The following is a 144179-nucleotide window of genomic DNA, read 5'->3' on the forward strand; positions in this document are numbered from 1 at the left end:
CCAGGATCCGCCAGTCAGCCAGGATCTGCCAGAGCCGCCAGTCAGCCAGGACCTGCCAGAGCCATCAACCTGCCTGAGCGATGGAGGAGTGGTGGAGAAGGAGACGGTGGAAGAGCAAGTGGACTGGGGGGAATGTGCCCTGGTGGAAGAGATGAGGGGTATGGTGGAGGAGCTGGCGGGGGGGGGTGGTATCTCTCCACTGCCGTCATCACCAAAGAAGAGAATGAAGAGGAGGGAGCGATTGGCCGACAGTGAGAGGGAGGGGATGGCCAAGAGAGTGATGGGCGTGGGAGAAACCTCTGGGTTGCTGCTGGTTTCCACAGGCTCTCAATATCTGTTGGGTGGGGACACACCTAACAAGACTCAGGACTGGGTACAGGAGGAGGTGGGGAGTTTTTTGTTTGGGGACTCAGCCTCCCCGAATTAGCTCCGGGGTGCAGGGCACCCCGGAGCCAAACACTATTCCTGCATCCTGGGTTGGTGAGATGGAGGAAGAGGGGGGGATGTTGGGAGTACAGATGGTGTTATCACCGGTAGATATGGAGCAGGGGAGCATCGGGTGAGTCTCCTGTTTTTGTTTTTTTCTGTCTGGGTTTAGAATTTGAGTGTATTACATGTTTTTATTTTATTCTTTCATGGGGTCTGATTTTACTTTTGTTAGTTTAAATGTAAGGGGTTTAAGGGATTGTGTTAAGAGGAGGGCGGTTTTTAGTTATTTGGAGGGTGTGGGGTTTGATTTTTGTTTTTTACAGGAGGTTCACCTGAGGGATGGAGGGGATGTTAATAGGTTTAAGAGGGAGTGGGACAAGGGGGAGTCGGTTTGGGGTGTTGGGGGGGTGCACTCATCGGGGGTAGGGATTTTGTGTGGGCACAGGGAGGTTAAAGTGGAGGATTATTTTGTGGTAATGCAGGGACGGTTATAGGGGTGGATGTCACGATAAGGGATTGTAATTTTAGATTAGTGGTGGTGTATGGACCACAGGTGGTGGCAGACAGGAGGGAGATGGTGGACTGTCTGACGCCCCTGTGTGTCACAAATAGGAAATTAGTGATAGGGGGGGATTTTAATACAGATTTAGGAAGAGGGGGGATAGCAGTGCGGGCGCCATTGCCAGGCTAATGGCTTGCCATGGTCTGGTAGATGGTGGTCTGCACACTACTCCGAAAATGGACGGTCCTACATGGCGCAACTCCAGGGGGGTTGAGCGGAGGCTCGACTATATTTTTGTACCCAGGTCTTTGGGTAAGTTGTCTGGGCGGCTGTTGCCTGTTTTCGTTTTGGATCATGACGGGGTGCTCCTGCAGGTGGGGTCGCCAGTCTGCCTCTTTGGTAGGGGGTACTGGAAGCTAGATCGGGATGTGCTGGAGGAGCAGGCTTTTGTTGACGGGTTTTATGGTTTCTTTTGGAGGCTTGAGGGTCTCCGGTCCATGTGCGAGGGGGTGTTAGAGTGGTGGGAATTAGTTAAGGTGAGGATTAGGGCTTTTATAATAGGGTATTGCAAGAGGAAAAAAAGGGAGGAGAGGAGGGAGGTGGATCGTATCCAAAGGTTAATTGAACTCGAGTACGAGGCAGGCAACCTCGGCGGGTCGTTTGACTGGGAGAGATCCGCAACCCTAAAGGCGCAGCTCAGGGAGTTGCAGGAGCGGAAGGCTCGAGCTTTCCTGGAGCGTGCGCATAGTGGCTTTCTAGAACACAATGAGACTTGTTCTGCTATGTTCTTTAAGTCGGTTAGGGCCAGACAGAGTAGGAAGGTAATGCATGGCGTTAGGGAAGAAAATGGTAGTATAGTTAGAGAACCAGAGGATATGGTCAGGGTGACAACTGATCATTTCCAAGGTTTATTTAAGGAAAGGGAAATGTAGATGTAGATGTAGATGTAGAGCAGGGAAATGTGTTTTTAGAACACTTGTCCAGGCGGTTGCCGGAGGACATTAGAGAAGTGATGGAGGCCCAGATCTCACTAGAAGAGGTTGAGAGCGCTCTTAGGAGGATGGGAAAAGGGAAGGTGCCTGGGATAGATGGGCTGCCGGCTGAGTTTTATCTCAAGTTTTGGGGTATACTTGGACCAGTGGTCCTCGAAGTCTTGAAGGCCATCCTTGAGACGGGGGTCCCGGGGGGATCAATGGCTGTTGGTGTGCTGTCACTTTTATATAAGAAGGGGGAAGTAACAGACCTTGGCAACTGGCGGCCGTTGACCATGCTGTGTGTAGATTACAAGCTACTTGCAAAGGTTTTAGCAGACCGGTTGCGCACAGCCCTTCCCTACGTCGTCCATGAGGATCAGACGTGCGGGGTAGAGGGCCGCTCTATTAGATGGAACCTACAGTTAATCAGGGACTCCATCGCTTGGGTTGAAGATAGAGGACTGCCTTTAATGGTAGCAGCGCTAGATCAGGCGAAAGCCTTTGATCGCGTGAATAGATCATTTTTATTCAGAGTGTTAGGTCGATTAGGATTTGGGGAGAAGTTCATAGGATGGATTCGTACATTATATGTCGGAGCGGGGTGCCGAGTTAGTGTAAATAGTCACTTGGGTGACGTTTTTGACCTCTCGTCTGGGGTCAGGCAGGGGTGCCCACTCTCGGCTCTCCTCTTCGTTCTGTACATGGAGCCTCTGGGGGCTGCCATTAGGGCAGACACAGGGGTGGAAGGCTTGTTGATCCCTGGAAGTGGTGGGCTGCGTGTTAAGATGACGCAGTACGCCGACGACACTTCCTTGCTGCTGTGCAAGGACTCGTGCCTGACAAGGTCCCTTGCCATCTTTGGGGATTTCACCCGAGCGTCGGGAGCAGTTCTGAACCATGCAAAGTCTTCCGTCAAGTTTTTCGGAAGATGGCGCGGTAGAACGGATGTGCCCGGGGGGTTATCTCTCTGTGAGGGGGCCCTGAGGATTCTCGGGGTCCATTTTGAGACCTCCGGCTCAGCGACGCTAAACTGGAACATGCGTATCGCAGTGGTACAGAGGAAGCTAGCAATGTGGAAGGCTAGGTATGTCTTTTATGGGCAAAGTCCTGGTTCTAAAGGTGGATGTGTTGCCGTCTCTTTTGTATTTGGCGTACATCTACCCATTGCCGGCTAGTCTGAGGAGGCCTCTAGTGAGGCTTGTGTTTCAGTTCATGTGGAGTGGCAGGTGCGAGTGGGTCGCCAGGGCACGCATGCTTTGTCCCATCGGGGAGGGAGGTAGGGGGGTACCACATTTCCCCCTCAAGCTGGACGCAATTTTTGTTTCTTTCTTGTTAACGAAGCTTGCTCATCCAGTGATACACCCGTCCGGTTACCTCCTGCGGGTGTTCTTCTCGTATCAGGCGAGAAGCGTAATGGTGTGGTCTAACACGAGTCCTCGGGCGGAACAGCTGCCGTGGCACTTTGGTCATGCGGCCAAGTGGCTGCGTGCGCACCCTGAGGTTGAAGTTGCCTGAGTAGGTTTAGATCACAGGCACCTGTACTAGGAGGTCAGAAAGGCAGGGAGTCCGGCGCCTGTAGTGGGCATCTCGGAAGTGGTCTGGGAGGGAGTGCAGGCGCGGACAACAGGCTCAAGGACCTGAATTGGTTGAGCCTCCATAAGTGCTTGCCGGTACGTTCCATCATGTACCGGTATAGTTTGGTGCAATCCCCCACCTGTCCAAGATCTTCTTGTGGCAGGGAGGAGACTGTGCGCCATGTCTTTTGGGACTGTGCCTTTGCCGGAGTAGTATGGGCTAGGGCACGGGTGTTAGGTTTGGTAAGGGGGGATTTTGTATTGACGTGGGCCAGGTTAGAGAGAGGTGTAGGGAGAGCGAGAGGGACGGATAGGGACAGGTTTCTGCTCTGGCTTCTCATGAGTCTCTTTAAACGGGGGCTGTGGGAAGCCAGGCAGAACATGGTGAAGACAGGGAGAGATTGGGGGGTGGAAGGGATAGTGAGGAGGGTGGAAGGAGATTTGAGGGGGAGGAGGAAGTGGGGGCAGCATGCTGCCCGGGAGAGGTGGAAGGGGGGTTTAGGGCTGGGTGTCATTTAGATTTGTAAGGGGATAGATTAGGGACGGGGAGATAGGGAAAGGTAGTTTGTAGGATGACGGGGAGGGAAGATGGTCCCCTGAGGTTTTGTTTGAGGTTTTTGTTTTATTTAAATTAAAATACCACTATTTGAGTTGTAAAGAATGAATGGTATTGATGATAATAAATTATTTTTTATTAAAAAAAAAAATAGGGCTGTTTCGGTTTTTCACGTTTCTAGTCTTGTATATTGTTCATTTTTCATCTTTCATTAAAGATGTATAAAGATAACCACGCTGCATTTTGGTCCTCCTCGCTTTCACCAGAAAACCGTAACAGGCACACTCCACTTACCAAGATCATTGCCAAGTAAGGCGCGCAATTAAGACCTGCTTTTAAAGTAAGCATTGAGGTGGTACCACCCAGCGCATCTAGAAGGGAGTGTATTTCATACGGAAACCCTCCCTTGAGATGACGTAGAGACATCTTCTAAAGGTGACTCTACATCACGATTTCAATGGTAGAGTTGAAAGACTAGGGGCAAAAAGAGCTAGATTTGCTACTAAAAGACCCAAATATCACTTTTGCGACAAACTGTCAAAATGAAGACCAGAATTGATGTGCTTCACTATAACTAAGCATAAAACATTGTTTTCATGACATTTTTAAATTTATTGTTCACATTTTTGGGGAAGCGTCAGTGTTTTGTTCGAGACCGAGCCAAGACCGGCGCAAATCGAGTCCGAGTCAAGACCAAGACCAGGGGGGGACGGGGACAAGGGTTCCGAGACCGCGTCAAGACTGAGACCATAGTCTAACTTTTTTATGGCGGTTTTGGAACAGTGGCTTCTTCCTTGCTGAGTGTCCTTTCAGGTTATGTCGATATAGGACTCGTTTTACTGTGGATATAGATACGTTTGTACCTGTTTACCTCCAGCATCTTCAAATCAAATTTTATTTGTCACATACACATGGTTAGCAGATGTTAATGCGAGTGTAGTGAAATGCTTGTGCTTCTAGTTCCGACAATGCAGTAATAACCAACAAGTAATCTAACAATTCCAAAACTACTGTCTTATACACAGTGTAAGGGGATAAAGAATATGTACATAAAGATATATGGATGAGTGATATATGGATGAGTGATGGTACAGAGCAGCATAGGCAAAATACAGTAGATGGTATCGAGTACAGTAGCTACATATGAGTATGTAAACAAAGTGGCATAGTTAAAGTGGCTAGTGATACATGTATTACATAAGGATGCAGTAGATGATATAGAGTACAGTATATACGTATACATATGAGATGAATAATGTAGGGTATGTAAACATTATATTAGGTAGCATTGTTTAAAGTGGCTAGTGATATATTTAACATCATTTCCCATCAATTCCCATTATTAAAGTGGCTGGAGTTGAGTCAGTGAGTTGGCAGCAGCCACTCAATGTTAGTGGTGGCTGTTTAACAGTCTGATGGCCTTGAGATAGAAGCTGTTTTTCAGTCTCTCGGTCCCAGCTTTGATGCACCTGTACTGACCTCGCCTTCTGGATGATAGCGGGGTGAACAGGCAGTGGCTCGGGTGGTTGTTGTCCTTGATGATCTTTATGGCCTTCCTGTAACATCGGGTGGTGTAGGTGTCCTGGAGGGCAGGTAGTTTGCCCCCGGTGATGCGTTGTGCAGACCTCACTACCCTCTGGAGAGCCTTACGGTTGTGGGCGGAGCAGTTGCCGTACCAGGCGGTGATACAGCCCGACAGGATGCTCTCGATTGTGCATCTGTAGAAGTTTGTGTGCTTTTGGTGACAAGCCAAATTTCTTCAGCCTCCTGAGGTTGAAGAGGCGCTGCTGCGCCTTCTTCACAATGCTGTCTGTGTGAGTGGACCAATACAGTTTGTCTGTGATGTGTATGCCGAGGAACTTACTACCCTCTCCACTACTGTTCCATCGATGTGGATAGGGGGGTGTTCCCTCTGCTGTTTCCTGAAGTCCACAATCATCTCCTTAGTTTTGTTGACGTTGAGTGTGAGGTTATTTTCCTGACACCACACTCCGAGGGCCCTCACCTCCTCCCTGTAGGCCGTCTCGTCGTTGTTGGTAATCAAGCCTACCACTGTTGTGTCGTCTGCAAACTTGATGATTGAGTTGGAGGCGTGCGTGGCCACGCAGTCGTGGGTGAACAGGGAGTACAGGAGAGGGCTCAGAACGCACCCTTGTGGGGCCCCAGTGTTGAGGATCAGCGGGGTGGAGATGTTGTTGCCTACCCTCACCACCTGGGGGCGGCCTGTCAGGAAGTCCAGTACCCAGTTGCACAGGGCAGGGTCGAGACCCAGGGTCTCGAGCTTGGAGGGTACTATGGTGTTGAATGCCGAGCTTTAGTCGATGAACAGCATTCTCACATAGGTATTCCTCTTGTCCAGATGGGTTAGGGCAGTGTGGTTGAGATTGCATCGTCTGTGGACCTATTTGGGCGGTAAGCAAATTGGAGTGGGTCTAGGGTGTCAGGTAGGGTGGAGGTGATATGGTCCTTGACTAGTCTCTCAAAGCACTTCATGATGACAGAAGTGAGTGCTACGGGGCGGTAGTCGTTTAGCTCAGTTACCTTAGCTTTCTTGGGAACAGGAACAACGGTGGCCCTCTTGAAGCATGTGGGAACAGCAGACTGGTATAGGGATTGATTGAATATGTCCGTAAACACACCGGCCAGCTGGTCTGCGCATGCTCTGAGGGAGCGGCTGGGGATGCCGTCTGGGCCTGCAGCCTTGCGAGGGTTAACACATTTAAATGTTTTACTCACCTCGGCTGCAGTGAAGGAGAGTCCGCATGCTTTCGTTGCAGGCCATGTCAGTGGCACTGTATTGTCCTCAAAGCGGGCAAAAAAGTTATTTAGTCTGCCTGGGAGCAAGACATCCTGGTCCGTGACTGGGCTGGCTTTCTTCTTGTAGTCCGTGATTGACTGTAGACCCTGCCACATACCTCTTGTGTCTGAGCCGTTGAATTGAGATTCTACTTTGTCTCTATACTGACGCTTAGCTTGTTTGATAGCCTTGCGGAGGGAATAGCTGCACTGTTTGTATTCGGTCATGTTACCAGTCACTTTGCCCTGATTAAAAGCAGTGGTTTGCGCTTTCAGTTTCACGCGAATGCTGCCATCAATCCACGGTTTCTGGTTAGGGAATGTTTTAATCATTGCTATGGGAACGACATCTTCAACGCACGTTCTAATGAACTCGCACACCGAATCAGCGTATTCGTCAATGTTGTTATCTGACGCAATACGAAACATATCCCAGTCCACGTGATGGAAGCAGTCTTGGAGTGTGGAATAAGCTTGGTCGGACCAGCGTTGGACAGACCTCAGCGTGGGAGCTTCTTGTTTTAGTTTCTGTCTGTAGGCAGGGATCAGCAAAATGGAGTTGCGGTCAGCTTTTCCGAAAGGAGGGCGGGGCAGGGCCTTATATGCGTCGCGGAAGTTAGAATAACAATGATCCAAGGTTTTTCCAGCCCTGGTTGCGCAATCGATATGTTGATACAATTTAGGGAGTCTTGTTTTCAGATTAGCCTTGTTAAAATCCCCAGCTAGAGTCAAATAAAGTTCGTTCAGAGCCATCGATGTGTCTGCTTGGGGGGGAATATATTCACAAGGTCCTTTGCTGTTCTTCTGGGATTGATTTGCACTTTTCGCACCAAAGTACGTTAATCTCTAGGAGACAGAATGCGTCTCCTTCCTGAGAGGTATGAAGGCTGCGTGGTCCCATGGTGTTTATACTTGCGTACTATTATTTGTACAGATGAACATTCAAGGATGAACCAGACTTGTGGAGGTCTACAATTTTTTTTTCTGAGGTCTTGGCTGATTTCTTTTGATTTTTCCCATGATGTCAAGCAAAGAGGCACTGAGGTTGAAGGTAGGCCTTGAAATACATCCACAGGTACACCTCCAATTGCCTCAAATGATGTCAATTAGCCCATCAGAAGTTTCTACAGCCATGCCATCATTTTCTGGAATTTTCCAAGCTGTTTAAAGGCACAGTCAGCTTCATGTATGTACATTTCTGACCCACTGGAATTGTGATGCAGTGAAATAATCTGTCTGTAAACAATTGTTGGAAGAATTACTTGTCATTTTTCACCAGAAGTGTAATTCACACTGCCCGAAACCCTTTCTGCCAGGCGTGCTAGCATACAATGTTACATTCTGGTTGACTCTTAACACTCAACCTGTGACCTCTGACCTTTCCCCTGTAGTTGTACCAAGGAAGAGTCCTCCCACCCAGGCCAAGAAGCCTAACGGTTCTCCTGAGCCCACCATAGAGCTGGAGATCCAGTCAGAGTGTAACTGGGAACAGCATCGGAAACTGGTCGTTCTGTGTTGGCGCATGACCCAGAACCGTCTGTCCGAACCCTTCAACATCGGCTGCTACCACGTCCACATCCTCTCCAACACACACACATGCAAAGCCGAGGGCTACATCATCATATTGAAGGTAGGTGGATAATATCCATTCGAATAAAGTGTTTTAGAAACATTACGTTTCTGTTTCTGTCTTAAAGAAGCAGTTACTTGGACCAACTCATGCTGCCATACAGATAATGTTTAGATTTACTCCATGTTTCAGTTTTAAAAAAATGCATAGCTCCATCACTGCATAGAATCTCAATCGGTGACGATTCAATGCTCAAGAGTGTTTGATTTACCATCATCCTCTTCCTTACTTCAAGGTGCACATCCAGTAAGGCCAAAGACGACAATACCAAGGATATTGACGTATCCGATAGTGAAGTCACAGATGACCGTGATGAAGAGGGCATCCCTAAGCCAGATCCTGAGATGCCGGAGATGCAAGTCGGCGTGACTCATTTTCTGACTGGAGTGGTGCCAGCAGGCAGCCTGAGAGCCAGGAAGAAACGACCAGCCAGGTGGGCTTATTACGTTCACTTTACATTGATTTTAGTCTTGTAGCTAGACATAAAAAAACAATAATAATAATGACCTAGCATAAAGAGTAGTTTGTAGGGTTTTTATTGTCATTGAGGACCTCCAAATTGTAATTTAAACATTTTGGCTATGTTTTGTGAAAAGCTCAATCCTCCACATTAGTTTATGTTTATCTTTCTTTCCTCCTCCTCCAGGTGAACGGTAAATCATACTCCCAGGCCCGGCTGCAGCTGGGGCAGATGGGAGCTCTGCACCCGACCAATTGACTGGCCGCGTTCGTCACTGGAAGGTTGCGCTCTGTAGCGAAGGCCCCTCAAAAGCCTCTCTCCTGCTCACCCAGGTTGAAGAAAACACCTGTGGGTGCTGGGCGCTTAAAGACAGCAGGCACTGCTGTTACTCCTTTAGGCAGTAGTAGTGTTACATCTATGTGTATGGCCCAGAAAGTATTCCAGACACCAGCAGGTAAGAGGGAATAGAGGCTTGAGGTAGAAGTTTTAACCTTTAACCTTACTTCAACACTTGTAAATGTTTTATTGTGTTAAATATGATGTAATTAGACAGTTGAGTAACCAAAGCCTGATTGTTCAAAGTTCTGTTTGTATTCTCTCATAAAAGTTATCTTTCTCACACTGTCATTGTTGTTCTTCTCTAGGGAAGAACAAGCTTCCTCGCTACAAACCACCATGGTACCTAGGTGTCACCAAATCTAAAGGAAAACCCTCCAATAGTCAATCCACCACAGACCCTAAAGACCCAGCCGGCTCTCACCTGCTGCTGACCCCATGGCCTCTCCTGCCCCAGGCACCTCCCCAGGCTCTCATCCTGGTGTGGTGCCCCCTGCAGGGAAGAAGATGCTACTACAGACAGTCGCTTCCTCCCAGGGCTGTAAAACGTATCATCAGACCAACGGACAGATGATGAAACCGGTACCTCTGAATCAGATATGTCACATAAAGGCCAAGAATCAAAAAAAGACCCCTGGTAAGTTCATGTACTCATGCATGTGTATACATACACACACACACAGCCTCAACGCCCTCTGATATTTTGTTGTCCCCACAGGTTCTGCTATCAAGCAGTCTACCCCCAAAACACTCCCCCCTCCCCCCCATCTCACCTCCATCCACCCCCCTCGCAGCCCCCCTCCCCACTCCCCCCTCATCAAATTCATCACAGGCCAGTCGGGTGCCTTCACCCCATCCCAGACCTCATCTTCCCCCATCTCTCTGACCAGCTCCTCCTCCCTGAAAACCCCCAGCTTCAGATGTGCTCTCTACCTCTATCCATATCTCCTCCACCTGCCAGCTCTCATCCACCGCCTTCACCCCTAGTCCCAACACCCTGACAGGGAATAACAACCCGTTACCTATATGTCTGACAACAGCAGGAAGGGCACTAAGATGGATCAATGAATTAGCCAACATTCAGATAAAGCTACATTACTGGTCAAAAGTTTGGACACACCTACTCATTACAGGGTTTTTCTTTTTTCTTTTTTTTACTATTTTCTACATTGTAGAATAATAGTGAAGACATCAAAACTATGACATAACACATATGGAATCATGTATTAAATTTTTAAAAAGTGTTAAACAAATCCAAATATATTTTATATTTGAGATTCTTCAAAGAAGCCACCCTTTGCCTTGATGACAGCTTTGCAAGCAATAGAGAAAAAAAAGTAATCTTAGTCATTCAGTGCTTTATGAAAAAGTGTAATGGACTACTGAGATGCTATTGAAGAAATACTTTGTTTCATCTTTTCCATGTTGTGATTCAATTTTTTTTAATGTCCTTTCAACTATCTCAGAGCGTAGTAGCTTGATGGCCTCGAGAATGTTCATTTCAGCGCCGCCAGGCCAAGCCGTGCCCCCGGGTAAAGTGTGCGTCCCCGGGCCCTCAGACTCAGGAGAGGGCGGTGATGAGAGCGGGTCTTGTAGGCCGGGTTTTCTCAAAGTCATGCTTTTGGCCTTATGTTTGGTCGACATGCTGACATTCGGAAGCAAAGTAGTCTTGGTTTTTACGGAAAGGGATCACCAAATTAATATTTGAAAATAAATACGGTTCTGCTGCAGAATTCACATAAACTTTAAGAATACCACGGGAGCAAACGGAAAACACATCAGTCGCACATGGCGTCCCCTACCATCCCATATTTTAATGTCCAACCTAATCCAGTGATTGTCATGCGTTTTGGGTTGACAATTAGGCTGTTATATTTTTACTGTAAAAATATGTATGTATGTATGTTTGTTTGTTTAATAGAGATGCATCTTAATGTGCACTAATGCCATAGGCTAATTTATTTGAGTGGAATAGTCAATGCACATTCAACATGCTCCGTATTGCAAAGCCATATCCAATATCTCGGTTACAAAGATAATTGCTGTTGAGCTCAAAATAATTGAGAGCTGAGAAATACAAATCATACCTACAGAAAGCTGATCACCTCTTGTCTTCGACTGTGATAACAGGAAAGCTGATCACCTCCTGTCTTCGACTGTGATAACAGGAAAGCTGATCACCTCCTGTCTTTGACTGTGATAACAGGAAAGCTGATAACCTCCTGTCTTCGTCTGTGATAACAGGAAAGCTGATCACCTCCTGTCTTCGACTGTGATAACAGGAAAGCTGATCACCTCCTGTCTTCGACTGTGATAACAGGAAAGCTGATCACCTCCTGTCTTCGACTGTGATAACAGGAAAGCTGATAACCTCCTGTCTTCGACTGTGATAACAGGAAAGCTGTGTTTTACCCGCAATATGATTTTAAAATGTTATACCATCAGAACACTTTCTCCTGGAGCATTATTTTTCCTGTGAAAGGAGAGAGTGGCTCACTCGACACCACAGAAGGCACTCAGTGAAACAGGTACAGGGGTGGGCAGACAGGAATCATGAGGTTGTAATGTACTTTACTGTTTGACTAAATCATGGTTTTAGCCTCCTAAAAAAATAGGATGTATTGAGTTAGGTAACCATGTAGAATGTGCTGCTTGCACTGATGCGACCAATGAAACATGTAACTTGTGCAGCCAAGTCAAAGGGTCGCTAAACACCTGTTTCTCACTCCCTCTCCCAATGTCCGAAGAGAGTATGGGCACTAAGCAGGATCATAGAGTTAGCCAGATAACTTTGATGAACCATTTTAAATATAGCTCTTATTTATTCATGTGTTTCTCTGTGTGTGTGTGTCCCAGTTGTCTCGGGCTAGCTCTCTGGGTCAGGCAGGGGCAGCTAGGGGCTCTGTGAAACCAGTGGCTGCTGTTCTACGCCCCGAAAGCGGCAAGATCATACTTCCTGCTTCCACACCAGGTGAGCGCATACAGGAACAGGATTCTCACTCTTGTCTAGAAGGTTATGTAAGTTCTATATCTAAAAAATGAAGTACAAACCATGCTGAATTGGAAGAGCGTGATAACTGTGTTTTTAAAGTCCATTGGCAGACTATATGGGTAAAATGTGGCAAGAGTTATGATCGTTAGACTGCCACTGACTAGAATAGGTTGTTGTAAGTCTGTCATTCTAACTGTGGTGTATTTCCTTTATCCACAGCAGGCGGAGCGGTCTGCACAGTGACGGTTATGAAGAGACCATCAACAGCCACCTCCCTCAGCAGCCAAGGAGGCTGTGGAGAAGGAGAGCGCTGAGGAAAAGGAGTGTACACACTGGATTATCCACCCCTCTCGCAGACCCCTAGCCCACAGTGCTCTGCGTCTGCCACTGACCCTGAGAAGAAGGACCAGGGTAGAGTGTCTGGGGAGGCTGAGCAGTCCTCAGACAGCCCAGCAGAGGAGAGGCCAGAGATAGGTAAGGAGGAACCACAGGCCCCTGTCTGTAATGGATCCATGGAAGAAGAGACTTCCACATCAACTCCTACAGAGAAGTCCCTTATCAATAAAAACTTGATCAATAGGATTTCTGCTATGAAGTAGCCCCTCATGGACAGCGCCTCCCTAAACAGTACCATCTGTAGGCCATTGGAGAAACCGCAGGCGGTGGGTGAGCGTGATCCAGGAGGCTGGGGCCTGTCTCTGACCAAGGGAGAGGAAGCCGTACTGGTGAAGGCTCTCTCTGAACACGAGGGCATAGTAGTGGGGCGGAAGGGAAAGGATGGTATGGTCACACCGAAGCGCAAGGATAACCTGGTCCAACACAATGGAAAGAAGAGCTCTGTGACACTGAAGGACAAGGGTAGCTCAGTCACACAGAAAAGAAAGGGTAGCGCAACATCTCAGAAAGAAACGAACAACTTGGTCCCACAAAAAGAGGATAGCTCGGGCCCACCAAAGGAAAATTATAGCTTAATCACTCAGAAAGCAAAAGACGGCTTGGTGACATCAAAGGAAAATGATTGCTTGCTGACACAGAAGGGAGGGGGAGGCTTGGCAGATGGCTTGGAGGCTCCAACTGTGAAGAGAACACGACGACAGCCACGCTTGGACATTTAATCCCCACCAACTGAACATATCACTACTACCCCTGTGGCAACGACTGGGGGTAGCAGGCCAACGTTACACAAGCCACGGGTAGTACCCGTACCCCAGTGTCTCGACCTGGGGGTATTCTTGTGACTAACACTGGGGATGGTGGCCCTGCCACTCGGGGTAGTCCTGCCTCTCGGGGTAGTCCTCCTAAAGTACGGAAAGCTGGAGATAGCCCTATCCTGGCCCCTGGAACTTAAGCCCTGCGGTGAAGACTGATGGCAGCGCAGCCTAAACACCATGAGTAGATAGCCCGGCCAGGACAACCCAAGCTGGGGTTAATAGCTCTGCAGCAATGACTAAAGGAAGCCCGGGTAAAACACCACAGGCTATGGGTCGGCCTGGAACACAGCCTGTGACCCGCTCTGTCGGTGGGAAGAGGACAATGAGGTCTGACAAGACCTAGTGGAGCTGAGACTAAGGCTGCATTTCCACACATTGTGGCTCAGTTGGTAGAGCATGGCGCTTGCAACGCCAGGGTTGTGGGTTAGATTCCCGCGGGGGACCAGTATGAAAATGTATGCACTCACTACTGTAACTCGCTCTGGATAAAAGTGTCTGCTAAATGACTAAAATGTACAGTAGTTGTCTACCTCGTTTCCTCTCCCTTCACTCCAATGATGATGCATTTCAGCCTAGTTCCAACCAGAGGAACAAGGGAATCATACTCAACACGTCACGTCAACAGATGTCATTAACTAACTGTCATTAAAGGCTGCACTCCGGTCCAGAAATCCCATTGAGACCGCCACATGTGCCTGTTCACAAATCCAAAGGAACCTGGACAGTTGTTTGTGTGAGTTAACCCTGTCTCAGCTTTAGTACTCATTTGCCTGCCTGCCTACTCGTGAATAGACAACAAAGCAGACAATAATTTACACCTACAGGACAGTCAGTTTTCAGAACATCTCTAGACATTGAGCGAAACGTTAAATGAATTAACTGCATGCATGTATTGAAGGTTTGGCTGCTGTTTGAGTAGTTGTACATGGGACATTAGCCCCATGTTGGGGTGAATGTGGGATGTCCTACTTTTTTGGTGAAGTCAATATTGTTATTAGTGTTGTAGAAAGTTGATTACTTGTGTTATTTAATAATAAAACCCCTGTAATTTTTGAAGATAAGTTCTAGGGAAGGTCTGTACAAAAATAATGGACATGCATGACCACAAAACAGGTCAATTACTTTCTGGTCCATTTTAAAGTTACCAATAGGCCCTAATCTTTGCAGCTGAAAATCATTGATTTGAGATACAACATTCATGTGTTTGTTCATGTCAAAAACACTGTAAATGTTATTTCTATGCCACTGTAAAGACTATGCATTATAGCTGCGATTGTTGTGTTCATTCCTTTTTAAATACACTTAATTTCATTACCAGGCTTTTTAGTTCTCATAAAAGTACTAATTAAGTCTTTAGCAAATCGAATTTCTACTGTGCTTTGGCAAAGTGGGTGGGGTTATATCCTTCCTGTTTGGCCCTGTCCGGGGGTATCATCGGATGGGGCCACAGTGTCTCCTGACCCGTCTTGTCTCAGCCTCCAGTATTTATGCTGCAGTTTGTTATATCTGGAATACTTCTCCTGTCCTATCCGGTGTCCTGTGTGAATTTAAGTATGCTCTCTCTAATTATATTTCTCTCTCTCGGAGGACCTGAGCCCTAAGACCATGCCTCAGGACTACCTGGCATGAGGACTCCTTGCTGTCCCCAGTCCACCTGGCCATGCAGCTGCTCCAGTTTCAACTGTTCTGCCTGCGGCTATGGAATCCTGACCTGTTCATCGGACGTGCTACCGGTCCCAGACATGCTGTTTTCAACTCTCTAGAGACAGCATGATTGGCTATGACAACTTCAGGTACCTTTTCTGACAGTTGATGCTGCTGCTGAGAACGCAATCCTGTACGCATTCCTTTACCTCTCGTTGGAATTCAGATTTGCGGTGCACCATCCCACCACATGTCACGTAGTAGGCTATACTGGAAAACCTAAACGCTATCAAAATAAAAAGATGGCGGAGTCGCAAATGTTCTTCTGTACAGGGGTGTTTATTTACAAAGTGATTCCAGAACAAAAACCAACAGTACTGCCATCAAACATATACCTTATGGGACAGCTAAAAACAATGCTGCCCTATTCACAGCTCAATCCCAAATGGCCTCTCCATGAACTGAAAGATAGGCTCCTTTTGTAGGGCTAGCCCCTCCCCTCAGAACAATTAACACTAATTAATTAAGCAATTACCTATACAAACCTACATTTTCCATTAACTAAACATACTAAAGGATATACATTTCAACATGTTTATGAAACAATATCATAACATTTACCAAACGACATCACTACTGACAGTGTCTTTCAATATGCACACTTACATTAATGAGCCATTTGGGACAGGCACTACAAAGTCAGCCCATTCCCTTAGCTCTGGTCCTTATCCAGCATACCCGGAAGTTACAGAGATAGAGGAACATAACTAACAAACAAATAAACAAACAAAGCGCTCATCCACAACATAGATAAGTATAATACATATTGCTTATATTAACTATGAACATTGACATAAGTGTGAAATGTATGTACTAAGACAGAGAAGTTAACTTGTGTGCCGACCCACATTGTTACCTTATCTGATAATGGAGCAGGGAGGAGTGATGAATGTGTGCGTGCGTTAAAGAACCAAATCGGACTTCTACTTCACAAAAGCCAACTGACATTTACTCCTGAGGTGCTGACTTGCTGCACCCTCGACAACTACTGTGATTATTATTTGACCATGCTGGTCATTTATGAACATTTGAACATCTTGGCCATGTTCTGTTATAATCTCCACCCGGCACAGCCAGAAGAGGACTGGCCACCCCTCATAGCCTGGTTCCTCTCTAGGTTTCTTCCTAGGTTTTGGCCTTTCTAGGGAGTTTTTCCTAGCCACCGTTCTTCTACACCTGCATTGCTTGCTGTTTGGGGTTTTAGGCTAGGTTTCTGTACAGCACTTTGAGATATCAGCTGATGTACGAAGGACTATATAAATACATTTGATTTGATACTATTTATTTTATTATTTCTACAGTCACAACCATGTTAAATATTTTAATTTGCTTTATGAATTGCTTCCCTGTCTGTTTTTACAATGATAGTCCTCGTTCAATGATTCTCATGTCTGATTTGAGGAATTTATGCGTCACGTCAACATTTTTGTTATCTTACTTGTAGTCAAAAGACATTTGTTTCAATCTTGTGTGTCAAACAATCACGATTAAATTCTAGTGTGTGTGTATATATACAAATACTCTTTGTAAATGTTTGTCTGACTTGAGGGTTGAATAATGCTTCTCAATGCATTTCTTTTTTGTAAAGAAAAGACTGCTACGCCGGTCACTGGAATGTGCTGGCAAGATACTGTGGCCTTAAATGAATTAAACCGTATACATTTGTTGTATACGTTGCAGTTGTTGTAACCTGCACGAAACGCGACGAGGTGGTGGAATAATATCGAATGTGGAATAATAAAATGGAACACACTAAATAAACCATTTCTAAATATCATTTGACCAGTGATCATAGACATTGATTATTACAGCGTTCTAATGGTCTACTTATGATACAGCTTAAATGTATGTTTTATCTGGGTTTTAAACACGTCTCTATTACACTGGCGGATACGGGGTAATGATTGCATTTATAGGGCTAGTAGAGCGCAGATGTAGGCTAACTATCTGAGCTACTAATACCAATATCATGTATTAGATAAACATGAAAAAAAACATTGTCTCTGTGCTAATTTAATGAAGGAACATGCCACGAGAAGTAGGGATGAATGACTGACACACAGAGACTGGTCTAGGATCTGCATATTCGGCTGCCATCCCCACAGCCCATCGGTAGGCGGGGGAACAAAACTGACCTTAGATCTATGTCTACATGGATCTCCTACTGCACTAGAGCGGGGGTTTGCAAACGTTTTTCACTCTGGGGCCCCCAGGGTGAATGCTTTGGGCACAAGCACTGTTGCTTTTTTTTTGCAGTTTTAAAGCAAAATTTTCTAATGTGTATTCATGTGATATGTGAGTGACCATAAAATGACTATGGGCTAAAAAAAAAACGAAATAAAGAAACTAGCTGTTATGGGCTAGTTGATCTGGACATTTCTGACAAGTTATAAATAGCTCTATGCAATTAATACCAGGACAAGAGGAACTGATGTTATACTAACCAATTTCGAAATTGAACCTTGTGCATTCTACTATTACAACTTTCAAGAGTAAGATTAAAGCCAGACTGAGTTCCTTAAAAAAATGTCAATCAAAACGTTTTTTCGCTGACCCCTTGCGCCCTAGGGTTCGCGCCCCACAGTTTGTGAACCACTGCACTAGAGAAGATAACTAGTTTAGTCGCTAAACATGAGCTAAGCTGACTACAGTACACCCGTCACCGGAGTTTAACGCTACTCTAACCTACTCAAGAGATTAAAGTTGTACACAAGCCTGTGCCCCTAAAGTTTACTCGGCTGCAAAAAAAATATTAGTTGGGGATGCAAGCGCGTTTGTATCCTAAAGAAGGATTTCACGGTTCGAACATCGCATAACTTTTAACATAATACATTTATCGGGATATTTTAGCATCAAGATGGCAGTAGACGGGCACGGGTCAACAATAAAAAGTCGGATAAAGAACATGCTGCGGAAGAATCGGAAGGAAAACCTTGCTGACAAGGTGAGTGACTGCCGTTTTGCTTTTCATAGATTTATGCCCGACTGATAGGTTAACTAGAGCAATTTATAGTGTTATTGCATGCAAATTATATTTCTATTTGTGTCGTTTAGGGAAAATAATGAAACATTTTGCTTTATTGTGGGTATATCACTCAAGAAATGCCTTAGATTAAAATGTTAAAATGTAAAACTTCATATTCCCAATAAAATAGTCATAGGTCTGTAAACACCTGAGAACCTGGTGAAAATAAAAGTCTGTTTTGACACTTTTCAAATGCATGAGGTTAAGTCAGTGGATCCATCTAATCGGGTTATTGTTGAGAAAATCAACGACAGAACAGCGTGCAAACGAATCAATCAGCCTCCTCTCACGTTGTATTGATGATAGACACAATTCAGTGTCAGAAAATGCCAGGGAGGTATTGAAGTGTTTGTTTAGCCCTCTGTCCAGACCAACAGTTCAGCTTCTTTCAGTTTGAGGTCGATATTACCCAACTAGCACATTTGGTTCCTTGGAAGTTGTGGGAACTTTGACATTGCTTGTGGAAACGAAGCCACACAGTTCCAAACACTTCAACACCTCCCTGGCATTTTCTGACACGGAAGTGAAAATTTCGCCTGTTCTGAGAACATTTTATTTTTAGTTTGCAGGGAGGTTCTGAACGTTTTACTCTGGTTCCTTGATGGTTTACCTGGAAGGTTGTATTACTGATTGTTTCAAATAAGACTTCAATAACACTGCTAGCTTATTTTTTAAAAATACTCCAAGCACAGATATACATTTATTTCCTTAGGCATCTATCATGCAAGCATTTATTTTTTATTGTGACCCAGCATCAATGAGATTTGAAGCTATAATTTAATGTTCTCTGTCCATGGAATTAGTCCACAACGCCACCAAGATTGAGCTAACATGCCATGTGTTTTTTAACTCATACAAAGCTGTTTATTTATTAAAACAGACCACAGCGCTCATTAAGATCAGGTCTGGTCAATTAGTGGGTGTGACCAACACTGGAACACACTTAACAAGCTACAGGATGTACATAGTAATGGAACACTGGTCACTTTAAATAATGTTTACATACTGTTTTACTCATTTCATACATTATGTATATACTGTATTATAGGCAAGGCCAAACCTATTTAACTACATATACTATTATTCAGATATACTACACTGAAAAAAAATATAAACGCAACATGTAAAGTGAAGAAACTGATTAAACAGGAGGATCATTACACAGGTGCACCTTGTGCTGGGGACAATAAAAGTGTGCAGTTTTGTCAACCAATGCAATGCCACAGATGTCTCATATTTTGAGGGGCGTGTAATTGGCAGGCTGACTGCTGGAATGTCCACCAGAGCTGTTGCCAGAGAATTTAATGTTTATTTCTCTACCAATGTTGTTTTAAAATAATTTTTCAGTATGGCCAATAGGCCTCACAACCGCAGACCACGTGTATGGTGTCGTGTGGACGAGCGGTTTGCTGATGGCAACATTGTGAACAGAGTGCCCCATGGTGGGGTTATGGTATGGGCAGACATAAGCTACGGAAAAGGAACACAATTGTGTTTTATCAATGGCAATTTGAATGCAAAGATGCTGTGATGAGATCCTGTACACAATTCCTGGAAGTTGAAAATGTCCCAGTTCTTCCATGGCCTGCATACTCACTAGACATGTCACCCATTGAGCATGTTTGTGATGCTCTGGATCAACGTGCACGACAGCGTGTTCCAGTTCTCTACAATATCCAGCAATTTCGCACAGCCATTGAAGAGGAGTGGGACAACATTGCACAGGGCACAATCAACAGCCTGATCAACTCTATGCGAAGCAGATGTGTCGCGCTGCATGAGGCAAGTGGTGGTCACACCAGATACGGACTGGTTTTCTGATCCACGCCCCTACCAACAATGTGTATCTGTGAAATCCATAGATTAGGGCCTAATTAATTTATTTCAATTGACTGATTTCCTTTTATGAACTTTAATTCAGTAAAATCTTTAAAATTGTCATGTTGCGTTTTATATTTTTGTTCAGTATATCCATATTCCATATTCTATCCATATACTGCCCATTTTGCCTGTACATCCAATCACATTAACCCTATATATACAAAAGTATGTGGACATACCTTGAAAATAGTGGATTCAGCTATTTCAGCCACTCCCCTTGCTGACAGGTGTATAAAATCGAGCACACAGCCAGCCATGCTAACTCCGTAGATGAACATTGGCAGTAGAATGGCCTTACTGAAGAGCTCAGTGACTTTCAACAGGGCACCGTCATAGAATGCCACCTTTGCAACAAGTCAGTTTGTCAAATTTCTGCTGTGCTAGAGCTGACCTGGGCAACTGTAAGTGCTGTTATTGTGAAGTGGAAATGTCTAGGAACAACAATGGCTCAGCTGCAAAGTGGTAGGCCACACAAGCTCACAGAACGGGACCACTGAGTGCTGAATTTTTTTTTTTTATCCTCGGTTGCAAAACTCACTACCGAGTTCCAAACTGCCTCTGGAAGCAACGTCGGCACCAGAACTGTTCGGTGGGAGATTCATGAAATGGGTTTCCATAGTAGAGCAGCCGCACACAGGTCTAAGATCACCTTGCGCAATCCCGACTGTCAGCTGGAGCGGTGTAAAGCTCGCCGATATTGAACTCTGGAGCAGTGAATACGCGTTCTCTGGAGTGACGAATCACACTTCTGGGTTCGGTGAATGCCAGGAGAACGCTACCTGCCCCAATGCATAGTGCCAACTGTAAAGTTTGGTGGGTGAGGAATAATGGTCTGGTACTGTTTTTCATGGTTCGGGCTAGGCCCCTTTGTTCCATTGAAGGGAAATCTTAACGCTACAGCATACAATGACATTCTGAATGATTCTGTGCTTCCAACTTTGTGGCAACAGTTTGGGAACGACCCTTTCCTGTTTCGGCGTGACAATGCCCCCAAGCGCAAAGCGAGGTCCATACAGAAATGGTTTGTCGATATCGGTGTGAAAGAACGTGACTGGCCTGCAGAAAGCCCGGACCTCAACCCCATCGAAAACCATTGGGATGAATTGGAACACCAACTGCAAGCCAGGCCTAATCACCTAACATCAGTGCCCAACCTCACTAATGCTCTTGTAGCTGAATGGAAGCAAGTCCCCGCAATAATGTTCCAACATTTTTTGTTAAAGCCTTCCCAGAACAGTGTAGGCTGTTATAGGAGGAAAGGGTGGACCAACTCCATATTACTGCCCATGTTTTTGTACTGAGATGTTTGACGAGAAGGTGTCCACATACTCTTGGTCATGTAGTGTGTGTGTGTATATCAGTACCAGTCAAAAGTTTGGACACCTACTCATTCAAGTTTTTAAAATTTATTTTTTACCATTTTCTACATTGTAGAATAATAGTGAACACATCAACACTATGAAATAACGCATGGAATCTTGTAGTAACCAAAAAAGTGTTAAACAAATCAAAATATATTTTAGATTTTAGATTCTTCAAAGTAGCCACCCTTTGACTTGATTACAGCTTTGCACACTCTTGGCATTCTCTCAACCAGCTCCATGAGGTAGTCACCTGGAATACATTTAAATTAACAGGTGTGCCTTGTGATAAGTTAATTTGTGGAATTTCTTTCCTTAACGTTTGAGCCAATCATTTGTGTTGTGACAAGGTAAGGGCGGTCGGTATACAGAAGATAGTCCATATTATGGCAAGAACAGCTCAAATAAGCAAAGAGAAACGACAGTCCATCATTACTTTAAGACATGACGGTCAGTCAATCCCGACAATTTCATGAACTTTGAAAGTTTCAAGTGCATTCGCAATAACCATCAAGGGCTATGATGAAACTCGTTCTCATGAGGACCGCCACAGGAAAGGAAGACCCAGAGTTACCTCTGCTGCAAAGGATACGTTTATTAGTTACCAGCCTCAGAAATTGCAGCCCAAATAAATGCTTCACAGAGTTCAAGTAACAGACACATCTCAACATCAACTGTTCAGAGGAGACTGTGTGAATCAGGCGTTCATGGTCGAATTGCTGCAAAGAAACCACTACTAAAGGGACACCAATAAGAAGATAATTCCTTGAGACCAAGAACCATGAGTAATGGACATTAGACCGGTGGAAATCTGTGCTTTGGTCTGATGAATCCAAATTTGAGATTTTTGGTTTCAACCACCTTGTCTTTTAGAGATGCAGAGGTGGTGAACGGATGATCTCCGCATGTGTGGTTCCCACCGTGAAGCATGGAGGAGGATGTGTGATGGTGTGGTGGTGCTTTTCTGGTGACACTGTCAGTGTTTTATTTAGAATTCAAGGCACAGTTAACCAGCATGGCTACCACAGCATTATGCAGCGATACGCCATCCAACTTGGTTTGTGCTTAGTTGGACTATCATTGTTTATTCAACGGGTCAATGACCCAACACCTCCAGGCTGTGTAAGGGCTATTTGACCAATAAGGAGAGTGATGGAGTGCTGCATCATATGACCTGGCCTCCACAATCACCCATCCTCAACCCAATTGAGATGGTTTGGGATGAGTTGGACTGCAGAGTGAAGGAAAAGTAGCCAACTTGCTCAGCATATATGGGAACTCCTTCAAGACTGTTGGAAAAGCATTCCAGGTGAAGCTGGTTGAGAGAATGCCAAGAGTGTACAAAGCTGTCATCATGGCAAAGGGTGGCTACTTTGAAGAATCTAAAATATATTTTGATTTTGTTTAACACTTTTTTGGTAACTTCATGATTCCATATGTGTTATTTCATAGTTTTGTTGTCTTCACTATTTTTCTGCAATGCAGAAAATAGTAAAAATCAAGAAAAAACCCTTGCATGAGTACATGTGTCCAAACTGTTGACTATATATACAGTCTGCGTTCGGAAAGTTTTCAGAAGCCTTCACTTTTCCACATTTTGTTATATTACGCCTTATTCCAAAATTGCCCAAAACATTTTCCCCTCATCAATCTACACACAATACCCCATAATGACAAAGCAAAAGCAGGTTTTTAGACATTTTTGAAAATGTATTTTTTTATAACAAAAGAGATATATAATTTACATAATCACAGCCTTGTGTCTTGGGTATGACGCTACAAGCTTGGCACACCTGTATTTGGGGGATTTTTTCCCCCCATTCTTCTCTGCAGATCCTCTCAAGCTCTGTCAGGTTGGATGTACAGCTATTTTCAGGTCTCTCCAGAGATGTTCGAACGGATTCAAGTCCGGGCTCTGGCTGGGCCACTCAAGGACATTCAGAGACTTAACAGTCTTCATATGAATGAATAGTCAACGTTACGACATTAGATCACCCCTGCGTTGTCTTGGCTGTGTGCTTAGGGTCATTGTCTTGTTGGAAGGTGAAACTTTGCCCCAGTCGGAGCGTTCTGGAGAGGGTTTTCATCAGGTATCTCTCTCTGTACTTTACTCTGTTCAACTTTCCCTCGATCCTGACTAGTCTCCCAGTCCCTGCCACTGACAAACATCCCCACAGCATGATGCTGCCACCACTATACCGATTGCGCAGTTTGGCCTGGCGGCCAGCTCTAGGAAGAGTTTTGGTGGTTCTAAACTTCTTCCATTAAGGAATGAGGGAGGCCACTGTGTTCTTGGGGACTTTCAATGCTGCATGTTTTGGTACCCTTCCCCAGATCTTTGCCTCGACACAATCCTGTCTCGGAGGTCTACGAACAATTCCTTCGACCTCATGGCTTGGTTTTTGCTCTGACATCCACTGTCAACTGCGGGACCTTAAATCGACAGGTGTGCCTTTCCAAATAATTTCCAATCAATTGAATTAACCACAGGTGGACTCCAGTCAAGTTGTAGAAACATCCCAAGGATGGTCAATGGAAGCAGGATTCACCTGAGCTCAATTTTGAGTTTATAGCAAAGGGTCTGACTACTTACATAAATAAGGTATTTCTGTTTTTTACTTTTAATAAATTAGCAAATAAATCTAGAACCTGTTTTCGCTTTGTCATTATGGGGTCTTGTGTGTAGATTGAGGAAACGAATGTAATGTAGAAGAGAACCAGGGGGAGACTCGTTGTGTTCTGGTGACAGACGCAGCCAAATCAAATGTTGTTGGTCACATACACATGGTTAGCAGATGTTATTGCAAGTGTAGCGAAATGCTTGTGCTTCTATTGCCGACAGTGCATCAATATCAACAAGTAATCTAATGTCGTAACGTTGACTATTCATTAATGTGAAGACTGTTATATTATCAAATCAATTCTCTTTGTAATTATTCCATGATTTAAACTAATCACGGAATAGTAATTAACTTGGAAGTCGGGAAACACAGGAACATTTTTAAAGAGTTACAATTTCCCTTCACATATTTTCATATCTTATCAATTAGTCACTTATTATTACCTCACCAGTCATATTCTGGATGTCGCAAACCCTTGGATATCTGCACGAACCCTAGCATAAAGGATGAATCAGTGATATACAAATTGGCTTAATTATTTATTTACTAACTCACTAAATAATCACACAGAATTACATAAACACACACAGGATAGGTAACACATTGGTTACTCACATGATACATTTCCCCTAGTGGAGGAAACCGATATGACTGCTTGGTAGACAAAGGAAAGGGGTGGGGACAGATAAGAAAGAGCGGAAGAACAGAATGGACCCTCTACACTACATACATACAGTTGTATACGTTCATCGTAAATATGGATATTTAGCACCCTAACAACCGCTCATTTGGATTTTAGAAATGCAATGTGCATATTTAAGCTTGTATGTCATTGCTGTCTCTCCATTGAAAACCCTTGATCAGTCAGAGTCTCTGGTTGTTTAAGTCTGGTCGCCATGTCCTTTGTAACTCTGTTGTAATGGATACGTCAGGCGTACTAATGGTCGTTGCATAGGGAAGTGTTATTTTTTCAATCAGGAAAATCACATTGTAGGATGTGTGAATTAATGAATTTATTTGCAAATTATGGTGGAAAATAAGTATTTGGTCACCTACAAACAAGCAAGATTTCTGGCTCTCACAGACCTTGGTTTGAAGAAATTAACTGTGGGAGCAATTATTAGGAAATGGAAGACATACAAGACCACTGATAATCTCCGTCGATCTGGGGCTCCACGCAAGATCTCACCCCGTGGGGTCAAAATGATCACAAGAACGGTGAGCAAAAATCCCAGAACCACACGGGGGGACCTAGTGAATGACCTGCAGAGAGCTGGGACCAAAGTAACAAAGCCTACCATCAGTAACACACTACGCCGCCAGGGACTCAAATCCTGCAGTGCCAGACGTGTCCCCTTGCTTAAGCCAGTACATGTCCAGGCCCGTCTGTAGTTTGCTAGAGAGCATTTGGATGATCCAGAAGAAGATTGGGAGAATGTCATATGGTCAGATGAAACCAAAATATAACTTTTTTTATTTTTTTTATTTTTTATTTTTTAAAATTTTACCCCTTTTTCTCCCCAATTTTCGTAGTATCCAATTGTTGTAGTAGCTACTATCTTGTCTCATCGCTACAACTCCCGTACGGGCTCGGGAGAGACGAAGGTTGAAAGTCATGCGTCCTCCGATACACAACCAACCAAGCCGCTGCTTCTTTAACACAGCGCACATCCAACCCGGAAGCCAGCCGCACCAATGCGCCGGAGGAAACACCGTGCACCTGGCCACCTTGGCTAGCGTACACTGCGCCCAGCCCGCCACAGGAGTCGCTGGTGCGCGATGAGACAAGGACACCCCTACCGACCAAGCCCTCCCTAACCCGGGCGACGCTAGGCCAATTGTGCGTCGCCCCACGGACCTCCCGGTCGCGGCCGGTTACGACAGAGCCTGGGCGCGAACCCAGGACTCTGATGGCACAGAAAATATAACTTTTTTTGGTAAAAACTCAACTCGTCGTGTTTGGAGGACAAAGAATGCTGAGTTGCATCCAAAGAACACCATACCTACTGTGAAGCATGGGGGTGGAAACATCATGCTTTGGGGCTGTTTTTCTGCAAAGGGACCAGGACGACTGATCCGTGTAAAGGAAAAATGAATGGGGCCATGTATCGTGAGATTTTGAGTGGGCATTGAAGCAAGGGCATTGAAGATGAAACGTGGCTGGGTCTTTCAGCATGACAATGATCCAAAACACACCGCCTGGGCAACGAAGGAGTGGCTTCGTAAGAAGCATTTCAAGGTCCTGGAGTGGCCTAGCCAGTCTCCAGATCGCAACCCCATAGAAAATCTTTGAAGGGAGTTGAAAGTCCGTGTTGCCCAGCAACAGCCCCAAAACATCACTGCTCTAGAGGAGATCTGCATGGAGGAATGGGCCAAAATACCAGCAACAGTGTGTGAAAACCTTGTGAAGACTTACAGAAAACGTTTGACCTCTGTCATTGCCAACAAAGGGTATATAACAAAGTATTGAGATAAACTTTTGTTATTGACCAAATACTTATTTTCCCCCATAATTTGCAAATAAATTCATTAAAAATCCTACAATGTGATTTTCTGGATTTTTTTTTTTCTCATTTTGTCTGTCATAGTTGAAGTGTACCTACGATGAAAATTACAGGCCTCTCTCATCTTTTTAAGTGGGAGAACTTGCACAATTAGTGGCTGACTAAATACTTTTTTGCCCCACTGTAAATTTCATCAGAAGTTGGCTTTATACTGGAGTAGAGAAGGGGCGTTCCACTGACTGATCAGAAGTTACTATGAAAAGCTATTCTCATTTACATCGACTAAAATCACATTGTTGTCTTTCCAAAAGTATTCTTATACTTAACCATTTATTTTATACAACAGTCGGATGCAAACCCCATAATTGAGAAGTGTTTACAAACAAATATACAATAATGTGGATCTCCTGTCTCTCATGAGGTCACCAAATGAAACAAATTCGACATGGTCATTCCTTGATTTCCCACCGACCATTCGAACTGTCCGGATTTACAGAGATACTGTTTCATTATTCAACCTTTTGATGTTACATTTTGGCCAAGTCTCTCTCTGTGTCCCAAAGGCACAAATTCCTATCCCAATACTACAGACCCAGAAGCAGAGTATTTATGACCGTCATAAAACTGTGGAGAGAGATAGGGGCACGTCATGACATTAACAATTCCACAACTACCTAATACACACAAATCTAAGTAAAGGGATGGAATAAGAATATGTACATATAAATATATGGATGAGGAATGACCGAGTGGCATAGGCAAGATACAATAGATGGTCTGATGAAATAAAAATAGAACTTTGGCCATAATGACCATCGTTATGTTTGGAGGAAAATGGGGGACGCTTGCAAGCCAAAGAACACCATCCCAACCGTGCTGCACGGGGGTGGCAGTATCATGTTGTGATGGTGCTTTGCTGCAGGAGGAATTGGTGCACTTCACAAAATAGATGGCATCATGAGGCAGGAACATTTTGTGGTCATATTGAAGCAACATCTCAAGGCATCAGTCAGGAAGTTGAAGTCGCAAATGGCTCTTCCAAATGGACAATGACCCCAAGCATACTTCCAAAGTTGTGGCAAAATGGCTTAAGGACAACAAAGTCAAGGTATTGGAGTGGCCATCACAAAGCCCTGACCTAACTGCCATAGAACATTTCTGGGCAGAACTGAAAAAGCGTGTGCGAACAAGGAGGCCTACAAACCTGACTCAGTTACACCAGCTCTGTCAGGAGGAATGAGCCAAAATTCACCCAACTTTTTGTGGGAAGCTTGTGGAAGGCTACCCGAAACATTTGACCCAAGTTCAACAATTTAAAGGCATTGCTACTAAATATTAATTGAGTGTATGTAAACTTCTGACCCACTGGGAATGTATTTGGCCAAGGTGTATGGAAACTTCAGACTTCAACTGTAGAACAAGATGGAAGCCTGTAGGAAACATTATGCTGAAGTACTGAAATTCCCACAGAAGAACATAGTTTGGAGAACATTTAAGAAACAATTTCAGAACATCCCCAATGTCAAACCAAGTTGGTGAACGTTTCTAGAATATAAACATGTTTGAACTTTTATGAAATGTTAAAGTAATGGAATAACAATATATATTTATTTTTTTGCCAAGATCCTTACATATGCTGATAATCTTCCAAAGCCAAGCAACTATACTGCACCATTCCCAGAAAATTGTTTGAAGGTTGTATGCAAAATAACCATAGGATAACCAACCACGCTCTAAGAAACATATGGTTCTCAGAACGTTATTTGCTAGCTGGGTGGTCCATCAGGGCTAATCTTCCAGGGTTCATAAACAGACATGCAATACATAAGGGTTCATCAACGAGGGGCTATGCATGAACAACGTTGCATTATTTTCCAGAGAACGCATAGAGCCCCGAGTTGATTATCCCTTTTTATAAAATCCTCTCAGATCTTCACTAATGCATAGTGATTGCGGGCTAGGGACTAGGGCTGGATTTGGGATTGGCTTGTTAAAACTCTAGAATTGTCTGTCTCCCTCTGTAGGTGACTTTGGAGAGGGTCCTGGGAATCACAGCCTCTGGCAACAGTGGTCTGGCCTGTGACCCCCACTCTGGACTTGTGGCCTATCCTGCTGGGTGAGTCTAGGGGGAGAGAAAGAGAGAGAGAGGTTTGAGTGCGTGCATGCCATACCTGGTTTCAAATACTATTTCAAATGTCTCAATTACTTTCGCATACATTCAGATATATTGTATTTGAAAAGAGTAGTCATGTTTTTGAAAATACTCAAATACACTCCCATTAATTTAACTCAGGTATTTTTACTGAACAAAAATATAAATGCCACGTAAAGTTTTGGTCCCATGTTTCATGAGCTGAAATAAAAGATCCCAAAAATGTTACATATGCACAAAAAGCTTATTTATCTCAAATTCTGTGCACAAATTTGTTTACATCTCTGTCAGTGAGCATTTCTCCTTTGCCAAGATAATCCATCCATCTGACAGATGTGGCATGTCAAGAAGCTGATTTAAACAGCATGATCATTACACAGGTGCACCTTGTGCTGGGGACAATGAAAGGACACTCTAAAATGTGCAGTTTTGTTACACAACACAATGCCACAGATGTCTTAAGTTTTGAGGGAGTGTGCAATTGGCATGCTGACTGCAGGACTGTCCACCAGAGCTGTTGCCAGATAATTTAATGTTCATTTCTCTACCATAAACCGAATCCAATGTCGTTTTCGAGAATTTGGCAGTACGTCCAACTGGCTATACAATTGCAGACCACGTGTAACCACACCAGCCCAGGACCTCCACATCTGGCTTCTTCATGTGCGGGATCATCTGAGACCAGACACCCAGACAGCTGATGAACGTGTGGAGTATTTCTGTCTCTCATAAATCCCTTTTGTGGGGAAAAACAAATTCTGACTGGATGGGCCTGGCTCCCCAGTGGGTGGGCCTGTGCCCTCCCAGGCCCATCCATGGCTGCGCCCCTGCCCATTCATGTGAAATCCATAGATTAGGGCCTCATTTATTTATTTTGATTGACTGATTTCCTTATATGAACTGTAACTCAGTGAAATTGTTGCATGTTGCGTTTTCTATTTTAGTTCAGTATAGTATTTAAAACAAGTATTTACATTTAAAAGTACAATTTGGTAGACTATTCCTCTTTTTTTCTATTTTTTTAAATGTTTTTTTTTTATTTTTACAAATAACCATTGAAATACTCAAGTATTTACTCAAAAACACATACATTTGAGCCCAGGTCTGGTGCATGCGTGCGTGACTACATGTGAATAAAAGAGATTCGGAGAGAGATTGTCACACTACAATGAAACCTGAAAGCTTATTAAGCACTGTTTGTGGTATGTCTGTGTGTTTTTTTTCTTCTCTGATCTGACGGTGCTCATCAAATGATGTTAAAGCCCCCATGCAGTCTTTTTAAATCATCAGTGTATGTCTTAAATCATTGTGTGTGTGTTTTATTTCATGAAAATAAGTATTTTTATCATTTATTTCCCTGGGCCTCCTTTTGCCATTGAAATGCTCAGTCTGATTGTGTGGGCGTGTCAATACAAATGTAAATATATTTACATACACAACCCTGATTGGAGGATATGATCATCTAGACTCTGTGCAAATAAAAGATGATTGGTCAGAATAATCAGATCAGATTGTGATGTCATGCTGTGGGCCAAAAACAGTCTGAAATTCCAGTAAAATGCTCTTTAGGTGCTCTTGCACCTAAAGAGCATTATCATAATTTTCACAACTTCAGAGTGTTATTTCAACCTTATAGTGTCAAAATATAATTACAAAATAATTCAAATCACTTTTTGGACTACACTGCCCCTTTTTAAAGCTCATCAAGATTGCTCTGTAATACTCTACTCTCATCCCGGGACTCGTTCCCTACGTGTTGCTTTAACTTCACTCGGGTAGGGGGCACTATTTTCACTTCTGGATGAAAAGCGTGCCCAAAGTAAACTGCCTGCTACTCAGGCCCAGAAGCTAGGATATGCATAAGCTAGGATATGCATATAATTGGTAGATTTGAATAGAAAACACTCTAAAGGTTCCACAACTGTTAAAATAATGTATTTGAGTATAACAGAACTGAGAAAAATCCATCCAGGAAGTGGGATTTTTTTTTTTTTTTGTAGTTTTCTATTGAATGCCATTACAGTATCCATTGACTTATGACTCAAATTGCACTTCCTATGGCTTCCACTAGTTGTCAACAGTCTTTAGAAATTGTTTCAGGCTTGTATTGTGAAAAATGAAGGAGTAAGCACTCTGAGTGGACACTGCAGTGTCTCAGAGCTTTTTCATGCGCGCGACCGAGAGTGCGCCTTTTTCTTGTTTACCTTTTATATTGACGACGTTAATATTGGTTGAAATATTATTGATTATTTAGGCTAAAAACAACATTGTTTTAAATGTTTCTATGAACTTTACGGACACTATTTGGATTTTTCGTCTGCCTGTTGTGACTACGTTTGAGCCTGTGGCTTACTGAACAAAACGTGCGAACAAAACTGAGATATTTGGATATAAACAGGGACTTTATCGAACAAAACAAACATTTATTGAGTAAATGGGAGTCTTGTGAGTGCAACCATATGAAGATCATCAAAGGTAAGTGATTAATTTTATCTCTATTTCTGACTTGTGTAACCCCTCTACTTGGTTGGTTACTGTTTTGTAAAGAGTTGTCTGCTGGGCGCTGTTCTCAGATAATCTCATGGTATGCTTTCACCGTAAAGTATTTTTGAAATCTGGCAATCTGAGTTAATCTATAAACCGATGTATAACACTTTCTGTTTTTGAATTTGGCGCTCTGCAATTTCACTGGATGTTGGCCAGGTGGGACGCTAGCATCCCACGTACCCTAGTGAGGTTAACTGTGCTGTACACAGAGTTGCTGTTCCATCTTGCAGACTATGTAAGGTCCTTGTTCAACATTAGCAGTGCTGAATACGTCCAAGCTAAAATGGGATGGGGTTAGAGGGATGAACGAATGGAGTATTTAGTGGACGATCAGCATTTCTCTGAGTTGCTGTGGACTCTGTCTGCCTGTAAGCAGAAACAGTAAACAGAAGCAGAAATGCAGTAAGTAGGCCATGCTTCCTAAAAGCCTCTGTCATAACCTTATTATTCAGGCCAATGTCTGGAACAACAAGAGAATTAGGTCCTTGGACTAGCTCTGCGCCAAGGACTGTGTGTGTTTGTGCCATTGTGCATACCTTTGCCAATCCTCCTCAGCTCCTCTATTTTAAACTCCTGGCACACTTAATAGGCCAGGGACGTGGTTCACACATCGCTGTTTCACATAGCTGCCAGCGTGTCCTGTCTTAATTAGCGGCCAGTGTATCCTGTCATAATTTACACCCTCACATTCTCTGTGACCAGGAAGTGATGATAGCAGGAAGTGATGGGCACACATTATGACAGGGACTCGGGTATCTGATTTGAATGGCAGTCAGGTAGAAGCTCATAGAGGTTCACACGATTTATCAGGCAGGCTTAGAGATTCTGTTTAGGATCAGTGGAAGCTTTACAGTAGTAACACTGCTTTACATATTATATATTCAGGATTAAGGGAAGCGTTGTTGCAGAATACAGAACAAACAGTCCTTCAAAAGCCTGTTAGGTAACTAACACCCCTTTTGGGGTGCTACTGTTACATACAGTGCCTTCAGAAAGTGTTCATACCCCTTGACTTATTCCACATTTTATTGTGCTACGGCCTGAATTCAAAATGTATGAAATATATATATTTTTTCTTCCCACATCTATCTTCTCACAATACCCCATAATGGCAACGTGAAAACGTGTTTTTAGAAATGGTTGCAAATTTCTTGGAAATTAGATGCAGAAATATGTTATTTACATATGTATTCACAGTGAATGCCATATTCCTCACTGCCTTTTTGGAAATGCAAATTGCCCTTATGTCATGTAAATATTACTCTGCAGCCACATGTTACTCAGCTGCCGATAAAGTGCATAAGACGATGGTCAAATGTAATGGGAGGATACAGTGTAATTACACTGTAGTTACAGTAGTAATCCCTGATGTTTCTCCTGCTCTGTAGCTGTGTGGTGGTTCTGCTGAACCCCAAGAAGAACAGACAGCACCACATCCTGAATACATCCAGGTGAGACATGACTCATTCACACCACCAACCCCTAATCACCATCCTACTCATTACCTAATCATCCTCTACCCATCCCCGAAACACGCACTGATACATGTATGACTGTTACCACAGAATACTCTTCTCTCTTTTTAACAGGAAAACTATCACAGCTCTGTCCTTCTCTTCAGATGGCAAATACTTGGTCACAGGAGAGGTGAGTTGTCTGTCTCTGTCTCTGTGTCTGTCTGTCATCCTCAAAAGCTGGTTAGAGGGTTTGATAGAATATCTCCCTGTGTTGTAGTGCGGTTGTACTGTAGGTATGGTAATGTTCTAGCTCCAGATTAGCTCATGTGGCTCTACGCTGCTGTGTTGATGTGACGCTTAATCCCAGCTAGCCAATCAGAGCCTAAGTAAATCCCTCTCTGTAAATAGGTGATCACTTCAGAGTTGCCATAGCAGCAGGGGTCAAAGTTCCAAGTACCATGCTCATAGGACTGCTGTTGGTTACGCGCATGCACACACGCGCGCACACACACACACACACCTCTGGGTAGAAGTAACCCTTAGGTACAGATCTAGGATCAGTTTTTCCTTCCCAATGCTAACCTTAACCATTAGGGTGGGGGAATACGTTATCATTGGTTATTGAGGAAGGTATCTCAATTGAATCCTTCCTACATTTCCTTTTCTTTTGGGTCATGGTTAAAGACTAGAATATCACTGATAGACTTTGTCATTTTATTGATTTGAGTCCCTTACTTTGGAAGCAATGATTCATCTGTTACAGAAGCAGAACAATCAGTAGGATAAAGACTAGGGGTAAAAATGTGGATATCTCTGAGAGGACGATCTGATAACACACACTGTTTTTCATAGAGTCTCTGTATCCTCAGTCATCCATGTCCTGAACTCTGACCTGGGCTCAGTCACATTCACGTAACAACCTTTTTGACCTTTTTGATAGTGTGTGAAATGGTTCAGACTGTGTGGATTGTGGCTGACACGGCATGTGTAATCTCGCGGTGACTTTATCTCTCTCTCCCGCCTTCTCTCCCTCTATCTCCCCTTCTCTCGTTCTCGCACTCCCTCCCCCTCCCAGTCGGGTCACCTGCCTGCGGTGCGTGTGTGGGAGGTGTGTGAGTTTCGGCAGGTGGCGGAGCTGCAGGAACATAAGTATGGCGTATCCTGTGTGGCCTTCTCTCCCAACAGTAAATACATTGTCAGTGTGGGTTACCAGCACGACATGATGGTCCACGTCTGGGCATGGAAGGTACGCCAGCAGCCTCTGGCCAATAGGCATCCTACTTAAGTTGCCCAATGTCACCTTTTCTGTCAACAAATGAAATTCTCATCTGCCCTGTGTGACCTTTCTATGAGCCAATATTGTCTGCCCTTCTGTTATAGCCACGGCCCCAGAGACAGCAACATCCATATTATCTACCCTTCTGCTATAGACACTGCCCCAGAGACCGCAACATCCATATTATCTACCCTTCTGCTATAGACACTGCCCCAGAGACAGCAACATCCATATTATCTACCCTTCTGCTATAGACACTGCCCCAGAGACAGCAACATCCATATTATCTACCCTTCTGCTATAGCCACTGCCCCAGAGACAGCAACATCCATATTATCTACCCTTCTGCTATAGCCACTGCCCCAGAGACAGCAACATCCATATTATCTACCCTTCTGCTATAGCCACTGCCCCAGAGACAGCAACATCCATATTATCTGCCCTTCTGCTATAGACACTGCCCCAGAGACAGCAACATCCATATTATCTACCCTTCTGCTATAGCCAAGGCCCCAGAGACAGCAACATCCATATTATCTGCCCTTCTGCTATAGACACTGCCCCAGAGACAGCAACATCCATATTATCTACCCTTCTGCTATAGCCACTGCCCCAGAGACAGCAACATCCATATTATCTACCCTTCTGCTATAGACACTGCCCCAGAGACAGCAACATCCATATTATCTACCCTTCTGCTATAGCCACTGCCCCAGAGACAGCAACATCCATATTATCTGCCCTTCTGCTATAGCCACGGCCCCAGAGACAGCAACATCCATATTATCTACCCTTCTGCTATAGCCACTGCCCCAGAGACAGCAACATCCATATTATCTGCCCTTCTGCTATAGCCACGGCCCCAGAGACAGCAACATCCATATTATCTACCCTTCTGCTATAGCCACTGCCCCAGAGACAGCAACATCCATATTATCTGCCCTTCTGCTATAGCCACTGCCCCAGAGACAGCAACATCCATATTATCTACCCTTCTGCTATAGACACTGCCCCAGAGACAGCAACATCCATATTATCTACCCTTCTGCTATAGCCACGGCCCCAGAGACAGCAACATCCATATTATCTACCCTTCTGCTATAGCCACGGCCCCAGAGACAGCAACATCCATATTATCTACTCTTCTTCTTGTGTAACTGCCACAGGGTCTATACTTCTATGGTTACTGCCCTCATACATTTTGTGTTTTTGTTGTGGTTGCAGAAGAACACAATAATTGCTGCTAACAAGGTGTCCAGTAAGGTGACAGCAGTGTCCTTCTCTGAGGATAGCTCCTACTTTGTGACAGCAGGTAACAGACACGTCAAGTTCTGGTACCTGGACCACTCCAAATCTATCGAGGTACTTTCATCTCTGTTCCTTGGGTTTCTGTGCAGGCTAATGCTACTGATTGTGAGCAGAATAACAGAATGGCTAACTCTTGTTACTCATTGCATTTCACACTACTAACTAACTGCATTTCTCTCTCTCATTTCTCTCCAGTCCCTCTGCTGGGGCGCTCTGGACTCCTGATGCTAAGTCTCATACTAATAACACTAGTGTTCCTGTTGTCTGTGCAGGCCAGTGCTCCAGTCCCTCTGCTGGGGCGCTCTGGGCTCCTGGGGGAGCTGAGGAACAACTTCTTTTGTGACGTGGCGTGTGGGCGGGGCTCTAAGGCCGAAAGCACCTTCTGTATCACCACCTCCGGCCTGCTCTGTGAGTTCAACCCCAAGAGGATGCTGGACAAGTGGGTGGACTTACGGGTGAGTCACTGACAGATGGACGGGCCTATGGGTGAGTCACTGACAAATGGGTGGGCCTATGGGACTGACATCGGAATGTGAAGGTGCCTTTGGACTGTTAACAGATGGCCTCGTGCTAGGAAATGGCCGGCATGTGTCTGTGGAGGGAAACGAGTTCATGTCTGTCTTTGGTATGGACTCTGTCCAACTGAAGGCTCTATTGAGGTCTGTTTGTCCCCTGTGTCCTGCCAAGCAGTAAGGGGATCACAGAGAGGTTAGGGACAGGGACGGGGACAGGATGTGTTTGAGATACTTTCAATGGGAACACCTTTGTCCATCCAGGAGTGAGGCCAGGAAATTGAGCATAGATATGTAAACTAGATCATTACTGACTGGATCCCCGGGTCCTTGACACTAGATTTCCTCTATTGGATAACTTCCTGCCCTCTATAGACCGTGCGTAGCAGTGCCAATCTCTGTGTCTGAGAAGCACCTCCAAGTCACTCTTTAATGTTACCAATTGAGTCATTGGTAGACTGATTGGTTGATTGATATCTTCCTGTCCCCGTAGACCAGTGTGGCCAGGGCTCTGTGTGTGTCAGAGGAGCTGATCTTCTGTGGCTGTGCTGATGGGATGGTGCGAGCCTTCAGCCCTGCTGACCTGGGGTTCATCTGTACCCTGCCAAGACCACACCACCTTGGCACTGATGTGTCCAGCATCACCCAGGCCAGGTGTGACACACACACACACCTCTGGGTAGAAGTTACCCTTAGGTATAGATCTAGGATCAGCTTACGAAACTAACCTTAGGTCAGTTTCTAGAGGCATCTTCACAACCCTGTTTTGCAACCAATATTAGGAGCTGAAGCAGGTTTCTCCTGGTACACCATGCATTAACATAAGTCACACATTACTTATTTTCTCCCATCAGCCACCTGTTCTCCAACAAGATGTCCGCCCGCTACCCTGACTCTGTGGCGGTGACCTATGACCCGGCCAGTCATTGGTTGAGCTGTGTGTATAACGACCACAGCCTGTATGTGTGGGATGTCAGGGACCTCCACAGGGTAGGCAAGGTGCATTCTGCCCTCTACCATGCCGCCTGTGTCTGGGACCTACAGGTAAAATGTCAAGATATCAGAGTACTATTTGAGGGCTGTAGAGATGATTAAGTGTCTCATTAGTTGAGGCTATATGGAAGTACTTCAGTACGATGCAGAGTGAGTGTTCCTTTACAATACCATCGCATCCTTCTCCATGTGTTCTTCCTCCCCTTCTCTATTCTCCAGATGGTCCCGGAGGTCCCAGAGTCTGGCCTGTCTTCGGGAGAGTTCCTCAGCTGTTCAGCAGACAACACTGTCCGACTGTGGAGTACAGAGAGGCAGGGACACACACATCCGCAGAATGTTCTCAGTAAGGTATGTGTCCAATACTTAACAGTGTACTCTAGTAGATGCTGACCCACCTATGCATGTAAAAAGCTGTGTTGTGTCGAGATCAACTGTTAACCCTCTTGCTGTATTGGCTCCTGGGAGTCATCTTTCTCCCTCACCCCCGCTGGTCTCCGGCCATCCTTCTTTCGTCCACGATCTCCGGCCATTCTTCCTTCTTTCATCCACCTCTCTTAACCCTCAGGACTTGCTGAAGGTGATCTATATGGATGAAAACACCGCCGCCCTGGTGGAAACGGAGGGAAGTGTGTCTGTTAGCACAGAGAAGACAGACGGACAGACGCCAGAGACCAGGACAGGCATTAGGACCATCTGTGTCAGCCCCGATGGGAAACACCTGGCGTCTGGAGACCGCAACGGGATGCTGAGGTACGGAAGAGAATGGACTGGAGGCTGGTTATGTCTGTGCAGGGTGTGTGATGTGTGTGTGTGTGTTCTGCAGGGTTCATGACCTCAGCAGTATGACAGAGATTCAGAAGGTGGAGGCCCATGACTCAGAGATCCTGTGTCTGGAATACTCTAAACCAGAGACGGGTCTGAAGCTGTTAGCCACCGCGAGCCGCGACCGTCTGATCCACGTCCTGGATGCTGAGAAAGACTACGGCCTAGTCCAGACCCTGGACGAACACTCTTCATCCATCACCGCTGTCCGATTCGCTGGTGAGTGACCTGTAACCTCCCGGCATCAGAGCGAAAGACGTTACCATGACGTCAACATATGTAGAACAGAAACGGTCTATGTAGTAAGGTTTGACAGTAGGAGATGCTGTATGTAAGATATTTGTCAAGGTCAAAGCTCTGGGGTTGTTCTCATGGCTAGGGTTACTTTGCCTCTTCCCCCCCTCAGCCAATGACAACAAGGTGAGGATGATCAGCTGTGGAGCAGACAAGAGCATCTACTTTCGTACGGCTCACAGGGTAAGGCACTCAACACTCAGTCAGGCTACATTGCAATTACGGAAGTCCAACATTTGCGTTGTTGTAAATGCAACGCTTTGTAACTAACTGGGTTTTCAGTATCTCAACATTTGCAAAAGAGACAGCAGTCATCATCATCCACTCTTCATCCTTCCCTTTTCAATTGTCCCTATTAGGATAATGGATAGGGGAATGGGACTACGGTTAAGTTCTGGAACATTAGTCCATCGCAGGGACAGGGTTCCACTTCCAGACCCAAAAATGTCTTGTTAACTTTCCCCGTGTAAATAGACATTATTTGAGTGGCAGTTTAGGAAACAAACACTGACATACATCTCTCTCTCTCGCTCTCAATCTGATCTTCTCTGGCAGTGCTCTCTGTTCCATCTATTATCATGCTCTTTGTTTTTACCAAGTGGCTGCCTGTCGGTATTTAATTCAGAGAAATTGCACACGGCCCCCATCTTGTTTTTCAGAGTTTTAAAAACATCCGTTACCGTCTGTAAGTGAATGTAGCTCTGCTTGTACATGAACTGCAGACACTGAGCATAGAGAGTAGAATACCTTAAGATGATAGCATTATTGTTCAAGAGGAAGCTAGATAACGCCGACAGAGGTTGTTGTTGTTGTTCTCTCCCCCCTCAGACAGACGGAGGTACAGAGGTTGTTGTTGTTGTTCTCTCCCCCCTCAGATAGACGGAGGTACAGAGGTTGTTGTTGTTCTCTCCCCCCTCAGACAGACGGAGGTACAGAGGTGGTTGTTGTTGTTCTCTGCCCCTCAGACAGACGGAGGTACAGAGGTTGTTGTTGTTCTCTGCCCCTCAGACAGACGGAGGTACAGAGGTTGTTGTTGTTCTCTGCCCCTCAGACAGACGGAGGTACAGAGTTCAGGCGCTCTCACCACGTGGTGAGAAAGACCACTCTGTATGACATGGATGTAGAGCCCAGCTGTAAGTACGCTGCCGTGGGCTGCCAGGACCGATGCATCAGGATCTTCAACATCAGCAATGGGAAGCAGAAGACATTCTACAAGGGTTCACAGACTGAGGATGGCAGCCTGCTTAAGGTTTAGTATCATTCAACTCTTAAACTCTTGTCAAAAACAGAGAAAATGTCAACTCTCTGTTGCTGCTCCTCAAAGAAGGTCTTTATGAAGCTTGTGATAGTTACGGCGTTTCGACTGGAGATGGGCACTGATATGGCGTCAAATCTGTATCCATGTCATTTTGGTTTGACTAAATAGCATTGCAACTGTGTGGACTTCACTTACCACGGATTTGTGACATTCAGACAACTTGCTTGCCCATTGGGCCAGGTCACAGGTGTGAATGTTCTGGGGGCTTAACCTACCCACCCAGTTTTGGGGTACAATGGGAAGTCTGTGGATGGCCCATCAGCGGGCAGTTAACTATGCTAAATTGAGAGCCGGTGAGATGATTTTGTGCCTGGGGGAACAGTCACGTATGCTCTTTTACATAGTAAATTACATCAAGCATAAACCGGTATCATGATATGCCTGGCTCCTATTGATATCAAACGATATTGATATAATTTTAATTGTCGATATTGGTGCCCATCACTAGTTTCACCCTTTTTGTTCTGTTATGTCCCATGCAGGTGCAGACTGATCCGTCTGGTCAGTACGTTGCCACCAGCTGCTCTGATAAGAACATCAGCATCTTTGACTTCCGCTCTGGTGTGTGTGTGGCCACCATGTTCGGACACTCTGGTAACAGACCATGACATACTGTACACACACGAACACACACACAGAGTATCAAAATAACCTACCTCCCAGCTGATTCATTATTTTCCTGCTCTCAGAGATAGTGACTGGGATCAAGTTCACCAACGACTGTAAACATCTGATCTCTGTGTCTGGGGACAGGTATGACCCCTGCCCTGGTGTGTGTGAGTCTCTGTCCGTCTGTCTGTCTGTCTGTCTGTCTGTCTGTCTGTCTGTCTGTCTGTCTGTTTGTGTCTGACTGATGGCCTGTTGTCTATTCCAGCTGTATCTTCGTGTGGCGTCTGGCTCCAGAGCTCACCATGAGTATGAGAGAACGCCTTTCCCAACTAAGACGAACCCTCCTCACACCCCCCTGCAACACATCCACACTCAGGTAAAGGATTGGATGGGTGTAAGCAGTAGGGTAACAGTTTCCACAAGAAACCAAGGAGTATGTCCAGTCCTCTAGCACAGACATTTCAAAGTCTCCTAGGGCTGGGTGGTATACCATATCTGACTATATACCGGTATTGATGCACAATCCGGTTTGGGTTTTACCTTCTAAGACGGTATTTCAATGTTTGGTTTGTTAAATATGATACGCTACGTGTAGCGTCCGTTTTTATAGTTTAGTCCGCTACTTGAGTCGTCTCTCTCCCTCTCTTCATTCCGATTTCCTCACAGACTAAGCCCCGCTCCCTGTCACTCAAGGAGCCACCGCAGGTAATTCATCTCCACTCTCCTCTCGCCAGGTTACATTTATTTTTGTACTTGGCGCCACTCTTCCTCACCACACTGCTTCCCTCTACACTCAGCTCCCTACCTTCTCCCTCGCTGTCCATTTCCACATCTCCACGCTCTTTCCGCTTCTTCAGCCGGTGTAGTAGCAAACTGTTCAAATTGTTATTGTATCTTGAATTTGACGCCATGTCACCTCCGCAAGAATATGTCAGCTACATGAAACTGCTAAGAGAAAACATTTAATGTTGCTGTAACGAGTGCGCTGAGAGTCGGGAAGCAAGTACAGGGAGTCAGTGTTATGAGGTGCTGGTGCGCTTGACGATGGTGACAGGTGTGCGGGATAATCAGCAGCCTGATGACCTAGAGGCCGGAGAGGGAGCATAAGTGACGGTACCCCCCCTTACCGACGCGTGGCTCCAGCCGCAGGACGCCGACAAAGGGGACGAACCCGGGGATCAGGAGCAGACCGGTCACCCCTGCTGAGGAGCAGGAACCTGACAGACCGGCTGAGGCACGAGAGCCTGACGAACATGTGGAAGCAGGGGAGCCTGGCGATCCGGCTGAGGCAGGGAGGCAGGGGAGCCTGGCGATCCAGCTGAGGCAGGGGAGCCTGGCCTGTAGCGGCTCCCGGACCCGACGTCATTTACACTGGCATAAAAAAACAAACCCTGATGCTTCCCTTAGGTGAGGTGTTATTCTGTAATGACCGAGTCGGGAAGCAAGTACAGGGAGTGAGCGTTATGAGGTGCTGGTGCACTTGACGAGGGTGACAGGTGTGCAGGATAATCAGCAGCCTGATGACTTAGAGGCCGGAGAGGAAGTATACGTGACAGTTGTGAAAGATTAGAAAACACTGACCAACACTTTGGTTCCTACCCTGTCACAATAACTCCTCCCTGGCTTTTTTATTTGTTTTTTTATTTGTCATGTCAAATTAAACTGTACTCAAAGTGCCCACAATTATATTATATCTATAGAATTAGAATAGTCATTCTATTCCCATGATTCCAACTGTTCACCCAAGTGTTTTGATCTAAATCGCAAGTCAAATCGTAATTGCAATATTTGGTCAAAAAATAAGGCCTATATATTTTTTTGTCCATATCATGCATGTGGAAATGATCTCAAATGAGTGCAAGAAATGCATAAATTGATGAAAATGCTAAAACAATGTTGGGGTTAAAATTTGACTGATCGGTAATAAAACAATCAGAATGGAGAATGCACCATTTACATTTCTTGAAATATCTTAGAACGTACAGTGCCTTGCGAAAGTATTCGGCCCCCTTGAACTTTGCGACCTTTTGCCACATTTCAGGCTTCAAACATAAAGATATAAAACTGTATTTTTTTGTGAAGAATCAACAACAAGTGGGACACAATCATGAAGTGGAACGACATTTATTGGATATTTCAAACTTTTTTAAACAAATCAAAAACTGAAAAATTTGGCGTGCAAAATTATTCAGCCCCTTTACTTTCAGTGCAGCAAACTCTCTCCAGAAGTTCAGTGAGGATCTCTGAATGATCCAATGTTGACCTAAATGACTAATGATGATAAATACAATCCACCTGTGTGTAATCAAGTCTCCGTATAAATGCACCTGCACTGTGATAGTCTCAGAGGTCCGTCAAAAGCGCAGAGAGCATCATGAAGACCAAGGAACACACCAGGCAGGTCCGAGATACTGTTGTGAAGAAGTTTAAAGCCGGATTTGGATACAAAAAGATTTCCCAAGCTTTAAACATCCCAAGGAGCACTGTGCAAGCGATAATATTGAAATGGAAGGAGTATCAGACCACTGCAAATCTACCAAGACCTGGCCGTCCCTCTAAACTTTCAGCTCATACAAGGAGAAGACTGATCAGAGATGCAGCCAAGAGGCTCATGATCACTCTGGATGAACTGCAGAGATCTACAGCTGAGGTGGGAGACTCTGTCCATAGGACAACAATCAGTCGTATATTGCACAAATCTGGCCTTTATGGAAGAGTGGCAAGAAGAAAGCCATTTCTTAAAGATATCCATAAAAAGTGTTGTTTAAAGTTTGCCACAAGCCACCTGGGAGACACACCAAACATGTGGAAGAAGGTGCTCTGGTCAGATGAAACCAAAATTGAACTTTTTGGCAACAATGCAAAACATTATGTTTGGCGTAAAAGCAACACAGCTCATCACCCTGAACACACCATCCCCACTGTCAAACATGGTGGTGGCAGCATCATGGTTTGGGCCTGCTTTTCTTCAGCAGGGACAGGGAAGATGGTTAAAATTGATGGGAAGATGGATGGAGCCAAATACAGGACCATTCTGGAAGAAAACCTGATGGAGTCTGCAAAAGACCTGAGACTGGGACGGAGATTTGTCTTCCAACAAGACAATGATCCAAAACATAAAGCAAAATCTACAATGGAATGGTTCAAAAATAAACATATCCAAGTGTTAGAATGGCCAAGTCAAAGTCCAGACCTGAATCCAATTGAGAATCTGTGGAAAGAACTGAAAACTGCTGTTCACAAATGCTCTCCATCCAACCTCACTGAGCTTGAGCTGTTTTGCAAGGAGGAATGGGAAAAAATGTCAGTCTCTCGATGTGCAAAACTGATAGAGACATACCCCAAGCGACTTACAGCTGTAATTGCAGCAAAAGGTGGCGCTACAAAGTATTAACTTAAGGGGGCTGAATAATTTTGCACGCCCAATTTTTCAGTTTTTGATTTGTTAAAAAAGTTTGAAATATCCAATAATTGTCTTTCCACTTCATGATTGTGTCCCACTTGTTGTTGATTCTTCACAAAAAAAATACAGTTTTATATCTATGTTTGAAGCCTGAAATGTGGCAAAAGGTCGCAAAGTTCAAGGGGGCCGAATACTTTCGCAAGGCACTGTATGTGTTGCCACACTAGGGTCACGCACTACTCATGAAGCACATTTTTTATTTTGTTATTCAAAAACATCAAATACCATCATACAATCCCAAAATATTAAAATATCATGATATTATATTTTCGCCATATCGCCCAGTCTTTCTGTCTCGTTGTTGTGTGTGGTATAGGCGTGAGGTGTACAGTGCACCGGCTCTTGGTCTGATGTCATCAGAGAGTGACCGTGAGGTGGAGGATCCAGAGGAGAGGGACGATCCCTGTGACCTGGAACAGATCACAGTAAACAGTAACACCTCCTCAGGGAGTAGCCATGACGACGATGCAGGTACAGAACAGAGTCGTCATATCTGGATGTAACATTTGGGAAACTTCTACCTATAGGGTCTCTACATGAAATACTGCATTCTTGTCTATTATAGGTGCCTCGGATGAAGGACAGGACTGGGAATCGAAGAAGGTTTGTTGAACTGTTGTAGTTACACACACACACACACACGGAGGTTGCTCCATTCTGCCCTCTGCTGGTCATGCTACTCTCTTTCTTACTACACTCCCCTACATATTTATTTGGACAGTGACACTAATTTCCTTATTTTGGCTCTATACTCCAGCATTTGAGATCAAATGTTTTATAATTCATTATGAGGCAACCGTACAGAATGTCATATTTTATTTGAGCACACTTTCATACATATCTGTTTTATAGTTTAGAAATAAAAACACTGTACCTACCCAGCTAGCACATAACGTTCTGAGAACCATATGTTTCTTAGAGCTTGGTGAGCGCGTGGTTGTGCTATGGTTATTTTTCATACAAACTTCCCACAACTTTCTGGGAATGGGGCAGGATAGTTCCTTGGCTTTGGAACATTCTCAGCACATTTAAGGAACTTGACAAAAAAAAAAAAAATCTTAGTATGTCATTACTTTAACAGAACGTTTCCTAAACATTCAAACATAGTTGCATTTAATTTCAGTTTTAGTAATGTTCTAGGAACGTTCTCCAACTGGTTTGCTGAAGGTTTCCTCATGGTTTTATTTAACTTAATTGGGATAGGGGGCAGTATTTTCACCTCCGGATGAAAAGCGTGCCCAAAGTAAACTGCCTGTTTCTTATACTCTGTGAGTATAACAGAACTGATATGGCAGGCAAAACCCCCCAAAAATGTCAGCTTACCACTGTTTTCAATGGCTAGTAATATAATTATAAGCCAAAGTCCTCCCAAATTGCAGTTCCTAGGGCTTCCACTAGATGTCAACAGTCATTAGATAGAGTTTCAGACTGGTTTTTGGAAAAATAACCCAGAAATTGTAGTTTTTCTAGGTGGCTCCCATTTTGTAGTGTTTCCAAGTGCGTGGAAGAAAGTGCGTTCTTTCTTATTTATCTCCGGTAATGAACATACTATTCTCAGTCTTAAATTTGTTCATGTATTTGCGTATTAGGATACCTAAGGTTTGATTTATAAACGTTGTTTGACTTGTTTGGAAAAGTTTTAGTAACGTTTGGGATTCATTTTGATGGAGAGAAACTGAGTGGATTATTGACAAGCGCACCAGCTAAACTGAGTTTTTATGGATATAAAGAAGGACATTATCGAACAAAAGGACCGTTTGTGATGTAACCGGGACCTTTTGGAGTGCCAACAGAAGAAGATCATCAAAGGTAAGGCATTTTTAATATCGCTATTTCTGATTTTCGTGTCGCACCTGCCTGGTTGAAATATGTTTTCCATGTGTTGGTATGCGGGGCGTTGTCCTCAGATAATCGCATGGTTTGCTTTCACTTTCAAAGCTTTTTGAAATCTGACACGGCGGCTGGATTAACAACAAGTTAAGCTTTATTTTGATGTATTACATTTGTGATTTTCTGAAAGTTAAATATTTATAGAAATTTGAATTTGGCGCTCTGCAATTTCCCCGGATGTTGTCGAGGTGTCCCGCTAGCGGCACACCTATCCCAATGAGGTTGAAGTAATGTTCTCAAATTGTTTCAGGAACATTAAGAAAACTTTCCATGAAAACCACAAGAAAACGTTAACTTTTGGAGAACGTTCTAACAATGTTATCTAATTAATTGATATTTCCCGAGAAGCAAACGGTGACGATTTATCCTCAACCCACCTGCTTTGAGGGCATTATCACTTTTATACAACGGGTTACCAACATATTCAAGTAGTGATTGACATTTTTAATTAATAACGTTATTTTTATTAATACAGTCATACCATTGCATCCTTCCACAAGATATAGCCCCAACACAAGTCTAGGGTTGCTACCCAAGCCGGCTGGTTGTTCGTTCTATTGGTTTGGTGGCCAGAGATGTGACCAAGTTGTTCAGTCTTTCTGTTCTGGATCTATGGACGCGACTCAGTCGTTCATTCCATTGCTAGCTAGCCAACTACGGCTAATTTACAAAATCGCCAAACAGTGCAGATAGAATAAAAACTGTAGTTGTATTTACATTTGTTTATGCTGTTTTCTAGTGAGTTATTTGGATACATCCATAACAATGAGCTAATGAGGCGCGATGTCACCTGGCATAGAAAATGTGCTCACTCGTCAGGACATTGGTTCAGAGGAGCTAGCCAACAACACAGCTAACACAATCACTTCAAACTGAATCTGGAAAGACTGCAAACTACAGTAGCTGCACTTCGTTTAGTTTGACCTTTTTTACCTATATATCTATAAAACTTATGCAAGCTGATTCATGAGTTTGACTGGCTGAGAAACGCTCCCTGCCTGTCTCGTCCCGACTCGTTCATTACTATGGGACAGCTCAAGATCGAATTTGAATATTGAAACAATATTGCAAATGTTGGAGAGACGGACAGCAAGGTTTCTACAAATCTCCGCTGTTGAAAACTAAATGTTGGTCGAGAAGAAATGTGAGATAATGTAGATGCTTTTTATGCTGGAGATCAAGTTGAAAACTTGCCTGGCTGGACTGATGAGATTGTGCAGTCAGATGGAACAGAGTGAATAGGCATTTTAACGTCCTAGATTTAGCCGGTGGTAACTTGTGGAATAGACACCGGCTGTAATGCGGTTTTATCCAGCATTCAGGATTAGACCCACCCGTTGTGTAAAAACATACACATTCCGTTCTCAGCGTCAACAAAACTCTCCCTATCCTCTATCTTAAGTATGTGCAGGTGTTTTGGCCACGCCCACTAATTGACCACACCTGATCTTAATGAGGGCTTGTTTCCTTTTAAATAGGGTCTGTTTGAATAGATCAGCTTGGTATGAGTTTAAAAAAATATGGCGTGCTAGCTCCATCCTGGTGGTGCTGTGGACTAATTCTATGGATAGAGAACAGAAGATTATAGGTTTGAATCTGACTGATGCCGTCACAACATTCTGTATGCATGAGTAAGGAATTTCCATGTGTTTGGAGTAATTTATTTTTTTCACCAAAAACAAGCTAGCAATGTTATTAAAAGTCTTATTGAAACATTCAGTGGAAGTTTTTAGGAAGTTTTTCATAAACCTCCAAATAACCTATAATTTCTGTTCTCAGAGCGTTAATAAAACCTCCTAAACTTCTAAGGAACCATAGTAATAAAAAAAAAATCACTTCTGACTCAATGTTTAAAAAAACGTTCAGTTTCACCGATCAGGAAACATAATTCCCTAACTAATGGAAAACCAAAAACGTATGTTCACACAAATTCCAAGGAACCAAATGTGTTAGCTGGGTAGTCCCCCCATTTGAAGGTGTCATGAGTATTTGGAAAAATTCACTTGTAGTGTATTACATTTAGTCAACATTGAGTATTTGGTCCCATATTGCTAGCACACAATGACTACATCAAGCTTGTGACTCTACAAACTTGTTGGATGCATTTTCAGTTTGTTTTGGTTGTGTTTCGGATTATGTTATGCCCACTAGAAATGAATGGTAAATAATGTATTGTGCCATTTTGGAGTTACTTATAAAATAAATAAGAAATACAAACTTCTACATTAATGTGAATGCTTCCATGATTACGGATAATCCTCTATGAATCGTGAATAATGATGAGTGAGAAAGTTAGAGATATAAATATCATACCCCCCCCCCCAAAAAAAAAATTGCTAACCTCGACCATTATTGGTAATGGTGAGAGGTTAGCATGTTTTGGTGGCATGATATTTGTGCATCTGTAATCTTTCTCAATCATCATTATTCACGATTCATTCATGATTATGTGTAATTATGTTCGCATCCACATGAATGTTGAAGTGTTCTATTCTTATTTACAATAGAAGTTATTTCAAAATGACACAATACATTATTTGCCATTCACTTTGGTTGGGCACAACATAATCAAAACACAACCAAAACAAACTGCAAATGCATCCGACAAGTTTGTAATGTGTGCTTGGATTATTGGACCAAATACTAAACTTTTGACTAAATACATTTTTTGTTCAAATACTTATGACAACTTTCAAATTGTGGGACATAGATACATAAAGTAAACGGTTAAACAGATATGTATGAAAATACCCTCAAAGAAATCTGACCTCGATTCCAAAATTCTGTAGTACTCAGCCAAATTCAACATTTTAGCTTCACTGACCAAATAAATATGTAGGGGAGTGTTCTGTCTTTCTTTCACCTCCCTCCACTCTCCTCTCCAGGCCCTAGACAGCCCTCTGGCCCCTGAGCCCTCCAGTCGGCCCCGGCGTCGCTGGTCCTGTCGTATGGGTTCTCTGGAACTCATGGTCAAGTCTATGCTGGACCTGAGACAGCTAGAGGCCTTCTCCATCACCGGCTCCTCTCACAAGAAAGGCCCTGCCTCCCGGCTCAAAGCGAGCGACGCAGGGAGCACCTCCAGCCTGCAAGGGGCCTCGGTAAGTAGAGAGGGAAGAGGGAGAGCTTTGGCATCTATAGCAGGGATGGGCAACTGGCGGGTCCTCTGATGGACCCAGTCGGGGGTATAAGCGAGTTAGAATAGTAGAATAAACAAGGTGCAATTCTGAAATTTTGTTTTTTCATCAGCAGTTTCTCAGTTGTTATGTTAGTCACTGATAGTCAGTCAATTAGCCCATGTCAGCAGAAGTTAGTGTCATGGCCAGCTATTTCTTATCATGGTCCGAGTTTGTTAGGCAGTCTCGCTCAGATTGTCATTTTACGTAGTTTAGTAGACGCTCTTATCCAGAGCATGGAAAGTACATTTTTCTTCGATAACGTAGCTATCAGTACGTTATCAGTAGAGTCAGAGCTAGAAGGAGGGGTGGGTTCGGGTGTGGTGGAGGATGGGGGGTGGGTCAAGTGCAAGTGCTGGTAAATGTTTATTTTTGTTTGATGGGGGGGGGGGGGGGGGGCTGTTTGAAGAGGTAGGATTTCAGATGTTTTTGGAAGATGGGCAAGGACTCTGCTGTCCTAGCTTCATTGGTAAGCTGGTTCCACCATTGGGGTGCTAGGATATAGAAGAGTTTGGAGGTGGCCAAGAGTGGGAGGGCCAAGAGACAAAAGGTGGCAAAATGAGTGGGAGGGTTGGGGTGTATGGTTTGAGCATAGCCAACAGCAAGTTGCAGTAGTCCAGACGGGAGAGGACAAGTGCCTGGATTAGGACCTGCGGCGCTTCCTGTGTTGAGATAGGGTCTTACTCTACTGATGTTATAGAGCATGAACCTGCAGGAGCGGGTCACTGCTTTGACGTTTGCAGAAAATGACAGGGTGTTGTCCAGGGTCACACCAGGGCTCTTTGCACTCTGGGAGGGTAACACTGTGGAGTTGTCAACCATGATGGAGAGGTCTTTGAGCGGGCAGGCCTCCCCCAAGAGGAAGAGCAGTTCCGTCTTGTTGAGGTGGCGGGTCGCCATCCAAGTTGAGATATCTGCCAGGCACGCAGAGATGCGTGTCGCCACCTGGGTGTCATAAGGGGGAAGGAGAAAAGTAATTGAGTGTCATCCGCATAGCAATGATAGGAGAGACCATGTGAGGATATGACTTGGTGAATCAAGACAAGAGGAGATGGCCTAGAACTGAGCCCTGGGGGACACCAGTAGTGAGAGTACCTGGTGCAGACACAGATCCTCTCCACATCACCTGGTAGGAGCAGCCTGCCAGGTAGGATGCAATCCAAGAGTGTGACGTCCAGCCCTGAGAGGGTGGAGAGGAGGATCTGATGGTTCACGGTGTCGAAGGCAGCGGATAGATCTAGGAGGATGAGAAGAGAGGAGAGCGTCAGCTTTGGCAGAGCGGAGAGCCTCTGTTACACAGAGGGCAGGGGTGTCTGAGTGTGCTGTCTTGAAGCCTGACTGGTTAGGGTCAAGAAGATCGTTCTGAGAATGATAATGAGAGTTGGTTAGAGACAGCACGCTCAAGTTTCTTTAGAAAGAAAAGAAAGAAGGTATACAGGTCTATTGTTTTTGATGTTAATTGAGTCGTGTTAGTTTCTTGAGGAGGGGAGCAACTCGGGCCATTTTGAAGTCAGAGGGGATGCAGCCAGTGGTCAGGGATGAGTTGATGAGGAAGTGAGGAATGGGAGAAGGTCTCCAGAGATGGTCTGGAGGAGGGGATGGGTTCGAGCCTGCAGGTTGTTGGGCAGCCACTAGTCGACTGGATGGAGAAAGAGGTCCAGCCGTAGGGTAGTTCTGTGTGAGTGAGACCAGTGGCCTCAATAAGCTGAGTGAATGAGTAGCGGATGTTTTCAACCTTTTTTTCAGTGTGGTTAACAAAGTCTTCCACAGAGATAGGGGGAGGGGTGGAAGATTAAGGAGGGAGGAGAAGGTGGAAAAGAGTTTCCTAGGGTTAGAGGCAGACGCTTGACATTTAAAGTGGTAGAAAGGGGCTTTGGCAGCAGAACCAGAGGAAGAGAAGGTCGAGTGGAGGGAGTAAAAGGATGATGGGTCCTCCGGAAGTTTAGTTTTCCTTCATTTTTGCTCAGATATCATATTAAAAACTGCTAACATTTCTCTCCACCCTATGTTAAAATGTGTAGAATTGCAGGAAGTTAGCTGTAAAACAGCTCGTTTTCCTCTCCACCCCATGGCAAAATGTGTAGAATTGCTGTCAAGAGTGGGGCCACAAAATGTTTTGCTCGCAATGTGGGGGTTGGGGGGGGGGGGGGGGGTTTGGACGTGGGTAGGCAGGCAGATATTTGGTGGCCCCCACCCCCATCAAAGTTGCCCATCCCTGACCGATGGCTAATAGATTAGCAAAAGATTATAGATAGGTTCGTAGATGGACTTGAATTTGGTTTTTTCCAACCCTAATGCTCCTCTGTTCTGTGGTATAAGCAGGACTTGGAGGAGCGGGTTAAGAGACGTCACTATGCTGCCTGGCTGACCCCCAACTCTGACTCTGACCTGGGCGCCCAGGGTTCTGATGGACGTGTGCTGTACCCCGAGGGTAGCGATTACGCTGCCAGACGACGGGGCAGGTACACTATGTTTAGACACACACACACACACACACACACTTCGACCTTCAATTTTTCCTTTCATGTTTCTCTTTATCTATCAATTTACTGTCTGTCTCTCTTTTGACCATCTCTTCTATTTGTCTTCTCACTGTTCATTCCTTCTTTCTCCCCTATCCCCTCTATCCTCTTCCCTCTCAGTGATTACCTGGTGAAGGAGTCTCCCCGCAGCCTGAGTAGGGGGAACCGTGGGCCGGAGAGCCAGGACAGCCAGAGCCCAGACAGTGCCTGTTCTGTGGGCTATGGGAGTAGAGAGCTTACTCCTGACCCGGATCATGGAGGCAAGAACACGCATGCATGCATACGTGCATGCATACATACATGCATACATACACACACGCACGCACGCACACACACATACATACATACATACATACATACATACATACATACATACATACATACATACATACACACACACATATGCATACATACATACATACATCCTTTGACTTTTGAACCCTCTCCTCCCAGACTCTGAGGGCACAGCAGAGCCTCTAAGCTCAGACGAGGACAGTTCTGACCTGGAGGAGGAGGAAGAGGAGGAGGAGGAGGAAGAGGATGAGGAGGAGGAGAGGAAGATGGAAGTGTCTAGTATGGATGAGGCGATGAGGAAAGTCTCTGACCCTCTAGAAGATTGTCACCATCAGGCCTTCCTCAGACACCACTTTGAAACACTGGCTGAGCCCAGCAATATGGGTAAGAGAGGACACATTCCAACTTTTCACATGGAGGTGACATTCTACCCATAAACTGTTGTACAGGTACACATTACAATTATTTGACTGTAATTATCCGCCTCCCCAGAAGAGCGCAGCACAGCTCCCAGCGTCAGTATGTCAGCGCGATTCCTGGCCAGAGGCTCCTACAACAGGTAATAGAGCTCTCTAGCTTGTAGTCATAAAAAACCTAAATGAGCTAGCATTTTCTACCTCTGGTTCGTTGGCCATTCCTATGGGGTAAATGAATGGGGAAAGAATGGGGTTTTGGGATAAAAGGCGAAAATGAGATCTGCGGAGATTTTATACGGTGATATCAGTCCGTCAACATGACCTTCATGAATTATGAAACCTTTATGTGCTTGCTTTGATTCCATAAATGCTTCAAAATGCTCAAAAAGGGATATTAACTGATTTAGATCATAGAACTAAATGTGTAAGATCTACGTCTGTGATCCTAAAGACTTTTACACATACGTATGGAAGCCCATTTACACTTTCACATGTACGCAACACCAACAAAGCTTTTTTTTTATTGTCTAGAGTTGCTTTCACCCTGTCTAGTACAGGACTGTACACTGTAACCAGGTGATGTCCTCTCTACAGGAGAACCCCTCTGTTTTCCAAGGCCCATGAGAGGGAGCAGGGGCCCTTGGTGTCCAAGGTGAGACCACTGATGGAGGGGGGCCAGGGGAAAGGCCACGAAGACAGGGAGAGGCCCATGACCCCTGCGAGAGGGCAGGAGGGGACAAAGTGAGTAGCTTTAGAGAGGGGGGGGGGGGGGACTAAGTCACTTGTGGGAAATATTTGCAAGTAAAAATATTATTTTATCATATATTTGTGGCAAATATGATTTGATTGATTGATGAAGCGTCCCTCCCTGTGTCAGACTGGAGGTGTGTGCTCCAGAAAGGGGCACTGTGCTGCGTTCCCACCCCCAGAAGAAGAGGCCTCTTGGGGCTCATCTGTGGAGGATGTCAAGCCCCCTGGCCAGAACTCCAGCCCTGCTGGACAGAGCGGCTGGACTACAGAAGACCCAGTCTGTACAGAACCTGGCCACAGAGGGTGAGTTGCTCAGTGTCACTGATGTTCAGTACACTATGATACTGTACATATTAATACTCGAACCTCCGAGGGGGAGTACAGCACATACATTATAATACTGTACATATTAATAATCTAACCTCAGAGGGGGAGTACAGCACATACATTATAATACTGTACATATTAATAATCTAACCTCCGAGGGGGAATACAGCACATACATTATAATACTGTACATATTAATAATCTAACCTCCGAGGGGGAATACAGCACATACATTATAATACTGTACATATTAATAATCTAACCTCCGAGGGGGAATACAGCACATACATTATAATACTGTACATATTAATAATCTAACCTCAGAGGGGGAGTACAGTACAAGCCACATGATCTCAAAACAAGAATGATGGCTTATCAGTAAACACCTGTCTAAGTATATATATGTGACATTTAAAAAATAGTTTACATTACATTGGTTGTCTAATTGACAATAAGCAGCATTCTGTTTTTTCTTCTATCCTCTCTACTGTCTCATGATCCTGGACCCCCCCCCCCCCCATAGTCCCCCGCTCCCTAAACCCCTCCAATGGTAGAGGAGAGATGTGCCCTCGCCCCCAGCACCTCCCCTTCGATATACACCCTTCCAAAGCCCACTCCTGCCTCCATTCTCCCTCCTCTACCTCCCCTCCCCCCTCTAATGTCTCCTGCCTGCCCTCAGAAATCCCCAAGCTCAGATCCCCCTGCGACTACATGAGTCCCACCACCAGCTCCATGGCCAAGACCAGCCACTCTGCATCCCTGGCAGAGGGCTTCCATCTGGGCTTACTGTCCTGCCATGCTTCCTTAACACCACAAGGCCTGGAGGATGGTAGTGGAGGGAGTAGAAACACACCTAACAGCCCCAAGAGCAGGAAGCCTTTTTGTGGGCTACTGGAGGCTGAACCACCCCGCCTCACTTCCTCCTCTCCTGGTTTCCCCTCTTCCCACTCTCTCTGTTCCCGCTCCTCTTCTCTCTCTTCCCCTTCTCCCTGTCCTCTCCCTGGCCCCTCCCTTTCTCCTCCATGTGCGACAGTCTCGCCCAATCCCAGCTTGTCCCTGAGCATCCAGCCCTCCCGCATTCCCCTGCCCAGCAAACAGCCACTCAGCCCTCGGTGCAGCCTCTGCCCGGAGACCAAACCGCAACCTGATTGGACTGTTTCCCCGACGAGAGACCTTGCCCTCGGGAAACAACACCAAAGTATGCCAGAATAGTTTTTTTGTAAATTTTCAAGGTTATTAGAGGACATCATCACAAAGCAAGTATGAAATGAGATTTTTTTACATGTTGTATTGAGGATGTTATAGATACTGAAAAGTGTTGATTTAAAGGAATGTTTAGTGAACTTAAAGGCATTGATACTAATCAACCTGGGGCTGTCTGTCCCTGCAGCCTTCGGTAAACGCCTCTCCCTGACTACGGCCCAGATGCAAGGGCTTCGGGGTAACGTCCAGCTGGTGTCCGTCTCACCTACCTCACTTCCTATAAAGCACTCGGAGAGGTAAACTGTAGTCTATTTACTTAGGATACACTCAAATAGCACCCTTATAAATTCTTCATCGTGCAGTATGTTTGGCTAGAAAACAAAGTATTCAAACATTTGGTGACTAGGGTGTCGTCTGAGGGCGGAGCCCCCTAAATACAACGATACATTCCAAACTCTCAGAGTTTCCCCGTGAAACCTTTCCTTTCCCTTCTCAGTGCTCCAGATTTGGAGGAGGCGGTGTGTAGAGAGCCCCTTCTAGTGTCGGTCCAGGCCGACACCTTGACTTTCCACCCCCAGCCAGGTCTGAATCGACACAGACGCTCCTCTATCATCCTCACCGCCACTCTTCCTCTCCGTCACTCCATCTCTCTACCTCCGCTTCACCCTTCTCTTCATCACAAGTGTCTGTGTGCTTTCTGGCCTGTTTGTCCATCTGTTACTGTCCCTTCCTACTGTCAACACTGCTGCATGAACGGTGAGTCAGCTTAGTGCCTTCAGCCATCAAACCTTCCCTTTTGCCTATTTGTATGTGCTGTTTGTCTCGAATTGACTAACTCACACCAATGCATCCATAACGTGTTACCTTTTCTGTGTGTTGTATTCATTACGTGTGTGTGTGTGTGTGTGTGTGTGTTACACTGTAGCATATTTGTGTTTACTACTCTCAGCTCCTCGATGATTATGAGACACCAGACTGTATGTTTTCTACCACAGATCCCCCTGTCACTGTGGAAATCTGTAGACGGGCTGTAGCAGAGCTGCACAACAGTGTGAGGAGAGCCACCCAGCTCTATACCGCGGTCAGTCTGGTGTGAGTGTTTGGTTTTACTGTCCTTGTGGGGACCCGAAGTCCTCACAAGGAACATTCAAACAAGTGGAGACATTTACCCGCCCCCCCCCCCTCCCCCACCAGGATAAATGCTTCGGTGTTAGGGTTAAGGTTAGGGTTAAGTTCAGGGTTGGGTTTATGGGTTAGGGAAAATGGGATTTTGATTAGGAATCAATTGTTTGGTCCCCACAAGGATAGTAAAACCAGTGTGTGTCTGTGTCTGGGTCTGGGTCTGGATCCATGTCCTGGAAGAATGGCGCCGGAGGAGATGGCTGCCGTTTTACAGGCTCTTAACCAACTGTGCTGTTTTGTGTTTGTTTTTTTGTATCTTTTTTTGTACATAATGTTTCTGCCACCATTTTTTATGATTGAAAAGAGCTTCTGGATATCAGAACAGCGATAACTCACCTCGAACTGGACGAAGATGTTTTCATTGAGTTGGACACGAAGGATACCCGACCAGGCCAAAATCCCCGTCATTCACAGGAAAAGCAGACGGCGATACAAGGGACGCAGGTCCAGGTGCCTTGTGAGAATCTGTCGGCGAGTGGGTTACCCACCTCTACCATCTGTCCTATTGGTCAACGTGAAACCTTTTGGAGAAGAAACTGGATGAGCTCCCTTCAAGACTCTTCTACCAACGGGACATTAAAAACTGTAATATCTTACGTTTCACTGAGCCGTGGCTGAACGACGACCTGGATACTATACAACTGGCTGGGTTTTCCGTGCATCGGCAAGATAGAACAGCTGCCTCCGGTAAGACTAGGGGTGGCGGTCTGTGTCTATTTTGTAAATAACAGCTGGTGCGCACAATTAAATATTAAGGAAGTCTCAAGGTTTTGCTCGCCTGAGGTAGAGTATCTCATGATAAGCTGTAAACCTCATTATTTACCAAGAGAGTTTTCATCTATATTTTTCATAGCTGTCTGTTTACGACAACAAACCGGTGCTGGAACCAAGACCGCACTCAACGAGCTGTGTAAAGCCATAAGCAAACAAGAAAATGCTCATCCAGAGTCTGTACTTCTAGTGGCCGGAGACTTTAATGCAGGGAAACTTAAATGTGTTTTACCTCATTTCTACCAGCATGTTACATGTGCAACAAGAGGAAGAAAAAAAACTATAGACCAGTGGTTCTCAACTGGTTTTGCTTGGGGACCCAAAATTGACAATGACTATTGAGTCGCTACCCAATATTATGGACTGTATGAATAGTGTCACAACCTTCAAAAAAAAAAAATGTCAATAAAATGTAATATGAATGTCAGAATTAATTAACAATAATAATTAACATACTGAACAATAACTAATTTGCCTGTTTGTTTGTTTATTTATTGTGTGTGTGTGTGTGTGTGTGTGTGGCTTCTCAGTGGGGGGTGTTTCTTCAGTTTGATACATTTATTGAAGTCTGGGGTTATGGTTGACAGGGCAACTTGGAGGTCATGCTGGCTGTCCAGTTTTTTTCTGCTTTTAGTTTTCAGCACGGCCATAGCAGAGAAGCCACTTTCACACCGATAGGTAGTGCTGAACGGTAGCATGATTCTGATTGCATGACACTCTCCCATTACGCTGCACCCGAACTTTGGCAGTGTCATTTCCGGGAAGCGCATGCTCAGTCTGTTTATAAAATGACAGCTCCACCATCTGATCATCTTCGTTGCTTGGCAACGTGACGCTTCCCATCTCCGCTCGAAAGGGGTCCGGTACCCATTCGTCTTGTCTTCTGTTCTCCTCCGGGAACTAGTCGCAAAACTTTCCCTGCAGCTTATCAAGATGCTGTTTAACAGGTTTTTTCAGTGTGTGGCCGTGAGCTTTGTTGATCAGATTCTGAATCTCAGAATCAGCATTGGGGAAACATGTCAATCCTCCCTTTAGAAATATGATTTGCCCAAACGGCGAGCTTCATCTTGAAGGCATCCACTTTGTACCTCTGTTCAAATCGATTGTGCCCCCGTCCCTTTCTTTGACACATTGTGCGAATTCAGATGATCAAACATATCTGGCAGGTAGGCAGCGGACCTCTGCACGATTAAGCACCTGCTCGTGCTCGCTCCCCATATCCCTGCAGAAGGCCTGGAAACGCCTGCTTTTTGATATAGTTGACACACTTGATCACATCCTGGAGAGTGGTGTGGTGCTCAGGCAACATGTCCTTCGCTGCCAATGCCTCCTGTGTGGGAAGCAGTGGTTCCACGTCTCACTCGGTGCTCTCTCCAGCACCTGCTTTACTAGTCCGGAGTGCTTTCCCTTCATGGTAGCTGCCCCATCAGTGGTCACACCGACGCACCCATCCCAGGCCAGTCCCACGAGGCCCAGGTACATATCCATTGTGTTAAAGACCGACTCTGCAGTGGTGGTAGTAGGTAAATCAGCACTAAAAATGAACTGCTCCTTGAAGTTATTCTCCCAGCCATGTCTGACAAAGACCATTAGGATTGCATGGTTAGCCACCACACCTGTGGATTCATAAAGCTGCAGTGTGTAATGGCCGTTTGCACCGATGCGCTCTGATGTCTGGCGTTATGGCCTCAGACATGTCCTGGATTCTCCTCCTCGTGGTGTCATTGCACAGGGGTCTGGTTTTAAGTTTGTTGGCGGCTGACTCTCCCAAGATTTCAGTGCACGTATCATTCGCAGCAGTGAGTATGAGATCCTCTGTGCTGGTGTGGGCTTTTGTTGCACTTAGCAATGCACTGGGCCACAATGTATGATGCGCAAAGTACCTTTTTCTTGTACCTTTTCATACGATCTTCAATGAATCTTGTGAGGCCTCCGTATATTGACTTTTTTTTTTAAAGTCCGCTTTCTTATCTTTGTGGCTTGGATGCTTGGTGTCCAGATGCCTTTTCATTTTGGAGGGTTTCATGCTCTCATTAGCTAACAGCTCGTTGCATAGGAAGCACAGTGGTCTACACTCACCCTGCCTGCCTTCTATTTCTTATATAAAACCACATTTGAAGTCAGGGGCAGTATTTTCTCTTCTTGATAGGGACTGGGTTGTCTGCCTAGTTGTTGTCATCTACTGCTGCTTCCATTGTCGAGGGGGCTGCATGTTTTAAAAACTTGTCCATGATTTTACTCTGACAGCTAGCCTACATGACATAAGTGACAGCTAACTATCCACATGTGCAATGCCTGCAGAACACATCTGCATTGGTAGCTGTCAATCAAGCTAGCTGTTCAAAAAGATCTGTATTATCTGAATGGACGTGTCACATTTAAAACCAAACAATGTTGCAGAATGACCTTTTCATTGTATCAGTGTGTGGGGTGAGAACGTTATTGTATTGGTCAGTGAGTGTGTGCGGTGTGAAAACCCTTTTGAGTCTGAACGTAGCTAGCCATTTCATCACTGCGGACGCACTGCACGTGTAAAGTCAGCAACAATAAGCCATGCAGTGCACGCACGCCTGTGTGTAGCGCTAACGTTGTGTAAAGTCAGTTGCGAACCCCCCCCCCCCCCCCGGTTGAGAATCACTGCTCTAGACAACCTTTACTCCACACACAGAGACACAGAGAGGCATACAAAGCGCTCCCTCTCCCTCCATTTGCCAAATCTGAACATAATTCTATGGCCTGATTCCTGCTTACAAGCAAAAACTAAAACAGGAAGTACCAGTGACTCGCTCAATACGGAAGGGGTCAGATGATGCAAATGCTAAGCTACAGGACTGTTTTGCCAGCATAGACTGGAAAATGTTCCGGGACTCACCGGCTTCATCAATAAGTGCATCGATGACGTTGTCCCCACAGTTGACCATACGTACATTCCCCAACCAGAAGCCATGGATTACAGGCAACATCTGCACTGAGCTAAAGGGTTGAGCTGCCGCTTTCAAGGAGTGGACTCTAACCTGGACACTTATATGAAATCCCGCTATGCCCTCAGAGGAACCATGAAACAGGCAAAGCATAAATACAGGACTAAGATCGAATCGTACTACACCGGCTCCAATGCTCGTCGGATGTGGCAGGGCTTATAAACTATTACGGACTACAAAGGGAAGCCCAGCCGCGAGCTGCGGAGTGACACAAGCCTACCAGACAAGCTAAATTAATTCTATGCATGCTTCGAGGCAAGCAACACTGAAGCATGCATGAGAGCACCAGCTGTTCCGGAGGACTGTGTGATCATGCTCGCCTTAGCAGATGTAAGACCTTTAAACAGGTCAACATTCACAAGGCCGCAGGGCCAGACGGATTACCAGCACGCGTACTCCGAGCATTCGCTGACCATCTGGCAAGTGTCTTCACTGACATTTTCAACCTGTCCCTGGCCGAGTCTGTAATACCTACATGTTTCAAGCAGACCACCATAGCCCCTGTGCCCAAGAACACCAAGGTAACCTGCCTAAATGACTACCGACCTTCACTTCTGTAGCCTGAAGTGCTTTGAAAGGCTGGTCATGGCTCACATCAACACCATCATCCCAGAAACCCTAGACCCACTCCAATTTTCATACTGCCCCAACAAATCCACAGACGACGCAATCTCTATTGCACTCAACACTGCCCTTTCCCAACTGGACAAAAGGAACACATACGTCAGAATGCTGTTCATTGATTACAGCTCAGCATTCAACACCATATGCCCTCAAAGCTCATCACTAAGCTAAGGACTCTGGGACTAAACACATCCCTCTGCAACTGGATCCTGGACTTACTGACGGGCCGCCCCCAGGTGGTAAGGGTAGGGAACAACACATCTGCCATGTTGATCCTCAAAGCTGGGGCCCCTCAGGGGTGCGTGCTTAGTCCCCTCCTGTACTCCCTGTTTACTCATGACTGCGTGGCCACGCATGACTCCAACACCCTCATTAAGTTTGCCATCAACACAACGGTGGTAGGCCTGATCATCAACGACGATGAGAGCCTAGGAGGTCAATGACCTGGAAGTGTGGTGCCAGGACAACAACCTTTCCCTCAGCATGATCAGAACAAAAGAGATGATTGTAGACAACAAGAAAAGGGGGGCCGAGCATGCCCCCATTCTCCAAATCACCAACAAACTATCATGGTCCAAACACACCAGGACAGTCGTGAAGAGGGCATGACAAAGCCTATTTCCCTATTTTCTCAGGAGACTGAAAAGATTTGGCATGGGTCCTCAGATCCTCAAAGTTCTACAGCTGTACCATCGAGAGCATCCCGACTGGTTGCACCACTGCCTGGTATGGCAACTGCTCGGCCTCCGACCGCAAGGCGCTATAGAGGGTAGTGCGTATGGTCCAGTACATCACTGGGGCCGAGCTTTCTGCCATCCAGGACCTCTATACCAGGCGGTGTCAGAGGAAGGCCCTAAAAATTGCCAAAGACGCCAGTCACCCTAGTCATAGACTGTTCTCTCTGCTACCGCACGGCAAGCGGTACCGGAGCGCCAAGTAAAGGCTTCTTAACAGCTTCTACCCCCACGCAATAAGACTCCCAAACAGCTAATCAAATGGCTACCCAGACTTTTTGGAATTTCCCCCCCCCCCCCCCCCCTCTTTGACACTGCTGCTACTCTCTGTTTATTATCTACGCATAGTCACTTTACCTCTAGCTACATGTACATATTACCTTGACTAACCTGTACCCACGCACATTGACTCGGTACTGGTGCCCCCTGTATATAGCCTCTTTATTGTTGCTTTATTTAAAAAAAACTTTTTAGTAAATACTTTTCTTAACTGCATTGTTGGTTAAGAGTCTACACCTGTTGTATTCGGCGTGTGGGTGTGCATCTGTGTGTGTTTATACCTTGTGTATTTACAATAAAGTATGTCACGTTTCTCTCCAGGTGCTGAGCAGTGGGTTAGAGGTCAATGCAGAGCAGCAGGAGATGGAGACGGTTCTGGTTGAGGCTCTGGGAACAGTGAAGACTGAACTAGACTCCCTACCTCACCTTGTACATAGAAGTAAATGGCTCAGGGAGGAGGTAGCAATGAGAGGGGAGGTAGGGGTCAAAGGTGAGGGGGACAGGACATTGGCTCTCCTGCAGCAGTATTCTGAGCTCTTACTAAAGTCAGTGGAGAAGAGACTGGACAACAAGATCTAAAAATGATACATACACAGAAGATGCATTCAAGCAGACATGCATATGAATTAAATGCGTATTACACATATGAAAATACACACAGACAGGAATCGCTCGGTAATCAACAAATCATAAGGACAATGAGAACCGGACACTTCCTCATAGAGAAGTTTAATAAAATATTAAATAGAGTGAAGATGGATAAATGAGTTGTTAAGAATGAATTACATTTAAGATTCTCATGTGTACTTTTTAAAAATGTCTTGTGTGTATTTCTTTTATATGACTCGGTACTACTACAACGTTGAGGAAGAACTTGTAAGCAATCGTTTCACTGTACTTCTTACACCTGCCCATAACAAATAAACTCTGATTAGATTTGTATTTGATTTTGAATGGCTGTAGAGAGGAATGAAGGGAGGAATGAAGGAAGGAAAAATTAATTTATTCTGGGACTGCACTGTGGGCAAATATGTCCTGTCCACTATTGAGGGGAGAAAATGACATGGGTTTTCCCTAAGAAAATGGAGTGGCCATAAATCCTTTATGCCGGTTTTATCCTTTTAACTGTGAATTCTCAAAAAACACTTTTAGCTTGCACGGCAAGGGTAGACATGTTTACATTCACTAACTGTGCGATGCCACGGACTTTTCTCAATGATCACACTGTTTGTCTTACTCCACATGTTTTTGAATCTATGCTTAATGTCTCTATTTCCCCTGGTTTTGGTGTGAGTGTTGTGTGAATGTGATTTGTTTGTGTGCATCGAGTTGACTGTCAAACCTGTCTTGATAGTGCAGTTGTATGAGAGGTCTGATACAATAAAAATATTTCAAAGATAACTTCATTCAATTTACTGGTTTTATTTCATACAATTTGACATTTGACATTTTAGTCATTTAGCAGGCGCTCTTATCCAGAGCGACTTATAGTAGTGCCTGCATACATTTTCATACTTTTTTACCATACTGTTCCCCCATGGGTATCGAACCCACAACCCTGGCGTTGCAAGCGCCATACTCTACCAACTGATTGACAGTGGCAAAAATTAACCCAGCTGGTTAGATTCTAAAAACGACCCCTGAAGGACGCTGAATCCTCTCATATAGAGACGTTCTGTAACTACTGATATCTTTAGTCAGTTCAAAGTCATAAAGTATGTATATTTATATAGACATTCAACAGAAAAAAGTGATATGAAATATAAGAATTACCACTAAATGGCAGTGTTGAATTCTTAGGCCTTTTAACATTACACACATTTGCAGATGGAGTGTTTGTTAGTGGGAATTAATGTGGTTTTAAGTGTACAGCTCATTATCATCATCATAAAACGGGTGCAAAGACAAATGCAGATTGATGCCATGTTATGCATGTAGCCTCTGCTGGGTGTTATATACTGTATATGGGTGTGGGTGTCATGGCATTGTTTCTACGTTGATGGAGGTGAGGATGACATCATAGAGGATGTTGACGCGATCGATCTGGCTGAGTTCTCTGACACGGTGTTTAAACTCAAACAGCTGTGCTCTGTTCACAGCCACCTTGAACTCCCCAGATGTAACCAGAATCTTCATCTGAAAGGAAAGGAAAGACGAACACTCTTAAAGACGCACTATGCAGAAATCACTCAAATCACGTCATTTCCTGGTTGCTAAAAATTCTAATAGTTTGCCTAATTTCAGTTCATGTGACAAAACAAGCAAGTATAGTGTAGAGAATCAGTGTACCATCTGAACACAGGAGGCTGCTGAGAGGAGCACGGCTCATTATAATGGCTGTAATGGAATCAAGCACATGTGTTTGATGTGTCCGATACCATTCCATTCACTCTGTTCCATGCATTACTATGAGCCGTTCTCCCCAATGAAGGTGCCACTGACCACCTCTGCATCTAAACCACTGTGAAATATTGTATATAAGTATTGTTTTTCTTCAGCTGTTTGAAGCTGCTATACAAAACCAAAAGTAGGACAAAAAAAAAAAAACTTTAGAATTAAAAGCATAGAAATAGTGCATAGATCTACCGCTTCTGAGACTTGCTTTCAATGAGAATGACAGGTCTATAACACATTTGTATGTGCATTTGGTCGGGTTGCCCCAAAAGTGACGTTGCAGCTTTAAGCCAGATTGGCTTTGCAAAATAGCCTGGTTCGATAAAGATCCCTGAAAGGTACATCTGACTACCTTCCGGACACTCAACAACACATAGACTCACAGACAATGCTTCAGAGAGACGATATCCCACAGTGCTGATCTATAACCTACTTTAGTTAAAGTACTTTATCCCTGTACTAACCTTAACTAGTAGAGATCAATAAAAACAACTAACCATCGTTCTATGCTAATTAATGATAGCAAACACACTTTTCTATGTTCCATTTCTTAGTTAGAACAGTAGGGGCTACAGTTGCACTGCTGTAAAGAATATTCCCACTGACCTCGAAGGACTGTCCTGCCATGAAGGGGAAACTTCCTTGTGTGTGCCTCTCCTCCTTCCCCCAGCGCTCTCCCACCTTGGTGTTCCTCACCACTGCCTGCTTGCCCCCCTCACTGAACCGAGAGTTGAGGTGGAAGGCGATGTCTTTACCTCGCAGGAAGTTGACTGTGAACCTGGAGGGGGATACAAACCAACAAAAAAAATGAATCAAAAAAGGATGTTTAATTGATCAGATTGACTGTCATCCGACGAAGGCAGCTGACAGGTTCAGAACAATCAACTTTACAAAATGACATGTATGCTAACGTCCAATGCTTTCACTGGGTCTCTCCGGGATCTTAATACTCCTAGTAAACAACAAAGACCATAGTAGACTATGGTAGTTGATGAACTCACTGCTTAGCATTTGGTTTGACCCGGCCCATGATGGTGATCATCATCTTGTCGTAGATGCCTCTTTGTAGGTTCAGGTTGTAGGGCACGCTCTATACACCAACACAACACACTGACATTTAGGACATGGCTCTGTCTTCACACCAACACAACACACTGACATTTAGGATATGGCTCTGTCTTCACACCAACACAATTTATTGCAAATTTCCTCCTTCCATCCACATCCACTGTTGTGAAATTGTTTGATGACTTGTTAGATATTACTGCATGGTCGAAACTAGAAGCACAAGCTTTTCACTACACTCACATTAACATCTGCTAACCCTGTGTATGTGACCAATAACATTTGATTTGCAATAGAAACATCCTTCCCTCCCTCCTTGTCTCTCACCAGTCCAGCTGGTGTCGGATTCCACTGTGGAGCAGGTGTGAAGCCATCTGTGTCCTGAACAGGGCCTAATGGCCATCCAGACCCTGGGTTAACGCTTGGGCTAAGGCCTGGGACTGGCCACCCTGGGACACTAGGCTGACTGGGGCCCTGGGCCTGGGCTTGAATCAGAGCTGGGACTTGAGGTTGAAAATGCTGGGGTGTAGGCTGAGGCTGGAATTGGGGAGGCTGGGGATGGGGTCCATGCCAGCATGGCTGGCAGGAATGGGCTGGGGATGGTTGTGGTTGGGGACCAGGCCAGTTTAGGGATGGAGCTGGGGCTGGTTGGGATGGTTGCGGACCAGGCCAGTTCCAGTTTTGGGTTGGAGCTGGGGCTGGTTGGGATGGCTGTTGCCCAGGCCAGCAGGGGGTGTTGGGCTGCCCAGGAAAACAGGGCATTGGCTGAGGTTGAGCCGGAGTTGGGGCTGGTTGGGATGGTTGTGGACCAGGCCAGCAGGGGGTGCTGGGCTGCCCAGGAAAACAGGGCATGGCCTGGGGTTGGGTGGGCTGTTGGCCAGGCTGTGTCGACCAGACAAGACCCCCTGGTTGCTTCTGACTGGGCCAGATACCGTTGCTTCCCTGGGGGGTATAACCAGAGGACAGCCACACAGAGCATCAGAGAGCTGGGGATGTGGGGGGTCAAGATTAATACACACACACACCGTCAACGATACACACATGCACACTGGCACCAACACTCATGCACACACTCCTATACATACAGACACAGACACAGACAGACTATTTCCACACAATATTTCAAGAATACTGAGACAGTTCCTTTCTGGGATAGTTCTCAGTCGTTAGTTGTCAGTGTAGAGGTTGGAGGGGGTGAGGTACTTACTTCCATAGTATCTGTAAGTAAAGAGAGAACAGCATCACTACGATTTTTTATCTTCATCAGAAACGGAAGCAGTGTTGCAGCCATGGTCCCCTAACAGCAGAAAAAATTCCCTCTAGCAAATCACCACGGTCAGATCATCAGGGCATTCAGTTCAAGTTCATCGTTTCCCCCAGTTTCATCCCTGATTATACCAGCTTATCCTAAGGGACATTAGAGAGGGACAGTCATGTCCCCCTCTCCTCTAAAGTACCAACTGACAGCTCAGACAAAATAAGCAGGAGTTTGGAAACATTCCTTGGTGAATTCAAATTGGCTCACAACATCTCTGTATTATTGTAGACCAAGTCCCTACTCATAGACAGAGTATGAAGGTTGAAGGTCACCATAAAGACCATTGTAACACTGGAGTAAAGACCATTGTAATACTCGGAGGAAATTGACACAATATGGCATCTATTGCATAATAAAGCCCTTTGTGAGGAATGTGTATGGAACTGTGAATCTGTTGTCTGTAATAATTCTGCCACTGTCACACAAGTGACTCTCCTCTCTTCCTGGCACATCAGATTCCACAGATAGCTACTCACCAATTACATCATAACCTGATTACCTGCCCTCAGGCTAGTCTTGCATTTGCTGTGCATTGTCTTTGTCTTATAGACTATAGCATGACCGCAATTATGATATGGATGCGTAGTATAAGATCGGCTCCCATCCCATAATAGGCCTCCAAACCGTAACTGCAGTCCTGCCCAAAGAAGTTGATTACCTTTTCTCAGCAGCTACGTTAAGAAGCAACAATTCAGTCTAACATATTTGCTTTGTATATTTCTTTGTCATTCAGAACGGGACATTCAAGCCGTAACGTCTTAGAGTTCTTAGTTATATATATATATATATATATAATTTTTCTACTTTTGAACATTCCACAGATCAGTACAAATATTTCTTTACAATAATTAAAAGATGTTTTCAAACAGCTTGCTGAACATGTCTAATCTCTCTCATAGAAAATAATTGCCAAAATTGAGGTTTGTTTCACTTTATATGCCAGGACGTTTCACACTGCAAAAGGTTGGCTGGCCAAAGGAGAACTTTTGGACTGCAGCATAGCACACTCTAAAGTCGGTTAACATCAACCTTTAGCCCAGAACTAAATTGGCTCGGCCGCAGAGCAAGCACCAACCTTTGGGGAGGGCTAACCAATGTCAGAGATCAGCCAAAACTTAATTGGAATATTCCCTCACTAGCCTAGCGGTTAAGCACATTGGCCAATAACTGAAAGGTCGCTGGTTCAAATCTCTGAGCCGTCAAGGTGGAAAAATCTACCGTTCTGCCCTTGAGCAATGCAGTTAACCCCCAACATTAACTGCTCCCTGGGCGCTGATGACATGGACGTTGATTATGGCAGCCCCCCGCACCTCTCTGATTCAGAGGAGTTGGGTTAAATGCGGAAGACACATTATGGTTGAATGCTTTCAGTTGTGCAACTGACTAGGTATCCCTTTTCCCCTTCTATTGTATCATGGAATATGATTCTGCACAGCTGGAGCTAAGCTTGATTTCAAGTGAATTTAAAATTGCAACACAGTGTACAGTAAAACAATAAAAATACGATAAGAGCTCTAAACCAATGGGACAATACAATCTCAAACTCAGTCTCAAGACATAAATGAATACAACGTTACGTTACCTGTTATTCACTGCGCTTCTCAGATGTAACACTGTAGAACCAGGTTGTTGCTTGGTTGTTGAAGTGACAGCTAGACAGCTCTAGCAGGAATCCACACACGCATATTTATGATCTCCTTTATACCTTCCCTTTTTCATTAGGCCACTCCCAACTCTCCTGGAAGAACTACGCCCAGTGGAAAAGATTCCCTGTCACAACATCTCCCTTATCAAAGTATGTTCTTCAATCTTACTAAAAGCAGATAACTAAACTCAGAAAAAAAGAAATGTCCCTTTTTCAGGACCTTGTCTTTCAAAGAGAATTTTGTAAAGGGTTTAAATACTGTTTCCCATGTTTGTTCAATGAACCATAAACAATTAATGAACCTGCACCTGTGGAACGGTCGTTAAGACACTAACAGCTTACAGACGGTAAGCAATTAAGGTCACAGTTATGAAAACTTAGGACACTAAAGAGGCCTTTCTACTGACTCTGAAAATCACCAAAAGAAAGATGCCCTGGGTCCCTGCTCATCTGCGTAAACGTGCCTTAGGCATGCTGCAAAGAGGTATGAGGACTGCAGATGTAGCCAGGGCAATAAATTGCAATGTCCGTACTGTGAGACGCCTAAGATGGCGCTACAGGGAGACAGGACGGACAGGATCGGTACATCCGAACATCACACCTGCGGGACAGGTACAGGATGGCAACAACAACTGCCCGAGTTAAACGCACAATCCCTGGACTGAGGGCTTGTAGACCTGTTGTAAGGCAGGTCCTCACCAGACATCACCGGCAACAACATCGCCTATGGGCACAAACCCACTATCGCTGGACCAGACAGGACTGGCAAAAAGTGCTCTTCGCTGACGAGTCGCAGTTTTGTCTCACCATGGGTGATGGTCGGATTCGCGTTTATTGTCGAAGGAATGAGCGTTACACCGAGGCCTGTACTCTGGAGCGGTATCGATTTGGAGGTGGAGGGTCCGTCACGGTCTGGGGCAGTGTGTCACAGCATCATCGGACTGAGCTTGTTGTCATTACAGGCAATCTCAACGCTGTGCGTTACAGGAAAGACATCCTCCTCCCTCATGTGGTACCCTTCTTGCCTCCAGCATGACAATGCCACCAGCCATACTGCTCGTTCTGTGCGTGATTTCCTGCAAGACAGGAATGTCAGTGTTCTGCCATGGCCAGCAAAGAGCCCAGGTCTCAAAATATACAAATATTTACACATGTTAACTATGCTGAAAATAAATGCAGTTGACAGAGAGAGGACGTTTCTTGTTTTGCTGAGTAAAAATGTTTGTTGTAAAACAACTGTGGGACAATATATATGTAGGACATAAGCAATAATTTACAGCGCCTTCAGAGTGACTACCTCATCTCTGTAGCCCACACATACAACTATCTGTAAGGTCCCTCAGTCGAGCAGTGAATTTCTAACACAGATTCAACCACAAAGACCAGGGAGGTTTTCCAATGCCTTGCAAAGAAGGGCTCCTATTGGCAGATGGGTAAAAATATAAAAAGCAGACGTTGAATATCCTTTTTTTTAAACCAAGCAATTCAGTTAAGAACAAATTCTTATTTACAATGATGGCCTACACCAGCCAAGCCCTCCCCTAACCCGGATGACACTGCGACAATTGTGTGCCGCCCTATGGGACTCCCGGTCACAACCTGTTGTGATACAGCCCGGGATCAAACCATGGTCTAATAGTGATAGCTCTAGCACTGACATGCAGTGCCTTAGACCGCTGCTCCACCCTTTGAGCACGGTGAAGTTATGAATTACACTTTGGATGGTGTATCAATACACCCAGTCACTTCAAAAATACAGGCATCCTTAACTCAGTTGCCGGAGAGGAAGGAAACCGCTCAGGGATTTCACCTTTGAGGCAAATGGTGACTTTAAAACAGTTAGAGAGTTTAATGGTTGTGATAGGAGAAAACGGAGGATGGATCAACAACATTGTAGTTACTCCACAATACTAACCTAATTGACAGAGTAAAAAGAAGGAAGCCTGTACAGAATACAAATATTCCAAAACTGTTTGCAAAAAGGCACTAAAGTAAAACTGCAAAAAATTGGCAATGAAATTAACTTTATGTCCTGAATATAAAGTGTTGGGGGCAAATCCATCACGACACATCACTGAGTACCACTATTCATATTTTCAAGCATGGTGATGTCTCCATCATGTTATGTGAATGCTTATCTTCGGCATGGACTTGAATGTTTTTACTATAAAAAGAAATGAGAGCTAAGCACAGGCAAAATCCTAAAGGAAAACCCAGTTCTGCTTTCCAACAGACCCTGGGAGACAAATTCACCTTTGAGCAGGACAATAATCTAAAACACAAGGCCAAATATACACTGGAGTTGCTTACCAAGATGACATTGTATGTTCCTGAGTGGCCTAGTAACAGCTTTGACTTAAATCGTCTTGAAAATATTTGGCAAAACTTGAAAATGGCATTCTAGGAATGATCAACAACCAACTTGACAGAGCTTGAAGAATTTTTAAAAAGATGAATGTGCAAATATTGTATAATCCAGGTGTGCAACGCTCTTACAGACTTACCTAGAAAGACTCACAGCTGTAATCGCTGCCAATGGTGAATTCTTCTTACACTTTGACATTACAGGGTATTTTGTGTAGATCGTTGACAAAAAAAATGACAAATAAATCTATTTCATTCATACCACTTTGTAACACAACAATATGTGGGAAAAGTCATGTGTGAATACTTTCTGACAGCACTGTATATATACACTCAATAACTGACAGGGGGCGCTGTTTCGAAGCAACCATGCCTCAATTTTGGCAGCCCCCCCACCAATGAAAAAAATATTCGGAAAGCTATAAAAATGCATTTATTAATGTCTACATTTGTTTTTGCTATGTTTTACGCTATTACAGACACCTAATGCATACTTTTAAATTATGTGAGCTAAACATACAAATAATGCAACAATTATATGTAAACGTTTTCCTTAAAGTATAATCTTTTTGAAGTTCTAATGTAACTGTCCCCACTACAACAACAAAATAGGTCATATAAAAACGTCCCTATAATATCAAAAAAAGGCACTTCCACTTCCATGGTGTTGATGCTCTTAAATTGTCATGGGTGTGGCTGGAATGCATCAACCCTTTTTCGAGAGAGAGAGAGAGAGAACAACACTGACACAATATTGAAATGTTGCCATAGAAACCAGGGAATTTTGTCTGTGTATGGTTATGTTGTATGTGTTTTATGTATACGTGTCTGTGCGCGCGTGCGTGTGTAGGTGTTAGCAGTGCGAAGTGGTAACCAGGGGGAAACCAACTGCCAAGTCCAAAGTATCTCACAAGACACTGGATTTCATTTAATTAGCACGACAGCGCCCATTGTCGTGCATACCCCCGTTTCCAAACGCAACGAACACAGGGAGGGGTTCTGACTCTGCTGTAGGTAACATGGCTGACTTCATTGCTCAGCAGCCAGTCATGAGACTGTGTCTCACAGACACTAACCAACTCCCTGACATGGTCTCTGTGCCAGGGACAGTAATGGCATTACAACAGACAGATACCTCCACTGTGTCAGAGCTGGGCTTGGTTCCCTATGCAGATACGGTGAAAAGTCTGTGTCATTGCATTGAGTCTGTAACGCATCATAAGAGGGCCCAGTCTAACAGTTTCCTGGTAACGGTGATGAACATAATCAACTCTGCTGATCCATCTCTCAACGTAAAAGTTATGTCATCGCTATTTCATTGTTATGACAGTGTTATGACAGTGTTCACCCTCCCGTAGTAAAGCTATTCCTGGAGATGTTCATTTTAATACCTGAATGAAATTGATAGCTAAAAAATATAAACCATGTTGAATGATTTATATAATCACTCAGATTGAGTTTGGTTCCAGGTGTCAATCCTAATCCTTCTCTCCATCCATGATCAGATTATCTGTAGATATTGAAACCCCTTGCACCTATAACATCTGACCACCTCTATGGAAATCTAGCATGGTAACTTTAACTTTTTGTGCTGTCTTGCCACTTGCATGTTGTCACGCCAAACAATGACCATAGGAGTTGGCAAGACATCGCAAGCAGATCTGGGATCAGGCTAATTGTAATCCCCTGTGCACCTAACTTCTGGTGACTAAGTGCTCTATTCAATCCACATCACAGAAGTTCAGCTTTACAGCGTGATTGAAATTTAAAGGCAATGTTTCCCCTTTAGAGAGACTGCATTCACTTTAAACGCTGCATATGTTGGCTCAGTCAGAAATGACCTTTACGTTTCTGTAATCTGTAAGAGGGCTGTGGTGACCGTATTAATGCCACACCGGCGGTCAAGAGTCATGAAGGCATTCAAATTCCTTGTGACTGTCTAGTCACTGGTAATTAGGCTTCTCCAAACTCTGATGCTGCTGATGGTCATTAGTAGCCTACCAAACATGCTAACTGCCTGGTACTCAGCACTCCATTGTCCCGCTAATCCAGGGGCGGGCGATTCCAGTCCTCAGGGGCCTGATTGGCGTCACACTTTTTTTTCTTCCATCCCTGGCAAACACAGCTGATTAATCAGATAGCATTCTAAACTGAAGACCATGATTAGGTGATTATTGGAGTCAGGTGTGTTAGCTGAGGCTGGGGCAAAACTGTGTCACCAATCAGGCTCTCGAGGACTGGAATTGCCCACCCCTGCTCTAATCAATGCAAATGTCTTTGAAAATCTAATCAAACACTTCAGGAGAGACCAGTGCATAGATGACACGGTCATTTTTTCTCACTGCCCCTGTTCCGAGACAGGTGCATATTAATGGTCCATTCTAAAACATAACAAATGTCACACATATATTATTTAGTATATGTAAAGACAAGATTAAATCAGAAATAGTCTGATGGGTGACAATATTAGCATATCACTTTTTTTATTACAACTTTTTCTAATTGTAGTCGCACACCTCTTGTAGCCTAGCCCATGGTCCTATATGTTTTGATAAGGTTTGTATCACAAGTAAAGTGGCCAAATAACTTCTTAAAATGAAGCACATTAATCCGCTTTACAGGGGGTTTAGAGTCTAACTGGTATACATAAGCAGCGTGTGAGTTTCAAGTTTGGGGAAGATTGTTTTCACCATAAAAATGCGCCTTTTATAATAAAAGCATTACATGCATAATCGTATTTGCAGTCACTTTTGATAATGGTGTTTTCCCGCTAATGGAACAGTCAGTGCTTATGGCCTACTACCATGTGTGCATTGCTGTGCTTATAATGTGAAGAAATAGCCTAATAGTTTATCAACATTTTAAGGTAAATGTTCTAATCTGTTGCGTCAGCCACATTGTGTAAAAAATGTGTTTTGATGCTAGTGGTTGTATTAATTTGGGATCTATCGCATCTCACAACTGCTTAAGACTATGTTTGGAATATTTATTTCTTGCACAGAATAGAATAGGTCGACTTTTGTACAATGCGGGATAGTAGAATAGACATAGGCTAGTGCTTTTGCTGTTTCTTTGGCCTACTCATCTTGCTGGCTGATGAAAAGTCAATGTGAGCAGTTCTTCCAATATCTTCAATATTCACAGTTGCGTCCCCAATGTGTCTGGCTTCACTTGTAACCTGTGAGAAAGACCCACACGATGTCGCCATTGTCGTCATTTTATATGCATATGATTAGTATGTGTGGATAGAAAACACTCTGGGACTTTTTTGTTGGTAAATCCAACTAACTGGATTCAATTTCTTCCGGTCTCCACCAGGATGTTTTGAATGTGCACATTGGCAGCCATTGATTTGAAGACGAGGAGCTATTGAATACACATCGCCCTGTAATAATTTTGATAGATTATAAACGTTTACTAATACCTAAAGTTGGATTACAAAAGTATTTCGAAGTGTTTTGTGAAAGTTTATCGTCGACTTTTTTAATTTAAAAAAATGACGCAGCGTTTTAAAACAATGTTTTTTTCTGAATCACACAGCTTCCCTAGAAAGCTATTTTGGGTATATATGGACCAATTTAAACGAAAAAAAGACCCAATAGTGATGTTTATGGGGCATATAGGAGTGCCAAGAAAGAAGCTCGTCAAAGGTAATGAATGTTTTATATTTTATTTCTGCGTTTTGTGTAGCGCCGGCTAAGCTAAATCTTTGTTTACGTCGCATTCAGGCATTTTGGGGTGTTGCATGCAATCAGATAATAGCTTCTCATGCTTTCGCCGAAAAGCATTTTAAAAATCTGACTTGTTGGCTAGGTTCACAACGAGTGTAGCTTTAATTCAATACCCTGCATGTGCATTTTGATGAACGTTTGAGTTTTAACGAGTACATTTAGCATTTAGCGTAGCGCATTTGCATTTCCAGGTGTCTACTTGAGACATCTGCGTCTCAAGTAGGAGCAAGAAGTTAACCGCTTTATCACAGAATAGCCGCATGTGTTCACTCCCTCAAATTGTTTGGAGAATTTTTTTATATTTTATTCAGCTTTGTTCAGTTGTATTCTTCATTCTATGAAATAATTTAAAATAATGTCACAGAATTCGACCCAAATATTTAGTGCCCGCCACAGCCCTACTCTGTAACGCTAATATTTCTTTATCTAATCCAGTCTTCTACCCAATTCCTGTAGATCATTATGGTGGAGAGAGGAGATTCATGGTCAAACTAACTCACAGCTAAATTAACGGTGCCCGCGGTAACAACAGCAAAACAACAAATCCCTACTTCTGTTCGCTATCTGGGATGTATCCTTGATAGAAGCTTGGGAGGTGTGAGCATGGCCAATAAGGTGCTAGGGAAGGTTAATGCCAGGATGAAGTTTTTGGCTAGAAAGTCCAAGCTGCTTGATAAGGACTCCATGAAAGTGCTAGCTACTGCCCTCATTCAATGCCATTTTGACTACGCTAGTACTTCCTGGTTTGGGGGCTTATCTAAGTTTATGAAAGGGACGCTCCAGATAGCCCAGAATAAGCTGATCATGGTAGTATTGAAGGTGAGCCCATGTACTCACATAGGCAGGAGCTTGTTTCAGGAACTAAACTGCCTGCCTGTTGAGGCTAGGGTGTCCCAGATTAGACTAGGTTTGGTTTATAGGAGTGTTTATGGTTCTGCCTGTTGAGGCTAGGGTGTCCCAGATAAGACTAGGTTTGGTTTACAGGAGTGTTTATGGTTCTGCCTGTTGAGGCTAGGGTGTCCCAGATTAGACAGGTTTGATTTACAGGAGTGTTTATGGTTCTGCCTGTTGAGGCTAGGGTGTCCCAGATTAGACAGGTTTGATTTACAGGAGTGTTTATGGTTCTGCCTGTTGAGGCTAGGGTGTCCCAGATTAGACTAGGTTTGGTTTACAGGAGTGTTAATGGTTCTGCCTGTTGAGGCTAGGGTGTCCCAGATTAGACAGGTTTGATTTACAGGAGTGTTTATGGTTCTGCCTGTTGAGGCTAGGGTGTCCCAGATTAGACAGGTTTGGTTTACAGGAGTGTTTATGGTCCTGCACCCAGATATCTAAGTGATTACTTTCCCCATGTTAGGGATGCGCACAATCACAGCACCAGATCAGGTGTTGCTGATGTGTGCTTATACAGGTTCAGGAGTAATGCTGGGATAGGTACTTTCTTGCATACTGGAGAACTCAGAATGGAATGAGTATGCCCAGAATGAGTCTGCCCATAAAAACGACATCCTCTCTGGGCAGCTTTAAAAACAAAGTTAAAATATGTTTGATGTCTTCTGTGCCCATATGAATAACCCCTATGATGCAAGTGCAATGATGAGATAGGTGTTCTTCTTCTTTGTTTTTATGTTTAATTATCAAGTGCCCAATCCTAACCCTAACTGGAAGTGCCAGTGTCGCACTTCCGCATCTGCGGTGAAAGGTGGCGGCGCTAGAGCGATGTTTGTCAGACCATGAGACATCCTGAAAATAGATCTTCTCATGAAAACGTCCGTAGCATCCAAACATGACCACTCTATGGAAAGGGGAGACACTCACGAATACGATGGTGGTCTCTATGACCCCCAGAAGTGTCAGGGGACTTGTTTGAAGTCAGTTCCGTCGATGTGCCAACCTCTGTTTGGTAGCGTCCGAACCGTTTGGGCTACAAACTAATGGGACCCCACTTTGGAAAGGGGATATTCTCACGAACACTATGGTGTTTTCTGTTTTGCTCTGCATCCCCCACAAGTTTCACGAGACTTGTCTGAAGGTAACCGGTACTGGTTTTAAAAAAACGAATGGAAGTACGAAGGTAGTTTTGCACTTACCCAAAAAAGGGGTTAAATATGTGTAAAAAATATATATACATATATATATATATATATATATATATATATATATATATATACAGTGCCTTGCGAAAGTATTCGGCCCCCTTGAACTTTGCGACCTTTTGCCACATTTCAGGCTTCAAACATAAAGATATAAAACTGTATTTTTTGTGAAGAATCAACAACAAGTGGGACACAATCATGAAGTGGAACGACATTTATTGGATATTCCAAACTTTTTTAACAAATCAAAAACTGAAAAATTGGGCGTGCGAAATTATTCAGTAATATTGAAAATAATTTCAAATATGAAACAGAGAAGAGATGTTCAAAGTGAAAAAGTCACTGAAGTACCGTACAGTGTACAAAATAAGTGACTGAAATTACTGATCAATTAAATGTCCTTTTTTATGTATGGCCATATATTTCAAAAAAATTGACAACATTGTTCCAGAAATTGAGAAAAAGTATATACAGTGGGGCAAAAAGGTATTTAGTCAGCCACCAATTGTGCAAGTTCTCCCACTTAAAAAGATGAGAGAGGCCTGTAATTTTCATCATAGGTACACTTCAACTATGACAGACAAAATAAGAAAAAAAAATCCAGAAAATCACATTGTAGGATTTTTAATGAATTTATTTGCAAATTATGGTGGAAAATAAGTATTTGGTCAATAACAAAAGTTTATCTCAATACTTTGTTATATACCCTTTGTTGGCATTGACAGAGGTCAAACGTTTTCTGTAAGTCTTCACAAGGTTTTCACACACTGTTGCTGGTATTTTGGCCCATTCCTCCATGCAGATCTCCTCTAGAGTAGTGATGTTTTGGGGCTGTTGCTGGGCAACACGGACTTTCAACTCCCTCCAAAGCTTTTCTATGGGGTTGAGATCTGGAGACTGGCTAGGCCACTCCAGGACCTTGAAATGCTTCTTACGAAGCCCCTCCTTCGTTGCCTGGGCGGTGTGTTTGGGATCATTGTTATGCTGAAAGACCCAGCCACGTTTCATCTTCAATGCCCTTGCTGATGGAAGGAGGTTTTCACTCAAAATCTCCCGATACATGGCCCCATTCATTCTTTCCTTTACACGGATCAGTCGTCCTGGTCCCTTTGCAGAAAAACAGCCCTAAAGCATGATGTTTCCACCCCCATGCTTCACAGTAGGTATGGTGTTCTATGGATGCAACTCAGCATTCTTTCTCCTCCAAACACGAGTTGAGTTTTTACCAAAAAAAGTTATATTTTGGTTTCATCTGACCATATGACATTCTCCCAATCTTCTTCTGGATCATCCAAATGCTCTCTAACAAACTTCAGACGGGCCTGGACATGTACTGGCTTAAACAGGGGGACATGTCTGGCACTGCAGGATTTGAGTCCCTGGTGGCGTAGTGTGTTACTGATGGTAGGCGTTGTGGTTCTGGGATTTTTGCTCACCGTTCTAGTGATCATTTTGACCCCACGGGGTGAGATCTTGCGTGGAGTCCCAGATCGAGGGAGATTATCAGTGGTCTTGTATGTCTTCCATTTCCTAATAATTGCTCCCACAGTTGATTTCTTCAAACCAAACCAAGCTGCTTACCTATTGCAGATTCAGTCTTCCCAGCCTGGTGCAGGTCTACAATTTTGTTTCTGGTGTCTTTTGACAGCTCTTTGGCCTTGGCCATAGTGGAGTTTGGAGTGTGACTGTTTGAGGTTGTGGACAGGTGTTGTTTATCCTGATAACAAGTTCAAACAGGTGCCATTAATACAGGTAACGAGTGCAAGACAGAGGAGCCTCTTAAAGAAGAAGTTACAGGTCTGTGAGAGCCAGAAATCTTGCTTGTTTTGTAGGTGACCAAATACTTATTTTCCACCATAATTTGCAAATAAATTCATAAAAAATCCTACAATGGCTGACTAAATACTTTTTTGCCCCACTGTATTGCCAGCTGTATTTTATCGGGAAAATATTCAGTGTACACAAGTCTCAGAACTCTGTGGCCTTTTTCAAAACAGTAAATGCATTTTGAAAATGTAGTTGCCTTCTCAAAACATCAAATAAATCAAAAGAACATAACTGCCTGCATAAAGAGTCAAAAACACTATACATGCATATCTCTAGAGTCAAGCTGACTAGAGGTATGCCTTGACAAATATCCCACTTAATCATTTCATTACCGTCTTTGCGGTCACTAAACTATCAAAATTGGAAAATCAACTATCAAAAGGTTGACAAATTATGGTCAACCTTTTATGCATATGTCACCAATCATTTTCATACACATCGAATCAAATACTTGTTCATGATCAAAAATGAAATGCGAAATGTGCACGTTGTGCAGGATTCTTCCCATGTAGGCCTATTCAATACGTAGGTCGGTCTGCTCTTACACGGTAGGTTTGTAGACTTTGCATTGGCAAGCAGAAAAATAATCCCCAACAGACATCAGGAAAAGGAAATTCAGTAGAAGAACACAACTGATGTGAATGGACAGGCCTCAAACTACACCAAAGCAAAGCTCTGTAATGGATGCTCACAATGTTGGAGATGATGAGTTTAAAAAAGCATTTAAAAATAGACGGTCCCCATTGCTTAGCTCTTTCCTTATAATATGCATGATTTGGAACGGATAGAGACGCTTACAATTTTGTGCGCTTATATTTGCTGATTGCTGGAAACAGTTGACTTTTCTCTTGATGAAAGCAACATGTCACAGTAAAGAACATTGCAGAAGTTTTTTTTTGTCCTAAGATCACATGGACAGAGTTAGTGGGCATTAACGCTGTACTGTGTGTGCACCACAGAATGAGCACAGCTCATCATCATCATCATCATCATCATCATCATCATCATCATCATCATCATCATTCTGAAACAGGTGCAAATAATTCATTGTATGTATTTAGCACATGCTGGGTGTTATATGCTGTATAGTGATGTCATGGGTGTGGGTGTCATGGTATTGTGTCTACGTTGACGTAGGTGAGGATGACATCATGGAGGATGTTGATGCGATCGATCTGGTTGAGTTCTCTGACGCGGTGTTTGAACTCGAACAGCTGAGCGCCGTTCACAGCCACCTTGAACTCCTCAAACGTAACCAGAATCTTCATCTGAAACACAGGTGGAGAAAGGGAGCAGAGGAGTTAAATAAAGTACAATTTAGCCGCAGACATTATCGAAAGTGGAACTCGGTTGATTTGTTAGTCAGTAGAGTACAGACGACAGAAGCACTGCCTCAGTGGAAGTTCCCACTGACCTCGAAGGACTGTCCAGCCATGAAGGGGAAGCCTCCCTGTGTGTGCCTCTCCTCCTTCCCCCAGCGCTCTCCCACCATGGTGTTCCTCACCACTGCCTGCTTGCCCCCGTCGTTGAACCGAGGGTTGAGGTGGAAGGCAATGTCATTACCTCGCACAAAGTTCACTGTGAACCTGGAGGGGATACGATCAATTAAAACAGTTTTATTCATCAGATTGATAAAAGCATGGGCCAAGACATTAGTGAGTGAAAACAAGCCACAGTCACCAGGTTGATAGGCCCACTCTTCCAGGACAGTCAACAGTACAGATTGACTTATTCCATCAGTTGTGTTCAAATAACGTACTGGCAATGTGTACATCTAAGGGATAATTCAGGGATCTTATTCATCCTAGTAAACAACAAAGACCATAGTAGACTATGGTAGTTGATGAACTCACTGCTTAGCATTTGGTTTGACCCGGCCCATGATGGTGATCATCATCTTGTCGTAGATGCCTCTTTGTAGGTTCAGGTTGTAGGGCACGCTCTACACACCAACACAACACACTGGCATTTAGGACATGGCTCTGTCTTCACACCAACACAACACACTGACATTTAGGACATGGCTCTGTCTTCACACCAACACAACACACTGACATTTAGGACATGGCTCTGTCTTCACACCAACACAACACACTGACATTTAGGACATGGCTCTGTCTTCACACCAACACAACACACTGACATGTAGGATATGGCTCTGTCTTCACACCAACACAACACACTGACATTTAGGACATGGCTCTGTCTTCACACCAACACAACACACTGACATTTAGGATATGGCTCTGTCTTCACACCAACACAACACACTGACATTTAGGACATGGCTCTGTCTTCACACCAACACAACACACTGACATTTAGGACATGGCTCTGTCTTCACACCAACACAATGTCTTTGCCAATTCCCTCCCTCCACCCCTCTCTCTCTCCTTCCCTCCACTAAAGCTACACTACAGCTTCTCTAGATCCTATTTCTTGTCTCTCACCAGACGTCCAGCTGGCGTTGGAGTCCACTGTGGAGCAGGTGTAAAGCCACCTGGATTCTGACCAGGCCAACCAGACTGACCAGGGCTGAAAGGCCATCCAGACCCTGGGTTAACGCCTGGGATAAGGCCTTGGGTAACCGGCCACCTTGGGGCACTAGGCTGGCTGGGGACTTGGGAAGAAGCCGGGGCTGAAGCTGTAGGTTGAAAAGGCTGGGGTGCAGGCTGAGGTTGGGGCTGCGGCTGGGGTTGGGGAGGCTGGGGCTGGAATTGGGGAGGCTGGGGTCCAGGCCAGCATGGCTGGCAGGGATGGGATGGGGCTGGTTGGGGTGGTTGTGGTTGGGGACCAGGCCAGTTTTGGGCTGAAGCTGGGGATGGTTGGGATGGTTGTGGCCCAGGCCAGCAGGGGGTGTTGGGTTGCCCAGGCCAGCAAGATGGGGGCTGGGTGGGCTGTGCCGGCCAGGCAGGACCCCTTGTTTGGTTCTGGCTGGGCCAGATGCTGTTGCTTCCCTGGGGGGTAGAACCAGAGGACGAACAGCCACACAGAGCATCAGAGAGCTGGTGGGACAAGAAGGGTACACGCATACACAGTCAGAGACACACACACATGCAGACATGCACACATGCACGCTAAAACCCTCATGCATGCACACACAGATAGAGAGGCCTATTCAGACATGACATTCAATAATTCAAGAAATATCTCAGAATGCTTGAAAAACAACGGTTAAATATTTCAAGAACACTGAGACAGTGAGAGCTGTGTTCTGTCGTTAGTTGTCAGTGTAGAGGTTGGAGGAGGTGAGGTACCTACTTCCATAGTATCTGTAAGTAAAGAGAGAACAGCATCACTACCATTTTTCCTCGCCATCACAAACGGAAGCATCATTCATATCAAATCAAAGTTTATTTGTCACTGCGCCGAATACAACAGGTGTAGACCATAACAGTGAAATGCTTACTTACAGGCTCTAACCAACAGTGCAGAAAAAGGTATTAGGTGAACAATAGGTAAGTAAATAAATTAAAACAACAGTAAAAAGACAGTGAAAAATAACAGTAGCGAGGCTATATACAGGCACCGGTTAGTCGGGCTGATTGAGGTAGTATGTAGGTAAGGCTATAATTGAACATAATCACAAGGAACTCACCACTGTCGGATAACCAGTCATTAAGTTCCAATAAAGTATTGATATGACAAAACTCCCACTTGAGATCTGACACATTTCCCACATTTTCAATTCTGATCAATAATTGATATTACAAGACTAGCCTGAGGGCAGGTAATCAGGAGGGACAGCTCTTCTATATATATATATGGCCACTAGATGGCCCCAGTTACCAGTCCCTGAAGTACCAACTGACAACAAAAATGTGCAGGCGTTTTGGAAACACTCCTTAGTAAATTCAAATAGGCCTATAACCTCATTGCCTCCAGTATATTGAAGACCAAGTCCCACACTACTCATACACTGAGTATGAAGTCAATTGTAACACTTGGAGCAAATCCTCATTTGGGCACATGATGCACCATAAAGTCCTCAGTGAAGAATGTATATGAAACAGTGGAAATGTTGTCTGTAATTTTAAATTTAATTATTTTTTATTTCACCTTTATTTCACCAGGAAAGTCAGTGAAGAAAAAATTATTATTTACAATGACGGCCTACCCCGGCCAAACCTGGACGACGCTGGGCCAATTGTGCGCCGCCCTATGGGACTCCCAATCACGGCCGGATGTGATGCAGCCTGGATTCGAACCAGGCACTGCAGTGACACCTCCTGCACTGAGATGCAGTGTCTTAGACTGTAATCATTCTGCACCAGCCTCACAAGCCTGCTGTTATCCTACCCTCTTAGCACAGCAGATTCCACAGATAGCTAGCTACTCACCAATTACATCATAACCTGATTACCTGCCCTCAGGCTAGTCTTGTATTTGCTGTGCATTGTCTTTGTCTTATAGACTATAACATGACCGCAATTATGATATGGATGCGTAGTATAAGATAGGCTCCCGTCCCATAATAGGCCTCCAAACCATAACTGCAGTCCTGCCCAAATAAGTTGGTGACCTTTTCTCAGCAGCTACGTTAAGAAGCAACCATTCAGTCTTTGGCTCTGTGTGATTCAAGTTGAAATATTAACGTTATCACCAACTTTTTGGAGGGACAAGCCCATCACAGAGGTCAGCCATCACTTCTACTGTATGTCTCATCAAATAGGATTTCACACAGCTTGAGCTTGAATAAGTAAATCAAATCAAATAAACGTTCATTTCAAATTGCATCACACTTAATAGTAAATCAAAGGAAATAAGGTAAGAGCTCCCTGGTCAGATGTCACCAATGGGACAATACAGATTTTCTGGATCTCAGCCTCAAAGGGACTAACCTGGATAAATAAAATAAAAAAAAAACAGATAAATTAGTCAAATCTTAGTTACCTGTTATTCACTGGTCTCCTCAGATGTAACACTGTAGAACCAGGTTGTTGCTTGGTTGTTGAAGTGACAGCTAGACAGCTCTAGCAGGAATCCACACACGCATATTTATGATCTCCTTTATACCTTCCCTTTTTCATTAGGCCACTCCTTCATTCCCAACTCTCCTGGGAGAAACACGCCCAGGGGGAGAGATTCCCGGTCACAACTTTCCCCTTGTCAAAACATGGTGCACAATATCAAGAGTAAGATGTAAACATTTCTGTATTGTGAAGTAGGCCGTCTTAACCCTGTGAAACCCCCAGGTTGTAAAAACGCAACAGGTCCTACACTCATGTCCAACACCACACAGTACATTTCCATAGAAGTAGTAGCATTTGTTGTGTGTCCTGTCTTCTCTAAGATGTGGTGATTATGTGTACATTTTTCTCTTGACAAACAAACATTCCAGAGCAAGATGCACTTTTGTAAGTGCTGCAAAAACAGATGAGCAAAAATGCTTGGGTCTCGTGAAAATCCATCAAGCGGAGGTAGGACATAAGGCATGGCTGGTGACTCGTTTTGGAAATGTGCTAAATAATGTGGTAGTGCAGTGGACTGATGCACTTTTGTCGAGCTGTTGGTTGATTAATAAATTGAAGTGGACATAATTTAACTAATGATGGGGTGGCTGGAATGAAACAATCAACAGAGACACCAGAACACATTCAGAGAGAGAGGGAGGGAGAGTGCAAACAACACATGACACAAGGTTTTTTGGAATTTCCTCTTAATGAGTTTGAGCCAATCAGTTGTGTTGTGACAAGGTAGTGGCAGTATACAGAAGATAGCCTTATTTGGTAAAAGACCAAGTCCATATTATGGCAAGAACAGCTCAAATAAGCAAAGAGAAACGACAGTCCATCATTACTTTAAGACATGAAGGTCAGTCATGTCTCTTCAAGTGCAGTCGCAAAAACCATCAAGCGCTATGATGAAAGTGGCTCTCATGAGGACCGCCACAGGAAAGGAATCTCACAAACACACTGATGGGCTCTGACACTGTTGTGGGTAACATGGCTGACTTCATTGCTCAGCAGCCAGTCATGAGACTATGTCTCACAGACACTAACCAACTCCCTGACATGGTCTCTGTGCCAGGGACAGTAATGGCATTACAACAGACAGATACCTCCACTGTGTTGCAAACCTGAGAGGAGCTTTTAGAGTGAAGGCAGGCCTCTGGTTGGTTCCCTGTGCTGGTGGAAAGTATGTCTCACTGGGTTGAGTCTGTGGCTGCATCCAAATTCCCTTCACAGGGCACTACTTTTGAGCCATAGGGAATAGGGTGCCATTTGGGACAGTCCTGTATCTCAACAGGAGAGGGGCCAGTCTAACAGCTGGTAACGGTGGTGAACATAATCAACTCTGTTGATGTAGCTCTCAAAGGAAAAGTGATGTCGTCCTTATGACAGTGTTATGAAGCCCGTATGACATATTGTTAGAGTAAAGTGTAGCCTAACCTTCCCAGAGAGCAGTAAAGCTGGAGGAAATTGATAACTGAAGCATAAACAATGTCAAAGAAATTTTATAATCTCCCAGATTAATATTCAGGCCTGTTGTCAACCCTAATCCCTCTCTCCATCCATGATCAGATTATGATCCCTGTAATCGGTCTGTAGGTATGTAAAAAATTCAGCCAGTATTAAAACTGGTCGTGCTGTCTTGCCACTCGTATGTAGTCACACACAACAATGACCATAGGCCTTGTCAAGACATCACAAACAGATCTGGAATCAGGCTAATGGAAATCCCCTGCACCTAACCTCTGGCAACTAAAATGTGTTTTTCTAATTACATTCCTAATTCCTGTAGATAGTATGGTGCCGAGGTGGAGAGTCATGGTCAAACGAACTCTGTGATAAACAGATCAATGGTGTCCACGGTAACAACAACACAACAAAACAAACATTCCCAACATGGCACACTCACTGTGTCAGTTCTCTTTGATTAGACTAGCTGTAATTTGAGTTGAGAAATGTAGGACATTTAAATGGGGTGTGAGTAGACAGACTGGGAATTGGACGAGCCATGGACTTGGTCTATCTCGCTGCATTGTTTTTATTTCTATGGATACCTCAACTCCGACCTATGCTGTTTTACCTGTGCTTTGACCAGCAAACAGAAGTCATTCCGTTATAGCCACTCTATTGACATGGCTCTGCTAGCCCCTGGAATCCTGACTGACTGCACAGTGAGCCTGTGGCAAACTGGGTCAATACATTCAAGCATGGAATGGATAACTCACATCCGCTTTGGCGATCTTCATGAACTAAGCAATAGCAACGTTTCTGCGTGGGAAAGAGCTTGTAGTACATCCACTGAACCACTTGATGACACTGGCACATTCGCAGCATATACTGCAGTTGCGTTTTGGGTTTAAGTTGCCCTTAGGCACAGATCTAGGATCAGCTTACCCAGCTCACTCCTTGGTGTTACATTGCCCAGATTACTGTCTATTTCCATGTACATTGGACTGATATGACGCACGACTCAGAGTCAGGATATCATTGGAACGCGTGGACAACCATTACACAGCTTGCCTTTCAATGATTGGATAATACAGTAGAACGAAGTTGAATACACTTCATGTCAACCTGCATCTGGCAGGCTATGTTCCATCCTCTCAAGTGTAATCATCGGCCGCCAAGGCTCAACATGATAACATATAGACACACACACACACGACACACACATCCAGCATGGCTGCGTGAACGCAAGAGAACACCCCGCAGGAGGACCTCAACTCGCCAGCTGTGACCCACAATGCCGTGCATTGGGTGGCTGAGGGTTGCAGGGCATTTGAGGGCCACAGGCGTTGTGTGTATGTGTGTGTGCGTATGTATGTATGTGTGTGTGTTAAGTGGAGCATCTGATGATGCCATGATGACTCACTTTCCCATGAGCCCCTGGACTGGGACTCAAACTGTGAGCAGTGAAACTTGAAGTAAGACTTTGTACAATATAGAACCATCTGGTTCCTCATAGTTACATTCTGGAGTCAGAGAAAGCTTCTGATGCCATAAACAGAAGGGTTGTGATGTCATAATGAGAAGGGATATGATGTCATGATATCATAATGAGAAGGGATGTGATGTTATGATGAGAAGGGTAGTGATGTCACGATGAGAAGGGTTACAAAAACTATTCAGACCAGAACTTTTTAAACATTTTGATATGATACGGCCTTATTCTAAAATGGTGTCACGTGTGCTCCCTCTCCGTTCTCTAGGTCACCAGGCTGCTCGATAGGGCACACACCTGTCACCAGCGTTAGGTGCATAATGACATTCACCTGAACTCCATCACCTCCTTGTTGATGCCCTATATATGTCGCTCGCTTTGGTTCATCGTTACAAATGGATGAATTAAAATAATTTCTGGGCCTCCCGGGTGGCGCAGGTCTAAGCCTGGGTTCGATCCCAGGCTCTGCCGCAGCCGGCCGCGACCGGGAGGTCCATGTGGTGACGCACAATTGGCCTAGCGTCGTCCGGGTTAGGGAGGGTTTGGCCGGTAGGGAAATCCTTGTCTCATCGCGCACTAGCAACTCCTTTGGCGGGTCGGGTGCAGTGCACGTTGACCAGGTCAGGTCGCTAGGTGTACGGTGTTTCGTGCGGCTGGCTTCCGGGTTGGATGCGTGCTGTTTTAAGAAGCAGTGCGGCTTGGTTGGGTTGTGTTTCGGAAGACTCATGGCTCTCGACCTTCATCTCTCCCGAGCCCGTATGGGAGTTGTAGCTATGAGACAAGACAGTAACTACAAATAATTGGATACCACAAAATTGGGGAGAAAAAGGGTGTATAATAATAATTTCTTCATCAATCTTCACAAAATACCCCATAATGACAAGGGTATTTAGAAATGTTTGCTAATTTATTAAAAATAGAAAACATTTTTGCAGCATTGAAGGTCCCCAAGAACACAGTGGCCCCATCAACACATCCTGGAGCTGGCCTCCAGGCCAAACTGTCACGTTGTTCGTAATAATGAATGTCGGACCAAGGCGCAGCGTACGTTGAGTTCCACATCATTTATTAAAGAAGTGAAACTTTAACAAAGACAAAACAATAAACAATAAACTAACAAACAACGAACTGTGACTACAACACTAATTAAAAACATAAACAATGTCCCATAACCCACAGGTGGAAAAAATGCTACTTAAGTATGATCCCCAATTAGAGACAACAATAACCAGCTGCCTCTAATTGGGAATCATACAAATCACCAACATAGAAAATAAACCTAGAACCCCACATAGAAAATATAAACTAGAACAACCCCCCAGTCACGCCCTGACTTACTCTGCCATATAAAATATGGTAGAGTACCCCCAAAGGTGCGGACTCCGACCTAACCTGAAACAAAAAGGGAGGGTTGGTGGGGGGGGGGGTCTGGTGCGGGACGAAGTACCCGCTCATCCCGCAGATCCAGCCATGGACCCAGGCTGAACACTGTGCCTGGACTGGACCTAGATGCCGAGGAAGGCTCCTGCCTTGTAGTGGGACTGGACGCCGTGTCTGGACTGGGCATCGGTGTAGAGGAGGGCTCCTGCCATGGAGCTGGACTGGACGCCGTGTCTGGACTGGGCATTGGTGTAGAGGAGGGCTCCTGCCATGGAGCTGGACTGGACGCCGTGTCTGGACTGGGCATCGGTGTAGAGGAGGGCTCCTGCCATGGAGCTGGACTGGACGCCGTATCTGGACTGGGCATCGGTGTAGAGGAGGGCTCCTGCCATGGAGCTGGACTGGACGCCGTGTCTGGACTGGGCATCGGTGTAGAGGAAGGCTCCTGCCATGGAGCTGGACTGGACGCCGTGTCTGGACTGGGCATCGGTGTAGAGGAGGGCTCCTGCCATGGAGCTGGACTTGACGCCGTGTCTGGACTGGGCATCGGTGTAGAGGAAGGCTCCTGCCATGGAGCTGGACTGGACGCCGTGTCTGGACTGGGCATCGGTGTAGAGGAGGGCTCCTGCCATGGAGCTGGACTGGACGCCGTATCTGGACTGGGCATCGGTGTAGAGGAGGGCTCCTGCCATGGAGCTGGACTGGACGCCGTGTCTGGACTGGGCATCGGTGTAGAGGAAGGCTCCTGCCATGGAGCTGGACTGGACGCCGTGTCTGGACTGGGCATCGGTGTAGAGGAGGGCTCCTGCCATGGAGCTGGACTGGACGCCGTGTCTGGACTGGGCATCGTGTAGAGGAAGGCTCCTTCCATGGAGCTGGACTCGACGCCGTGTTTGGACTGGACATCGGCACAGGAGAAGGCTCCCTCCATGGAGCTGGACTGGACGCTGTGCCTGGACTGGGCACCAATGCAGAAGAAGACTCTGGACTTGGAGCTAAACTGGACGCCGTGCTCAGACTGGGGATCGACGCAGGGGAAGGCTCCGGCCATGGAACTGGAGGTTCCGGACCATTGACTGTCGCAGGAGGTTCCGGACCGTGGACCGTCGCAGGAGGTTGCGGACCATTGACCATCGCAGGAGGTTCCGGACCGTTGACCGTCGCAGGAGGTTCCGGACCGTTGACCGTCTCAGGAAGTTGCAGACCATTGACCGTCTCAGGAGGTTCCGGACCGTGGACCGTCTCAGGAGGTTCCGGACTGTGAATTGTCGCCGGAAGCTCTGGACTGGGAACTGTCGCTGGAAGCTCTGGACTGGGAACTGTCGCCGGAAGCTCTGGACTGGGGATCGTCGCAGGAAGCCTGGTGCGTGGGGCCGGCACTGGAGGTACCGGGCTGGTGACAGGCACCTCAGGGCGAGCGCGAGGAGCAGGCACAGGACGTACTGGACTGGGGAGGTGCACTGGAGGCCTGATGCGTGGGGCCGGTACAAGTGGCACCGGACTAGTGAAACGAACTTCAGGGCGAGTGCAGGGAGGAGGCACAGGACGTACTGGACTGGGGAGGCGCACTGGAGGCCTGATGCGTGGGGCCGGTACAAGTGGCACCGGACTAGTGAAACGGACTTCAGGGCAAGTGCGGGGAGAAGGAACAGGACATACTGGACTGGGGACACGCACTTCAGGGAATGTCCTACGAGCAGGCACAGGACGTACCTGACTGGGAACAAGCACTTCAAGGAGAGTGCGAGGAGCAGGCACAGGATGTACCGAACTGGGGACACGCACTTGAGGGAGAGTGCGAGGAACAGGCACAGGACGTACCGGGATGTGGAGACGTACTGGAGACCTGGTGCGTATAGCCGGCATCAATTGTTACGGAACTTTAACACACTTCTCAGGACGAGTATGGGGAGCTGACTCAGGTGGCACCAAACTGACTTAGGGCAATATCCGTGCATCCTCCACCAACTCAACAAGTCTCCCATTTCTCTCTCCTCCAAATTCTCCCTCTTCTCCCAGACTGGCTCTGGTTCACTCCTCGGCTCCACCGACTGCTCCATGAGACCCCCCACAATTTTTTCTTGGGATTTCTGTGGCCTTCCTCCCCTCCTTCGTCGCTGTCCCTCCTTCGTCGCTGTCTCTCCTTCGTCGCTGTCCCTCCTTCGTCGCTGTCCCTCCTTCGTCGCGGTCTCTCCTTCGTCGCTCTCCCTCCTTCGTCGCTGTCCCTCCTTCGTCGCTGTCTCTCCTTCGCTGCTTCCGCCTGCTTCCATTGTAGGCTATTGTCTCCTGCCATTATTTCGTCCCAAGTCCAGGATCTTCTCTCCCTGATCTCCTCCAAAGACCAGGATGCCATCTCCTCCCAGGCACGCTGCTTGGTCCTTTGTTGATGGGATATTCTGTCACGTTGTTTGTAATAATGAATGTCGGACCAAGGCGCAGCGTACGTTGAGTTCCACATCATTTATTAAAGAAGTGAAACTTTAACAAAGACAAAACAATAAACAATAAACTAACAAACAGCGAACCGTGACTACAACACTAACTCAAAACATAAACAATGTCCCATAACCCACAGGTGGAAAAAATGCTACTTAAGTATGATCCCCAATTAGAGACAAAGTTAACCAGCTGCCTCTAATTGGGAATCATACAAATCACCAATATAAAAAATAAACCTATAACCCCACATAGAAAATATAAACTAGAACAACCCCCCAGTCACGCCCTGACCTACTCTACCATAGAAAATAAAAGCTTTCTATGGTCAGGACGTGACACAAACTGTGACCAAGAACCCGATGGCCACTCTGACAGAGCTCCAGAGTTCTTCTGTGGAGATGGCAGAACCTTCCAGAAAGACAACTATCTCTGCAGCATTCCACCAACCAGGCCTTTATGGTAGAGTGGCCAGACGGTAGCCACTCCTCAGTAAAAGGCAACTAAAGAACTCTCAGACCATGAGAAACAAGATTCTCTTGTCTGATGAAACCAGTATTGAAATATTTGGCCTGAATGCCAAGTGTCACATCTGGAGGAAACCTGGCATCATCCCGTATGTGAAGCATGGTGGTCACAGCTTCATGTTGTGGGGATGCTTTTCAGCATCATGGATTTTCAGCGGCATGGATTGGGAGACTTGTCAGGATCGAGCGAAAAATGAACGGAACAAAGATGAAAACCTGCTTCAGAGAGCTCAGGACCTCAGACTTGGGCGAAGGTTTACCTTCCAACAGGACAACGACCCTAAGCACACAGCCAAGACAACGCAGGAGTGGCTTTGGGACAAGTCTCTGAGTGGCCCAGCCAGAGACCAGACTTGAACCCGATCGAACATCTCTGGAGAGACCTGAAAATAGCTGTGCAGCGACGCTCCCCATCCAACCTGACAGAGCTTGAGAGGATCTACAGAGAAAAATAGGAGAAACTCCCCAAATACAGGTGTGCCAAGCTTGTAGCGTCATACCCAAGAAGACTCGAGGCAGTATTCGCTGCCAAAGGTGCTTTGACTTACCAAAGCACAGATTGAATGGTAAGCTTCCTGCTTTTAATCCCTGCTTGTACTTCCTAGGGGTACACTCAAAATGACTGCCAGTCCATCCATTATGCCGTCATTGACATGAATTGGGAGGCCCGTTCCATAGTCTCAGTTGGTATTAGATAGAACGCCGCCAAAACAACCTGTGGTTACCTAGTTTATCCCTTTGGCTCACAACAAAAACACAATATTTTTCAAACACAATGTTCTTGTTGTCTGCTTGTTTTAATTCATTACTAAACTACATTTAAGAAAAAGACAACATGTATAAAGATTTACATTTCGACATTGCCTGCTCGCTAGCGTTCTCACTACTTAGAAAAATTTAATATTGTAGGGTTCCCTCATGCCCTTTTTCATGGCGGTGCTAGTAACCACGCGAGTGAGTGCTAGCTAGCTACCAACCAGAACATGAAGCTAGCCAAGACCAAAAACAAACAAACGGACTACACAGCTACAACTAGTTACAAACTGACTATACTAAGCAAGTTAAATGTCTTGCCTGTGATTAAATAATTTTCACACACCTGTAGCAAGACAGTGCCAATAGACATGGTCACCCTCTTCATGGTTCCTAAGCAACTTTGCAGTATATACAGTGGGGCAAAAAAGTATTTAGTAAGACACCAATTGTGCAATTTCTACACTTAAAAATATGATAGAGGCCTGTAATTTTCATCATAGATACACTTCAACTATGACAGACAAAATGAGGAAAAAAAATCCAGAAAATCACATTGTAGGATTTTTTATGAATTTATTTGCAAATCATGGTGGAAAATAAATATTTGGTCACCTACAAACAAGCAAGATTTCTGGCTCTCACAGACCTGTAACTTCTTATTTAAGAGGCTCCTCTGTTCTCCACTCGTTACCTGTATTAATGGCACCTGTTTGAACTTGTTATCAGTATAAAAGACACCTGTCCACAACCTCAAACAGTCACACTCCAAACTCCACTATGGCCAAGAACAAAGAGCTGTCAAAGGACACCAGAAACACAATTGTAGATCTGCACCAGGCTAGAAAGACTAAATGTACAATAGGTAAGCAGCTTGGTTTGAAGAAATCAACTGTGGGAGCAATTATTAGGAAATGGAAGACATACAAGACCACTGATAATCTCCCTCGATCTGGGGCTCCACGCAAGATCTCACCCCGTGGGGTCAAAATAATCACAAGAACGGTGAGCAAAAATCCCAGAACCACATGGGGGGACCTAGTGAATGACCTGCAGAGAGCTGGGATCAAAGTAACAAAGCCTACCATCAGTAACACACTACGCCGCCAGGGACTCAAATCCTGCAGTGCCAGATGTTTCCCCCTGCTTAAGCCAGTACATGTCCAGGCCCGTCTGAAGTTTGCTAGAGAGCAGTTGGATGATCCAGAAGAAGATTGGGAGAATGTCATATGGTCAGATGAAACCAAAATATAACTTTTTGGTAAAAACTCAACTCGTCCTGTTTGGAGGACAAAGAATGCTGAGTTGCATCCAAAGAACACCATAACTACTGTGAAGCATGGGGGTGGAAACATCATGCTTTGGGGCTGTTTTTCTGCAAAGGGACCAGGACGACTGATCCGTGTAAGGGAAAAAATGAATGGGGCCATGTATCGTGAGATTTTGAGTGAAAACCTCCTTCCATCAGCAAGGGCATTGAAGATGAAACGTGGCTGGGTCTTTCAGCATGACAATGATCCCGAACACACCGCCTGGGCAACGAAGGAGTGGCTTCGTAAGAAGCATTTCAAGGTCCTGGAGTGGCCTAGCCAGTCTCCAGATCTCAACCCCATAGAAAATCTTTGGAGGGAGTTGAAAGTCCGTGTTGCCCAGCAACAGCCCCAAAACATCACTGCTCTAGAGGAGATCTGCATGGAGGAATGGGCCAAAATACCAGCAACAGTATGTGAAAACCTTGTGAAGACTTATAGAAAACATTTGACCTCTGTCATTGCCAACAAAGGGTATATAACAAAGTATTGAGATAAACGTTTGTTATTGACCAAATACTTATTTTCCACCATAATTTGCAAATAAATTCATAAAAAATCCTACAATGTGATTTTCTGGATTTTTACAGGCCTCTCTCATCTTTTTAAGTGGGAGAACTTGCACATTTGGTGGCTGACTAAATACTTTTTTGCCCCACTGTATATGGTCGAGGGGAATTCTTTCTTATGACGTGAATATGGACTCGGAGTATGGATTCTATTACTATCAGTTGTTCTGATAACACAATTAAAAGGTTTCTAATATCATAATGATACGGTTTTTGATGTCATAATGAGAAGGGTCCTCATGTCATAATGATAAGGGATCTCATGTCAATGAGAATAGTGTCATTATCAGAACAGTTCTGATGTCACAATGAGGATGATGACATAAAGCCAGGCATGATGGCCCATAGATGGTTGTAAGCTGTGACTGAGTGATATTGAGCTCAGGCAGCTGAAAGAGGAGAGGCTCTATTCCTGTCCTTCTCTGCCTCAGCACACATCACCAACCTCATCAGCCCCAACCCCTCAAAGCCCCTCAAGCCACCATCGCTCCCTATCTCACCCTCTATTTCCCCCCGGCTCTCTATCCTTCTCACCCTCCTCAAGCCCCTGGCCACCCTGCTGGGTGTACCTGGAGGTAAGATGACACAACAAGATCTCACGGTTTCACTTCAGTATTCAACGTTTGTCCAGGGTAGGGTAAACGTCTATGGATGACGTGAAAGTACACTGTAACAAAAAACTCATTTATATGGTCATTTTGGGTATTGTCAACAGTAGAATACTGTGAAACATTTTACTGCAGCATACTGTAAAGTATGGAGCATTGTGGCAAAAGTTTGTGGGCGTGGAAAGAATTGTGGTATTTTGAATGGCACTATAATTCCACCCCACAGAATACAGTATCCGTACTGTATTTTTGGAATACCAAAAACTTTTTGACCACTGGAGGGTGGATGGTATTTTTGGTAGAGGCTCATTAACATATTTTGAGGCATGCCTTGTAAGAGGCTCTATTTGTTGCACCCGTGAGTGAGAATGCTGTACCTATTTATCTCCTATGTAGCAGTAGTGCTCCATCAATTTAAAATATATAGGGGATATATTTGAGTTGCAGCAAGTCTTGAACCTTAAATGGCTAGTTTGGAAGCCTTTGTAAGGCCTCTAGAAGTGCAAGTGATTTAAAACGCCAAATATTTATTGATATGCTGTAATGTGTAAACACATGACCCAACAGCCAACCTGCTTGCACCAATCCCTTGTAAATACTGTAAAACACAAACCTCACCCCTCAATGATTTTGATTCTTCCATCCATTCATTCATTCATTTATTCATCGCGATTACGGTAGCATTAACTTTTTACAGTATAATACAATCAATTTTACGGTATTGTGCTGTGCTTCATTACACAGTACTTTGCTTTGATGCTGTATTTGTATTGCAGTAGTTGTACTACTATATGATATAGAGAAATGTACTTGCCATGAACTGCATATAAGCTAATGTCAAATTCACATCAACTCCTTGACAGTGTAGGCAAGGGTTAAGACTGGTAAAACAGAACAGACTTGACGGTTAGGTTTAGGCATTAATTATGACTTGTTAAGGTAGGGGTTAAGGTTTGGGATAAGGAGAAAAATTCAACAAGTGCCTAGCACTGGGTTCAAACCTGCAATCCTTGGATCTGAAGCACATGGTTTAAGCACTTTGCCTATCCCCATCCACAATGTCCTAGCAAGCATTGAGCCTAATTGAGCGTAATGTGTGCTCACGTTGCCCCTAGTGGACGGTATTTTTATTTTTATTTTTTTTATTTTACCTTTATTTAACCAGGCAAGTCAGTTAAGAACAAATTCTTATTTTCAATGACGGCCTGGGAACAGTGGGTTAACTGCCTGTTCAGGGGCAGAACGACAGATTTGTACCTTGTCAGCTCGGGGGTTTGAACTCGCCGCCCCGGTATTGAAGGCATCTCCCGATGTCTGATGCTCTATCTTATCATATCCCAATCCTATTCTTTCCTATCCTATCCCATAGTGTGGGGGTTGCATGTATGTGGTGTAGAAACGTTGTTGTGTTGTGTTCTCGATGGTGGTGACCTTGTTATGGCCAGCCAGAGGATGGAGAGCCACAGACCTGCGTGATCATGGGATATTGTTTAGCAGGGCAGAATAAAACAGCCTCCCCAAATATCAAGGCTCAGAACAGTGTGCTTGGTCCATCTTGCCACTGTATGGTTTATGTGTGTGTGTGTGTGTGTGTGTGTGTGTGTGTGTGTGTGTGTGTGTGTGTGTGTGTGTGTGTGTGTGTGTGTGTGTGTGTGTGTGTGTGTGTGTGTGTGTGTGTCTGCAAGTGTTTAGTGTACCTAAATGGCTATTAAAGAGGGATCCTGTGACCTGTGATGTCACTTGTGTAAAATCTCTGTTCCCTGTTCTCAGCCCATGACAGGGCTTTTAAAAAAAAGTAACGTGGGGCTGTTACGCAGAAGAGAGCATCCGGGGTCTGCCAGCTCCAAAGGGTTGTATGTTTGTGTATGTGTGTGTCTATACTGTGTGTGTCAACTCCAAAGCGGCTGTGGCGGCATTACGCCCCGATAAACCCTGGGCCTTGTTCTAATACTCTTAAACTGCATACGCCCTCCTCAATTTCATCCTGCCTTCATCCTTCCTAGACGTAATCCCTCGACCCTCGTCAGACATGACTAGATTAGTGGAAGAAAATCATTGCAGTGAAAGCTAATCTGAAAACCTAAATCAATCAGTCAATCAATAAATCATTCAAATTGTAGCTGCATATACTGTTACTGCCATGAATGTGGGTCAGTTTTGCTTTTTTACTCCTAATGATTAGGGTTAGGATTAGGGGTGGGTAAACTGATCCTAAATCTGTGCCTACAACCCAGGCAGCTTCTGCCCAGAGCTCTCCCAGAGAGAGGTGGTTTAACTTGGAGAGAGAGGGGATAGAAGGACTGTCTGCTGTTGCCATAGGGACAGGAAGCAAGCCAGGCACACTGACCTGGGGAATTTAAGACCCATTTGATGGACTGTTTCTTTCACTGACATGGAAAGAGTTATTTGAAGCATGCTTGAAATGTTTACGTTGGATTTAGTTGATGTGCATTAGCCTCTGATCCACTTACTGACTCATAATTCATCATTTACATGGAAATGATCAAGAGCTCAATCAGAGGATTTGATGACATTTCTCGTCTTTTTTTCCCGACAAAGCCTACTTTTTCATGCATATAGAGATGTTAAATGAGACTGTATATAATTCCACGCTTTTTGCCAATTCATGACTAAATGAAATATGTGAATCCAAACTTTATTACAAGAAGTAACGTTGGATACACCTGTCCAGTTTAGATATGTCGTCTGTATTTCATATGTGCGGCTGGCCCCCTGGTGGCCAGGGACAACGAAACAAGTGGTTTATTCAAAACCAAGCTCAAGAATAAAGAAAATACACGAAACCATACATAGAGTTATATCATTTCTCAAAAAAAAACATATTGACCTATATAATACTCTATTAGCTACCATTGAAATGTACTGTTCTTTCTCTCTTAAGCCTCTTTATTTACTTATGTCCCTTTGAATGAAAGGACAACTTTGAAACTAACTTCTACTGTTGAAAGAACCCGTATTGCCCTTCCAGGGATATAGTATATATAGTACCAGTCAAAGGTTTGGACACACCTACACATTCATGGGTTTTTCTTTATTTAGACTATTTTCTACATTGTAGAACAATAATGAAGACATCAAAACAATGAAATAACACATATGGAATCATGTAGTAACCAACAAAGAGTATTTTATATTTGAGATTCTTCCAAGTAGCCACCCAGTCTTGAAGGAGTTCCCACATATGCTGAGCACTTGTTGGTTGCCTTTCCTTCATTCTGCAGTCCAACTCATCCCAAACCATCTCAAATGGGTTGAGGTTGGGTGATTGTGGATGCGAGGTCATCTGATGCAGCACTCCATTACTCTCCTTCTTGGTCAAACAGCCCTTGCACAGCCTGGAGGTGGGTTGGGTCATTGTCTTGTTGAAAAACAAATGATAGTCCCACTAAGCACAAATCAGATGGGATGGCGTATCGCTGCAGAATGATGTGGTAGCCATACTGGTTAAGTGTGCCTTGAATTGTAAATAAATCACAGAGAGTGTCACCAGCAAAGCACCCCCCACACCATCACACCTCCTCCTCCATGTTTCATTGTAGGAACCACACATGTAGAGATCATCTGTTCACCGACTCTGCATCTCACAAAGGCACGGTGGTTGGAACCAAAATTCTCAGACCAAAGGACAGATTTACACCGGTCTAATGTCCATTGCCTGTGTTTCGTGGCCCATGCAAGTATTCTTCTTATTGTTGTCCTTTACCAGTGATTTATTTGCAGCAATTCGACCATGAAGGGCTGATTCATGCAGTCTCCCTGAACAGTTGATGTTGAGATGTATCTGTTACTTGAACTCTGTGAAGCATTTATTTAGGCTGCAATTTTTGAGGCTATTAACTCTAATGAACTTATCATCTGCAGCAGAGTCTTCCTTTCCTGTGGAGGTCCTCATGAGAGTCCTTTTCATTATTGTAACGGCTGTTGGAAGGAGTGGAGGACCATGATGCAGCGTGGTACGTGTTCATCTTTATTATTGGAACTGAACACTGATTAACCAAAATAACAAAGAGAATGAACAAAAACCAAAACAGTTCTATCTGGTGCAGAAAGACACAAAACAGAAAACAACTACCCACAAAACCCATGTGGGAAAAAGCTACCTAAGTATGGTTCTCCATCAGAGACAACGATAGACAGCTCTGATTGAGAACCACACCTGGCCAAACAACAAAGAAATACAAAACATAGAAAATGAACATAGAATGCCCACCCTAGTCACACCCTGGCCTAACCAAAATAGAGAATAAAAGCCTCTCTATGGCCAGGGCGTGACAATTATAGAGCTTGATGGTTTTTGCGACTGCACTTGAAGAAACTTTCAAAGTTCTTGACATTTTCCAGGTTGACTGACCTACATGTCTTAATAAAGTAATGATGGACTGTCGTTTCTCTTTGCTTATTTGAGCTGTCCTTGACATAATATGGACTTGGTCTTTTACCAAATAGTGCTATCTTCTGTATACCACCCCTACCTTGTCACAACACAACTGATTGGCTCAAACGCATTAAGGAAAGAAATTCCACAAATGTACTTTTAACAAGGCACACCTGTAAATTGAAATGCATTCCAGGTGACTACCTCATAAAGCTGGTTGAGAGAATGTCAAGAGTGTGCAAAGCTGTCATCAAGGCAAAGGGTGGCTACTTTGAAGAATTTCTTGAATGAGTAGGTGTGTCCAAACGTTTGACTGGTACTATATATACTATATCCCTGGAAGGGCAATACAGGTTCTTTCAACAGTAGAAGTTAGTTTCAAAGTTGTCCTTTCATTCAAAGGGACATAAGTAAATAAAGAGGCTTAAGAGAGAAAGAACAGTACATTTCAATGGTAGCTAATAGAGCATAATGGCCTCAGGCATGTTGCAATCACAATCTGACACAGTTGACATAGTCAGTCACCTGTGCATTCTTATGTGTTCAACCTGAATGTCAACAGCCACTAGTCATGTGGTATAGGCCTCAGTGATTCCTGGTAGAAGTTACTGAAAGGCTCAGATCTTGGCATTACTTAATAAGATTGAAAAGAGGGTTCTTTGCAGTTCGCACACCATATGAAGTCCCAGGTGCATGGTGGGACAACCCCTCAATATTAGAAAAATAATCTCCAGCACACTGGTAGGCCTATACTGTATGCTATACAGTGTAGGCTTCGTGGGCCTGTCTAACTTGTTTGTTTCTTTGCTCAAAATTATATTTATCTGGCTAATAATGGGGGCCTCAAAATAGTCCAGGTTGACCGAAATGCCAGAGACAATTTCTGGTCCCAGTCCTCCCCTGCCAGTGTATTTGAGGTTATTTTACTAGCACTGTTTTACTTGCCATGTCCTCTGTTGTGGGGATTCCCTCTCCTCTCCCAGCCAATAGAAATGGTTCCCTTTGCAGCTATTTGAGGGTGATGCTGAAGAGCCATACCAAGTGTGCTAGCCACTGCCTGACATAGGCCTGAGCTAGAGACAGGAAGGATGACGTGGTTGAGTGGTGGACACTGTACACGGACAGGGGCTCACATTCCCTGAGAGAGAGCTGTGGAGAGGATGAGGAGGGGTGGGGAGGAGAAGATCGAAAGGAGGGAGAGTAGGAAAGGGAGGAAAGTGGGAGGATGATGCTGTCTGGATGATGCCCCCCCCCCCAGTCAAAGGCCTGAGGTGCCTCCAAAGTGGGTGGCCTGCACTTGTCTCCTCAGACACTGGGACAGCCCCTAACTGCATGCCAACACAGGCTGAGATCAATGTGGGGCCTGACACTGTCAACTAGCAGGGATGTCACACTTTACAGTAGCAGAGGTCTTGTTCAGTTTCCTGAGTCCCACAGTTAGAATATGATCAATAAATATTATATATAGCCCAATTATCAGTCCGGTTAAGCACTGCCTATCTGGACTAATAATCAATCCCTCCACCTCACTGCTAGTATGATAACAAGTCGAGTTGTAAACAGACTATAATGTGACCACTGTTGACGACTTTCAAAGTCCCTATCGTCAAACTATCTGGACATAAGAAGTATTTAATCCTGTTATTAAATCGGGGTTATATCAGATCAATGTGCTGCATTGTTTTGTGCTCATCCTCAGATTTATAACAACTCGATGTAAAGCCAACTCCGTGAACATCACTGTCGTTGCCACAGTGATGCGCGAGCGTGCACGTTGCCAGCCGCGCCACATCAAAGCAAAACACCATTAGTGTCGTCACTGTTCACACTCAAGCCTGTATACGTCATTGATGGACCGCTTTGAACTTTTTCCCCCTTTTTCAATGTTATTTTCCGTGATGTTGCACATTTTGATTATAACTCTCACTGGCTGTCGCTTATTCCCATTTTAGCCTATTTATCATATAAGTATTTTGGAACTGCATGTGAATGCCATGAACAGCTGCAACGTTGCATAGTCATGTTACCGATTATAGCTCTCAATAAATAAACATACAAACACGTCGGCTTCATTAGCCTATAGGCCTATAATAATATGTGTCACTGTTGCTGCACGTTTCACCCACCTTGTGGTGACCTGCCCTTCACTGTCATTCAATCATCTCAAATGTTAAAGAGGGCGTTGCATTGACTATACTGCGACCACGTCTTACTGTTACACTGAAAACGAAATAATAACCCAGGCTACATTATTTATTTTAAATTCAATTTGTACTACCCCCCTAATATTTCCCGGCCGAATCCTCTTCCAACGTCCGACCGCGGGCCACTCTAGAAATACAGGTGCTCTAATTTCTGACGATCGCTCCAAGCCCCACTCCTCTCCTCTCCACAACACCCCGGATGTAAGCCTGCACACAGCGGTTGCTCCATACCGTATCGTACGGCGCAGCTCAGTAGCACCACCGAGAGACATTAACATGGCGCTGACAGCCACATAACGGTACCCACTATAATAATCCTAATAACTAGACCAAATACAGCGGCGGGACATGTGAGCGGGTCAACCTCAAGACAGCAGGTAGGTGCAGTTCTAGTATTCGAGAAGCGCTCTGCGATGTGCCATTTTGTGAAATATGTCATGCAGAAAACCGCTCTCTTTAATAGCGAAATAAGGGTTAGCTCCGTTCCTCCCAGTTAATAACCTAGGCTGATAGTTCTACAGTTAAACACCACGGGCACTGATAGCCGTTTGTTCTTCTCTACAAGCCAGTCGGGAATAGTCTACATATGTCGTTGGGAGCGAGCGTATGTTACTGTATCATGGCTACAGTCTGTGGGGTTGAATACGTGCTTACAACCGCTGTCCTTGGTGTTGAAACGGGGTGCGCACCTCGATGCGAAATGCTGTCTGCATTGTGTAGCCTAAATAGACGATGGTCAGTGGCTGCATTTGTGGTGAAGCGTTCAATCAATGGAGTCTTAACGAACGCGGATGTGTGTTTGTTGCCAGGGGGTCATATTCATAAGCAGTGTTTGACATGATCCTTGATGCCATTAAGGATGTCATTTCACCCGACGGACCGTGTAGGCTATGTATGATGATTGTGGTGACGGAGATGAGAGTACAGCAGGCTACAGTAGGCGGTTTGGTTGAACAGATGGTGAGTTCAATGTTTCTCCAGGATTAGAAGGTGATTGGAGGGAGAATTAAAAGTGGTATGCTGCTGGGGTCTAGCTCTTAGCCTAATCCTGCTATAAAGAACTGGATAGAAGGCTAATTTACATAGGAACCGAATGTAGCCTATTCCTCTTGAGTGTCATTGGCACATAGTAATGTTGCAAATCAATGACAGGTAGGCCTAAATAATAATAATAATAATAATAATAATAATAATAATGTAATTACATTGTAATAGTCATTTTTATTTATTTGACCAGTTTTAGTGTGTAGATATGTATGTATGTGTTCATGCAGCTATTTTGGTGTGACTGTTTTAAACTGATGTCATGTGCCTCATCTTCAGGAGAAGGCCTTGATTCAATAACACTACTACTACAGTGGCACCATTCTCTCTTTCTGTACCCATCCCTGTCCCTGTCCAACTGTCCCCAACACAACCCGGGGCAGAGGCATCTGACCTCCTAGAGTGTGCGGCTCTCTTTTATTTTTCAAGTGTTCTACTCCGCTAGCCAGCACCTCACCTGAACAGGTGTGCGTTTCTTTCTCCTTCAGATTAGCTGGAGTAGAGACCCCCAGGCTAGGCCACTCGCGCTATATATACAAAAATATGTTGACAACCCTTCAAGTTAGTGGATTCGGCTATTTATGCCACACCCGTTGCTGACAAGTGTGTAAAATCGAGCACACAGCCATGCAATCTCCATAGACAAACATTGGCAGTAGAATGGCCTTTACTGAGGGCCTCCCGAGTGACGCAGCGGTCTAAAGCACTGCATCGCTACAGACCTGGGTTCGATCCCAGGCTGTGTCACAACCGGCCGTGACGGGGAGTCCCATAAGGCGGCGCAAAGTTGGCCTCGCGTCGTCCGGGTTAGGGGAGGGGAGGGCGCTGAAGCGACTCTTTGTGGTGGGCCGGGTGCCTGCAGGCTGACTTCGGTCATCAGTTGAAGTGTGTTTCCTCCGACACATTGGTGCAGCTGGCTTACAGGTTAAGCAGGCGGGTGTTAAGAAGCGCGGTTTGGCGGGTCATGTTTCGGAGAAAGCATGACTCGACCTTCACCTCTCCCAAGCCCATTGGGGAGCTGCAGCGATGAGACAAGAGGGAGTAAAACACAAAAATAAATAAATGAAATAATTGCCTTACTGAAGCGCTCAGTGACTTTCAACGTGCCACTATCATAGGAGGCCACCTTTACAACAAGTCAGTTCATCACATTTCTGCCCTGCTAGAGCTGCTCGGTCAACAGTAAGCGCTGTTATTGTGAAGTGGAAATGTCTAGGAGCAACAACGGCTCAGCCGCGAAGTGGTAGGCCACATAAGCTCACAGAACAGGACAGTCGACTGCTGAAGCGCATAACGCGTAAAAATGGTCCTTCTTTGGTTGCAACTCTCACTACCGAGTTCCAAAGGGCCTCTGGAAGAAACGTCAGCACAAGAACTGTTCGCAGGGAGCTTCATGAAACGGGTTTCCATGGCCGAGCAGCCGCTCACAAGCCTAAGATCACCATGCGCAATGCCAAGCGTCGGCTGGAGTGTCATTGGACTCTGGAGCAGTGGTAACACGTTCTCTGGAGTGATGAATCCCACTTCACTATTTTGCAGTCCATTGGACAAATCTTGGTTTGTTGGATTCCAGGAGAACGCCACCTGCCCCAATTCATAGTGCTAACTATAAAGTTTGGTGGTGGAGGACTAATGGTCTGGGGCTGTTTTTCATGGTTCGGGCTAGGCCCCTTAGTTCCAGTAAAGGGAAATCTTAACGCTACAGCATACAATGATATTCTAGACGATTCTGTGCTTCCAACTTTGTGGCAACAGTTTGGGGAAGGCCCTTTCCTGTTTCAGCATGACAACGCCCATGTGCACAAAGCGAGGGCAGAAATGGTTTGTCGAGATCGGTGTGGAAGAACTTGACTGGCCTGAACAGAGCCCTGACTTCAACCCCATCGAACACTTTTGGGATGAATTGCAACGCCGACTGCGAGCCAGGCATAATTGTCCAACATCAGAGCCCACAGCAATGTTCCAACATCTAGTGGAAAGCCTTCCCAGAAGAGCAGAGGCTGTTATAGCAGCAACTCCATATTAATGCTCATGATTTTGAAATGGGATGTTCGATAAGCACTTTTGGCCATGTAGTGTAAAATAACGTACACACAAACACACGCACAGTCGCTGGTTATCCGGTCGCTAATGTATTCAGCAGCGAGCACAACAGCTTTGCATAATGATCAAAGCTAGAGTGTGCTCTGCATGCAGTAGCCCTAATAATAACCTTTGAAGTTTTCAGAACACTCATTCCACTAATATTAGACTCTAATACTACAATAGTGTAGGCATAGGCCGATAGTATAGACCTGTTTATGTGTGTCTTGCAGTGGTAGTATAGGGCCTTGGAAAATGAATACACATGAATTGCTATATTTGGCCTGTGGCTATACTAGGCTATCATGGTGTATGCATGCCTTAAGGATGTGTCTCTGAAATATTCATGGACTTCACGTTGTGAAAGACCACTCATCCAGTTGCTTCTTTCACAATTACTTTGTATGTCTGTAGCATCTTTATCACTGTTGATACAGTAGGAGGGGAGATTACAGTGTTGTTTCATATGTAGTAATCGTGGGAATATTTTTTGAATGGTTCATTTTGTGTGTGTGTGTGTGTGTGTGTGTGTGTGCGCGCGTGTATGTGTGTGTGTGTGTGTGTGTGTGTGTGTGTGTGTGTGTACGCCTCTGTAAGACTGGAAGTTTGAACCCAGTGTGTCTGGGAGACAGAGATCGATTCTGATGATGGAGGGAAAGATTGGAGTTGCATGTAAATGAACTAGACCCAGATAGAGGGGAGGAGGCAGAAAGGAGAGGGAGAGAGAGGAAGAAGAGAGGAGACAAGGGTAACACCGAGGAGTAGAGAGGAGGAGGACAGAAGGATGAGAAGATGAGCAGAGAGGCCTGTCTGGTGAGAGAGGACAGAGTGAGTGCGACAGACACGTCTTCATAGGTCACAGATTTGCATATCTGTGTTTCACTGTGCTTGTGCTTTTTCAGCATGGCCCTCTGTGTGTGTGTGTGTGTGTGTGTGTGTGTGTGTGTGTGTGTGTGTGTGTGTGTGTGTGTGTGTGTGTGTGTGTGTGTGTGTGTGTGTGTGTGTGTGTGTGTGTGTGTGTGTGTGCGTGTGTGTGTGTGTGTCATGACTCGGTATGTGTGTGTGTCATTACTCGGTGTGTGGGTGTGGGTGCATGGCATGATTCGGTGTGTGGGTGTGTCGCATGACTCGGTGTGTGTGCCATGACTCGGTGTGTGTGTGTGTTCTGCATGACTCAGGGGGCTGTAGCAATGCAAATGTCACGTTGGGTTGGACCATGTCTGTCCCTCTACCCAGCCAGCCAGCCAGCCAGCCGGAGGAGAGCTCCACTCAACAGTAACCTAGTTATTCCCTCTCCCCCCCGGGTAAGATTATAATTGGGAGAGGGTAAACTGATCCTATATATGTGCAATCTACTTTGATTCAACACTACTGTATTTGTGGCAGAGAAGACTACTGTCTTTGTAGCTCCAATGATTCAGTCGGTGGGGGTTGTATTGGGATCAGAGTGCACTGATGAGGGGAAGTGTGTGTGTTTATGTCTTTGAGAGTAAGATAAAAGTTGGAGATAAAAAGAGCAAGAGTGTGTGTGTGTGTGTGTGTGTGTGTGTGTGTGTGTGTGTGTGTGTCTCTCTGTGTGTGTGTGTGTGTGTGTGTGTGTGCCAGTGGGCTGGGCGTTGGGGGCTTAGCATCAGAGGGCAGTGATGAGAGGGCTATTGGAGCCTGAATACCAAGGGAGGCCCTCAGGCTATGCTGCTGCTGCCCTGAACTGGCATTACTGCTCTGCCACTCACTCCCTGTCCTAGGGAATTACTGTTTCAGAGTGTGTGTGTGTGTGTGTGTGTGTGTGTGTGTGTGTGTGTGTGTGTGTGTGTGTGTGTGTGTGTGTGTGTGTGTGCGTGTGTGCATGCGTGCTTGTGAGAGAGAGAGAGGGAGAGAGAGAGAGAGAGAGAAAGAGAGAGAGAGAAAGAGAGAGATAGAGTGTGTTTGCGTGTACATGTGTTTGTATGTGTGGTGTAGGCCTCACTCAAGTCTACCCAATCACTAAACCGTCTGGTAACGTGCGAGTGAGTAAGTGTGAGCGTAATTCCAGTGTAATCGCTATTAAAGCGATAGCCGTTTAGAAGGGGCAGGTTTAAAAAGACAATTGGTCTGGATGTTGTGTCTCGCCTCTGCAGTACTCCATAGCAGTTACATAGGAAATCCAGTGAAGCACAAAACTGACCGCTGCCTCGTGTTTTCATCAATCAAAACACCTTTGAAATCTAGAGTAAGAACACCTGCTGGGAAAGCCATTCAGGGATTTAAAAAACATCCAGGCCAGTATTCACAAAGCGTAGGACTAGGGGTGCTGATCTAGGATCAGTTTAGTCTTTTAAATCATAATGAAAAAGAGGGGAGCTGAACCTAGATCAGCACTCAATACTTTGTAAATATGGTCTTGGTCTGTGTTCCATTAGTCTGAATGGGGCTCTAAAGTTTAGGCCCAAATCTAAAGGTAAAACAGAGATGAAACTGAAATGATGATCTTTTTCAGGGAAACAGTAATGGTGTGTAATGCAGGTAGTTTTACTATGCAACATTCAAGACCATGTTAACCTACTCAGCTAAAGCCTAGCCCCTAGACATTATCTCTGGGAGCTAACACAAGTCTCAGGCAAGGTTACTTATCACACAAGCCAGCAGGCCTTTTGGGGGCCCTATGTGAGATTTGGTTGGGGGGCCCCCCATCTCATGGAAAAACATTATTGAAAGTGGAGAGAAAATGTTTAGTTTTAAAGTTAATTTTCTGTAAGTCTGCAAATCTTGCTATGGGACATTTTGCAGTTTTAAGGGCCCAGTGCAGTCAAAAACGTGATTTTATTGTGTTTTATATATATTTCCAAACTATGACTTTGGAAAAATACTATGAAATTGTGAACATTATGATAATGTCCTTTTAGTGTAAGAGCTGTTTGAAAAGGCCGCCTGAAATTTCTGCCTGTTTTGGTGGGTTGGAGTTTTGGCCTTCCATTGTGACATCAACATGCAGTAAATTTGTTAATAGACAAATAAGAAAGAGAGTTCCAAACCTCTTTGCCAATAACAGCCCATTTTCAGTAGTCCCCTCTCCATTCAGACCACTCCCAGACAGTCCTAGCAAAATGATTGCTTAAGAAATTCCTCTTTGCTAAGAATCTATTTTTGACCATATTAATTTTAAAAAAATCACTGTACATTTTGCGATGGTGCGGAGAGAAAATGCTGCAATTTTCTAACACATTTCATGCAATTCTACTCATTTTGCCATGGGGCAGAGAGAACATTTTTTCTGTTTTTAAGCTAATTTCCTACAATTCTACACATTTTGTAATGACTTAGAATAGTTAGCTGACATGGCTAATTGAGTGACTATCAGTGACTGACATAAGAAGAAAAAACTGCTGATACACAAACAAATGTCGAAATTGCACCCGGTGTATTCTACTATTCTAACTCTCAATAGTAAGTTGAGGCCCCGACTGCGTCCCCCCCCCCCCCCCCCAAAAAAAAATAGGTAACACTTTACTTGACACCCAGAGTCATAACCATGTCATAACAGCAGACATAACTTGTCATAATCTGTCATAATATGGTCATAACACTGTCATAACACATATATTTACACCCGTTATGACATAAGAGTGTCAAAACCCACAAAACCTACCACACAAGGCAAAACATTCCATTATTACACCATAGCCTACTTGTCAACAGTATGTTTATGTTATATAGCATTTTCTGAAATTGACCATATTCAATTGTCATTGTAATTGCACACAAATGTATGTCAGACATGCACCTACCCCAGTGCTCTGTTGCTGATGACTGGGATGAATGCAGGAGCAGATTTCAGGAGCAGGACAAGACACACTTTTTTGACTGATGACTGACATAAGGACATGTAGATGATAGGCCTGGCTTATTTGACTATGTTGTCATAATGCTTCTTCCCAGTGTAAGCACATGGGTCATGACATGATTATGACCATATTATTCCAGGTTATTCCAGGTTATGACCATTTATGCCAGCTGTTATGACATGGACATGTCATAACATGTTAGTGGTGTCAAGTAAAGCGTTAACAAAAGAGGTTAATATATACACCAAACATCGGGACCACCCCCCCATTCGAACACCGGATGCGAGCCAGGCCTAATCACCTAACATCAGTACCCAACCTCATTAATGCTCTTGTGGCTGAATGGAAGCAAGTCCCGGCATCAATATTCCAACATTTAGTGGAAAGCCTTCCCAGAAGAGTGGGGCCTGTTATAGCAGCAAAGGGGGGACCAACTCCATATTAATGCCCATGATTTTGAGTTGAGATGTTTGACGAGCAGGTGTCCACATACTTTTGGTCATGTCGTGTGTGTATATATGTTTAAACAGTACCAGTCAAACGTTTGGACACACCTACTCATTCAAGGTTTTGTCTTTATTTGTATTATTTTATACATTGTAGAATAATAGTGAAGACATCAAAACTACGAAATAACACATATGGAATCATGTAGTAACCAAAAAAGTGTTAAACAAATCAAAATATATTTCAGATTTTTGATTCTTCAAAGTAGCCACCCTTTGCCTTGATGACAGCTTTGCACACTCTTGACATTCTCTCAACCAGCTTCATGAGGTAGTCACTTGGAATGCATTTCAATTAACAGGTGTGCCTTGTTAAAAGTCAATTTGTGGAATTTCTTTCCTTCTTAATGCATTTAAGCCAATCAGTTGTGTTGTGACAAGGTAGGGGTGGTATACAGAAGGTAGCCCTATTTGGTAAAAGACCAAGTCCATGTTAAAGCAAGAACACCTCAAATAAGCTAAGAGAAACAGCAGTCCATCATTACTTTAAGACATGAAGGTCAGTCAATCCGGAACATTTCAAGAACTTTGAAAGTTTCTTCAAGTGTAGTCGCAAAACCCATCAAGCGCTATGATGAAACTGGCTTTCATGAGGACCGCCACAGGAAAGGAAGACCCAGAGTTACATCTGCTGCAGAGGATAAGTTCATTAGAGTTACCAGCCTCAGAAATCAGCCATTAACTGCACCTCAGATTGCAGCCCAAATAAATATTTCACAGAGTTCAAGCAACATACACATCTCAACATCAACTGTTTAGAGGGGACAGCATGAATCAGCCCTTCATGGTCTAATTGCTGCAAGGAAACCACTACTACGGACACCAATAATAAGAAGAGACTTGCTTGGGCCAAGAAACACGAGCAATAGGCAGTAGACCGGTGGAAATCCGTCCTTTGGTCTGATGAGTCCAAATTTGCGATTTTTGGTTCCAACCGCCGTGTCTTTGTGAGATGCAGAGTAGGTGAATGGATGATCTCTGCATGTGTGGTTCCCACTGTGAATCATGGAGGAGGAGGTGTGATGGTGTGGGTGTGCTTTGCTGGTGACATTGTCTGTGATTTATTTAGAATTCAAGGCACACCCAGTATGGCTACCACAGCTTTCTGTAGTGATACGGCATCCCATCTAGTTTGCGCTTAGTGGGACTATCATTTGTTTTTCAACAGGACAATGACCCAAAACAGACCTCCAGGCTGTGTAAGGGCTGTTTGACCAAGAAGGAGAGTGATGGAGTGCTGCATCAGATGACCTGGCCTCCACTATCACTCAACCTCAACCCAGTTGAGATGGTTTGGGATGAGTTGGACCGCAGAGAGAAAAAAAGCAGCCAACAAATGTGGGAACTCCTTCAAGACTGTTGGAGAAGCATTCCAGGTGACTACCTCATGAAGCTGGTTGAGAGAATACCAAGAGTGGGTAAAGCTGTCATCAAGGCAAAGAATGGCTACTTTCAAGAATCAAAAATATATTTGGATTTGTTTAACACTTTTTTGGTTACTACATGATTCCATATGTGTTATTTCATATTATTGATGTCTTCACTATTATTCTACAATGCTTATGCCTGGAACCGGCCATGCACAAGCGTACAATAGATCCCTGAACCAACTTCGCTACACAGTCAAGGCACATCTTGACTACACTCTAGTCATAAAGGCCTTATTATACATATTATAATTTCCCATTTAAGTCTGTTCTTTAAATTAACTTCAAGCGTACTCCTCGCGTAGCAGTAGATTAGGGATCCTATAGGATCGTAGGCCAAGCCTTATGCACATCTAAATGCCAGGAGGTCTGCACAAGGCTATTGTAAGATATGCCTGGGCATTCTTACAGGAGTAATTAGAGGTTTCTATTGTTCACCTCTGGGAGACTTCTCTACCTTTCCTCTCCATACCTAATATACCCCAGGCAAGCAGATGGTACCATAGACGTCTTGACATGCTATATCTGCTGCCGCTAAACACCATCCTGGGTGAATAGCTGTGATATTTAGCGTTCCATGATGGCGACATTGCTTTGCCACAGAACACGTCTCTCTTATTCTCTCTCATTCTTTCTCTCGCTCTGTAACTCTCTCTCTCTTTCACTCTCTCTCTCTCTTTCTCCATTGATTTTTAATGAATACATTAACACTGAGTGAATTATCACCTAGTCTAGTTTAATACAGTGCGATGCTGTTGTTTGATATGCACTGTGTTGTAGGCCCTACTTGCGGAATAGAAGTTCCTGATAAGGTTTTACAAGATGCACCAAGGTCGTGCATCACAAATGCAGGTTGTTGCGATGCACCGCACCGTTTTGCACCCTGTTTCATGTCTAGGCCTACCCGTTTCACACTGAACATAGCAGAGTAAGCTCTAAAGACAAACAGGTCAGAGCAATTCCAGTCCAAGTGTTATGACCCCCACATAGCTGTCTGTACAAGCTGAACCCTAATGAGCATTTACAACAACATTAAAAAAAAATGTCCTGCGATCCTGGAGATTTAAAGTGACTCGTTAATTAGAGAACAGAAGTATGGCATGGGGGACGTCTTGTATCGTTGCAATGCCATCACTGAGTCAGCTGAACTCAAAGCTAATACATTTGAACAAACGTTTTATATTCCATTTCACATTGTACTAGTTCATAGAAATATCCCCAGATAATGGTGTATATTGGAGATAATGGAATAAATAGCCCAATCGGCCAATTAAGTAGGGGAAATGAGTTGGACTGAAAAGCAGCATGCAATTCTCTGGAGAGATGGAGGTTGACATCAGTGCCCTAGAACAACATTCAGTCATCCCCTTATCTTCTTCTTCCTCCTCCTCCTCTCCTCCATCCTCCTCCATCCTCTCCGCCTCTCTCCATACCATGATAGAGAACATTGTAGGAAAAGATGTCTAAAACTCTCCGCTCAGTGTATAACGCAGCATGCACATAGTTGGCTTGTCTGGTCAATCAAGTCTTGTATTTATTTTACACTGATCTGAGATCCAATTTGAGGCCAGCGAAGTGAAATATTTGTTGTGTCCTTCCAGCTCAGTTGTGTTTCTCTCTCCCTGTTCTTGGCATGAAGAGATACTTGAAGAGACTGAAGATGCACAGTCTACTACCACTCCGTAATACTGTCACATCACCAATGCTTAATCTTTACAACATGGTCCAAATGAGGATGTGGGCTTTGCGACAAACCTACTACACACTGCTAAGCAGTGGGCACAGTCGTTAATTCAACATCTATTCCACGTTGGCTCAACGTCGTTTCATTGAAATGACGTGGAAACAATGTTGATTCAACCAGCATGTGCCCAGTGGATACTGACCTTACATGACCCAGGCTGTGACAGTAGTATTCAAAGCCAACCATATCCCTTACCCTGACCTCACTGACAACCCCACAGCCTCTGTCACACTGCACTCATCCTCTTAGGAAACATCTGGTTGGTGCTAACCTTACATAAACAGTAGGCTTCATGAAAAGCCACACATTTGTTCAAAATAACATCCCAAACATTGGCAGCATCTCATAACTATAGGCATACATGTCAGCGTCCCAAACATTGGCAGCATCTCAAAATGACAGGCTGGTTGGCTACGTGTCGGCCGACATATGCAAGAGTCTAGAATTCCACTTATAAATGAGTCATTTGTTAGTTAAAAATAGATCTGGTCAGCGTGACACAAGACAGATAGCCTTCAGTATGCTAAGCTAATTATACTGAACGGAATGGATGGCTTTCTGGTTTGATATAGTTAGTTATACAATGATACATACATTGATTCATGCATGCTACAATGAACATGTTTTTTTTGTTATTTTCAACAGGGTCTTAATTCCGAGTCTGAATAGAATAGATAGTACTCTCTTCTATAATCATTATGCAATCACCAGCAAAACAGGGATGCTGTTCAAATGTCAGCTGACGTGTGATTATAAACAAAGACTGTTAACAAAGACCAGCACACAGAGATTAGAGAGGCTTTAGCAGACAGACCCTGATATCAGGAGACAGCATGACAATCCTAGAGATCCTTCCCACGTCAACCTTGACGAGCGTTTGCTGAGGATTTAGCAAACGTCCACCTGAGGATCTGCCTTATTGAGCCATTTATTTCCCGGGTTTGAAGGGTTCAAAATCAACTTGTCACTTACATCTTGCTGAATCGATTGCTTTCATTTGACTCCAGCAACAAGTTCATTCTCTTGCTTGGGCCTGACGTTTTTTCCCGGAACTGTTTGAAATGACCTGTCAAACACTCCTCGGTAATGGCTGAAATGGGCTCAATGGAATGCAAGCTAGCTAGTAGCTTTGTCTGGGATTTAAACGCATCATCTCAACCCTTACAGTACCAGTCAAAAGTATGGACACACCTACTCATTACAGGGGTTTTCTTTATTTTAGCTTGCCTCGGCCTGCTAACTGCTAGCTGCTAGCTGCCGGCTCCGGCCTGCTAACTGCTAGCTGCCGGCTCCGGCCTGATAACTGCTAGCTTACCTGCTCGGTACATTACTGTCCTGGTTAGTGATTACTGTCTTATTTCACTGTAGAGCCTCTAGCCCTGCTCAATATGCCTTAACCAACCATGTTGTTCCACCTCTTACATATGCGATGACATCACCTGGTTTAAACATCTCTAGAGACTATATCTCTCTCTTCATTACTCAATGCCTAGGTTTACCTCCAATGTACTCACATCCTACCTTACCTTTGTCTGTACACTATGCCTTGAATCTATGCTATCGTGCCCAGAAACCTGCTCCTTTTACTCTCTGTTCCGAACGTGCTAGACGGCCAGTTCGTATAGTCTTTAGCCGTACCCTTATCCTACTTCTCCTCTGTTCCTCTGGTGATGTGGAGGTTAATCCAGGTCCTGCAGTGGCTAGCTCCACTCCCAACCCCCAGGTGCTCTCATTTGTTGACTTCTGTAAACGTAAAAGCCTTGGTTTCATGCATGTTAACATTAGAAGCCTACTCCCTAAGTTTGTTCTGCTCACTGCTTTAGCACACTCTGCCAACCCAGATGTCTTAGCCGTGTCTGAATCCTGGCTTAGGAAAACCACCAAAAACCCTGAAATCTCCATTGCTAACTATAATGTTTTCTGCCAAGATAGAACTACCAATGGCGGCGGTGTTGCAATCTACTGCAAAGATAGCCTGTAGAGTTCTGTCCTACTATCCAGGTCTGTACCCAAACAATTTGAGCTTCTACTTCTAAAAATTCACCTTTCCAGAAACTGTTGCCGCTTGCCAAAGACCTCCCTCTGCCCCCGGCTGTGCCCTCGATACCATATGTGAATTGATTGCCCCCCATCTATCTTCTGAGCTCGTGCTACTAGGTGACCTAAACTGGGACATGCTTAACACCCCGGCCATCCTACAAACTAAGCTTGATGCCCCCAATCTCACACAAATTATCAATGAACCTATCAGGTACAACCCCAAATCAGTAAACATGGGCACCCTCATAGAGTTCTGGGACACTGTAAAGTCCATGGAGAATAAGAGCACCTCCTCCAAGCTGCCCACTGCTCTGAGGCTAGGAAACACTGTCACCACCGATAAATCCACTGTAATTGAGAATTTCAATAAGCATTTCTCTACGGCTGGCCATGCTTTCCACATGGCTACCCTTAACCCGGTCAACTGCCAGGCACCCCCCCACAGCAACCCGCCAAAGCCCCCACCATTTCTCCTCCTACCCAAATCCAGATAGCTGATGTTCTGAAAGAGTTGCAAAATCTGGACCCCTACAAATTAGCCGGGCTAGACAATCTGGACCCTCTGTTTCTAAAATTATCTGCCGAAATTGTTCAAATCAAATCAAATCAAATTTTATTTGTCACATACACATGGTTAGCAGATGTTAATGCGAGTGTAGCGAAATGCTTGTGCTTCTAGTTCCGACAATGCAGTAATAACAAGTAATCTAACTAACAATTCCAAAACTACTGTCTTGTACACAGTGTAAGGGGATAAAGAATATGTACATAAGGATATATGAATGAGTGATGGTACAGAGCAGCATAGGCAAGATACAGTAGATGGTATCGGGTACAGTATGTACAAATGAGATGAGTATGTAAACAAAGTGGCATAGTATAGTATAAAGTGGCTAGTGATACATGTATTACATAAGGATACCGTCGATGATATAGAGTACAGTATATACGTATGCATATGAGATGAATAATGTAGGGTAAGTAACATTTATATAAGGTAGCATTGTTTAAAGTGGCTAGTGATATATTTACATCATTTCCCATCAATTCCCATTATTAAAGTGGCTGGAGTTGAGTCAGTGTCAGTGTGTTGGCAGCAGCCACTCAGTGTTAGTGGTGGCTGTTTAACAGTCTGATGGCCTTGAGATAGAAGCTGTTTTTCAGTCTCTCGGTCCCAGCTTTGATGCACCTGTACTGACCTTGCCTTCTGGATGATAGCGGGGTGAACAGGCAGTGGCTCGGGTGGTTGATGTCCTTGATGATCTTTATGGCCTTCCTGTGACATCGGGTGGTGTAGGTGTCCTGGAGGGCAGGTAGTTTGCCCCCGGTGATGCGTTGTGCAGACCTCACTACCCTCTGGAGAGCCTTACGGTTGAGGGCGGTGCAGTTGCCATACCAGGCGGTGATACAGCCCGCCAGGATGCTCTCGATTGTGCATCTGTAGAAGTTTGTGAGTGCTTTTGGTGACAAGCCGAATTTCTTCAGCCTCCTGAGGTTGAAGAGGCGCTGCTGCGCCTTCTTCACGATGCTGTCTGTGTGAGTGGACCAATTCAGTTTGTCTGTGATGTGTATGCCGAGGAACTTAAAACTTGCTACCCTCTCCACTACTGTTCCATCGATGTGGATAGGGGGGTGTTCCCTCTGCTGTTTCCTGAAGTCCACAATCATCTCCTTAGTTTTGTTGACGTTGAGTGTGAGGTTGTTTTCCTGACACCACACTCCGAGGGCCCTCACCTCCTCCCTGTAGGCCGTCTCATCGTTGTTGGTAATCAAGCCTACCACTGTTGTGTCGTCCGCAAACTTGATGATTGAGTTGGAGGCGTGCGTGGCCACGCAGTCGTGGGTGAACAGGGAGTACAGGAGAGGGCTCAGAACGCAACCTTGTGGGGCCCCAGTGTTGAGGATCAGCGGGGAGGAGATGTTGTTGCCTACCCTCACCACCTGGGGGCGGCCCGTCAGGAAGTCCAGTACCCAGTTGCACAGGGCGGGGTCGAGACCCAGGGTCTCGAGCTTGATGACGAGCTTGGAGGGTACTATGGTGTTGAATGCCGAGCTGTAGTCGATGAACAGCATTCTCACATAGGTATTCCTCTTGTCCAGATGGGTTAGGGCAGTGTGCAGTGTGGTTGAGATTGCATCGTCTGTGGACCTATTAGGGCGGTAAGCAAATTGGAGTGGGTCTAGGGTGTCAGGTAGGGTGGAGGTGATATGGTCCTTGACTAGTCTCTCAAAGCACTTCATGATGACGGATGTGAGTGCTACGGGGCGGTAGTCATTTAGCTCAGTTACCTTAGCTTTCTTGGGAACAGGAACAATGGTGGCCCTCTTGAAGCATGTGGGAACAGCAGACTGGTATAGGGATTGATTGAATATGTCCGTAAACACACCGGCCAGCTGGTCTGCGCATGCCAGAAATTGTTGCAACCCCTATTACTAGCCTGTTCAACCTCTCTTTCGTATCATCTGAGATTCCCAAAGAGTGGAAAGCTTCCGCGGTCATCCCCCTCTTCAAAGGGGGTGACACTCTAGACCCAAACTGCTACAGACCTATATCTATCCTATTCTGTCTTTCTAAGGTCTTCGAAAACCAAGTTAACAAACAGATTACTGACCACTTCGAATCCCACCATACCTTCTCTGCTATGCAATCTGGTTTCAGAGCTGGTCATGGGTGCACCTCAGCCACGCTCAAGATTCTAAACGACACCATAACCGCCATCGATAAGAGACATTACTATGCAGCCGTATTCATTGACCTGGCCAAGGCTTTCGACTCTGCCAATCACAACATTCTTATTGGCAGACTCGACAGCCTTGGTTTCTCAAATGATTGCCTCGCCTGGTTTACCAACTACTTCTCTGATAGAGTTCAGTGTGTCAAATCGGAGGGCCTGTTGTCCGGACCTCTGACAGTCTCTATGGGTGTGCCACAGGGTACAATTCTCGGGCCGACTCTATTTTCTGTATACGTCAATGATGTTGCTATTGCTGCTGGTGATTCTCTGATCCACCTCTACGCAGACGACACCATTCTGTATACTTCTGGCCCCTCCTTGGACACTGTGTTAACTAACCTCCAGACGAGCTTTAATGCCATACAACTCTCCTTCCGTGGCCTCCAACTGCTCTTAAACGCAAGTAAAACTAAGAGCATGCTATTCAATCGATCACTGCCCGAACCTGCTCGCGCGTCCAGCATCACTACTCTGGACGGCTCTGAATTAGAGTACGTGGACAACTACAAATACCTGGGTGTCTGGTTAGACTGTAAACTCTCCTTCCAGACTCACATTACGCATCTCAAATCCAAAATTAGCTTCATACTCATCGCCAAACCCACTGGCTCCAAGTCTCTGCTAGGTAAAGCCTCAGCATCAGCTCACTGATCACCATAGCAGCACCCACTCGTAGCACGCGCTCCAGCAGGTATATCTCACTGGTCACCCCCAAAGCCAATTCCTCCTTTGGTCGTCTTTCCTTTCAGTTCTCAGCTGCCCATGACTGGAACGAATTGCAAAAATCTCTGAAGCTGGAGACCCACATCTCCCTCACTAGCTTTAAGCACCAGCTGTCAGAGCAGTTTACAGATCACTGCACCTGTACATAGCCCATCTGTAAACAGCCCATCTATCTACCTACCTCATCCCCATACTGGTATCTATTTATTTATTTATTTTGCTCCTTTGCACCCCAGTATCTCTACCTGCACATTCATCTTCTGCCGATCTACCATTCCAGTGTTCAATTGCTAGATTGTAATTACTGTTTTGTGTATTCCATGTGTAACTCTGTGTTGTTGTGTGTCGAATTGCTACGCTTTATCTTGGCCAGGTCGCAGTTGCAAATGAGATCTTGTCCTCAACTAGCCTACCTGGTTAAATAAAGGTGAAATAAATAAATAAATAAATGTAAAAGTTATACATTGTAGAATAATAGTGAACACATCGAAACTATGAAATAACACAAATGGAATCATGTAAAACAAATCAAAATATATTTTATATTTGAGAGTAGCCACCCTTTGCCTTGACGACAGCTTTGCACACTCTTGGAATTCTCTCAACCAGTTTCATGAGGTAGTCACCTGGAATGAATTTCAATTAACAGGTGTGCCTTGTTAAAATTTAATTTGTGGAATTTCTTTCCTTCTTAATGCGTTTGAGCCAATCAGTTGTGTTTGGACAAGGTAGATAGTCCTATTTGGTAAATGACCAAGTCCATATTATGGCAATAACAACTCAAATAAGCAAAGAGAAACAATCATTACTTTAAGTCATGTAGGTCAGGCAATCTTGGAAAATTTCAAGAACTTTCAAAGTTTCTTACAATGCAGTCGCAATAACCATCAAGCGCTATGATGAAACTGGCTCTCATGAGGACTGACACAGGAAAGGAAGACCCAGAGTTACCTCTGCTGCAGAGCATGAGTCAATTAGAGCTAGATTGCAGCCCAAATAAATGCTTCACAGTTCAAGTAACAGACACATCTCAACATCAACTGATCAGAGGAGACTGCATGAATCAGGCCTTCATGGTCGAATTGCTGCAAAGAAACCACTACTAAAGGACACCAATAAGAATAAGAGAATTGCTTGAGCCAAGAAACATGAGCAATGGATATTAGACCTGTGGAACTCTGTCCTTTGGTCTGATGAATCCAAATTTGAGATTTTTGGTTATAGCCGCCGTGTCTCAGTGAGACGCAGAGTTGGCGAACGGATGATTTCTGTATGTGTGGTTCCCACTGTGAAGCATGGAGGAGGAGGTGTGATGGTTTGGGGGTGCGTTGCTGGTGACACTGTCAGTGATTTATTTAGAATTCAAGGCAGACTTAACCAGCATGGCTACCACAGCATGTCTATGTGAGACGCAGAGTAGGTGAATGGATGATCTCCGCATGTGTGGTTCCCACCGTGAAGCATGGAGGAGGATTCTGCAGCGATACGCCATCCCATCTGTTTTGCGCTTAGTTGGACTATCATTGATTTTTCAACAGGACAATGACGCAACACACCTCCAGGCTGTGTATCGGCAATTTGACCAAGAGGGAGAGTGATGGAGTGCTGCATCAGATGACCTGGCCTCCATAATCACCCGGTTTTCAACCCAATTGAGATGGTTTGGGATGAGTTGGACCACAGAGTGAAGGAAAAGCAACCAATAAGTGCTCAGCATATGTGAGAACTCCTTCAAGACTGTTGGAAAAGCATTCCAGGTGAAACTGGTTGAGAGAATTGCAAAAATGTTCAAATCTGTCATCAATGCAAAGGGTAGCTACTTTGAAGAATCTAATATCTAAAATATTTGTTTAACCCTTTTTTGGTTACTACATGATTCCATATATGTTATTGCATAGGTGTGGTGTCTTTACTTTTATTCTACAATGTAGAAAATAGTCAAAATAAAGAAAAACCCTTGAATGAGTTGGTGTGTCCAAACTTTTAATTGGTACTGTACATTACAAGAAAAAAAAGAAATCAAATTTTTTTTGGATGGGTGTTAATTTTTTTGTGGACAAAATTTAGATTTTAATACAGTTGAAATGTTTACTAATTAGATTAGCTGAAATGAAAGCAACTTCTGAAAATGGTTCTAGGTTTTGAGGTCTGGTTTTGACTGATGTTGGGATCTATTGGTTCTAGGTAAGAGGTCTGGTGTTGGTGGTGTTGGGATCTCTTGGTTCTAGGTATGAGGTCTGGTGTTGGTGGTGTTGGGATCTCTTGGTTCTAGGTTTGGAGTCTGGTGTTGTCAGATCTCTTGGTTCTAGGTTTGGGGTTGTTGTTGGCTGGTGTTGGGATCCAAAGACAGCTCTATGGAGTGTCAGAGACGGCTCTATGGGGCATGGACCCCCCAGATATAATTTGTGCCTCCCCCAGCTTTGTTTCCCCATAATAAATGGTATATGAATTACAATGCCCGGTTTTGCCAATGTAGCGTTGTCTGGCCTGCCAGTGGCGCAGACCGGGACAGAGGCTATGCCAGGTGTGCACTCTGAGGAGGGGGAGGGATGGGGGGATGTAATAATGTAATATTTAGTAGTTACAATCCTAAAATGCATTCTGATTTGGCACCTAACCATGCAGTGTCATAAGGTACTGCCTTCATTACCTTGGTTAGAAAAGCTCATAGGATCCCACCCAGGGCGAGCTGAATAATTATAGCTGGCTAATCAGCATGGATATCCGAAAATGGCTGGGCACTGCCAAAAGCAAAAAAACGTCAGACCACCATGTTCGGTGCGATGCCGGCTCACCGGGTAGCCTGCTGTCTCGACCACCAAGGTTGAGGAGCCTAGCACCAAATGTAATACCCACCCATCCCCATACTGCCTGCTGATCAACAAGATCGAGAAGCACAAGGGCAATTTTACAACAAGCACCTGCACCTTCGTTACCCCAGTAACTTGCACCTGACGACCTGTTGGATCTAACCAAAACTGAACCAGTGGAAGCAGAGTTTATTGATTCTTGCTAAATTAAATCGCAACCACAGCCAGCAACAAAAAATGGACTCCACTCAGTGGTCTTCAAAGATACGACGGGCCTTTGTCAGCAATGCCAACTGTGCTGTTGGCACTGAAAAATGGATTTGGATGAACATTTGGGACATCTACAGCAATGAGCGAAAATTCCTTCTCCACGTATTCGGGGGAACACAGCCGCAGCATGTTACATCAACAAAAAGCCCAGCTGGTCCAGCTGGCATTTGAGAGGGCCCTGACAAGTACATTTAGCCAGGAAGGAGAATGGAAAAATAAACTTCACATGAGGTTCAACACAGCATGGAGGAGGCTGCAACTCGTCTAAATGGTAACCTACAACCTTTATGGACCTGGCCGCCGTGTCAAAATGTTTCATTCATTGGTTATCCTTCATGTAAGGCTACTGGTTCTTTGGACAATTTCTTTATGTAATTGGCTGGTGTTGGGATCTCTTTGTTCTAGGTTTGGCGTCTGGTGTTGGGATCTCTTTGTTCTAGGTTTGGTGTCTGGTGTTGGGATCTCTTTGTTCTAGGTTTGGCGTCTGGTGTTGGGATCTCTTTGTTATAGGTTTGGTGTCTGGGGTTGGGATCTCTTTGTTCTAGGTTTGGTGTCTGGTGTTGGGATCTCTTTGTTCTAGGTTTGGTGTCTGGTGTTGGGATCTCTTTGTTCTAGGTTTGGTGTCTGGTGTTGGGATCTCTTTGTTCTAGGTTTGGTGTCTGGTGTTGGGATCTCTTTGTTCTAGGTTTGGTGTCTGGTGTTGGGATCTCCTGGTTATGATAAAGGTTTGGGTCTCTCTCTATCTGGTGTCTCTGGTTTCAGATCATTGGCTACTTTTCTTGTGGGTCTACTGATATATATCCTAAGATTTGTAGACCGCTGGTTTATAGGGTCCTATTTAAGCTTAGTCGCTGGTGATGTTTGGGGACATCAGTGTTTAGTGCTAGCTGTGTCATCATAGCATTAGGTTAGCTGAAGGTTATCACTTCAAGTGTGTCGCTGCTAGTGTCAGTGGACCCAAGGCATAAAGATAGGATGACTTGCATTTGTTAGCATACCAATGACACTGTCTCTCATAACACTTAATTGAGACCAAGGAATTCTTCCCCTATAAACACTCCCTGCTCTCTCTTTCCTCTTTCTCCTCCCGCTGCTCGCTCTCTGCCCTCTTTCCTTTTGTCTCTCCTCTTCCCGTGCCCTCTCTCGATGTCACTCGCTCTCCCTCTCTCTCCCCTCCCTCTCTGTGCTCTGAGGGTATGAGAGATGCTGCATCCTCTGCTTCAGCTACAGCATCCCTCACATGGAGCTCTAGCTAGTCTAAATGTAGGGTGTTTTGTCCTCCTAACCATCACATACATGACCTTCTGTGTTTGTATATGTGTGTGTGTGTGTGGGGGGGGGATTCTTTAGACGGACAGGAGAGGAGAGGGTTAATTAGGTAATGATGGACATTTAAAATGCAGTCAATAGCTACTGAAGACACATGGGGAGGGAGCTGTACTGTAGCTAACATATTTATTTGTCTAGCACACACACAGATACATCCACCCTGGTACTCTAGAGATGCATGTACAAGCATAAAAGTCGATTTTGCAAAACAAGCACCACTACTGTGCATGCGTGCCAGTAAGTCAGTTTATTCTGAGCAGCTCAGAAACACACACACACACACACACACACACACACACACACACACACACACACACACACACACACACACACACACACACACACACACACACACACACACACACACACACACACACACACACTCACACACACACACACACACACACACACACACACTGGCAGGCCTCTAATGACGTGGTGTATGGCTGAGAGTACAGATGCACTGACTGAATAGATTAAAGACTTCATCCAATGACACAGCTGTGCTCTCTTTGAAGCAAAGGCATGAAACTGCATGAAATTACTACAAAAGAGGGAAGCTGAGTCTTTAGAGTGAGTCTTTAGAGCGTGTGTGTGTGTGTGTGTGTGTGAAGTGTGTGTGTGTGTGACTTTATCCCACTCTGCTGTGCAGAGGACTTGGACTTACCGATGCATGTGTAAAGCAAGGCATGAACCCACAGCCACAGAGCAGTGTGTTCAAATTTACTTTGCAGCTATTTGCCAAAGGCCAAAGCAATTGGTTATTAGAGCAGTGCTGTAAATGCAGCGCTTTTATTGCCATGGCTGTCTGGTGTGAAGGGATGGATGGGGATGGGACGGCCATGCCACAAATCATGTCAGGTTCCCTGTTGCTCCAGACCTCCAGACCAGAGTACACTGTCATCTGCCTTGTTACTGTAGATCGATGCTGTAATTCAGACCTAATGTCCCTAGTTGATGATGCCACTATTTCAGGGGAAGTTGCCACTAGATGCTAATCCTCCCCTTCTCCCCACCATAATGTATTGTGCTCTATAACGTGTTTATAAACTAATGTTATAAGTTGCTCCGTCTCCACGTCACTGTGCAACCTATGAATCTCGGCTGCTCTATAGACTTAACTCTTAGCTGCGCTAAATGTTTTGCATATAGATTGCCTTGCTGTATGTATACCACTGGTATAGTGATGTAGGGTTAGGGTCTTTTTGGAGGGGCTCCAAACCTCCAGCCTCTCTCTCCCTCTCTCTCTGGCTGTCTCTCTCTCAGCTATATGCAGTAGCAGAATCCACAGGACTGAGAGTATCCAGCTCCACAGTCCTAATTAAAGCTAATTTAACCTGTAGGTGTGTGAGTGTGCGCCTGTGTGTGTGCGCACACTTCTCTCCTTGTGGGTGTGTGTGTGTGTGTGTGTGTGTGTGTGTGTAGGATTAAAGGCAACATCCTACAGTGCTATGGAAAACAGGAGGATGCTAAAATATGGATGTGCATTGTGAATGCTTCCTTTGTTGTAAAGGCAATGACAAATGGCAAAACAAAATGGTGGATTTTTATGTACAGAAACGTTATGTGGCATAAAATTGTAATCCTTTTGATAATGGCAGTAATCTTTTGGGCTTGTTATACACAGTAAGCTCTATTGTTTTAAGAAACAAAATACATAATCACTTTATTCGTTTTCCTGCAGGATCAGGAAGCATATTTCTGGTGCATTATTTTTCTCAGCCTGGTCACTAGAAATAGCCGTTGATTACGGATGTTTGAATAGACAGTACCAGTCAAAAGTTTGGACACACCTACTCAATTCAAGGGTTTTTCTTTCTTTTTTACTATTTTCTACATTGTAGAATAATAGTGAAGACATCGAAACTATGAAATAACACATATGGAATCATGTAGTAACCAAAAAAGTGTAAATCAAATAAAAATATATTTATATTTTAGATTCTTCAATGTAGCCACCTTTTGCCTTGATGATAGCTTTGCACACTCTTGGCATTCTCTCAACCTGCTTCACCTGGAATGCTTTTCCAACAGTCTTGAAGGAGTTCCCACATATGCTGAGCACTTGTTGGCTGCTTTTCCTTCACTCTGTGGTCCAACTCATCCCAAACCATCTCAATTCGGTTGAGGTCGGGTGATTGTGGAGGCCAGGTCATCTGATGCAGCACTCCATCACTCTCCTTCTTGGTCAAATAGCCCTTACACAGCCTGGAGGTGTGTTGGGTCATTGTCCTGTTGAAAAACAAATGATAGTCCCACTAAGCGCAAACCAGATGGGATGGTGTATCGCTGCAGAATCCTCCTCCATGCTTCACGGCGGGAACCACACATGCGGAGATCATCCATTCACCTACTCTTCGTCTCACATAGACACGGCGGTTGGAACATAAATCTAAAATTTGAACTCATCAGACCAAAGGACATATTTCCACCGGTTTAATGTCCATTGCTCGTGTTTCTTGGCCCAAGCAAGTGTCTAATTCTTATTGGTGTCCTTTAGTGGTGGTTTCTTTGCAGAAGTTAAACCATGAATGCCTGATTCACACAGTCTCCCGTGAACAGTTGATGTTGAGATGTGTCTGTTACTTGAACGCTGTCAAGCACTTATTTGAGCTGAACTCTGTGGTGTAGTTAACTCTAACAATCTTATCCTCTGCAGCAGAGGTAACTCTGGGTCTTCCTTTCCTGTGGCAGTCCTCATAAGAGCCAGTTTGATAATAGCGCTTGATGGTTTTTGTGACTGCACTTGAAGAAACAAAGGCAAAGGGTGGCTACTTTGAAGTATCTCAACTATAAAATATATTTTGATTTGTTTAACACTTGTTTGGTTACTACATGATTCCACATGTGTCATAGTTTTGATGTCTTCACTATTAATTCTACAATATAGCAAATAGTCAAAATCAAGAAAAACCCTTGAATGAATAGGCGTGTCCAAACGTTTGACTGGTACTCTATGCCTTCCTTGGCGCATCCCATGTTCTACCCTCTTCAAGAGGCCTTTAAGATTGTACAACCCAACATATCGAGCGGTAGGAAATGTTGTCTACCAAAACTCTACTGTCAACAAAAACCATGACTGGTAAGAAGAGTGAATTCGATCTGCACTCAGATCTCCCAATAGTCATATCTATTGCCATGGATAACCCCTGAGGAACACTTCCATTCCTGTTTGCAATCCCCCAATAACCTATTTGAAACCCCAAAGCATTACATGATCTGGGTTCAAATACTATTTGAAATCATTTCACACACTTTAGCTGGGCTTGATTGAGCTTGCCTGGCGCAGTGGAACCAATAGAACATTTGCAAAGCTGCAAAACCCACCCATCTGGCACTTCAGTCTGACTGAACCAAACACCAAAAGAATGGAAAGATTTCAAATAGAATTTGAACCCAGATCTGCAGTTCATTATGAAAAAGGCATTCTGTGTGTGTGTGTTGTAATATGCGGTGTTATGAATGATTCCACTGTGGATAGGCGAGGCCTACTTCTCTGTTCTCCTATTATCCCTGCGAGCCACCTCATTTCCCCTTTCCTGATATATGTGTCACCACGTACTGCTTTGTAATTTACCATCTGCATAAGTGGACCGACCGCATTGGTGTGAGTGTGTGTGTCTGTTTGTGTGTGTGTGTCTGTGCGTGCGTGCCTACGTGTGCGTGTCTGTTTTGTAAATAGGTAATGGTTCCTAGAAGTGATGATTACTGTGGCTGTTATGGTTAACAACCAAGCAAGGTTGTTATGGGTGCTAGTGCTCTTGTCTCGTCAGTCTCCAATGTGTGTGTGTGTGTGTGTGTGTGTGTGTGTGTGTGTGTGTGTGTGCGTGTGTGTGTGTGTGTGTATTTATGTGTGTAAGCGATGTAGGCCAAGCGCTGTGAGCAGAATGCGAGTTGACGAGCGTCTCCTCAGGCGACCTAGCCAAGCAGATGGGGAAGGCTATACAGTATGTCATTAAGTTACGGTGTAAATAGCAGGATGCACTGGGTAACAAACAGAAAGATGGAGAGATGGAGAAAGTGGAGGAGAGGAGAGAAGAAGGGAAATAGAAAGAGAGTGGGAGAGGGCAAGCAGGAGAGAGCAGAAGCCTGGCGTTGCTAATTCGCCCAAAGTGAGACTGTGTAGCCTGTCTGGACACACACACACACACACACACATACACACACACACACACACACACACACACAGACACAGACACACACACACACACACACACACACACACACACACACACACACACACACACACACCTCTAATCCTGCTCCGCTTCCTTATCACAGCCATCAGTGGGTGAAGTCATGTGTACCGGTATGAGTCTGTATGAGTCTTTTTTCAGCCAGATCAGATCTGCTGATGAGCGCTTCTCTACTGGACATCCAGGATGAACTCACTCACTATCAGCCCATGGCCACACACCCACTGATCACCTATTGAATATCAGACATTGATGTTTAAAAAAACGATGGGTGTTTCTTTTGTATGCCCTTTCAGATTTCTGTATGATATTCCTGATGCATGTTTAAAATAACTCTTATTACTATTGCTCTACCAACGACCCCCTGCGAGCCCCTGTGAGCCATGATGGGAAAACTCGGTGAAATCAGGCCGGCAGATGTACAGCTACATATACTATAGCTGATGCCTGAATACTGGCCAAGTGGAAATAGAGGCAGAGAGAGGATGAACACCACTAGGGAGGGATGAGGAGATGGAATAGGGAGAGATGGAGGGAGAGACTGATAAATGTTTCATAAGTATGGCTACTGTAGTTGTATATATCATCTCTGGTGTGGGTTATTGTGCAATGACTCACATTGTACTACTGTGTCATTGGATAACGTGTGTGTGTGTGTGTGTGTGTGTGTGTGTGTGTGTGTGTGTGTGTGTGTGTGTGTGTGTGTGTGTGTGTGTCTTTAGGGAACAATCGTTATTCAAGGGACCTTTTAACATGGTGACCTTTTGGTCAGCTGGCTAAGGTCATTACCTACCACCTCTGGGTGGTAACCTGTGAGTGTGTGTTAAGGATTTATACCCAGATAAGACCAAACCGAATACCTACATCCCAGCCCACCGCGCAGAAATAGCACTCTGTCATCAGTCACAACGACGTTGTGGTCAGGGACCTTGGTGAGAAGTAACGGATTGATGCCCTGTCAAGACCATGCCAGCCGTGTCATAAATATCTGCTAGCGACTGCCAATTGCTGTGTCACTGTAAGGCCTTCACTATGGCCCAGCCCTGGGAGTTTATTTTTTATTTTTTACCTCAGCTCCGTTATGAATAGGTTCTCCTTTCCTGTCTTTCATTGGTTACTCTGATCCATGTCTGAAGCTGTCTGTCTTTCATTGGTTACTCTGATCCATGTCTGAAGCTGTCTGTCTTTCATTGGTTACTCTGATCCATGTCTGAAGCTGTCTGTCTTTCATTGGTTACTCTGATCCATGTCTGAAGCTGTCTGTCTTTCATTGGTTACTCTGATCCATGTCTGAAGCTGTCTGTCTTTCATTGGTTACTCTGATCCATGTCTGAAGCTGTCTGTCTTTCTCTATCCATCTCTATCCTTCTCTCTCTCAGTGTAGGCAGATAACCAAGTAAAATGCTGCTTTAAGTTATGCAATGCCTCAGGGGCTTAAAACCATAAAAGCACACACACACGCGCGCACACACACGGTCATTATTAATGCCCATTAAACACACCTTGCCCGAGCCGTTTTCAGCTGAAGAACAATTGGGCACACAACACAACCTATTAGAAGTTTGACAGGCAGTGGCTACGCAACGTATAGAAAGCCAAAGGGATCATAACATTGATACGTAGCTACATACAACTATTTGCTGTACAAGTAAATATTTGTGTATATACTTTACATCTCACTATTGAGATGTAGATACACAAAACCCTATGAATACATTTTATATTTCAGGCCCTGTATCCAACCAAACAAGGCAGGGGTGGATCCAGTGATCAATTATGTATGTTTGGGGTTGATGTGGGAGCCTGAAGGACTTCAAAGGCCCAATGCAGCCATTTTTATGTCAATATCAAATCATTTCTGGGTAATAATTAAGTACCTTATTGTAATAGATTTCCATTAAAATGGGCAAAAAATAACTTTTTATCCAGAATTTTGCTGTGGGGAGGGGAAAACTGAAAACTAGAGCTGTGTTCGAATACCCATACTAACATACTGTATACGACATACTTAATGAGTATACACTACATACTATATAATATTAGTATACTGTAAACAAACGGTGTCCTTTCAGTTGAGCCTAGCTAGACATTTTACAACTTCGGGTGTCCGTTTGTACATTGAGCGTTTCACTTCAGGAGCGTTCAGAGCGCACACGGGACCCTCTGGTGGAGAGGTAGGGTTCATCCGAACATTCTGACCTCACAACGGCAGTCAAGCACTCGAGCTAACTGTCTAGCTACTTCAAATCAAATCAAATGTTATTTGTCACATACACATGGTTAGCAGATGTTAATGCGAGTGTAGCGAAATGCTTGTGCTTCTAGTTCCGACAATGCAGTAATAACCAACAAGTAATCTAGCTAACAATTCCAAAACTACTACCTTATAGACACAAGTGTAAGGGGATAAAGAATATGTACATAAAGATATATGAATGAGTGATGGAACAGAGCGGCATAGGCAAGATACAGTAGATGGTATTGAGTGCAGTATATACATATGAGATGAGTATGTAAACAAAGTGGCATAGTTAAAGTGGCTAGTGATACATGTATTACATAAAGACGCAGTAGATGAAATAGAGTACAGTATATACATATACTGCACATATGAAAAATCAAATCAAATCAAATCAAATCAAATTTTATTTGTCACATACACATGGTTAGCAGATGTTAATGCGAGTGTAGCGAAATGCTTGTGCTTCTAGTTCCGACAATGCAGTAATAACCAACAAGTAATCTAACTAACAATTCCAAAACTACTGTCTTGTACACAGTGTGAGGGGATAAAGAATATGTACATAAGGATATATGAATGAGTGATGGTACAGAGCAGCATAGGCAGATACAGTAGATTGTATCGAGTACAGTATATACATATGAGATGAGTATGTAAACAAAGTGGCATAGTTAAAGTGGCTAGTGATACATGTATTACATAAGGATACCGTCGATGATATAGAGTACAGCCTATGAGATGAATAATGTAGGGTAAGTAACATTATATAAGGTAGCATTGTTTAAAGTGGCTAGTGATATATTTACATCATTTCCCATCAATTCCCATTATTAATGTGGCTGGAGTTGAGTCAGTGTCAGTGTGTTGGCAGCAGCCACTCAATGTTAGTGGTGGCTGTTTAACAGTCTGATAGCCTTGAGATAGAAGCTGTTTTTCAGTCTCTCGGTCCCAGCTTTGATGCACCTGTACTGACCTCGCCTTCTGGATGATAGCGGGGTGAACAGGCAGTGGCTCGGGTGGTTGATGTCCTTGATGATCTTTATGGCCTTCCTGTGACATCGGGTGGTGTAGGTGTCCTGGAGGGCAGGTAGTTTGCCCCCGGTGATGCGTTGTGCAGACCTCACTACCCTCTGGAGAGCCTTACGGTTGAGGGCGGAGCAGTTGCCGTACCAGGCGGTGATACAGCCCGCCAGGATGCTCTCGATTGTGCATCTGTAGAAGTTTGTGAGTGAATAATGTAGGGTATGTAAACATTATATTAGGTAGCATTGTTTTAAAGTGGCTAGTGATATATTTTACATCATTTCCCATCAATTCCCATTATTAAAGTGGCTGGAGTTGAGTCAGTGTGTTGGCAGCAGCCACTCAATGTTAGTGGTGGCTGTTTAACAGTCTGATGGCCTTGAGATAGAAGCTGTTTTTCAGTCTCTCGGTCCCAGCTTTGATGCACCTGTACTGACCTTGCCTTCTGGATGATAGCGGGGTGAACAGGCAGTGGCTCGGGTGGTTGTTGTCCTTGATGATCTTTATGGCCTTCCTGTGACATCGGGTGGTGTAGGTGTCCTGGAGGGCAGGTAGTTTGCCCCCGGTGATGCGTTGTGCAGACCTCACTACCCTCTGGAGAGCCTTACAGTTGTGGGCGGAGCAGTTGCCGTACCAGGCGGTGATACAGCCCGCCAGGATGCTCTCGATTGTGCATCTGTAGAAGTTTGTGAGTGCTTTTGGTGACAAGCCGAATTTCTTCAGCCTCATGAGGTTGAAGAGGCGCTGCTGCGCCTTCTTCACGATGCTGTCTGTGTGGGTGGACCAATTCAGTTTGTCTGTGATGTGTACGCCGAGGAACTTAAAACTTACTACCCTTTCCACTACTGTTCCATCGATGTGGATAGGGGGAGTGTTCCCTCTGCTGTTTCCTGAAGTCCACAATCATCTCCTTAGTTTTGTTGACGTTGAGTGTGAGGTTATTTTCCTGACACCACACTCCGAGGGCCCTCACCTCCTCCCTGTAGGCCGTCTCGTTGTTGTTGGTAATCAAGCCTACCACTGTTGTGTCGTCCGCAAACTTGATGATTGAGTTGGAGGCGTGCGTGGCCACGCAGTCGTGGGTGAACAGGGAGTACAGGAGAGGGCTCAGAACGCACCCTTGTGGGGCCCCAGTGTTGAGGATCAGCAGGGTGGAAATGTTGTTGCCTACCCTCACCACCTGGGGGCGACCCGTCAGGAAGTCCAGTACCCAGTTACACAGAGCGGGGTCGAGACCCAGGGTCTCGAGCTTGATGACGAGCTTGGAGGGCACTATGGTGTTAAATGTTGAGCTGTAGTCGATGAACAGCATTCTCACATAGGTATTCCTCTTGTCCAGATGGGTTAGGGCAGTGTACAGTGTGGTTGAGATTGCATCGTCTGTGAACCTATTTGGGCGGTAAGCAAATTGGAGTGGGTCTAGGGTGTCAGGTAGGGTGGAGGTGATATGGTCCTTGACTAGTCTCTCAAAGCACTTCATGATGACGGAAGTGAGTGCTACGGGGCGGTAGTCGTTTAGCTCAGTTACCTTAGCTTTCTTGGGAACAGGAACAATGGTGGCCCCTTTGAAGCATGTGGGAACAACAGACTGGGATAGGGATTGATTGAATGTGTCCGTAAACACACCAGCCAGCTGGTCTGCGCATGCTCTGAAGGCGCGGCTGGGGATGCTGTCTGGGCCTGCAGCCTTGCGAGGGTTGACACGTTTAAATGTTTTCCTCACTCGCTGCAGTGAAGGAGAGTCCGCATGTTTTAGTTGCGGGCCGTGTCAGTGGCACTCTATTGTCCTCAAAGCGGGCAAAAAAGTTATTTAGTCTGCCTGGGAGCAAGACATCCTGGTCCGTGACGGGGCTGGTTTTCTTTTTGTGATCCGTGATTGACTGTAGACCCTGCCACATACCTCTTGTGTCTGAGCCATTGGTATTCGGGTTTGGTCTTATCTGAGTATAAATCCTTAACACACACTTACAGGTTACCACCCAGAGGTGGTAGGTAATGACCTTAGCCAGCTGACCAAAAGGTCACCATGTTAAAAGGTCCCTTGAATAACGGTTGTTCCCTAAAGTTGTTCCAGACACATAATGAGAGAACACCTCACTCTGACCATTTTACTCACCCTAGCAGAGCTGGTTAGGCTGTTTTCATGTTATCCAGAGCGTTGGTGACTGTAACTGTGCTGCTGACAACAATTTAATGATGCTTTTTTGCAGACGTTTACTGACACCGGCCATATTCAACGGGTGTTGAGCGTTTGTAAATTCATTAGTTATTCTGCGCAACTGGTACACAGATATGAGCTCTGAAATCGGAGTAGATAGCCAGAGCGAATTTACGAAAGTACACGAATGTCCATTGAGAACTCACAACAACTATACCACTTAGCTAAGAATGACGGGAAAAATCAAGTCAATAAACGTTTGGTAGTTAGTTAGATGGCATATAGTTAATATACTGGCAAGTTTGATGTATTAGTGGCCAACTAACGTTAGGTAGCTAGCTAACATATCGGTACATACCAGCCAACATAGCGTGCAAGGTAACTTGTTTTAAAAGTCATTACTTTATTACGTTGCTTAACGTTTTCTTAACATTTGCCATAATTAGTTAAGGCAATGAATTTATATCCGCTCTCGTTGGACTTTGGCTGCATATTATTGACTTTAAATCTGAAAACAATGTGAAGCCACGCCCATTTCCTGAAGAATTGCTTTATGGGAGTGTATTCGAACACAGCTTATCTGTAATTCATGGTTGCACCTCCGTCACTCGGTTGCGTCGTTGCTATTGTTATCATTGTTCTACAGGCGCCGCAGCCATATTGATGCTCAAAAGTAGAACGGGGGCTAATGACTTTGAACCGGGGCTAATGACTGTGTCTTCTAAATTACACTATAGGGGCTTGGGAATACTATGCCATTGATACAGTAGGTCATATTTATTAGGAAACAACTTTGCAACAACATGTTGTCAAATTTACTTTAGCAAAGTTAGTCAAAAATAGCTAGCAATGCAAATGTTAGCTAGCTAAAATCTGGAGGTCTTCCCTCAATCTTAGCTAGCTAAAATAGCTAGAAATGCAAATGTTAGCTAGCTAAAATCTGGAGGTCTTCCCTCAGTCTTAGCTAGCTAACATTATACTGCAGCCACAGTAATGCACTTTTTAGATCAACCCTTCATCAGCTTTCAATGAGGATGCATTGAGTAGAATGCTCAGTTGGGCATCAGTCCTAAAACAAACGTTCAAAACAATATTGTGACGCAACATGCGACCCATGAATTGGCAGAGAGTTTTGGAACGTTCTTTCTTATTGGTATATTAACCACTTTGCAGCATGGTGATGTCACCATGGAAAGCTGAAACCATGCAAACCTGCTGATTAGAAGGTCCTGTGTAAATTGTATTTTTAAACATGCAACTATCAGGAAATAATACTAATCAAATGTTTTCACACTTTTAAGGTGTTAAGTTTCATCAGCTGTTGTACACTGGGCTTTTAACATGTTCCTCTCATCTAGATAATGGGGGAGAAAGCCTGCTTTCATAGGACATATGAGGAACCAGGTTGCTTCTGGCCCACTGTAAAAAAAAATAATGTATTTTTAATGATAACTTACTGGAAGCCAGTTAACTGTTATTGTAAAAAAGGTACAGTATGTTACCGTAAATATAGTAAGTTACTATAAAGGACAGACAGACAGGCTCATCTGTTTGTTTGTGTGTGTGCATGCGTGGGCGCGCACACGTTTTTGTGTGTGCAAGCGTGTGTGTGCATGTGTGTGTAAATGCTTTTAAGCAGAGCCTCATCTACAGCAGTGAGTGGAGAAGTGGTGGAGCATAACAGAGAGAAATACATTTACAGCCTCTCTGTGCTACATGTAGAATTGGGCTCTGTGATTAGTGGTTTGTTAGTGATGCTGCAAGTGGCTGTTAAATGGTTAATGTGCCAAGCTAATGGAGCAGGAGAGTGAGTTTGATCAACGTTCAAGGAACATTACAAAGATACAGTATTCAAGTATTCAACTTATATTGTCAATATAACTGTGTTTACACTGCCGTGTGTGTGTGTGTGTGTGTGTGTGTGTGTGTGTGTGTGTGTGTGTGTGTGTGTGCGTGTGTGTGTGTGTGTGTGTGTGTGTGTGTCAGCATCCCACTGGGCACACACTGGTTGAATCAACGTTGTTTCCACTTCATTTCAATTTAAATGACGTTTCAATTAAATGACGTGGAACAGACGTTGAATTAATGTCTGTGCCCAGTGGGATGTGTGTATCTCTCCCATAGCATGGTATGGAAAACTCTTGGAATGTGGTTGTTAATGGTTCATTAGCCATCAATAACAGACTGTTAAAAACAGACATTTTAACTCTCCACACTCCTCTTCCCAGGCCACAGGCTTGGCATATACAGTCCAGAGACAAACTCAACACTCAGACTCTTTATGTCTGTCCCCACCCGTCATCCCTTCTGATGGCAGGCAACGACAGAGGTCAAACGCTAAACAAATCTCTCCCTGTTTGACAGAGGAAGCCACTGTGTGTGTGTGTGTGTGTGTGTGTGTGTGTGTGTGTGTGTGTGTGTGTGTGTGTGTGTGTGTGTGTGTGTGTGTGTGTGTGTGCACGCATTTGTGAGGGAAAGTGTGCCTGCACTCGTGTGAGTGTGTGTGAGGTGAGCCTGTGTGTGTGCATTTCTATGTGTTGTCTGTGTACAGATGTTAGCCTTGAGGCGATGTAAAAAAATACCATATGGGTAGGTTTTCTTAAAGGAGTCTTGGTTTGAGATGAAATGAGATGAAATGAGTGAAGCGTGATGATGATATCTCTATACTTAGAAAATCACTGGCACTGAATAGATCTGGATACAGTCACCTCATATATCCTCAACACATGAGAAAGGCTTGGAGAGTGTCATGAATACACTGAACTGTATGGAGCATGCAGCTATACCGCACGTGGATCATATATCCAAATATATGACATTCATATAATATATAACTTATAGCCAGTATTAGACATCTATTCACCTCACCTACAGTTGAAGTCGTAAATTTACATACACTTAGGTTGGAGTCATTAAAACTTGTTTTTCAACCACTCCACAAATGTGTTGTTAATAAACTATAGTTTTGGCAAGTCGGTTAGGACATCTACTTTGTGCATGACACAAGTAATTTTTCCAACAATTGTTTACAGACAGATTATTTCACTTATAATTCACTGTATCACAATTCCAGTGGGTCAGAAGTTTACATACACTAGGTTGACTATGCCTTTAAACAGCTTGGAAAATTCCAGAAAATGATGTCATGGCTTTAGAAGCTTCTGATAGGCTAATTGACATAATTTGAGTCAATTGGAAGTGTACCTGTGGATGTATTTCAAGGCCTACCTTCAAACTCAGTGCTTCTTTGCTTGACATCATGGGGAAATCAAAAGAAATCAGCCAAGACCTCAGAAAAAAAATGGTAGACTTCCACAATTCTGGTTCATCCCTAGGAGCAATTTCCAAATGCTTGAAGGTACCACGTTCAACTATACAAACAATAGTACGCAAGTATAAACACCATGGGACCACGCAGCCGTCATACCGCTCAGGAAGGAGACACTTTCTGTCTCCTAGAGATGAATGTACTTTGCTGCGAAAAGTGAAAATCAATCCCAGAACAACAGCAAAGGACCTTGTGAAGATGCTGGAGAAAACAGGTACAAAAGTATCTATATCCACAGTAAAACGAGTCCTATATCGACATAACCTGAAAGGCTGCTCAGCAAGGATGAAGCCACTGCTCCAAAATTGCCATAAAAAAGCCAGACTACAGTTTGCAACTGCACACGGGGATAAAGATCGTACTTTTGGAGAAATGTCCTCTGGTCTGATGAAACAAAAATATAACTATTTGGCCATAATGACCATCATTATGTTTGGAGAAAAAAGGGGGAGGCTTGCAAGCCGAAGAACACCATCCCAACCGTGGAGCACGAGGGTGGCAGCATCATATTTTTGAGCTGCTTTGCTGCAGAAGGGACTGGTGTACTTCAAATAGATGGCATCATGGGGAGGAAAATTATGTGGATATATAGAAGCAACATCTCAAGACATCAGTCAGGAAGTTGAAGCTTGGGCGCAAATGGGTTTTCCAAATGGACAATGACCCCAAGCATACTTCCAAAGTTGTGGTAAAATGGCTTAAGGACAACAAAGTCAAGGTATTAGTGTGGTCATCACAAAGCCCTGACCTCAATCCTATAGAAAATGTGTGGGCAGACCTGAAAAAGCATGTGCGAGCAAGGTGGCCTACAAAGCTGAGTCAGTTACACCAGCTCTGTCAGGAGGAATGGGCCAAAATTCACCCAACTTATTGTGGGAAGCTTGTGGAAGGCTACCCGAAATGTTTGACCCAAGTTAAACCATTTAAAGGCAATGCTACCAAATACTAATTGAGTGTATGTAAACTTCTGACCCACTGGGAATGTGATAAAAGAAATAAAAGCTGAAATAAATAATTCGCTCTACTATTATTCTGACATTTCACATTCTTAAAATAAAGCGGTGATCCTAACTGACCTAAGACAGTACATTTTTACTAGGATTAAATGTCAGGAATTGAGAAAAATTGAGTTTAAATGTATTTGGCTACGGTGCATGTAAACTTACGACTTCAACGGTAGGTGCACATAATCTGTGTGTCTTGTGAGATCAGAATAATCTCTGTTTGTGTTTCCTATTAATTCTAACCAAAACTATTACTGTATGCTTCATGGTGTCAGATAGTCCGCTAGTTCATACGGTGAGGAGCCTGTTCTGAAGGACCATTCTGTCTCTCCTCCTCTCCTTCCAATCCCAAGTAAAAGGAATAGTCAATCATATGATACATGTTATGAATATATAGTTCAGCCCACAGCAGCAGCAGCTGAAGTGGTTTTTTTTACAGTTTGTAAGTGATGCAATATTGCACCTACACAGCAGGGTTTCAGGTAGAGAAGCACAGTACTGTACAGTATGTATGTAATATGACAACCATGGTGAGATATTACTGTCGAGACAAAATGTGTAATGTGCAAGTGAATCACATTTTTAACCCCTTACAATACCTCTACAACGAGCAAGCTCAGAATTGTGAAGGTTCTGAGTGAGGATTTCACCATACTTTGAAAGCAGGCAGAATTCTCAGGAATGGGCTCGGTAAATCATGGGTTGATCCATGGATAAATGGTGTTGCATAAAAGCTTTGAATGAAACCATTACAATCTATAAAAAAAAAAGAAGCTGACCCAGTTTAGGTCATTTCTAAAAAACTGGGTTATTTTGACCCAGCGCTGTTAGGTTACGTGAATGAGATACTTGATTTACCCAGAAAGGTGGTTATTTTGTCCCAGCAGTGGGTTGCTTTTTACTCTTTTGCTGGGTTATTGTTCTTCATGTATTTTTGACCAATCTGTGGGTTATCTTACTTTATTGCTGGGTAACCGTCATTTCCATTTTTATTGCCTGTCTCTACTATAGACTCTGCTGTTTTTATAGGCGTACAAATACCTCTAACGACAACAATCAATGTTATAACGTTACTACAGTATGAAATTATTGACATATGGCCAATCATGACGAATTGTAAATATATATGTGTACTTTTTTTATTCAGATATTAATTTCAGCTACGAAGTGTAATCATACCAAAGATAAACAGCAAATAAGGAACACAGAAATAAACAAACGCTATAAGCACAATCCATCATTTTGAATCACCGCAGCCCTAATAAAGCTGCGGAAGGGGGCTGAAGAAAAGTGACCACTTTACCCCCCCAAACCCCTACCAGGTACACATTTCTAATATGACTTGATGTAAACAACAGGACACAATGTCTTCTGATCCAGAACCTGCCCATTCATGATGGTGAATGCCAGGGAGTAGAGGCGATTGTCCCCTGGTCAGAACGAAGGGTTCGGTTCTCTTTTTCTTTTGGTCGCTTGGCGGAGACAGTCCCAACACCTGTTTGTAACGAAAGAAGGTGTTGTCACTGAAAAAAACTGTTAGCTGCAACTGTGTTAAAATCGGTTAAAACGGTGTGCAGTAAAAGTGTATATTTTGCATTTGTGAAATTATTTTGATGTGATATGAAAGGGCTTTATGTTTCTAGAACCATATCGCTATTTAGAATCGATTTAGGTTTAGATGTATGTTTTGCCTGCCAGACCCAGTCTAATTCTGAAGAGGTCCTTCGATCTCAAGGAGTAACGGTAGGCTCCTTAAGAGTACATCTGCCAAACAACCCAGCATTTTTTAAAGAGTGTATGGTCATGTGACCTAAACACACACACGCACACACGCCTATGTACACACACGCACTCAAACACGTACACACATGCGTGCATACACACAGACACACACATTTCTACGCTGTCCTGAGGGTTGTACAGATCTCATTAAGATAACCCTGCTGATCTCTACGTAGCTGACAGATTCCCCTCTGAGTTGGTCTATTCGATGGTGGGATATGGATAGTACCAGAACAGATACGGAGATTATTTCACTGATAATATAGGATGTTTTTTCCTGATCTGATAATGTAGAAATGATGCTCTGATCTGATAATGTAGGAAGGTTGTTTCTGTCTTGATCATGTAGGAAGGTTTTTTCTGTCCTGATCATGTTGGAAGGTTCTTTCTGTCTTGATCATGTATGAAGGTTCTTTCTGTCCTGATCATGTAGGAAGGTTCTTTCTGTCTTGATCATGTAGGAAGGTTCTTTCTGTCTTGATCATGTATGAATGTTCTTTCTGTCCTGATCATGTAGGAAGGTTCTTTCTGTCTTGATCATGTAGGAAGGTTTTTTTCTGTCCTGATGATGTTGGAAGGTTCTTTCTGTCTTGATCATGTTGGAAGGTTCTTTCTGTCTTGATCATTTAGGAATATTTCTCTGTCCTGATCATGTAGGAAAATTTCTCTGTCCTGATCATGTAGGAAGGTTTCTTTGCCTTGATAATGTAGGCATGTTTCTCTGTCCTGATAATGTAGAAAGGTTTCTCTGTCCTGATAATTTCAAGATTTCTCAGTCCTGATAATGTAGGCATGTTTCTCTGTCCTGATAATGCAGGAAGGTTTCTCTGTCCTGATAATGTAGGCATTGTTTCCCTGTCCTGATAGTGTAGGAATGTTTCTTGAAGTCTTTCTTAGTCTGGCTATTTGTCCTCAGAGATCATGTTGAATGCCTGTGGTATGGAATATTATGGAGAACATTTTAGGGTAGAGATAACATCAATACCACAAACACATAGTAAATTACATTTATGGGAAAATTGCCAGTGCCACTATTGCTACAGTATAATTTTCCACACGTAATATAATGTATCTAAGGATGCTTAAGATACAGTTCATAGTTCATAGAATAGTTATCATACCCAGCACACCCCTAACTACAGTAACTACAGTGTGTTCCCTCTATTTAGGACCCAGTTGTCGCCTCAGCCTTTGCGCAGATATGCAGTGTGTGTGGGTGTGTGTGTGTGACAGTCCCCTCCCACAGTGGCATGTGTATTATTAGCCCAGGGGACTGGGAACGGGTGTGGCTGCCATACAAGCCACACTGGTTCCTGTTCTCCCTCCATCCCCCCCCCCCCCCCCCCCCCCAATGGTGGGTTAGAAGATGAGATCTCATGTTGAATGTGAGGCCGGACGTAGTGTGTGTGTGTCTGTGCACGGCACACACTCTGATCCGGTCAGGGAGAGGACACAAGACACAGGAGACACACACACACACACTGACACTGACACTCAGCAGCAGCGATGGCACCAGAAGATCTAAAAGAGGATGTAGAGCAGAAAGCCTGAAGGGAGGATGGATGTGAAGATTGTGAGTGTTTGGTTAGGACCGTCAGGGTGAATATCATAGGGAAAGGAAAAAGGACGTGTCCTGGCTGTCTGGCTGTGCCCTGCCCTGGGCTTTTCTGGGGCTGCTGGCGTCGGCAGTTTTCCAGTATGTCCTGTCGATATCTATAGTATCGTCTCTGACTGGGACTGAGCTGGGACAAACACACACTACAGGACAGGACAGGGTAGCTCACTAGCTAGATAACACCTAGTACTTCAACTGCGAATCGTCCTGAATACCCAATGCCATCCATCACTCTGGATTATGTTTTATCTTCCTAAATCTCTTTATTAGGTTTAAAGAAGAATATATTTGGTAATCATACGTCCGGCAGTATGTGTACAGTAGAATATTAATAATACTGGAGAATAAACAGGACACAGACAGACACATTGACTGCAGTTGGAGTGTGCTGGTCTGGATGATGAATACTTGGACTGTACAGGTTCTCATGATGTAGGACTATTACCGCCTTGTGGAATTCGAGCATTTCTATTGGTCGAGAGGAACTGTGACTGGGTTACCAGGTAAGATCTGTTACCAGGATAAGTTTCTCTCTAACTGTCAGACCTTTCTTTATAACTATGACAAATGAAACGTGAAGCACAAGATAAATGTGACATTCATGAGTTTTAAAACTTGGACATACTCTGTTGCTGAATTCTGATCCTGGATCAGAACGTGGCTGTTTGGGATCACGTTCCTGGAAGAATACACCTCTAGCTTAACATGAATTTTGGACCAAATTAAAAAATCTTGAGGGAATCCAATCCTGATAGAACAAAGCAAACAACAATTTCACAACAGAGAGAACGTAAGACCAACTGAAGAACAAGAGCATAAAAACAGTACTCATTGGGTTGGTACAGTCAATAAAAAATGTCAAGCTGGCCAACCAATGTGGTGTAGTAGCAGCAGACCGTACCTTAACAGGTGAGGCTGTCAGGCCACAGATCGGATGCCTTGACGGCTCTGTAGATTTGAACATGGTCTGAGCAACATCCTAGTTGTGGGTTTAGTTTAGGATCTCTTTTAGGGCAATCGCTCAGTGTAGATTGTGGGCCACATTTGAACTCACAGGCCTTTATAAGAAATACTGCTTGTAAATGAAGATGACAGGGACCAAAAATGGAGCATAATATTTTGGTGTTTAAGAAATGCCTTTTGGATTGTAATGAAAATGCCTGGGGTGGAGTGAGAAAGGGGGAAAATCTCTACATTTGTAACCTCGTTTCCGGGCTCAAATTGCTGGCGCGTAAGAGCATGGTAACACTGTGGCTCAAAGTTCCACTTGAAACTGGTGTGGTTAAAATCTAGGCAAGAGAGGAAGCAAGCCTGCTATACAGCTGTATTAGATGAAAAATTGCGAAAATCGGCAATTAATATATATGTTCTATCACAGGGATCATATTGTTTTTGGAGAGCCCGGTTGATTTGGAATTCAGGCATATAAAGTTTATATGTGAAAACGGTTTCTTAGATGCATACTTTCCAATTTCCCAAACCCACTTACTTGTTAAGCCCATTACGTTGAACGTTGAAATCCACAAAGAGGGGGAGGTGCTAGACAGCGATGGACTGAGAGATCAACCAACTAAAAACCCTGGCTGTTTGCGCCTGTCATGGACTGCAATTCAAGTCCCATTCTGAGGCGCTCTGAAACTAGACATCTCGCCAGAGAGAGAGAGAGCCCGCTGGTGGGTGGGATTACTACACCGAATAAAAATATAAACGCAACATGTAAAGTGTTGGTCCCATATTTCATGAGCTGAAATAAAAGATGCCTTAAATGTGTCATGCGCACAAAAATCGTATTTCTCAAAATGTTTGGAACATATTTCTTTACATGCCTCTGAGTGAACATTTCTCTTTTGCCAAGATAATCCATCCACCTGACAGGTGTGGCATATCAAGAAGCTGATTAAACAGCATGATCATTACACACGTGTGCTGGAGACAATAAAAGCCCAATCTAAAATGTGCAGTTTTGTCACACAACACAATGCCACAGATGTTTTTAGGGAGCGTGCTATTGACATGCTGACTGCATGAATGTCCACCAGAGACAGAGAATTGAATGTTCATTTCTCTACCATAAGCCAACTCCAACGTCGTTTTAGAGAATTTGGCAGTACGTCCAACCGGCCTCACAACCGCAGACCATGTGTATGGCGTTGTGTCGGCAAGCGGTTTGCTGAGTGCCCCATGGTGGCGGCGAGCTTATGAAATCGGCAGGCCTAAGCTACGGACAACAAACATAATTGCATTTTATTAATGGCAATTTGAATGCACAAAAACACAGCGACGAGATCCTGAGGACAATTATGAGGCCCATTTTTTTTAAAGGTATCTGTGACCAACAGATGCATATTTGTATTCCCAGTCATGTGAAATCCATAGATTAGGGCCTAATGAATTTATTTCAATTGACTGATTTCCTCATATGAACTGTAACTCAGTCAAATCAATGAAATTGTTGCATGTTGCGTTTATATTTTGGTTCAGTATACATTTGTAACGCCTTTGTTGTGCCTAAATAGGGACTGCGGCTCTTAATCACACAAAAACATGTACATATTTGTGCTATACAGTGCATTCAGAAAGTCTTCAGACACCTTTACTTCTCTCACATGTTGTTATGTTACAGCTTTATTCTTAAATGGATTCAATTGTTTTTCCCCTCATCAATCGACACATAATACGCCATAATGAGAGAAAAAACTGCTTTTTGGAAAGATAATAAAAATCCATTTACATATGTATTCAGACCCTTTACTCAGTACTTTGTTGAAGCGCCTTTGGCAGCGATTACAGCATTGAGACTTCTTGGGTATGACGTTAAAATCTTGGCACACTTGTATTTGGGGAGTTTCTCCCATTTTTCTCTGCAGATCCTCTCAAGCTCTGTCAGGTTGGATGGGGAGCGTTGCTGCACAGCTATTTTCAGGTCTCTCCAGAGATGTTCGACCGGGTTCAAGTCTGGGCTCTGGCTGGGCCACCCAAGGACATTCAGGGACTTGTCCCGAATTCACTCCTGGGTTGTCTTGGCTGTGTGCTTAGGGTCGTTGTCCTGTTGGAAGGTGAACCTTTGCCCCAGTCTGAGGTCCTGAGTGCTCTGGAGAAGGTTTTCATATACTTTGCTCCGTTCATCTTTCCCTCGATCCTGACTAGTCTCCCAGTCCCTGCCTTTGAAAAACATCCTCACAGCATGATTCTGCCAGCACCAAGCTTCATTGTAGGGATGGTGCCAGGTTTCCTCCAGACGTGACGGTTGGCATTCAGGCCAAATAGTTCAATTTTGTTTTCTTCAAACCAGAGAATCATGGTCTGAGGGTCTTTTTTTTCTTTTTCTTTTTTTGGCAAACTCCAAGCGGGTTATAATGTGCCTTTTACTGAGGAGTGGCTTCCGTCTCGCCACTCTACCATAAAGGCTTGATTGGTGGAGTACTGCAGAGATGGTTGTGCTTTGTGAAGGTTCTCCCATCTCCACAGAGGAACTCTGGAGCTCTATCAGAGCGACCATCGGGTTGTTGGTCACCTCCCTGTCCAAGGCCCTTCTCCTCCGATTGATCAGTTGGCTGGGCGGCCAGCACTAGGAAGTCTTGGTGGTTCCAAACTTCTTCCATTTAAGAATGATGGAGGCCACTGTATTCTTGGGGACCTTCAATGCTGCAGAAATGTCTTGGTATCCTTCCCCAGATCTGTGCCTAGACACAATCCTGTCTCGGAGCTCTACAGAGAATTCCTTCAACCGCATGGCTTGGTTTTTGCTCTGACATGCAGTGTCAACTGTGGGACCTTATATAGACAGGTGAGTGGCTTTCCAAATCGTGTCCAATCAATGGATTTACCACAGGTGGACTCCAATCAAGTTGTAGAAACATCTCAAGGATGATCCATGGAAACAGGATGCACCCGAGTTTGATTTCGAGTCTCATAGCAAAGGGTATTTTTGTTATTTATTTTTAATACATTTGCACACAAAAAAAATAAAAAATTTTGCTTTGGCAGTATGGGGTATTTTGTGTAGATTGATGAGGAATCTTTTTCAATCTAAACATTTTCGAATAAGGCTGTAATGTAACAAAAGGTGGAAAAAGTCAAGGGGTCTGAATACTTTCCGAATGCACTGTATGTGTATAAAAATATATTCCGTGTTTAACAAAATCTGTACAAGCATAAAATAACTGTACAAGCATAAAATAAAATAAAATGTATTTTGCATACAATATAAGTAGCTCAGCATTGGTATTATTTATTTCCGACAGTCTTTTCTGCTCATCTTTATCAAGGGATCCAATAATTCCAGAACCCACTGTACATGCTTTCTCATACACGCAGAGACACACACACACACACGTGCAAAAGTGTGTGTGTCGTGGCTGGGTTTTGGGTGCAGGGAAACGCCTGCCATGGCTCAGATGGCGACAGATGGCTTGAGACAAATCAGCCTGGGAGTCAAGAACCCTGCCCCTCTTAGTCTGTGTGGAGGGCGATCTGCCATGCTGGGGAATGTGTGTGTGTGTGTGTGTTTGTGTGTGCGTGTGTGTGTGGGTGTAACGTTGTTGTATATGTTTGTGTAGGTTGGCACTTACGTTGAACTGGGTTATGCAAGGCTCTCATAACTCCTTTTTTACCAGTTCTGGTGAGAAACATGGCTAAGATACGACCACGGTTTATCTGTGGCGCAGAGCTCACTTTTACACGGGAGGTCAGTCCGGGTCAGCTATGAAGGTGAGCACACACATGCGCACTTGTGTTTGCAATACCTACCCATGCATTGTTTAGGAACAATCACATGTACTCTGTCTGACACTATTACCATGATAGCATTTCATCGTCTTGGCATTAACCAGGCTACTGTTTCTCATCCAGTGACATTGTACCTCTTTGCTGTAATAACCTTATTCTCCATGAAGTGCTTTATAATCTGCTCATAAATTATAGCTTGGTGGTTGCTGGTCTGGCTGCCAAGACAATCCGTGCATTACGTAGTCCCGTAAGGTTTTCCCATACAGGGAAATTCTCAGAGGGCGCCTCGCTTAAATACTGTTCACTCGAAACGATGCAACTGCACGTCTACTTCATCTACTGTTAGTACTCAAGCCAGCCATGCACGGTGAATGCCATTCCCCTTTTAAAAGCCTGCCCGAAATGAGTGAGCATGTGTGTGCGAGTGCGTGCGTGTGTGTGTGTGGCCTAGACGAGCAGTCCAGCAGTCTGTGCCAGTATTCCTCTTTCTCTTACAATCAGGCCTTAAACCCTGCTAACCTCTATAATCCCATTCCCAAATCTCACACACACACTGCCCCTTGGCTCGCATCTCTCTGCCTGCTCCTAATCCCGATGCAATCCCCCTAAATGTGCTGCTGGGGTTGAGGTTCTCTGTCTGTGTATAGCATCAGTCTTCTCCAGCCCTGGTCCTGAATGGAAACAAAGAGTGTGCAGGCTTTTTGTTCCAATCTGGCACTAACACATCTGATTCAACTAATCCTCAAACCCTTGATTAGTTAAATAAGGTGTGTCAGTGCTGGGCTGGAGCAAAAGCCTGCACACCCTTCTGGGCTCACTCCCCCAGGTCTAGTTAAGGCAGCTAGCCAGTGTTTGTCCCTGATATCCAGAGATAGTGTTTTAGTTTTCTGCTTGTTGACGTAATTCACTCAGCTCTATTTTTAGTACGGATGTAATAGATGTAGAGTGGATGAATGCTGCCATTTCACTTTCCAAAGGACACACTGGTGGTTAGGGATAAGAATAGTAAAATGTCAGACGGCTTCGGCCAATCAGTAGAGGTGGTACTGGCACTCAGCCAATGAGGAAAAGCCTTGTTGACAGGTCCGCAGTGCGTAAGAAGGTGATTGGCAGGTCAAATATGGATACGGAGCAGAGGGAGATGGAGTCAGAGAATGCAGGAATGTGCGTGTTAGCTGGTTATTCTGGGGAAGACGTGAAAGGCATGCTAGTTATGCGTGTGTGTCCCTGCCACTCCATCTCCCTCCCTCCCTCTGGTGTTGGTGAAGCTACTCTGAAAATGTGGTTTACCAAGCTACCAATGACTTCACACTGGAAGAAGTTAAGCTACTGTAACAACTCCGCGGATCAGTGTGTCACATGCGTGGTAGCGCAAAACCAAAAGTCAGACAAGGCAATGAAGTTCTCAAACAGGGATTTAGTTAACTCAACATGTTTGACAGGCAGGGGAATCTTCAGGTACCCAAATGAGTGTTCATTCGAGTGTAAAACCTTAAAATCAAGTACTGGCCCTTTCACAGCGATAACTAAACTTAAATAGCTGGGGAAGATCATATTTAACCCCAAGACAGAGAGAACTTCTAACCTTAGGCATATTAGTCCAACAATTATGACGGAGCTTCAGCGGGTCCTCCTCCCAGCTCTTTCTCCCTCTTCTTTGGTACTATGGCAGTCCCCATACAAGATAGGTGCCTGCCGCCACCTACTGTATTGGCTTTGCATCAACCTACTATTCTGTAGTATGAATTCATTACAATTTGAAATCAATTATAATAATTGCACTACCAACTAACCCTGCACCCATTACAACCTCACCACTATTACACTACTTTGGCCCTATCAGATACTACTCCAGACCAGTAGCCTGGGAGGACGGGACACTATCGTTCAAAACATCTTGTAACTATTCTGCTGTAATATTCCGTACACCCAAGTACAGCATGTACAAAAATATGTGGACACCCCTTCAAATTAGTGAATTCAGCTATTTCAGTCACACCAGTTGCTGACAGGTGTATAAAAATCGAGCACACAGCCATGCAATCTCCATAGACAAACATTGGCAGTAGAATGTCCTTACTGAAGGGCTCAGTGACTTTCAACGTGGCACCGCCATAGGATGCCAACTTTTCAACAAGTCAGTTCGTCAAATGTCTGTCCTGCTAGCGCTGCCCCTAACAACTGTAAGTGCGGTTATTGTGAAGTGGAAACGTCTTGTAGCAACAGCTCAGCTGCGAAGTTTTGTGGCCTAAAAGCTCAAAAGCGCGTAAAAATCATCTTTCCTCAGTTGCAACAATCACTACCAAGTTCCAAACTGCCTCTGGAAGCAATGTCAGCACAAGAACTGATAGACAGGAGTTTTGTGAAATGGGTTTCCGTAGCCGAGCAGCCGCACACAAGCCTCAGATCACCATGCACAATGCCAAGCGTCGGCTAGAGTAGTGTAAAGCTCTCCGCCATTGGACTCTGGAGCAGTGGAAACTCGTTTTCTGGAGTGAAGAATCACGCTTCACCATCTGGCAGGCCGACAGACAAATCTGGGTTTGGCGGATGCAAGGAAAACGCTACCTGCCCCAATGCATAGTAGCAACTGCAAAGTTTGGTAG

General features: G+C 44.4%; 4 protein-coding genes across 9 annotated transcripts in view; 2 read left to right on the forward strand and 2 right to left on the reverse strand.

Annotated features, from left to right (window-relative positions):
• Window positions 1-17903: 17903 nt before the first annotated feature.
• On the forward strand, window positions 17904-54152 carry LOC139415354 (mitogen-activated protein kinase-binding protein 1-like). Its single transcript, XM_071163432.1, is given in 29 exon segments — window positions 17904-18108; window positions 28581-28672; window positions 32644-32706; window positions 32845-32902; window positions 33788-33958; window positions 35213-35350; window positions 35569-35751; window positions 36302-36462; window positions 36663-36852; window positions 37021-37149; window positions 37367-37551; window positions 37625-37842; window positions 38030-38100; window positions 38969-39166; window positions 39718-39829; window positions 39925-39988; window positions 40110-40220; window positions 43624-43778; window positions 43873-43910; window positions 48083-48295; window positions 50693-50832; window positions 51013-51152; window positions 51346-51570; window positions 51679-51745; window positions 52197-52343; window positions 52480-52655; window positions 53203-53607; window positions 53610-53877; window positions 54070-54152. Coding segments are annotated over 28 exon segments (4155 nt in total). The 5' UTR covers window positions 17904-18021; the 3' UTR covers window positions 53828-53877; window positions 54070-54152.
• A 7707-nt stretch (window positions 54153-61859) lies between these two features.
• Window positions 61860-66996, reverse strand: LOC139415355 (galectin-3-like). 3 transcript variants are annotated; one of them, XM_071163433.1, is made up of 6 exons: window positions 66813-66996; window positions 65120-65209; window positions 64240-64854; window positions 63849-63937; window positions 63454-63625; window positions 61860-62589 (listed from the first exon to the last, which is right to left on the reverse strand). In XM_071163433.1, exons 2-6 carry the CDS (start codon window positions 65201-65203, stop codon window positions 62431-62433), a joined length of 1119 nt encoding a protein of 372 aa, XP_071019534.1. In that variant the 5' UTR covers window positions 65204-65209; window positions 66813-66996; the 3' UTR covers window positions 61860-62430. The 3 variants fall into 3 exon arrangements, with proteins under 3 accessions (XP_071019534.1, XP_071019535.1, XP_071019536.1); XM_071163434.1 differs by having other exon boundaries at window positions 65120-65130; window positions 66813-66994; XM_071163435.1 differs by lacking the exon at window positions 65120-65209 and having other exon boundaries at window positions 66813-66992.
• A 9200-nt stretch (window positions 66997-76196) lies between these two features.
• LOC139415660 (galectin-3-like) lies at window positions 76197-81857 on the reverse strand. 2 transcript variants are annotated; one of them, XM_071163780.1, is made up of 6 exons: window positions 81784-81857; window positions 80152-80162; window positions 79341-79847; window positions 78744-78832; window positions 78305-78476; window positions 76197-78158 (listed from the first exon to the last, which is right to left on the reverse strand). In XM_071163780.1, exons 2-6 carry the CDS (start codon window positions 80155-80157, stop codon window positions 78000-78002), a joined length of 933 nt encoding a protein of 310 aa, XP_071019881.1. In that variant the 5' UTR covers window positions 80158-80162; window positions 81784-81857; the 3' UTR covers window positions 76197-77999. The 2 variants fall into 2 exon arrangements, with proteins under 2 accessions (XP_071019881.1, XP_071019880.1); XM_071163779.1 differs by having other exon boundaries at window positions 79341-79895.
• A 17345-nt stretch (window positions 81858-99202) lies between these two features.
• LOC139415356 (serine/threonine-protein kinase PAK 5-like) overlaps window positions 99203-144179 on the forward strand; it is a 117323-nt gene continuing 72346 nt past the window's right edge. For 2 of the 3 annotated variants that reach the window (XM_071163436.1, XM_071163438.1), the window contains exon 1: window positions 99203-99343. The gene's annotated coding sequence lies outside the window, so the exon portion shown is untranslated. Of the gene's footprint in view, window positions 99344-137271; window positions 137349-144179 lie in introns of those variants that run through there. The other variant, XM_071163437.1, reaches the window with a different exon arrangement.

This window comes from Oncorhynchus clarkii, chromosome 8 (assembly GCF_045791955.1).
Source record: "Oncorhynchus clarkii lewisi isolate Uvic-CL-2024 chromosome 8, UVic_Ocla_1.0, whole genome shotgun sequence".
Lineage (NCBI taxonomy): Eukaryota > Metazoa > Chordata > Actinopteri > Salmoniformes > Salmonidae > Oncorhynchus > Oncorhynchus clarkii.

Coding starts and splice junctions, on each gene's coding strand:
- LOC139415355 (XM_071163433.1), bottom strand. CDS start 65,203: ATGGCTGCAACACTGCTTCCGTTTCTGATGAAGATAAAAAATCGTAGT. Junction 63,938..64,239: donor ATCCGACACCAGCTGGACTG/GTGAGAGACAAG, acceptor GTTGGTGTATAG/AGCGTGCCCTACAACCTGAA. Junction 62,590..63,453: donor TGGCAGGACAGTCCTTCGAG/GTCAGTGGGAAT, acceptor CTTTCCTTTCAG/ATGAAGATTCTGGTTACATC.
- LOC139415660 (XM_071163779.1), bottom strand. Junction 78,833..79,340: donor CAACGCCAGCTGGACGTCTG/GTGAGAGACAAG, acceptor GTTGGTGTGTAG/AGCGTGCCCTACAACCTGAA. Junction 78,159..78,304: donor TGGCTGGACAGTCCTTCGAG/GTCAGTGGGAAC, acceptor CCTGTGTTTCAG/ATGAAGATTCTGGTTACGTT.